Source organism: Talpa occidentalis, unplaced genomic scaffold (genome assembly GCF_014898055.3).
Source record: "Talpa occidentalis isolate TD23 unplaced genomic scaffold, MPIMG_talOcc4v2.1 talOcc4.16, whole genome shotgun sequence".
Lineage (NCBI taxonomy): Eukaryota > Metazoa > Chordata > Mammalia > Eulipotyphla > Talpidae > Talpa > Talpa occidentalis.
The window spans coordinates 1,497,259-1,633,930 of NW_023601653.1; the positions used below are offsets into that span (position 1 = coordinate 1,497,259).

Sequence of the window (136,672 nt, forward strand, 5' to 3'; positions counted from 1 at the left end):
GGCAGCTTCCAAGAAGAGATGGCGGGGGACTGGCCCTTGGAAGATGAGCAGAGGACGGAAGGTTTCCTGGGCAAGGGAACAGCATCTGCAAAGACTGGGGCGCCCTGGAGGCCCTGGGCAGCTCAGATGCCCCGTGAAGGTGGCAGGTTCTGCAGGCGTTGGATCCAGGGTGCGTGGGGAGCCCTGAGCTGAAGACAGATTGGAGACTCATGATTACTCTGCTATCCTGGGGGTTGTTCTCAAGCCACAGGAGAACAAGGGGCCCTGAGAGAGCGAAGAGAACGGGAAAGGCGTGGTGTGAACGTGGCGTTAATGCCCATCCGGATGAGGAGGCTGGAGCCCGCAGCGTGAGGCCCGGGCGGGCGGCGGGGACGTGGGTCCAGGCCCGCTCATCTGAGAGCTGCGTTCTCACCGAATGTATCGCGCCAACATCTCCTGGCTTGGCAGAAATCGTTGCGCGGGTGGGATGGGTGCAGAATGAAGCCGTCCACGCGTCTACGCAAGCGCCCCCTCTATTCATTTGCTGCGGTGAAGCCGGTGCCCGCCAGGCCCCGCTCCCAGTGTAGATGCGCTAGGACATCCTAGAAAAAGACTGGTCCCCACACTGGAGAGAGACCCCAGCCAGGGGACACCCCACTCCGGGCCATCCCACCCCGTTTCAATACACGCTGAATCGCCCCCAGGCTCAAAGCCTCCCGCCCTCTTGTCCTGGTCTCTCTTTCCTTGCAGCATGTTTGACATCACGCGTTTGTCGGCCTCTGTGAGTTCTTTGTGATTTCTTTCCTAACTTTTGTTTATTTATTTTTGAAGTAGGAGAATTCTGAGTCACAGTGAAAATCTAGGGGCAAATGCAGGGTCTTCCCATCCTGCAGGCACACCCCAGAAGCACTGGCAGTGAGGCGCCACCTCACCCCAGTAAAGGGACCCACGATAAAGTGCTCACCCCAACCAGCCGGCTTCCCAGTGTGTGCACAGGTGGCGTTTACGACACGCTGCTGCCTCAGGGTGGGAAACCCCAGCGCGGGAGCATGGTGATGTGTGACCTAGAGATGAAGTAGAAAATGCCTAAGGTTGTGTCGCAACAAAGCCTCAGTACAGACCGAAAGTTCCAGAGAGTGACTGATACACTTTCTCAAGGCCACACACCTGACTTACACCCAGGTCACCGCTGAGAAGCCTGCTTCTGTGCTCCCTGCCTGCTTCAAAGTGCAGCGCGCCCCTGCGTAGGCAATGCCCTGTTACCTAATTGCTCAGGGCCCAGGCTTTGGAGAAGCATCTCTGGGCCTGCGGGCGGGCGTAGATAAAGATCTTCCCTCCTCCTCTCTGAGCGCTCCTGGTTTCCTAATGGGATCTGCCCTACCAGAGACAGGGGCCAGCACTTGCTCTGTGGTCCCCAACCTTCCACTAAGGAAAAATGCAATAGGGGCCTCCCTCGTGGCCCAATGTGTTAGTTAAGTCGCAGCACCGTGAAGCTATCGGCAGCCACTGCGGCCAGGGAGTGACCCACACGGCAGACCTCTCCCGTCTCCCCGCTGCTCCCTCAGCAGTGGATTTCCGTAGATCTGCCTGTTCTGCTCCCCACTGTGTCTTTGGTGAGTCCTCTTGCCCCCGCACCTCTGGCCTGCACCCCAGTTCTTGTATGCATAAGTAAATAAATCTTAAATTAAAAAAATGCAATACCCATGGAGCAAATGCAGTCAGAGTGCAGGAGAAGGGGCCGGCCTGCGTCTAGCGCGACCACATGGATCTGCAGGGACGCAGCAAAATATGACATCTCGCTGAGAAGCAGCAAAGGAGGCCGGAGCAGAAGCACAGGCCCAGAGATGGAAGGAACTCGGGGAGGTGGCAGTGACGTCTGACCAGTGAAAATTTTATTTTAATTTTTTTAGGAAACCATTGGGGGAGAAGGAATCGTTGAGCTGGAAACCTAGAGTGATACACTCCCTGCTCCCAGACGTGACCCCGAGTTTCTTAGTAACTAAAGCAAACATCAAATTATGATCGTTTACACAATCCTGCTTTCGGAACAAAGAGAGTTTAAGGTTTTATCGGGAGAGACAAAAGCTTTCATGCCTTTCTGGCAAGAATCCCACTCATTTTCCCTCTGGGTCTTTATGTAAGAGGCCAAGGCTTGAGGAGCGGCTTGTTTGCTTGTAGTGTGCAGACAATGCCACTGGAATTCTGAGAGGTTCCATCTGGGGATTGCGGAACTGGCTTCCCATCTGGGGTTCCATCTGGGGAGGCCCCTCTCCGTCTGACCCCCGGGTCCGGGGCAGGAGGACACACGCCCCTCGGATTCCCTCCAAGCAGGAAATCATTCATTATGTCCATCCAGAGAGCGCAACTGGCCCGTGTCCCCAAAACAGCTAGCTCTCCTTTGTTGGAGAGGTCACTGCTGGCCCCCTTGGGCTGTTTGTCTCCAAGTCAGAAAAAAAAATGGCCTTGACACTGTCCAGGCTCCAGAAGACAGGCTTCTTGGTTCTTGCTTGTGGTGCCACCCACCCTCAGGGGCTTTCTGAGGACAGTGGCTGCCCCCACCCCTGCCCTTGCTACCCCTCCAGGCACACCTAGGCCCCACACCCCTCCCTCACCGGCCTTTGCACCCTCCCCTCCTCGCGGCCTCTGTGCTCAGCCCACTTTCCCAGCCCTGCACGGCTGCGGCAGGATGACTGGGTTCCTTCCCTCTTCATCCTCCTGCATTCTTTGCTGGAGGGTGATTTTTCAGTCCACCCACTGAGGGCCAGGGCTCTGAGCTCCCTGAGGGCCAGGGTGAGGCTGCACTTCCTGGGTGCTCAGTAGATCCCCGCTGAGTGCAGCAGTGGGGCAAGTGCAACTCAGTTCCCCGCACCTGGCAGTGCCACGGTGTCCCCCACAGCACCCCCACTGAGATGGCCCATCCCCTTCCATGAGATAGTGGAGGAGACCACGGTTTAGGGAGCTGGCAGAACTGGGGCACCTCCAGCCCCAGAGCCAGCCCTGAACTGCCATCCGCACACTCCAGTTCTGGGCCCACTCACAGTCCCCGGCCCCTCCTCAGCCACAGCCTGTGATGGCGTCAGAACCCCTGGCCCCTGGTCGGGCACCGAGCCCAAGTGGGCACATGGTCGGCTGGTGGTTCTCACAGCCCAGTGGGCAGGGAGGGGCCGTTTAAGAGACACAGCAGATGCCGGGGTGGGAGTCCCCGTGGCTCTGCTCAGGGCTCTGCTCCCTGTGGCGGAGGCGCCTCTGCCCAGGACACAGGCCTGTGGCATCGGCACAGCTCCGAGTGGCAGCCCTTCCTTCCAGCCCCCGACTTGCCCTACTAGGCTGCCACTTGTCCTTGCCGCCTGCGGTCCCGGGAGCTGTGATGCTGGTGGCACCGCTGGGGCCCAGCCAGCCCCGCTCCGCTCCTCCACGCCCGCGCCCAGGACAGCAGGGCATCAGACGTGGGCATCCTCCGGGCCACCCTCCCTGTTCCTGGGGCTGCCTCCCCTCCCAGTGGTCCCTCACTCCCCCAGAGCCACGGAAAGGCAGGGCCGGGACACCTCACAGAGCCTGCCCAACAGAAGCTTCCAGAGCCAAGCGGCCCGGAGCAAGGGCAGCGTCTGCGCCCCAGAACGGGCCCCAACTTTATCTTTAGTTCCGTTTCAACCTCGACACAAAATGTGCAGTGTCTGCCCTGACGGGAAAGCCGCCTGTGGCTTGGATTTCACAGTTTACGAGCTGACGTCATTTACGAGCGTGTTTTACGTGCGCTGGGCTCCAGGCGCCTCCTGCCTCCCTGGGTTTCTGGGGCTCGGCGCTGCGCAGGCTGGGCAGTCAGTGGGCAGGCTGCGGCGCGACCTTCCTCTCCTCTCAGCTCTCTCCGGGGCCCCGGAGGTCCTTCTGCCCATGTCCCACCAGAGTCCCCACGGGCCCTCCTCCAAGGGTCCTTCCAGGCCCCAGCCCGGGGCCTGTCCTGGCTCCCCTGGGGGCCCCAGCTCACAGCTGGCCTGGGGGGCGTGCACATGCCCTGAGCTCGTGCACACCAAGCGTTTGCCTCCGTGTGGGGTGGCGACACCCCTGCTGTGTGAGCCTCTGGTCCCACCAGCCCAGAGGCTGGGTGTGCGCGCCTGAGCCCGGCATCTGCCGCATGCTCGCACCCCAACTCCAGGCTCAGGGCCCCCCAGGGCCCACACGGAACCCACCATGGCTCTGGGCAACCGACTGTCAAGCCCACACGGAAGAAGCCTGGACATCCACCGGGAGCCGGCCGGTCCAGAAACCCGGTCTGTCCACACACAGGGCACCGCTTAGCCCGGAAAAATGATGACGCGCCCTAGTTAGAAGCGCCGAACAGCCGTTTTCAACAAAATGGAAGGAGTGGGGAGAATTCTGTGCGGCGGAGGCTGTCAAGCCACACGAGCAAACACCGGCCATCACGCAGCAAAGGACCCGCCCACGCAAAGCACTTTCCAAAGCCAGAGGTGGTCACTTAACACTGTGACCGCTGCGGGGCTGACAGGGAGGGAGAGGGACACGCTGACAGGGAGGACAACGAGACGAAGGGAGGCAGACAAATGGCCTATCAGGCCACTCGACAGGTGGAGAAACTGAGGCTCATAGGCGGGGGCCTCGCGGGAGCCGTGCAGCCCCTGGGAGGGCGCCCTCCTCCGCGGGGCAATCCTGGCTCCGGGGTCTTCAAAGCAATCAGAAGGGCCAGGCGGACAGCAGACCCACGGGGCCGGGAGGGTGGCGGGGTCTCGTGAGTGTGGGGTTCTCCGGAAGATCAGGGACTCGCGGGGTGGCCGGGATGGCTGAGTGGAGGCCGGTGCCCGTGTACAAGGACCGGGGCCGCCGTCTCGCGAGCAGACCTCTGGCAGCGCTGACGGCCAAGCCTGGCTTTCTGAAATGATATCTTTGAGAATTCTGTCAACCACATTTTAATCCTATTACGCAGAAAAGTAAATACATGGAAAAACCATGTAGGAGACACTTTTTCTACTTTGGAAAATGAAGTAAGTAGTAGGTTTTCACAGGCCAAGGTTCTCATAGTATCAGTTCTGAAAAGCTGGATCAATTGCAAAAATCATATTTTTAAAGGCATCGAAACGTGGGTACACTGAGGCTTGGGTTGGATTCAATCCTGGCACTGGGCGGCCCTGAGGTGAGCTACAACCTCCAGGCTGGTCTTTCCTGAGGGCTGAGGAACGTGCCTTTCCACGACACTTAATGAGAAACAATTGGGGACCAACCGCTGGTGAATTGCTTTCCAGCCAGCATGGTGCAGGCCGATTCTGCCCCCCTCCTCAGGGTCTTAATGGGGTGGATTTACAAGTACGCTTGGCAAGCAATTTTAACAACCTGCTCTGCTCCCAGCATGTGGTCATTATTGGCAGAAAAGAACATTGGCACCAAAATGGTCCAAAATGCGTGAAAAAACTTGGAGGTATATAATCTCAGCATTCAATGGCCAATCTCAAACCCCAGGCCTCACTCAGTCTGGACAAGATAGACTCACAGTGGGGAGCGAGGCCAAACAAACAGGGAACAAGCCAAACTAAAAGAGCAAACAAAAGTGCGTATACCACAAACTACTGGTGCAGACTGAACCCCCAAATCCAGCCTGAGACATTCACTAGGGAGCTATGCAATTTTTATGACAGCTTTTTAGGGGCCGACTCTCTTTCTGCGCACAAAGCGATGCCAATAAATTGCCCCCTCCCCACACCCATGTTCTAGAAGGAGCATCTGTGGGCAACTCTGAGGCCTCGTGACTTCGTGCTGAAGCCAGGGAAAATTCAAATATATTTTTTAAACTTCCACGGAAAATGAAACAAACCATAAAGGTAGATCTACTTGGGAGATGAGTTAAGAATTTGCTCCCATTCCACAGAATTCATGAGATTATAGAACTGATCCCCAAAAGTGTTCTGCTCACGTTGTTACAGCAGAATTCCATCAGGGAAGCAGGCGTCGCTCAGAGAGGAGGAGGGAAGATCTTTATTTACTCCGGCAGGCCCAGAGGAGGTCTCTCTCCAAAGTCTGAGCCCTGAGCAACTAGGTCACAGGATATTAATTGACTAAAGCAAGGGGTACAGTCAGCTGGGAATGCATGAGGCGCGCGGCCTTGAGGGTGCTTATCAGCTGTCCCCTGAAACTTCCAGTCTGCAGGCTACGTCCCAGCTTCAACTCATCAACCGGTCAGCCTGACATTTTCTACTTTGACGTCACCCCAAGATTTAAAACGAGGCCGGAGGTAAGACCCTGTGGTTTCACGGGACAAGCTTTGCCTCCCCTTTCAGACCCCTGCAGCGGGAGGCACAGAGCAGGTGTGCTTGGAGAAGAGCCAGGCCCCAGGGGAGCAATCCCCCAGCACCCCAGCACGGAGCTTGTCCCTCTGAGGGACAAGACTTTGGTTTTTCATTTTGATGATTTTGAAAGGTTTCCAAGTTGTAGCATACATTTCCTGGCTTTAGAAACGTGTGAGTTCATTTCCCTGGGCAGGCCCGAGTCTCCCAGCACGGGCTGTCAGCTCCATCCCTGGCACCAAGCCCCAGCCCAGCCCAGGACAGACACACAGAGGTTTGCTGACCGCCCTCCTTGTGGGAAACGCACAGGTGAAGGACACAGGGAGAGGGGCTGGCCGCAGTGAATCTGCTCCCCAAACACTTGCAGGGGCAGGGGCAGAAGCCATAGAGACAACCCAGAGAGTTCTGGCTCTGTGCAGTGGCGACCCGTGGCCAGGAAAAGCCCAAACACTGCACACGGCCAGCAAGACCCCGGACGGGGCCTGGACTTGTAACCAGAAGACCGGAGTTCAGGCCACCTGTCACCACCGAGTGCCAATGAAGTAGAGGCGGGAATTGAATTTTTAAAGTGCGCTTTGTCTGTCAGACAGCCGGCGTCTGGAAGACGGGGGGGTTGACGCCATAAAGAGACCGTCTCCACTTTCCACATCCAGCTGCCTTTTCATAGGGAGCTGAACAAAGACAGTTCAGCAGTGAGCAGGCCTTCCCCGCTGCCAGACGGCCATGTCCACCCGGAGCTCCTTCTCGCCCCCCCGGACGGCTGGCTGCGGGCTTGCTCCCCTGTGCTGAGGCTGGTCTGAGGCTGCTCCCCACACTCCTCCCCGCATGTCCTGGGGCTGGAAAATTAACCCCGAGCAGACAGGCCACAGGCAGATTTCCCACTGTACCAGCTCGGCGTCCCCCCGGTCTCTCCCCTCCCTGCCCCATCAGACTTGCTGAGCCTTTGAAGGAGCTGCCACTTTGCTGCAGTGGCTGCATAAAGTCCTAAGCCCTCCTTCCTCTGACGCTTGCGACCTGAGGCCAGTAGAGAGAGAAGAGCAAGGCAGGGAAGGAGGGTGAGTCCATGCAGACCCACACGGGACATTCTTTAGTTTCTAGAAGTGATCAGTCACATACAGTGTCTGCTGTCATTGTCTCCAGGTCTTAATTCAAATACTCTCCATTTTGAGGAGTCAAACTGATCACTTTTTTTAAGATTTATTTATTTATGCATACAAGAACTGGGGTACAGGCCAGAGGTGTGTGTGTGGGGTGAGGGGTAGAGAGGATTCACCAGAGCCAGAGCAGGGAGCAGAACAGGCAGACTGACGAAATACACTGCTGAGGGGAGCAGCGGGGAGACCGGGGAGGTCTGCTGCGCCATGTGGGTAGCTCCTTGGCCAGGGATAGAACTCAGGCCGCAGTGACTGCGGATAGTTTCATAGTGCTGAGACTTAACCCTGCACCACAGGGATGCCCTCGTTTAATAGTTTTTGCAGACTCTTTGGGATTTTCTAGTAGAAAATCATGTCATGCCCAATAGGGGTAGCCTTTTTCTTCCTTTCCCATCTATTGACCTTTTATTTCCTTTTCTTGTTTTATTTATTTTTTTTAAAGATTTATTTATTTATTTATACAAGCACTGGGGACAGTCAGAGGCGCGGGAGGATGAGAGAATTCACCAGAGCCAGAGCAGGGAGCAGAACAGGCAGACTGATGAAATACACTGCTGAGGGGAGCAGCGGGCGGCAGGAGAGGTCTGTGCGCCATGTGGGACCCTCGCCCTGTGGCCGGGGATCGAACTGGCGTTGCAGAGGCTGCGGGCAGCTTCACAAACCAGCACTCAACTGCTGCGCCACTGGGAAGGCCCTCCTTTTCTTGTTTTAATGCACTGGCTATAACTTCTAGCACTGTTTTGAATAAGAGTGGTGAAAAAAGACGTCTTCGCCCGTTTCTGTTCTTAGGGGGAAAAGCACTTGCCTCCCTCCATGACGACAAGGGCAGCTCTAGGTGCTCTGTAAATGTTCTTCGTCAATTTGAGGAAGTTTCCTTGTGTTCCTATTTTCTGAGGATTTTTATTATGCAGTTGAATTATGTCAAATTCTTTCCCTGTGTTGGGTTTCCACGCGTGGACTGCCCTGTCCTAGCCCTTTGTCCAGAAAGCAGGTTTCGTGGGGCTTTTTTCTTTTTCTCTGACTCTTTTTGCATTTCCAGATGCTACTTCTTCATCTCCAGGTCTAAGAGATACGAGGAAAAGAGAACCCCAGGATCCTGCCCCCCCGAGTCCTCAGGATCCGGTCAGCCTCGTGGCCCCCGCACCCACCTTGCAACAGCTTCCTGTGTTTGTTTTATGTAAATATTCAGAGTTTTTAATCGCACCTAGTGGGGTGAATAGGGGAAAAGCACATCTACTCCTTCATCTTTCCAGAAGTCTCTCTGTGCTATTTTTGCAACTTCCTTTCAATTATTTTGAAATTGAAGGTTAAAAAAGTCTAACCAATTTGCTCAAGTGGCAGAATCCAAGGAAGAGATTTATTCCACAAGGGGAAACGCTCTCCGTGGACTCAAGTCCATGTGTGATACATTCCAGGACGCGGCTGAAGCAGGCAGGCCTGGGGCCTGGCCAGCAGTGGGCCGTCAGGCCTTGGGGCTGGGAACTGTGCCAGCCCTTGGAGACGCGCTGGGAGGCTGTGGGGTGCTGTCGTGGACATTAAAGAGCACATCTTGACTTGGGTGCCATCCTGCTGGCCCCGGTGGGAGTCCTTGACCACCTGACTTTGGCTCTGGGGGACAGCGAACCCCGCGGGGACCCTCTGCCCGGCCTCCCTCCCTGGCAGGGGCAAGGCCACAGCCACACAGCTGAGCAAGGCAGGGACGCCGGGCGGGGAAGGTCCTCTGGCTGCGCGGGGAGGCTGGGCTGGAGGAGAGGCCCGTCGCGGGGGCCCAGCTGGCCAGCTGGACTCCAGGCTGGAGGAGATGGAAGCATCTGGAAAGCATCATTCAGCTTGACCAATCAATGTTTAAAGACCAAACAAAGCAAGTGAGCTCAGCAACCCCCCCCCCCCCCCGCCTCTTGCTCCCAGTCTTTACCCTTCCAAGTACAATGGCACCCCTGGGTGCTTTGGGTTTTGTTTGTTTAAGATTTATTTATTTATGCATACAAGAGCTGGGGTACAGGCCAGAGATGCAGGGGGTGAGAGGATTCGCCAGAGACAGAGCAGGGAGCAGAACAGGCAGAAAGACTGAAATACACCTCTGAGGGGAGCAGCGGGCGAGATAGGAGAGGTCTGCTGCACCCTGTGGGTGGCTCCCTGGCTGGGGATCGAACTCGGGGCCCTGCAGTGACTGCATATAGCCTGACAGTGCTACCTTTAACCCCTGCTGGGTGTTTTGATCAGTTTGCCGACTGCTGGATGGCCTTGGGGCCGGTGTGAACCTCTTTCTGTCAAAGGACACATGTATCCCCTTTAGCGTCCCGAAAGTTGACTGATTTACAAAAACAGATAGTCACACCTGCTTAAGGACAGCCAGAAATGAAAATTTCTACATTTCAATTTTTATTCCATTCCTTGGTGGGTGCCAGGGACTTGAACAAAAGCAAAACCAAGCCCCTGCCCCAAGCTGTCAACCACAAAATGGAAAGAGCGGCAGCAAGAGGAAGACCCCCACCCCCTCCCCTGCTGCTCGGCCTGGGCCTCTCCCTAAAGCAGGCTGCCTGGGCTGCCTTCTGGCTCCGCCTCCACTCACCCCCCCATGGGGCTGCCTCATGCCCAGTCCCCTGAGACCCATTTCCCCCTCTCCTATGGCATCAAGGCCCATCTCCTCGTCACCCACGCCCCAAGCTGCGGCTCCAGCCCTCCCTCCGAGCCTGGACACACTTGCCAGCTCATTAGGTGTATCTGGGGTGCTGAGACAGCCTGTGCAGAACCACGTGCTCGCTGCTGTGGGCGGAAGTGTCCCTCCAAAACCCATGTCTCGAGGTCGTAACCCCCAGGACCTCACTATGGGATGTAGTTGGAGATCGGTCTTTAAAGAGGTGCTGGATTGATGATGGGGCCCTCCAGCTGCCCCGACCTGACTGACGTCCTTGTGAGGAGAGCAGGTGGACAAGGACGCAGTCCCACACAGGGAAGAGCCTGTGAGGACCGGGGAGAAGATGGCCGCCTGCAGCCGAGGAGCGAGGCACGAGGATGTGTGGCCCTGGTGAGGCTCCGTCGGGCCACGCGCACTGCTGTCTGGTCACCACTGCCGCGTTTTGCCAGGAGTCACTGCAGCCGGCTGGTGGGTTCTGGAAAATGCAGCGGTGACGGCCCGCCCCGCTGCTGAAGGGGTCAGGCCCAGCCACACGAAGCTGTTCACTGCACAGGCGCCAGGCCCGGGGCGGTCAGCGGCCTGGACCACACCTACCAGAAAGCCTTTCCCAGTTAGCGAAGGCCCATGCGGGGACGGGACACTGGGGACCCCAAGTCCTGGTGCCCCCCCGGGGAGCAGCGAAGGGGACGCCATTGCTGCCTCCAGTCAGGTGAGGACTGGAAGCCAGGGAGACCCCCGGGTCAGGGCCTGTCCGCTGGAGCCGCTTCCCGCACAGGTCGACGCCCCTGGAGCTCCTCCTTGAAGTCACACCCGCGGACGTTGAGAAGAGAGCGCCTGAGCGTGTGTCCCCTCGAGGCTGAGCACGAGTTCAGCTCAGCCTTTATGTCAAGGCACGCAGAGGCGGGCGGGTGTCTGCCACTCCAGGACTGTGCCCGGGCCCCGGCTGGGTCTCCTCATCTAGATCACACGCTAGTGGCCCCCAGGAGCCCCAAGCCAGCGAAGGAGGGGTGGTAACCAGCTCGCACAGGCGCGCTCCGGAAAGACGGGGCTTGTGATGTTTGATGTTGAAATCAGAACAAAAGAAATCGGTGGGGAAGCCGCCGTCAGACCACAAGGCCCGATAACCTGTTCCCAATTAGGACCTAGGGTGGGGGGGGCACCCCAGAAAGATGGGGCGCTCCCGGCCTGGCGGCAAGGACTTGCAGGAACACTTCCCTCTGACACCTCGAATGCGCTGGAGGCCACGACTCGAAGTTCATTTAACCAGCCAGCGAAAGGAAAAGCTGATTCACGAGTGGGAGCACTTGATGATTTCCCCAGGTGGTAGGAAAAAATGTTAAATGACAAAAACAAACTGAGAAACAGTCTTGAGAAGGGAAAAGGGGAGCGAGAGAGACCTGTGAGTAGCTCGGCCTAAATTTAGCCAAGTGTATTTTTATAAATGGCAAAAGAGGTGTCCAGCCTGGAAGAAAATTCTGCTTCTTCCTGAATTTTCCACCCAACTCACTCTCGAATCAAGGTGGCAGGCGTCTGGAGTCGTCCAGCGGAGGGAGTGTCCGCCTGAGGGGCCTGGCAGGTCTGGCGAGGAGGGAGGAGGCCTAAGCCTTCTGGTAAAGTGAGGAAAGCCAGCGGCCGGCCGCCCGAGGCCTGCTCTCGCCACTGCGGGACTTTTCTAGGCCTGTGTCTTTAAAAGGAGAAGATGAACAGGGCTCCGCAGAGAGCCCACAAGGCAGAATTTGGTTGAAGAGCTTGGAAAACAAGAGCAAGGCCCAGCCCCCCACCCAGCCTCTAATTGGGAACAGGTTGTCGGGGCCTGTGGTCTGACGGCGGCTTCCCCCACCGAATTCTTTTGTTCTGATTTCGACATTACCCATCACAGGGCCATGCTGGACCAATTAGTGCGCGCCCCACAGAGGGGGCAGCAGCTCCAGGGGGAGGCTGGACGTGGGGGGTGGGGGTGTGTGCACAGCTCCCGGGCTCCAGGCCACCCCACCGTCCACCCTGCCCTCTGCCCCTGTCCAGCGCCTGTGCCGGCCCGTGCAGGGGTGTAAAGGCCCCATCTGAGCCGACTTTGGCCAGAAACCCCAAGATGAAAGCAGAATCCTTTATCACGACTTGGCTGGAAGCTTTGGACACAGCTGGGCCGGGGCGGTGGCCTAGTTGACCGCGCCGCTGACCCCACCGCAGGGAGTGGCAACAGCACTCCTGTTTGGAAAGGGCTAGTGGGACTGTTTATATTAAATGGAGCGTGAGGGCCTCCCCACGCCCCATATCAACTTTCAGCTGTCAAGGGCCTTTAACTGGAATCTGAAAGAGGGGTTCCACAGGCTTGAGGAGGGCCAGGACGTGGAGTTGGGGGGAGCGGAGCCATAGTAGAAGGTGCTTGAGGTCTGATTACCTACCCACTTACTTCCAGCCACAGGACCTCAGTGCCCAGGAGCCCTGCTGTGCCCGGGGCTCACTAGGTTGGAGGGGTGCCCGGCTCAGGTGTCTGCAGGGCCCTTGTGACAGGTGCAAAGGTAGCAATCTCTTTCCAGGCGTGCTCTCTCTGGAGTGCCAGCCTGGGCCACCTCAGGCAGTGACCTAGCTGACTCGGGCTGCCTTTCTCACAGGCAAATGGGTGTGTCTCAGGGTGTAGCTCGCAGCATCGTCAGGGTCACAGGAAAGGGTCCAGCACAACACTCAGGCCAGGGAGAGGCTGAGAGGCACTCGCCACACCCTTGAGACTGGCTGTTATTGGAGAGATATCACCAAATCCACAAAATCCACCCCAGCTCTTTGTTCTTTGGGTATCTCTGGGCAGACTGATAGGGGAGCTATTTCAGGGGGCTGGGGACTCTGCCTCCACTCACCAAAGTTCCTTTCCCGGCTGCCTGCTAAGAACAAAGCAACCAAAGCAAAAGCATTGAGTCTGCTTTCATCAGCGGGCCCCTGAGGCAGCACAGACTGCCTCCCAGCGCCATGGAGATGCTGGCCCAGGCCCAGGCAGCCAGTCCCAGGTGGTGGGGGCGGGGGGTGTTCAGAGGGGTCTTTGTCCCCCACTGTGATTCCCAAGTGCAGTCACCCCCATATGGAAAGGGGGCGGGGAGCTTGGGGCCTGCCTTCTGGGTCTGACGCCCAGCAATGTCCTTCCACTGTGTGGCCCAAACTCTGCCAGCCTACCCCAGCCCGCATGCATCACCCACCCTTGGGAAGGCTCCCGGCTCTTGCTGAGCTGGCTCTGCCCCTCCCGCCCTGCTTCTGGAAGCTGTGTTTTCAGGCATCCCGAAGGGCCCTGAAGCCTGGGACTGCAGCTGGGCCACCTCCGTGCCCAGCACAGGTGTCAGGGTCCTGCCCCAGCCCATCGGTTCCACTTCCAGGACGCAGCAGACAGGAGGAAGGGGCACGGCCTCCCCCAGGGCCCTAGCGCAGGGCAGTTCCTCCAAGGTCCCTCTGGGAGGAAGTCCTAAGTGAGTTTCTGGTGGTGTCTGGATTTTGTTTTCTACACATTTCATGGACCCTGGGGTTCATATGGAGAAGGGATGGGTCCAGGTCCCTGTTTAGTTCTCAAAGAGCCAGGGCCTGGCGGGGCCTGGGCTTTCCTGGAGACCCCTGGGCCTGGGGGTGGATGGACGGAGGCGGAGGCGGAGAGAGGAGGTTGCCACAGACATGGGAGGAGCAGGCCAAGCCAGGACAGCGGGATGGGGCAGAGGGGAGGGCAGGGTTAGCCCTGTATGGGTGTGGGGCAGCTTGGGCGGTACAGGGGAGATGGGGGGGTCCCAGATTCCCTGCTCGGGACAGGTGGAGCCTTTCACCGTGGAATTTGCAGGCAGAGAGCAGGTTTGGGGCCACCACCAGCTCCGAGCTTCGTCTGGACGTGCAGAGTTTCAGGCCCCTGGGGACGTGCAGGTGGGGCTTCTAGTTGGGTGGGGGGAGCCCAGAGAAGTGGGGGCTGGGGGTTTAATTGGGCTGAGGGGCACTCACTGCTGAGGCGGCCCTCCCAGGGCTGCGGCCGCGCCCCCTGGTGCTGGGGAGGGGGGCAGGGCCTGGTGTCGCAACTTGCGGAGATTTACAGGGAGAATGTCTTGTGTGTTTGCTCAATCTCAGCTTCCAAGAAGGAATCTAAAACCCCACATTCTGAGTCTCAGTGTCATTTCCAGTCATTTCCACCAACAACATTTGGTTTTTATTATCAAAAGATACTCACACAGATGCGGCATTAAAATCCTGGCTTCCACGCAGAGAGAAAACAAGATAATCTGAAGGACTGCGGCAACTCAGACAGTTACGATTCCAAGACACAGCCGTCGGATAACCCCTCTGCGGGGCCATTTTCCAGAGCCTCGCTGGCGGAAGGAAGCCAGCTGCGCCGTGGATTTCTGACGGTTCTTCTGACCCTCCAGCCGAGGAGGCTCCAGCGCCTTCCGTGGGACTTCCTTAGGGATAAGCGCTGGGTATTCCCCCCAGCCCCACCTGGCGTCCCCCCAGCCACATGGTTGAGCTTGCTGAGGGTTTGTTGATTGAAAAAGAAACAGCTGAAGGCAGCTGCGAGGACGCGCTGGGTTTTCTCTTGTGACCTTCCTTGCAGAGGCCCAGGGCCCCTCACACTGGGCAGGGCTTCACCACAGAAGTGGGGGAGTATTTTGCAGGGAACTGACGCTTTGCACTGGACGGAGAGCTTCATCCTCCAGCAGCTGCATGAGGTCCCGGAAAGCAGGCAGCTAGCAGAGCCCCTGCCCATGAGCTGGGGTCACCGAGCAGCCTTCACGTGGCCGGCGCTAACCCTGATGGCGCCCATCCCGAGGGCTGACCCTCAGATGACTCCCTCCCTTCCTTCACCCACATCAGCCCTGGGATGGCGGCACCTCTTATCTCTGCAGCCCACAGATGGGGGGAGCGGCTGGGGACATATGGGTATTTTGGCCGAGGGCACAAGGCAGGAGAGGCAGGGATTGCATGAAAGGTCACCTGTAGGGTAAAGAAAATGTCAGGCTTTTCTGCCCTTCCGCCATCAGAATAGATGATGGATCTTTGTCCTGAACGCATGCCTGATGGCGGGCACCTGAAATAGGGTGTGGGCCTAGGTAGATGGGATTCAGCTGAGTTAAGACTGTGCTTTTTAAGGGCGGCGTCACGGGGACGCCAGCAGCAGCAGAAGCCGAAAGAGAAGCCGAGAGAGAAGCAGAGAAGCAGCAGCAGAAGTAGAGAACGCCAGAGAGCCCAGAGAGAGTGAGGATTTGCTGGGGGCTGGGAGGCCTGCCAGCCTCCCAGCCCCATAGCCAGCACCCCTGCCTGCCATATGCCTAGTGAACCCCAATAAAAGACCTGCAAAAAAACCACTGAGGACTCTGACTCCTCCTTTACCCGGTCTGCATAGGATCAGAGAACCTGCACTGTGCCCAGTTCCTGCCCTTACATCACCCCACCCCGGTTTCTGGGTGCTCCTGAGGCCCAGCAGCCAGGCAGCTGGTGGGACAGACCCCTGCACACTCCTCGGGTCGCCTGAGCCACAGGCCAGTGTCATGGCCCATGTTACATTGGGGGAAACTGAGCCTCACACAGGCAGAGCCAAGGGATGCCAGCCTGCTCCCTGCCCCCCCTGCGGGTCCAGGATCTCCCTCTCCCTGTCTAGCCCTGGCCCTCAGGGCATGAGAACCTCAGTGCAGAGGCATCCAAGCAGAGGGGACAGCTCCACCCAGGAACCCTCAGGACTCTCCAGGCCAGTGCAATCAGGACGTCCCAGATGGGGCTCAGGGCAAAGGAGCCGGCTGGGCGGCCTGTGCGGCTGGCTCTGCAGGAGGGAGCCCCACCCGAGCCCCGACCCTCCTGTGCACATGGCTCATGAAAGAGCCGGGAGGCTGAGCCTTGCCCCGCCGCGGCCAGGGCTCGCTGACCTCGGCCAGGGAAGCCTCTCATCTGGGCTTGGTGTCCACTGGGCCCAGCATGCAGCTCGCCCAAGGGAGGAGACTGGGAGCCCCAAAATAGCCTCAAATCACCCGGATGCTGACGGCTGCGAGGTGTGCACCAGCCCCTCTCTTGGCTGCCTTGTGCCTTGTCCCCGCGGGCCCAGGTCTGTGGGCCTCGCTCGGCACGTCCGACCCCTGACCTGCCCATCTTCCCGGCCAGGTGAGGAGGCTCGTGCCCGTTTACTGTGGACGGAGGGCCCATTGCCAGCACGGGCATTGGGAGTCCCCTCCTGGTTCTGTCCATCCTGCCAGGGGTTGAGCAAATCCCTTCCTGCTGGGCCCCAGTTTATTCATCTCATCAACCAAATGGGTGCAGTGTGGGGCTTCACCCAGGCCGCTGGGTGCCTGAGGGGGCCGTGAAGGGCGGACGGGGCCATGAGGTGAGAATGGGAGACCCAACTCTTCCTCTCAGCCCCTGTACCGAGACGCAGCCTTTCCCTCCACGACGAAGGACACAGTGTGCAGGCCGCGGCCTCGCCCATGGCCACCAGGACAGCAGAAAGCCACGGAGGTGTCAGGCCTGTGGGGGCGCTGGTGTCTGTGCCTTCACCTGACATGTGCCCTATGCCATGTGCCCGGAAGAGGCCGGGGCCGTCTCCCCTGCGGGCTGCACTGGCCCCTCGGCACGGCCTGCCCTGTCGCCCAGCGGCCCCGTGGGAGCCCAGCGCCTGCAGGCTCTGGTGCCGACTCCAACGCCCCGTGCAGACCCTGCCTGTGGGCTCGGCCCCACGCACCCTTTGAAGAGAGGCGGTGGTTCTTACAGCAGCAAGCCCACGCAGAGGCTGAGACCCCACCTCGAAGTTGCCCTCCCAGGCAGGTCCAATCCGGCGCGCATCTGCCCACTTCCGCCCTGCCCGGCGGTAGGCCGCCGCCGCTGCCTCTGCTCGCCCTCTGGGTCCAGGCTCCTCACCTCCTACTTGGGCCCCCTGGGCTCCCCACTGCACCCTTGCTCCCCGGCACTCCAGTCTCACCCCTGAGCCAGGACCAGCCCCCTGCACGTCTAATCCCTCTTTACACAAAAACCTCCGAAGGCACCCGTTGGAGACAAAGTCTCTGCCACTGCCGCGGCTGCCCCTCCCCACCCTCTGCCTTGCTCGGCTCCAGCCACCCCAGCCTCCGTGGTCGCGGTACCGCCTGCCTCGGACCTGGGCCTTTGCGCCTGCTGTCCCTCAGCTGGGGAGGGTCTGCCTCGTGTCAGTCTCTCACTGCAAGGCCTCCTCCTGCTGCAGCTCCCCTGGGTCGGGGACACGGATGCATGGCCTGGAGCCTCTGCAGGAAGGAGTGGTGAGATGCAGTGGACTTTTGGATACATTTTGAAGTCTTTTTGGCCTGAGCAGTGTGGGGTTGCCTTGACTGAGACAGAGCAGACTTTGGAGGGTGTGCTTGGGCTGGAGTTCTGTTTGGGCCCCTGGGTTCTGACTCTGCTAGATGCCCACGGGGGGCTACCAGGTCGGTCTTTGGTGCTGAGCCTGGAACCCAGGCCAGAGCCACCCCTGAGCCTCCACCCAGCCTCCCCCTGGGATCCCAGGCCAGTACCTCCAGGCGTGCCGTCGAGGCAGCTGGGACCTGGATCCATGTGCAACTGGCTCCAAGATCTTAGGGAAAACAGACCTAAGTTCCAGGTCCTCCTCTGGGAAATAAAACCAGCAAGAACATGTTACAGAGGCAGGATGGCTAGATCACGTGACGCATGTGATGTCAGCTTTGTGCAGCCCCAGCCAGTTTATTCTCGCTCGGAACCACTGCCCCTTCTGCCAGTGACGACACTCTGAGCCACGTCGCCTGCCCAGTGGATGGTGCCAGGGTGACTTGTAGACTCAGCCTTTGAATCAGATGCCCGGGTCAGGAATATGCTGGGAACAAGGACAGTGGGCTTTGACGGTGGGCCTGGAGGTGCCAGGCCACTCTGGGCTGCTCGCCATGGGGGCAGGCCAAGGACAGAGCAACTCTGGTGACCGGCGGGCTCCTGTCTCGTCCCCAGGAAGTCCAGATGGCCGCCCATCCTGTCCTCACAGTCAACAAAGGCACATTTCTTGAGCCCCAGACCCTAAAGGGGGCTTCATGGGGGTAATGAGCTCACAGCTTCGCTGCTGTGGAGGTGGTGAACTTTGGGGTGTTCTAGTTCCAACAACTGTGGGCGACAGGGTAGGAGACACTCCTGGCACTGTTAGAACAAGTATGTCTGGAAAGCTTTTTAGAACATCTGGCAAAAAGAAAAGACCCACATATCTCAGGTCTGCCAGCTGCCCACGTCCTGCCGTGTCCCCGCTCTGGGGCTTTGGCCAGTGATGGGATCGCGAGGGCTCTGGGTGTAACCTTTGACAAATCAAAACACTGAAGGCAGACCTGCCAGGTGCAGGGCAAGCAAGACCCACCTTGCCAGCTCTGGGCAGAGGGGTACGGAGGGCTCAGCGGGGGGCCTGGTCCTGGGCAGGCTGGACATGGAGGTGCTGTGGGGGGCGGGGGAGGTGGGAAGCACCCCGCATGGCCACCCTGCAGCTGTCTTCTCTCTGGAGCTCGCCGGCTCTCAGGCTCAGCTCCTCCAGCTGCTTTTCATCACTGTCTTCACATCCGGGGGCTCCTGACTCACGGCCAGAGGGCGCCTCTGGGACGGTGAAGTCAGAGGCCCCTGCTCCACACTCCCCACCCATGCTCTTGCGGTGGCCAGGCAAGAAGCAGGGTACCAGTCACCTCACTGCCCCACGCTCCGAGGTGGCCATGCCGGCCCCACACGAGCCTGGGTCATCTGCCGAGAGAGGCCCGAGGTGCCCAGGAATGTGGGGGCCCGGGGCCTCTGGGCGGCAGTGGCGGGGCCTGAGTGACAGCAGCGCCACCTGCTGGAGGACGCGGGCTCAGGCGGCCGGCTCCTGCCGCACCCGGCAAGCAGCAGGTGAGTTGGGCGCCCCTTCTGCTGTGGGATGGGGGGGAGAGTCCTTGTTTGTTTACTTCTGTACATTCCCATCACTCCAATAAAAAATTCCTCATTCCCTTCTGCAGTCAAGCCCGGGCCAACACGGATACAATGGTTTTGCAGGTTGTAGAATTTCACGTAGAGAGTCTTGCATCTGTGGCCTCTGGAGGTGGGGACCGTGTCCCTGGCCCAGCCATCTGTTGGCACATCCAGTTGGCTTCCTTTCATAGGTGCGTGGCCAGACTAGCATTTACTTATCTGCTCACCTGTGGGTCGACATTCCGGGTGGATTCAGCTGGAGACCGTCGTGGATGAAGATGCCACAAACATGCGCGCACATGTCGCCTTCGCAGCCCTCTGCTTCCCTTTCTCTTGAAGCACTGGGCCACCGGGCAACAGACGGCTAACTTTGGAGGCACAACCCCCCATGACGGGTTAAAGTCCCATCCGCTGTGCTCCTGGCCCTACTCCACATGCCATCCTTTTGCTTGTAGCCACCTTAGTGGCCATACTGTGGCTTCCTGTGGGCTTTAAAAAATGGAGCTATTCATATACCTCCATATCCACCTTTTCAAAGCACACAATTCTGTGGATTTTAGTATTACATTAAAATCTGATATCTCTGCTATGTGATTTCAGAACATTTTCATCACTCCAAAGAGAAGCTTGTAGGGCACATGAAGGTGGTGAGGCTTTTTACACCACTGGCCTCTGTGGCATCACCTGTGGCCTTGATCGCGTTAACATAGAGGGCGCGTGGGTGTGGGGCACGCGTGCCTGAGTGTGGTCACCTGAGCGTGGGTGTGTGCAAGTGTGCACACCTGCGCCCCAGAGGAGGGGATAAAAGGGCAGTGTCACCCTGGGGAGGGGCTCACATTGCTGCCTGCCAGCCGGCTGGTTTCCCCTGCTTACCAGTCAAACCTGTAAAAATGATGGCAAGGGCTCCCAAATTCTAAGAGTGAGTACATGGGAATGAATTCTCTACGGCCACGGTCACCAGCCTCCACCATCACCTCCAAGTCCATCCTCACCACCACCACCACCACAGGGAAATGGAGTGATATCAGGCCTTTCCCGCCTTCCTATGCTGGCCTCTACGGCCGGCACCTGCGGCCTGGCCCGCCTCCTCCGTGGCGTTACCCGCCTGGGCACCTGGGCCGAGAGGCATGGGCACCGAGCTCACACACTGTGATTATGAACACCTGGGTCAGAGAGCACCGGGGTGAAGGGGCTTCTCAGCTCTGGTCTTCGGGGGGTGGCATGGCTCTGAGGCTGGGGCTGTTGCTGTCTCCCTGCTACCGGTCGGTCCCCTGAATCAGCATTTAAGGCTCCAAAGTTCTCCTTCCATCTGCAAGAACCGACCCCGAGCAGCCCCGGCCTGGCAATCACCACCGCCATCATCCTCAGTCCCCAGAGTCGGCCCTGCCCTTTCACAAGGGATGTAGCTGCCTCGCGAGGCCCTAGACTAGTGCCGAGGTCTCCGTCTTCTGCTCCCCCTGATGTCCTCGCATCTTCCTCCTTTGAACTCCAGGTTCTGGGCTCTGGTTAGCAGCCTTTGCTGCCAGGGCAGCCCCAGCTTCTGTTTCTCGTTACCAGTTTCCCTTTTGATTTCAGTTCATGGGCTCTTCCTGTGGAACTTTCCAGGGTTTCACGCACCATCCTGTGAGCTCAGCAAGGCACACCCAGTGCTTGTAATTTCTCCAGGGTCTGGCTGAGTCAAGCAGGTGGGATTTTTAGGGTCTTCAGTCGGCATGCAGCCCGTCCCACGGGACGCTGGTCTCCTCCGCCTTGGAGTCCCTGTCTGTGAAACGGGGGCAGTAACCCCGGCCTCGGGATTGCCCCGCGGCACCCGGATGGAATGGAATGTGCTCAGGGCGCAGGCTCCCAGCCCAGAGCCCCGCTGTGATGCAGGAGGAAGATCAGAGAAGGCTGAGGCCCTGTCCGTCCACCTCCCGCAAACCTGTTGTCTAAATAAGACCCGCTGCCCGGGACAGAGGGCCCCTCACCCCCAGGGAGCAGGGTGCGGGAGCCCAGTCGGGGAGAGGCGAGGCTGCCCTCCCCCCACACCACGCAGCCCTAAGACTACCGGCTTCTTCTCCGAGCCCCATCTGTGTCACCCAGGGAAGAGGGTGTAGACCCGGGAAGGCAGCTCTAGGGCGTCTCCACGTCCGCAAGGACGTTCTGCGTGGCCTCCACACGGCAACCACGGAGCCTGAAGCTGGCTCTGGAAATATCGTTCCAGCCAAACAGCCGCCGAGCCCAGGGGCGCCGTGAACCCTTCGGGCAGGCTCTGGCTACGCCTCCAGTTTCCCGTTTGCTCCCTGTTATTCCCGACTCAGAACAAAGGCGCTCATCTTTATCTTTCCCTTCCTAGATACTTTACTTTTTAAAAAAATTAGTAAACTTTTAGAGAAGTGATAGGTTTGCAAGAAAATGGAGCAGAGAGCAGCGCCACCTTCCCCCTGCCCCCTCAGCTCCCCTTGTCACGGCTGAGGGTCAACACCGCCGTGTCAGTGTTAACTAAAGCGGTTTAAGGTGGCCTGCTCAGGGCGCCCTCCTGAGACTGCGTTCGGCCGCTTGGACACTAACGAGGTGTCATAGAGGGTCACCGCAGTTTTCTCTGCCTGTTCACCCCTCCCGCGCCCAGCCCAGGCCACCCCGATCTTTGCAGGGTGCACATAGCTCTGCCTTTCCAGAGGGGCATGAGGGGAACTGCACACGCAGCCTTCGCAGCCTGCCTTCTGAAGCCCCCCTGTGCCCCTCGTAGCCTCACAGCCCATTTCTCCTTAGCCCTGAGGGCACCCCATTGTATGGCCCCCTCCTTTGTTCATCTGCCAATGGCTCCTCGGTGGTTCCAGGTCTTGGCAATGACCGATAAAGTTGCTGTCAACCTCCGTGTGCAAGTTCGCGTGGACACAAGTTTTCAGGATATTTGGGCAAATTCAAATGACTTGACTCCTATTATTTTCAACTTTGCTGTTAAAAATAACAGCGAGGGCCTCCCCGGTGGCGCAGCGGTTGAGCGCTGGGTTGCGAAGCTGCCCGCAGCCTCTGCAGTAATGGTTCGATCCCCGGCTGCTCCCCGGCCACCGGAGGAGGGTCCCACAGGGCGCGCAGACCTCTCCTGCCGCCCGCTGCTCCCCTCAGCAGTGTCCTTCGGTCCTTCTGCCTGCTCTGCTCCCCGCTCCGGCTCTGGTGAATTCTCTCACCCTCCCGCGCTTCTGACTGTGCCCAGTGCATGTATAAATAAATAAACAAATAAATCTTTAAAAAATAAATATTCTTAAAAAAAAATAACAGCGACGTTGTTCTTTTGATGCGTCTTTTGTTTTAGATGTGTCCTTTGTACGCAGCGGGCTACCGGGACGGAGAGAAGCCAGTCTGGGAAGAGACGGGCAAAGAAGCAAAGCCAGCAAGCCCCGGAGCCTGGGCAGGGGTGTCTGGGTGGACACCGTCCATTCTTTCCTTTTTCCTGTTCAAGATTTTTCATAGTAAAGGGTTGGGAGGAAAGATGGAAAACAAAACAGAACCTTCTGGAATGTGTGTGTGTGTGTGTGTGTGTGTGTGTGTGTGTGTGTGTGAAATGGCGTTCAGAGGAGAGGAAAGGGGTGGACCCCATGCCTGGACCCTGGACACTTCCTGCTGGGGGTAAAGCTCGTGTCCTCTCCGCAGACCGGCCATCACAGCACCCAGGGGTGTCATGGGGGCCGCGGCCTGGCCCAGGGGGCTGGTTACTCCATAACCAGGTTGGTTTCTCCTCCCCGGAAACCACCAGAAGGTGCGCTGCTGCTGGCCGCCAGCAGAGGGCGCGCCTAAAGCCAGCCTGCCCTGCCATGTGGAGCCTGGCCTGCCTTCTGGAATGTGTTGGTAAGATGCAAAGTTCAGGTCTGCGGGGAGCCTTTCCCGGACTCCAGGCAGGTAGACACGGTGTTGATGCCTCTGAGCACCGTCTCCCTGCCCCTCTGGGCCACCCACGCAGCTTTGCAAGGGGACCTGCCTGGTACGAGCTGCTCGCACAGGCTGCAGGGGAGGGAGTTAAGTCAGACTTTCTTCCGCCCTCCTGCCCACCGCTGGCCTCTACGGCTGACCTCCAGGTTGCGTTACCTGCATGGGCACCCGGGCTGAGGGATGCGGGTGCGGGGCACGCACCTGCAATTGCGGACACTTGGGCCGGAGAGCACAGAAGCATATAAACACCGACACCTGTGCCCAGAGGGGAGGGCTGAAAGCACAGGAGACTGAGACCACAGGAGACTGAGAGGGGAGTGTGGGGGAAGGGAGGGAAGAAGGGGAGAGAACAAGTGGACACTAAGATCCTGGGGGGCTGGGGTTGGGGGGCTGGGCAGCTCGGCGCTTGCCTGCCTGCAGGCCTCAACAAGGGCCCCCGCACTGAAGAGCACTCAGGGTGCCCTGGGTGAGCCCAGCCACCTCCATCTCTCTCTCCTGGCCCAAACGTGGGAGGCATGGGTGCAGATCAAACACCCTGGGTCTTGGAGCATGAAGGCAGAGCGGGAGGAGCGTCCCTGCACCCCAAGATGAGGGCTGGCAGAGCCTCCCCGGCGGGAGCACCGGGCCCTGCAGCACAGCCGGCTTTTCCAGGAACCAGGCACCAACTGTGGCTGTGCCGCGGCCACTCGCGCTCTGGGTCTCCGACACCTGGGGCCAAGAGGGCGGAGGGGCTGCGGGGCAGGCTCCGGGGACTCCCCCAGTCACTGACCACACCTGTAGCTCAGGCTCCTCAGCTGAAGCCCGTGGGGAGCAAGGATGCCCGTGGGGAGCGAGGACACCCACGGGCGCAGGGCAGGGAGCTCACGGCCATTCTCAGAGCACTGACCCCAGTCCAGGGAGCTCACTGGCCACTCCGGGTCTGCTCTAGCAGGGCAGTGGCCCCAGAGTGGCCCCAGAGACGCCCGCTGAGCCGAGTGACTCAGGAACCCAGCCTCTCGCAGGCCCAGCAGCGGGCAAGGAAGTCACAGGACACTCCCGAAACAGCGCGGTTCCTTTTAATCAGGCCTTCGGAGGCCGCCGCCCCGCATGACGCAGAGGGCCAGGACGGCGGCGGCGGTCACTAGCGGCTTACTGTGTTAAACTGTGAGAAATAATCCTCAGTGTGATAATTTGTAAAGGCTTCCTTCATAGACAGTTTCCTGAGAAGAAACAAAAGAAAAAATCGGGACGGCATGACGTCCGAGGCATTCTACCTTTAAGAAACACAGAGCCGGGCCTCCCTGGTGGCGCAGCGGGTTCAGCGCAGCGCTGTGGAGCTGTCCGCAGCCTCTGCAGTGCCGGTTTCGATCCCCGCCGGCCACAGAGCTACCCCATGGCGCGGCAGACCTCTCCTGTCTCCCCGCCCCACCCTGCCGGCCGGCACTCACTGCAGATGCTGCTCCTGGGCTAGGCTGAGGTTGCTGCAGTCCAGTGCCCGGCGCCGCTCGCGCTGCTCACGCTGCTGCTGGCGCTGGAGCAGCAGGGCCTCGCGGGCGTCCTGGACCCTGTGCAGGTCCCAGGCCCTGTCGCGCTGGCGCTCTTCTTCCTGCAGCCGCTGCGGGGAGGACAGCGACTCACCACCACTCGCCCAGCCATAAAGAGCCCCGAGGATCCTCTAGTACTGCCTCTCTAGTGCTGAGTTTGACAGATGGGGAAACTGAGGCTGGGGGGGGCAGGTAGATGAGCAAGGCCACTCAAGAAATCAGAGGACACCCCACCGGCCCTCACTCCCCACCCCTAGGAGGCGCCAAGCCACCGTCTGAGGCTGGAGGGACCGCAGGGACTAGGTGCCAGCAGCAGCAGCAGCTCCCTGCCCGGCCCTGATGCTGGGCCTGTGTGTCTGCCGTGCGCTCCAGCTGGCGTGGCCCTGGGACCCCGGTGGCTTCTGGAACAAACAGAGGCCAAAGCCACCCCCGAGCTCATGATCAGGGCCGGCCCCCCACATGTGTGCAGCCCACTCAGGCCCACACCTCCCGGGGCCTGCCCAGCTTCTCGTCTCAGGTACCACAAAGGCGAGGTCTCCGAGGGCGGCCAGGGCCTGGACCTGCCACTGCTGGCCTCCTCACGCCACTGTGCTTCCCCGATCAGGTCAGGCTGCCCTGTCTCAAGCCTTTGCCCTGGCAGCTCGCCTGCCTGCCCGGCCCCCACGTCCTCCCCAGGGCTCCTCCTCCCCTCCTCCACCTCCCCGTTCCCTGACGGCCCCTCACCAGAAGGCCACTCGGCCCCTCACCCTCCCACAGGCTCGCTGGGCCCCCGTCTTAACTAGAGCCGTGACTGGGGGGAGCAGGGGGGGATGTGCCGCACCAGCTTCTCCTGGACTTGCTGCTTCTGAGCCAGGCGGATCTGCCCCAGCTGCTCCTGGCTCATGCCCTTCCAGCGGCCAGGCACCACGCGGTGGGGCCCCAGGGCACTGGCCGCCTGCTGCGGGTTCTCGGACAGCAGGTCCCCGTGCAGGAGGTTGGTGATCTCCGCCAGGTTGTCCTCTTGTTCCTGTTTCCTCTCTTGGATCCTCCTCTCTGCCGACTCTGCGGCCTAGACACAGGGCAGGGACTGGATGGCCGGCCCGGGGCCTGGGGGCGCAGGCTGGCGAAGCGCCCTCTCACCCGGGCCCCTGAAGAAAGAACGCTGCCGTGGCAGCAGGGCCGGGCCAGCGGCGGTGGGGGCCAGGCTTGGATACAGGGCCGCCCAGATGGGTGTGGGCCGCGGGGGCGCTGACACCACAGTGGGGCGGTGGAGCAGCCAGTCTTGTCTGCCCTGACCCCCACCCCAGGGAGCCGCCACCTCCCCTCGCTCAGCCCCACCCGCCCTGGCAGGGCTCCGTGCCCCGAAGCCCAGAGCACACCCAGCAGCGGTGCTTCCCGCACAGACTCTCCAGCCCAGGACCGCGAACTCCCAGGTCAAATCTCTGCTGAGGGGCGGGGGGCCGGGGCGGGGGTGGCCAAGGCCCTGGCCGCCGCGGCAGGAGCCGGAGGCCCGCCCTGGGCTCCGTAAGGACAGCGGGGCCTGCAGCTCTCTTCGCCGCGACCTGACAGGCGCTTGCCAGGCACCTGCCCCCGCAGGAGACACGCAGGCTGGGGGGGGCCCAGTTCAAGCGCTGCGCCGGCAGGGCCGGGGGGGCCAGGACGGGCACTTGCGGAAGCAAATCAGTCACATGGGGGCGTCCCTGTGAAGTCGGGTCCCCCGTCCCCCTCCGAGCCGGCCTTTGTCTGCTGAATCGGGCGAGGGGGGCCCCTCGGGGGCGACAGTTAACCGCCAGTTAACACCAGAGACTACGGGAGCAGCCAGTTCTTGCGAGGACAGAAACCGTGGCTGAGGAGCCCGTGACGGGCCCACTGCTCGCCCAGGCGCCCCGTGGGGCCCGGCACCCCCGGTGGCCCTCCCGGCGCGGGCGGCAGCCTGGCGCGGGCGCTCAGGGGCCAGCGTTCTGCCCGGGCACTTCCTGTCCCCGCAGGGCGGGCAGTGGGGGGCCACTTTGACCGAGGAAGGCGAGGTGACCGGGGACTCGGAGGCGGCGGCGGCTGGCCCCGGGTACCTGGCTCCTGTTGAATTCCTTCACAGCCGCACACACCGCCCGTCTGGAGGCGCCATCCAGGGCCTGCAGGTGCCGGGCTGTTGCGTCGAACTGCAGCCTCGTCTCGGCGTACAGGTCCTCTGGAAGGAAGCAGAGCAGCAAGCAGCTGCCTGGGGCCTTCCCGGGTCGGCGCCGGTGCCTGGCCACGCGCCCCTTCCCCCTCCGCGGCTGCTGGGAGACTGCGGTCCACCAGGGAGGCCGCGGGGCCGCCCGAGAGTGGGTCATCGCCGCTCCCACGTCTGTGGCGGGTTTCGAGGTGCAGACGGTGTATTAGAGGAGAGAGGTCAAGAGAACACCCTCGTGACGGCCGCCTGAAAAAGGATGACGCGCCGGGGAAACTCAGCGGAGGGGAAGAACCTGGACGCCCAAAACGAGGCGCCGCCGACACGAGAGACCGCGGGGGCGCAAAGGCGCCGTGGGCGGAAGAACAGGGTCCCCGAGACGCCGTCTTGCCCACAGCAAGGGACGGGCCCACGGCCACGCCCGTCAAGATCCCGATGACCTTTTCCAACAAAGCAGAACCAACAGCCCGCGCTCCGGGCAGCGTCGTTCGCAGCAGCCCCGGCCGGGAGCCCGTGAGCCCGCCGGCCGGGGAAAGGCTCTCGAGAAGGACGGAGCTGTGCCTTTGGGAAAAGACGGTGGAACTTGAGGTGATGATGCCAAGAGGAATCATTCAGAAAGTTAAAGACAACAATACAACCAAAATAGTATGGTGTGGGCCAGAGCGAGGGGCTGCGGAGAGGGGGCAGCGGCACCTTCGTTAGACCCGCGGGCGGAGAGGGCCCCGGCAGCCTCCGGACCCAGGGGTCTGCACTCGAAGAGGGCGCGGGCTGGAGCCATGCCGCTGGGCAGTGCCGGCCTCCGGGTGGTGCTTCGGTCGGCGAGACCAGGGGAGTGACCAGCGGAGTGACCAGCGGAGAGGGGAGAGGGGAGCCCGCTGAGCTGGGTCCAGGACCTGAGCAGCAACGCCGAGGGTCAGAAGGTGCTGAGAAACCATCAAAGGGGTCCGGAAGGAAGAGTGCGGGGGTGCGAGTGATGTGGGGGAACCCAGAGGAAGGGGTTTCAGGAAAAGCAGAGACCACGGGTTGTCACGGGCTGCCAGGGAGCAGGTGGAGCCGGAAAACCCACCTCAGCAAGCGGGCGACACCGAGTCACTGGCGATGTGGACCGGGCATTTCTGAGAAGTGTGGGGTGAAGGCAGGCATGGCCAAGGGCGGGCTCAGAGGGGATCAGGGGTGGGGATTTGGGGCGACCGCTCCTGGAGAGGAGAGAGACGCCTGGGAGGAGCGCGGGCCGACCAACCGACAGCAAAGCAACAGCCAGAGGAGGGGTCCGCGGGGTGCAGGCACATGCCCCCTTCGCACATCCCTGGCCAGTCGCCCTTCCTTATCCTGTGATGGCCGGCCTGGGCAGCAGCGTGGGGACGGCACCTTCCCAGCCCAGGAAGTGGACAGGAGAACCCCGGGGGGCACGCTGCAGAGGGATTGTGACACAGAAACGGGGTGACCACGCGTGCGACAGCAGAGGGACTGTGAGGCTTGATGCGTGGCCCCCAGGAGAGAGGCTGTTGCAGGCCTCGTAGCCCTTTCCCGGCAGAGTCCCTGGGCCTGGAGAGTCCCGCTGAGGATGTGTGGCCACCGGCCTTTGGCTGCGCCCCCAAGAGACCCCGTAGGGACGTCTAGCACAGAAGTTGGCCGGACCTATTACTTCCTATCATCTTCCCAGCAGACTGTGAACCCCCCGGGGCGGGGGCCTACGAGCCACACCCCCAGCCGGAGCGCGGACACAGCCCCGACTCCCAAAACGTTTCCTGCAGGACTGATGTGAGGCTGAAAATGTTTACATCCTGAAACGCCAGCTCAGATGTCTCTTCCCCCCCACCCCCGTGGGCAAATTATGGCACATGAAGGGCAGTCAGGGGAACAAAACAAGAGAAAAAGAGGGGTGCGGTCTGCGGAAGAAAGCACGGACAGCAGCTGCCTGATTTGCTTTATTACCTGCACATTTTTGGTCGGCTCGGGCGTCCCTCCACTCCCGTTGCTGTTGCAAGGACCATTCTCTATTTTGTTCCTCCTGGAATCTCTTCCTCTCTTGGCAGTTTAAATCCTCTCCCATGAATTTCTGCATCCCCGAGATTGTATTCCGAACATCGTTATCTGACTGCCGGGCTGGAAGATCTTTCTTAAGGGCTAGGGGGTCGGACAGATCGAATTCACGGCGGGTCTCTGGCCGCTGAAAGCTCTGCTGGAAGTCACAGAGGGCCTTACAGAAGTTTCTCCTGTCTCTCCTCTCCCGGGCTTCCAGTAGGCACGTGATTTTGTCATTTTGTCTCATCTCAGCAGCTAGAAGAGCCGTGGCATAGAAATAAGCTTAAGATTCAGAGGCAAAAATAAATTTGAACCCACTTAAAGTAAATAATTTGAGTGGTTGTAAAAGTAACACAACCCTCCCAAAAGGCCCTTAGAATCCTGAATATGCAAAGAGTAAACTACAAATCAATGTTACAAAGAAGCCAACCCAATTATAGGCAAATCGGTTTGAAAAATAAACTTCAATTATAATTCCCCCACTCCAACATTGCCACTCCCAACATTTTCACATATTGTCTTTCCATCTTTTTCTATGCATATGTTTAATGTTTTTTTTAAAGTTAATTCATAATTTGCTGCTTATACAATTTTGTACCCTTTTTTTAATATAAAAATCCTTATTATGTTTAAAAAAAACCAAAACAACACTGGGGCCTCCCTGGTGGTGCAAGGGGTTAAGTCTCAGCACTGAAGCTGTCCGCAGTCACTAAAACACGGGTTCCATCCCCAGCCAGGGAGCAACCCACATGGCGCAGCAGACCTCTCCTGTCTGCCCGCTGCTCCCCTCAGCAGTGGATTCCAGTGGATCCGCCTGTTCTGCTCCCCACTCTGTCTCTGGTGAATCCTCTCACCCCCGCACCTCTGGCCTGCACCCCAGTTCTTGGATGCACAAATACAATAAATCTTTAAAAAAATAAACTGGAGGGTCTCCCCAGTGGCGCAGTGGTTGAGCACTGGGTTGCGAGGCTGCCCGCAGCCTCTGCAGCGCTGGTTCGATCCCCAGCTGCTCCCCGACCTCCGGAGGAGGGTCCCACATGGCGTGCAGACCTCTCCTGCCGCCCGCTGCTCCCCTCAGCAGTGTCCTTCGGTCCTTCTGCCTGCTCTGCTCCCCGCTCTGGCTCTGGTGAATTCTCTCACCCTCCCACACTTCTGACTGTACCCAGTGCTTGTATAAATAAATAAATAAATAAATAAATAAATAAATCTTTAAAAAAAAAATAAAATAAACTGGAACTGTTGGACATGATATGGGAAAATGAACTCTATTTGAAAACTTCACCTATAGCTAGAACACCACTATCTAAACCATATGTAACCCTGAACCAGCGCAGGTGTGCGTTCAGCCATGATTGTGTCCACCAGTGTGAGCATCTGTCCTGGGAAGGTCTTGAATTTTTTGGAAGTCTGTGTACATGCGGACAGGTGTTTGTCACACCCAGCTTTTTATGAAAACAGAAAATCTTACATTTATCCTTAACATATTTCCTACAACCCACTTAGAATTCAATGGCTGTTTTCTTTTAAGAGAGGAAAAATCTATACATCAAGTTAATTGAGCACAAAAAATTGTGAACTTTTGAAAGGAAGCAGATTGTGAGAACAGGCTTTTATATATGCGAAGAAATGAGGCCTGAATGCTAAATTCCCACGGCCCTCATCTAAAGGCACACAGCTCTAAGCCACTGGACAGACACTCACCAAAGGTTTCGTGTCTAGCTTTTTCAGTTGCTTCTCTTATCTTCTGGTCACGAACCTGAGCATTCCAGGCCGGGGTGTCCCCCTGGGAATGGAAAACAGGGGGGGAGGAATTAAGAGTCAGATCATTTTATTCAGCTGTTAGCAACCCTGTTTATCTATTTCAGCCTTGCCCTACTGCTAAGTTGTCTTCTGTCCATTACAGGCCTTTTCATACTTGGATGCCTCTGTTTGTGGCTGGTTCTCTGGCCTGTTAACTTTCCGCAGGACTTGCCTCCCGTTCTCTTAATTGACAGATCCTCCTATGAGACCATTGCTTAGACATCACCTCCGCCTCCGGGAAGCCCTCCCTGAGTGCACTCTCCCTGCCCAGCCCCAGCCTGGGCTCCCCTCCCTAACAGCACTGATTCCAAGCACTTAATGAGCCCATTCCAATGCTGCCTCTTCGGCCGAGCCAAGAACTCCTCAAGCCCAGGGGCCTCTTACTTCTCATCCGCCGGCCGGCTCCGGTTTGCCCAAATAGGAACTCCAGGGGCAACTGTCACGTGGATGGGCAGCCGGGAGCTGCCCGGAGTAGACGGTCCAGGCAGCCCCGTGTGTTTCGCACGCCCCCTCCCTGCCGCTCCCCGCTCCCCTCGCACCCCCCGGGGCCCCTCTCCCGGCCTGAGGGAGTCACCCCGATGAGCCTGTTCCTGGCGTTAAAGATCCGTTTCTGCCGGCACAGCTCCGCGTGCCTCCGCCTGGCCTGGCTGAAGTGCTGCTGCAGGTCCTTGGGCTGCGCCGCCTCCATGGCCGGGCTCGCAGGGCCGCCAAGGGCCTCCGCGCGAGGGGAGAAGGCAGACCGCGGGGAAGGGCAGCGGCGGGCGGCGGCGGGCCTCCCAGCGGCGCCCCGGCCTCGCGGCCTTCGCGCTCCCAGCGGCGTCGCGGCCGGGTTTCCTGGGAGACGTCAACAACTCCGGTTGCTAGGGAACGGCGCGCGGGGGCGGGGAGCGCGCTCGCTCCGCTCTCGCGAGACTCGGCGCCGCCGTTCCCGCGCTTTTCCCGCCCGGCGAGGACGCGAGGCGCGCCATGGGCCGCCTGGAGCTGCTGCTCGTGGAGAACTTCAAGTCGTGGCGCGGCCGCCAGGTCATCGGCCCGTTCCGGCGCTTCACCTGCATCATCGGCCCCAACGGCTCCGGTAACGGCCGGCGCCGCCCTCCGCCCAGCCGCCGTCCTGAGGGGCCCGCGGGCGGCCGCTGGGCCCAGACGCCGCGGCCTCGACGGCGGCCTCCGCCCGCCCCGGCCTCCCACGGGGCCCCGCACCCCCATCCCCGCACCCCCGCACCCCGCCACCCCGCACACCCCCCGCTGGGGACCCCGCCCTCGGGCCCACGCCCGGCCCTGACCCCCGGCCTCCGGCCCGACCCCGACACCTCACCCCGGTGGGGACCCCGCCCTCGGGCCCACGCCCGGCCCCTGACCCCCGGCCCGACCCCGACACCCCCTGACACCCCCGACACCTCCTAGAGACGCCGCGGCCTCGACGGCGGCCTCCGCCCGCCCCGGCCTCCCGCGGGGCCCCGCACCCCCACCCCCGACACCCCCGCACCCCGCCACCCCGCACACCCCCCGCTGGGGACCCCGCCCTCGGGCCCACGCCCGACCCCGACACCTCACCCCGGTGGGGACCCCGCCCTCGGGCCCACGCCCGGCCTCTGACCCCCGGCCTCCGGCCCCGACACCCCCCCCGCGGCGCCCCGAGCCCACTCCCCCCCCCTCCGCCCGCCCGCCTCGGCTCGCCCGCCGCCGCCGCCCGCGCGGGGTCCCGGCCCGGGAAGCCGTGCGCCGTGGGGGTGTCCGGGCTTCCTCCGGGCCGGGCGCGGGGCCGCGGGGCGGCCGTTGGGCTGACCGCGGGGCGGGGCGGGGCGGGGGCGCCGCCCGCGCAGCTGCAGCCCCTGCGCCGCCGTCTCGGGGCTGAAGACCGGCTCTTTCCACGCGAGGCGAGGCGCGGGCCGGGGCACAGCAGGCGGCGCGGGAGGGGAGCCGGGAGGGGGCGCCGCGCTCGGGCGCTCTTGCCGCGGGGTGGGGGGGCGCTTAACTTTTGACCCCAAAATCTTAACAAAACTTGCGCTGACCGGAAGCCTTGCGGCCGCCACAGCCGCTGCAGAGCGCGGGGGCGCGTGTGGGTGCGGGGGCGCCTGCGCGTGTGTGTGTGGGGGGTGCATGCGCGCGCCCCTCCACGAAGTCCGCTGGAGAAAAGATGACAATCATCAGGGAGAGAGAAGGCATTTATGGCGCCGGCTGTCGGGCGGCGCGCGCGAACGCGAGTCCACTGGCGGGGCCCTGTGCCGGGCGCGCTCTGCCGGGGCCCTGTGCGGGGCGCGCTCTGCCGGGGGCCCTGTGCCGGGGCGCGCTCTGTCGGGGGCCCTGTGCCGGGCGCTCTCTGCCGGGGGCCCTGTGCCGGGCGCGCTCTGCGGGGCGCACGGAGACGGCTGTGCTTCCCTGAAGGGCCGCCGGCGTGTCCCCGCTGGTCCCTTTGGCCGCGGCGCTCTGGCATGTGCCAAACAAGTTTCGGAACCTTATTTCTTTACTTGGTTGAAAGACACGGATGATGATTAATAACAAGCCTGAAAGCTGTCGTGGAAATCCCTGTGCAAGCCTCGCGCCCCTGCCTGCACCCGCCCGGCCGGCGCCGCTCCCTGAGCCGCGGCCCGCGAGGCCATGCTCGCCGCGCAGAAGCCGCCGGCTGTCCGGAGCCCGGCGCGCCTTCCCCGCCCTCTCTCCGTGGCAGGGGTTCGGGTCCCTCCGTGACTTCCCCGCCTGCCCCTTTCCACTGTCTGGAGGCCGACGGTCAGCGCGGCGTTGGCCCGCCGATGGGACGCGACGCCTCCGCGCATCTGAGCGCCGGGTTCCCGGGCGGTCCTCGCGCCCCTGCCGGCGCGTGCGCGCGGACACGGCCGGGTCGCTGGAAGACTTTGTCTCGGTCCTTTCCTGCTGCGTTTTAGTCGAATGGGTCATACATTTAGTAATGATTTCCTGTGGTCACCGCCTGCCCGAACTTGATAGGTGCTTGTTTGTTTTTAGTAAACCTAATTGTGGGATTTTTGTGGCTAGCAGAAAAATTTCATTTTTAATCTTAACCTTCATGCTTTCTACTCAGATTCAGCAACTAGCTATTGCATATATATAATTGGAGTAAAAGATGTGCAGAAAGACACAACTTCTGCCCCGAAGTGCAGAAAATTACAGGAATTGAAACAGAAGGCCAGATGACACTTTTTAGGAAACTTTAAACAAGCTAAATACTTACCTGATTTGGGAGAAATCAGGAAGAGTTGAAGTTTCCTGGAGGAGCTGGCATTTGAGTCGGGATCAAAAGAATAGAGATTATTTTTCCATGGGTCTGTGAAAGTGTTTGTGGCCCAGCAGCCCAGGAGTCCAGAATGTGTTGCTTGTATAGGCAGGTGGTGGGACAAAGCGTCTGGTGCTGTTGGGTCAGGCCTGGCCAGCTGTGTGACTGCTCTGCGTCATCCTCTTACACCAGTCTGCCGTGTTCTGGCAGCCTTCGTCTAACCCTCGAGGGACAGCCGCCTGTGCGTGTTAGCCTATATCTAGGTTAATATTTATAAAATAGGCATAACTAAGGTCCAGAGAAGTTAGATGATTTGCCATGGTATAATACTTCATCGTGGGCGGGAGTTGGACTTCGATCCTTAGATGTTACCATAGCTGAGTAGAAGAAACCAGTAATCTCTAAAACTGTTCAGTCGCGTGCTTTAAATATAGACAAGGCGGGACTGCTTAGTGTGTATTACCTATGTTTCGCTTCCATTCTTAACCTGTTTGGGGGTTTTTTGGGCTCTGGACAAGGTTATTCTAATCATTAACAATGTATGACTGCTCAGAATGTGCCCTTCATCCAGTGATAGGGGGCGTAATGGTGATGACTCCCGGCAGGACTTGCTTGTGCTGTTGTGAACGCCCAGAAGTCCTGGCAGATCAGAGTCTCTGGTCTTACCCAGCTTCAAATTCCTGACAAGATATGACCCTTTCCCCTTCAAATAAGTGTATTGGTGGTGAATAAAAAATAAGCAAATCGACCAAATGAATATGAATACATTTAAATTTTTTAAAAAATGAATAGTTTTTTCTCTTCCCTTCCCCAGGAAAATCTAATGTTATGGATGCACTTAGTTTTGTAATGGGAGAAAAAACAGCTAATTTGAGAGTGAAAACTGTTCAAGAACTTATTCACGGAGCACATGTCGGGAGACCTGTTTCTTCTTCAGCAAGTGTAAGAATTGTGTACATAGAGGAAAATGGAGAAGAGAAAACATTTGCAAGGATTATCCGAGGTATTTTCTCATGGATGAGTCATTTGAATTTTCAAGAGTTAAGTCAGATCATCTGCTTTTCTTTCTTTGAAGGGTGTGATTTATTATTCCACTGGCATAGTGAATTGTAGAAATTCTTTTTTTTATTCTTTACAGTTCCAAACCTCAGAATCAAGCAGTAGAATCGGTTTGATTGTCCACTGGGACTCTTTGTTAAGCAGTTACAATTTTATGTACATATCTCATTTTTGTCTAGATTTAGGGCTAGCATATAAGCTCCTTGTGATCAGGCTGTATTGTTCATTGCTGTAGAAATTGTATGGAAGACACTCAATAGTTGATGGCTAAATGCATTTATTAACGTGTGTGTTATTGCATAACTGGTCCTTTCTGTAAGAAACAATTTTATCAGGTTTTCCACCGTTGTGGCTATATCGGCCTTTATGCCTTTATTTTAGGGGGATGCTCGGAGTTTCGTTTTGGTGACAACCCTGTGAGTCGTTCTGCTTACATAGCGGAGTTGGAGAAGATAGGCATAATAGCCAAAGCACGCAACTGTCTTGTTTTTCAAGTAAGTAGCTATGAGAATGTATTGGTTCATGATTTGAAAATACATCATGTTTTATGTTTTGTGCTTTACTGTTTTTAAAAGGGAACTGTAGAGTCAATTTCAATGAAAAAACCCAAAGAAAGAACCCAGTTTTTTGAGGAAATTAGCACTTCTGGAGAACTTATAGGAGAATATGAAGAAAAGAAAAAAAAATTACAAAAAGCTGAAGAAGATGCACAGTTTAATTTCAATAAGAAAAAAAATGTAGCTGCGGAGCGCAAACATGCAAAATTAGAGAAAGAAGAGGTAGGTATCCTGGAGGTGTGCCCAGTTAATTTGTGGGGCCCCTAGACGCTCTGTGTCAGAACTGCTAGGTACAGCGGTTACCAAAAACTCATCATAATATAAGGAAAAGTATATTTTAATGATCACTGTAAAAATGACAATATAAGTGCTTTACATGTTAGCATAAATGACATTTTTATGAAAAATAACTGCATTTTCTTAAAAAAAAAAAAGAAATTTTAGGAGGGTAGCTTTCTTTCATATAGTTATACTGGTACCTGGCTTAATAGGACACAAATTGTCTTGTCTGCTTCTGTATTAAATCTTCTTTACGCTAAGACCTAACAGTCTTACCTGCCATTGATGTCTGCACCATCGGTGCAGATGACAATACAATGGGGAGGACAACAAGTCTTCGTATTTCTAAGAAATAGTTTTGACTTCGGAGGCTCCCCGGGAGTCCTGGGTAGCCCTGGAGGGTACGGCCACACGTTGCAGATGGTGTCTGTGGTGTTCCTTGGCGCCCTTCACAGCACTGAGTACAGTGCCTGGTGTGTGGTGGCTGCTGTTGTTGCTGCGTTCAGAGTGATCTTTTTCTTTTTTTTTTTTTTAAGATTTATTTATTTACTTATTTATACAAGCACTGGGTACAGTCAGAAGCGCGGGAGGGTGAAAGCATTCACCAGAGCCAGAGCGGGGAGCAGAGCAGGCAGAAGGACCGAAGCACACTGCTGAGGGGAGCAGCGGGCGGCAGGAGAGGTCTGCGCGCCATGTGGGACCCTTCTCCGGTGGCCGGGGAGCAGCTGGGGATCGAACCGTCGCTGCAGAGGCCGCGGGCAGCTTCACAATCCAGCGCTCAACCGCTGCGCCACCGGGGAGGCCCAGAGTGATCTTTTTCAAATGCAAGTCAGATTCTTTCTCTTGCCCTTTCATAGCAAAAGCATAGAGCTTTTGCTATTTCCTCTGCTTTTTAAATAGCTGTATACCTGATTTTTGCAGGATTGATGACTCTTTTAAAGTTTTATAAACATGCTATTTTTCAGGCAGACATTTACTGTCCATGCCCTCAGGATAAATTAGTGCCCTTCCCTGGGAAGTAGATGTGGTCCCCATAGTGACATTTCTCTGTTTCTTCGTTTTTGCCTGTGGATATACGTCCTTGGTTTTTGTCAGTGGAGAGAGATGGCATCCGTGCAAGCCAAGCAGTAGTATTCATGGTATCCTGAGGGCTTATGGAAATGTAGACCTGCAGAACTGTGGACATCATCAGAGCAGTTAGAATAGCACAGCTTCCTAGTTTTTCACAACACCTGGGCAGGTGGCTGCCTGCGTCCCAGTTCCTGGGAATGCTTCGCGGGAGAGGTGGTGTTCTCTCAGGGCGCCCATCCGTTATTAATAGTAAAAATGCTCAGGAAACGTTTACTTTCCACATAAAGTTTAGAATTGTAATAATAGTTCTATGAATAGGACAGTTAGATCCTATGGCAGGAATTCTGTCTGGAATCATTGAATTTAAAGTTGCAGGACCTTGCAAAGTCATATAACTTCCTGCAGTTTACATATGAGGAAGCCAGTGTCAGAAATGTTAATGGGCCTGAACTCCCAGCCAGCATAGAAGTGGGACAAGAGCCCAGGTTAGCAGGTGCTACTCCATTATTGCTGCTGCTGCATCACTGAGAGAGTGAGCAGGAACTCATTTACTCGTTTACTGATTCATTTCAGACATGCACTGAAGTCACCGTAAATAATGCTCGCCCTGGCAAGGCTGCTCTTTGAATATTACACAAGAGTTCATTATTGGTGTGATAGTTGAGTTTCTGAAAGATCAACTTAAATATGCACCCTTCTAACTACTCTCGATTCGTATTTTACAGGCAGAACGTTACCAGAGTCTCCTTGAAGAGCTCAAAATAAACAAGATACAACTGCAACTTTTCCAACTATATCATAATGAGAAAAAAATTCATTTTCTGAACACTGAGTTAGAGCATGTGAATAAGGATCTGAGTGCCACGAAAGAGTCTCTTTCTCATCATGAAAACATAGTTAAAGCCAAGAAAAAGGAACATGGAATGCTAACTAGACAACTACAGCAAACAGAAAAAGAATTAAAGTGAGTGTTTAAAAATTGGTATTGATAGTTGGATTTTATGTAGATTGATGGGGAAAATAAAACTATAAATTACACTTTGAGACACTTTGGAATACTTTTTAAGGATTTATTTATTCATGCATACAAGAACTGGGGTACAGGCCAGAGGTGTGGGGAAGGTGAGAGGATTTACCAGAGACAGCAGGGAACAGAACAGGCAGACTGACAAAATACACTGCTGAGGGGAGCAGTGGGCGAGACAGAAGAGGTCTGCTGCGCCATGTGGGTATCTCCACGGCCAGCCAGGATCAAACCTGCACTGCAGAGGCTGCAGACAGCTTCACAGCGCGGCACTGAACCACCTGTGTCACCAGAGAGACCCTGGAATACTTTCAGATATGTAGGAAATATAAAGGGAGCACAGAGTTCACTTATTCCCCACACTCAGTTTCTTCTTTTGTTAACACATTACTAGTGTGATACATTTTTCAGAATTAGTGTTACTGTTAACTGAAGTCTATACTCATATTCTTAGTTTTAACTGGATGTGCTTTGTCCAGTTCAGAATACTGTCTTGATGTTTCCTCATTGTGTCTCCTCAAGCCCCTCGGGGATGTAACAGTTGCTCAGACTTGTTTTTGATGACCTTGACAGTTTTGAAAAGTATTGGTCAGGTTTTTGGTAGATTGTCCCTCAGTTGGGGGCTTGCCTGATAGTTTTATCATTAGGGCTTGGGAGTTTGGGGAAGACCTTGAAAGTAAAGTGTCACCCTTGTCAGTTCCCTTGGGCTGTCAGCACACCATGTATGTCACGTTCCAAACCCATCTGTCTGACACAGCTTCCTATCAGCATGTCATCCCATTTGATGTCGACCTTGAGCCCCTGACTTCTGTGTGTTTTTCAGGTTTCTCCATTGTAAAGTTTTCCTTTTTTCTGCCTTTCCATACATTTTAGAAAAAAGACACTGTACGTTGCCTGCACTTAGGCAGTAGGTTATGTTCCACCTTGCAGGCAGAGTATCTACATCATTTACTTGGAATTTTGCACAGAGATTTGACTCTTTCCTTCATTTATTTATGATTATTGGTTTATTCAGTTATTTGTATCAGTATGAACTTAACAGATACTTTTTATTTGGGATTATAAGCCAATACTGCATGTGTTTTGTTTCTCACTTGTTCCAGTTGTAGCCTTTGAGAACTCTTGCATTGGTTCCCGTGTTGCTTTGACACATCCCTGTTATTATGATTTTTTTTTTCTCTCTCTTAGCACTTCCTTACTCTGGCATTCTAAGATATTCAAACTCATCTTGTGTGAGTCGGTCCCAGAATGAGTCATTTATCCATGGGGTCCCGGTTCTTTTTACAGGAAAATGGAAGCAGCACTCATTGCTTCTGAAGCATCTTTGCTTCTGGGCCTTCTCAACTAATAGAACAGCAGTGAAACTTGGCTTCCACAGTCAGCCATCCGTTTACTCACTTGTTCATTTCTAGTCACCCATGGCAGTGTCAGGATTGCTAACCCCTCTGCTTGTGGGACACAACTCGATGATCTAGAGGACAGTGCTTACATACCACGCCGTTAGCTTTTCATGGTACAGACTCTGCTCATTTTCAGAGTCACTTAGGTTGGCACCTTTTCCTGCCACCCTCTTCAGTAGGTTGTTTCCTACATATGTAATATGACTGGATTTTTTGGCCATGTTCTGTCTTCCATATAGGATCCCTCAGTCTCCTAAGTAATTTTTTTCATTTTCAGTACATTAAGGTGCACTCTTGGTGCTGTAAAGTTCTAGAGGTTTTGACAAATGCATAATGTCATATGCCCACCATTACAGTGTCTTGCCACTCTTGGTTTACCATTCGTAGAGAATTCCCATGTTTCATCTATTTAATCCTCCCCAAACCCTGTCCAACCTCTAGAAACCACTGATCTGGTTACACAGTCTCTGAAAGTCAGTTTTAAAGATGTTATTTTTAAATGTATAATTTGATCCAAAAAACTTTTCTTGGTATATTATAAAATTTAATTTCATTTAAGGTAAGCTTTGCTTTCCTTTTTAGATCTCTTGAAGCACTTTTAAATCAGAAGAGACCACAGTACATTAAAGCCAAAGAAAACACTTCTCACCACCTCAAGAAATTAGATGTGGCTAAGAAATCAATAAAGGACAGTGAAAACCAGTGCTCTAAACAGGAAGATGACATTAAGGCCCTGGAGGCGGAGCTGGTTGATTTAGATGGTGCATGGAAAAGTTTTGAAAAGCAGATTGAGAAAGAAATCCTAAAAAAAGGGAGAGACATCCAACTGGAAGCCAGTCAGGTGAAAAAGTCAACGTGTGGGAACCTCTCATTTCTGTTGCAGCTCCCCCCTTCATTTAGAAAAAATTTAAAGAATTTCCCTAATATTTCGAGACAGTCTTCAATTTAAACTTCGGGATTTAAATTTTTAGCTTTATATATAGAATCTAAGTTTAATCTTTAAGCTGTTTTTCTTTTATAGGATTAGATGGTAGTATAGCATTTACCAGTTAAAATCATAGAGAAAACTTCAGTAAAATGTCTTGATATCATTTTGTAATAAGTAAATTGTATTTTTGTTTTTAAGGTAGTTCTTTTCTCGTGAATGTTACAGAAACGTCAAGGTCATACATGTGGCTTTTAAGAAACATGATCACTTAATTGATAAGAGGAAAGTTGATTATTTAAAGTGATTTATGATGTTAAGTGATGAATTAATATCCAATTTAGTATGTAAGAACTACTTATAATCGGAGTAGATATCCAAAACTTTCTAATTCAGAGTTTTCAAATATGCTCTCAAATTTTTACCATTTATTGCCTTCATTTTGTGAAATCATATATCACAAAAATATGCTAAAATAATCATGACTATGTAAATAGAAAAATGCAGTTACTTCTGAAATCCTCTTGCTTCCTATTACTGTGTTTCAAAATCTCTTTTAAGATCTTACAGAGATCTTATTGTAGAATTGCTTTCGAATATCTTACTAATCTGTCTAAACCAGTTTAAACGAATATGCTCATTTTAAAAGAACATGTTCATTTTGTATTCACATCATCTTACCTGAAGATGGCCAATTTTGATCAAATTTACATAAAACATACTTTTGATAGTTTACTTGTCTGCTCATAAAGGACACCATATAAAATAGTTTCTTGCCATGCCTCTTTAACTGAGCTAGTGATGTTTAAATGCTCTCAGCTGGATCATTATAAGGAACTTAAGGAACAAGTAAGAAAAAAAGTGGCTGTAATGACCCAACAGCTGGAAAAACTGCAGTGGGAACAGAAGGCTGACGAGGAAAGACTGGTGTTTGAAAAGAGGAGGCATGGAGAAGTAAAGGTACCTTGTTTGTGCCATGATTCAGAATTGTTTTCGACAAGATTTTAGTCCCTTTCTGTACTAGCTTTTCAATATAGAAATGGATTTATATCAGATATGCAATTAATAAAAAAAATTGGGATTACCTATTACAATGTTTATGGAATTAGTTGCTCTTGCACAATGTAATATCCAAGGAGTGCTGTCATTCAGCAGACAGATGAAAGGATCAAGCAAAAGATGGTTAAGTTAACCAGACTAAATTAGTAAGTAGAGGACAGACACCTTGTGTCCAGAATGAGCCTTCTTCCCCTCTGCACTACTGCCTCTCATTGAGACTCAGACCTAGCAGGTGAATGCACAGCTAGCAGGGTGTAACCTAGCCGTATAAATAGAAGAGAGGGCATTTTGTGAACGAGGAAAAACATAGTAACGGCAGCAGTTACTTCTAAACCCTTGTATAATTTGTATCGCATAAAATTGAACAGTGATTTCTATAGATGCTCATTGCACACTTCCCTTTGCACATGCAGTTTGGGGAAAACCCGCTCATCTTTACCTGTGAATTCTGTTGTTGACTCACACCGCAAAGCCTTCCCTGGTGCTCCTTTCTCTCCACCCACCTTTCAAAAAATTGAAAAGAATCTTTCCTCATCTACTCACCCATTGTTCTTCATCTATATTAAGGACTCTGATCAGACTGAAGAAGTGCAGTTCATTTAAACTCTGCTAGACAGGATGCTTTGAACGGCAGGATTCTCAGTGGCATCCATCATAAACCCTGTACTTAGTGCATATCAGTAAGTGTTGGCAAATTGCTGTTTTCTTTGGAAAGCAAAACACCAACAGAAGGAGAAATGACACGATGGAGCAGAGAGAGATAGAAGACCACACTGAGTTTCCTCTGGACAGGAAGGGCTGTAACTTTCCACAGGTCCCAATATTGTTTGGTCCTGCGGGGCAGTAGTTGGCTGTCCCACAACTAGCGTGATTGGTTGGCATCCCAAATCCAGAATGCCATGTCTCTGGTCAGTCTCATTCTGTGTCCCAGCAAAGCACGCCAGCCCTGCCTTCTCCCTGGGAGAATACGAGAAGAAAGGGAAGTTCCTTCTTTCTGGTTGATGCTGGCCTTTTCCATTTCCTCCAGTAAAGGCTATTCTTCAACTTCAGCCAAGTCTGGCTTGGATTCTGAGCTCTTCTCCAAGGTGGTTACCACTTAGAGACCCAGCTGGCACACTAAACGATGCCCATGAAGGGACGCAATCCCTAGGAGGCCAGAGGAAAGCAGGGCCGATGTTTCTAGTGACTAAACTTGGTGTCCCTCCTTCACTAATCTTGGTTTTTCCTCTTTGAATGGAATTCTTAAGTGAGATAGTAGGATTTCAAAACGGAAATTGCACCTTGCTCATTTTTATAACTGTGACATCTAGATATTTGTTCAGTGAATTTGTGTGACAAATGAGTGCAGTGAGGTACTTATCATCATGGAATATTTTATCCTTTTCCACTTGAAAACTGGCAGTCTCTTTCCTGCTGCTGCCTATTAAAAAAAAAAAGTTCTACTTCTGTAGACTTCTGGTTTTAGATCATTAGCAAAGGAGCAGGACAGACTAATTTTGCTATGGTGCGGCGTGAATTGGGGGAAGGTTAAAGACTTACCCAGTAGGAGTCTAACACAGAACTTGAATTTAATAAATAGAGCACATTTTCTGTGGAGTCCTCCATCTAGCTTGTAGTTGCCTTAAAGTTTCCTTTATATTAGACTATTAAACACTGTTACATCACTACTGCTTTTTATTGTCTATCCCACCAGAATTCACTCCTTGTAGACAGAAAACTCTGTTCTGCTCGATATTATATCTCTGACTCCTAGCACATGGTAACCAATGAATAAATACTGAATCGATTAGTGTGAGAGACACATAAGAACTGTATATACATGTTTGAAAATAGCCCCCCTAACAGTTTGAAGTGGCCAGAGTAAACTTGTTATTTATCAGCCAGGATTTGAACCCTGATTCCTATAATATCAAAGCTCTGTACCATACTGCCTTGCAAAATAAAATTGCATAAAATTTTTCATATATTTATATTTGATATATTTCAAAGTTAGAACAGCTTTTATGACATTATAGCAAATCCTAGGCATATCATGAAAAAAATCAATTTCATTTGGGATTGCTCTAATTGATTTTAGATTTCATTTCCTATTTTAGGAAAATCTAAAACAAATAAAAGAACAAATAGAAGATCATAAAAAGCGAATAGAGAAGCTGGAGGAGTATACAAAAACATGCATGTAGGTATTGTAAAGAAATTAATTCCTTGCACCGTTCTTATATCTCAAAGATCTGTTATATTTCTGGCATATTCATTAGGTGAATATTCCTGCTGTATAAATCTCATCCTCCATTGATTGTCATTTCATTGTAGAAAGTTGAAAATTATACTTAGCCATATAAAAAATAAAATACTTAAACTTTGAGAACATACTTACCACTGGTGAGACTTAAAACTATTTTGGCATTGCTATTGAATAATAAAAAGTTACCAAGTTCGACTTAAGTATTCTAACACTAAAAATTTCTTTTTAATTGGTATTTAGTTATTTTTAAGCTCTAGTTACAGTGATCTAGTCTCACTTTTTCAGTATCCAGAAATATGTATCTTTTGAACTAACAAAGAATGAGAATGTTTGGTCTAAGGTTTATTTTATGTATTTTTCCTTATCTAAAATTAATAGAGTTCTCTATGCCTCTGTAACGCCAGACCAGAGTATGTATTGTATCTTACAATTCTTAAATTTTGAGTTTTCTTTTTGCATCACAATTTGTTGTTATTACATAGGGATTGCTTGAAAGAGAAAAAACAACAAGAGGAAACCCTAGTGAGTGAAATTGAAAAAACTAAATCAAGAATGTCTGAAGTTAATGAAGAGTTGAATCTTCTTAGAAGTGAGCTGCAGACTGCTGGGATTGAAACTCATGAGGGGAAACGTCAGCAAAGGAGAGCAGAGGTTCTGGAACACCTTAAAAGACTGTACCCAGATTCTGTGGTAACTAGAAATGAGTATTTAATTGAAAGAAAATGACTAAGTTTTCTTAATTGGGGTTAAAAATATTACCATTATTAGCAAGTAAAATTATAACAGAAATCTTTAAGTTTTGTCCTGATAATTTATTTTTACTTAAAATAGTACAGTAAATAATTAGGATAGGGCCTCCCCTGGTGGCGCAGCAGTTGAGCGCTGGGCTGTGAAGCTGCCCGCAGCCTCTGCAGCGCCGGTTCAATCCCCGGCCACCGGCGAGGGTCCCACATGGTGCACAGACCTCTCCTGCCTCCCGCTGCTCCCCTCAGCAGTGTACTTCGTCAGTCTGCCTGTTCTGTTCCCCACTCTGGCTCTGGCGAATTCTCTCACCCTCCCGCACTTCTGACTGTACCCAGTGCTTGTATGAATAAATAAATAAGGGTAAAATGTAAATAACTTCCACTGGTATTTATAGATATGTGATCATTGGGGAAAACATGAACACATTACCTAGTAAGTCCAAGTTATGGCCAGTATCCCCAACAGATGCAACTGCCATGAAGTAGTCTGGACCCCTGTCCTCCACCACCACCCCACAGCCTCACACCTCATGTTCTTCATGATTCAGTTTTCCCTGCGTACGTCATGGTCGTACTTTTGAAGAAAGGGTTATTCTGTAAATCTGACTCTGCATCCAGGATTGCTAGTATATTTCATTAGCCCAATACAGGACTGTCTAGCCTGTCACTTGTAGTGTCCGCGTCACAGGATTATTTCCTTTGGTGTTAAGGTCTGGCACCTCACTCCTGTCACAAACACGAGTGCAGTTCATAATTTCAGCATTTGACACTATTAACCACTTGCACTGTTGAGACACAGTCCAGTGGTGCTCGTGATGCCACACTCATGGGTTTTCCTCTCTCTCTCTGACTACCCCATCTTATCTCATTTTCAGCATTATTTTTGACTTTCTGACTTTTAAATGTTAGTCTTAATTTCTGTATAACTATCAAGGAGTAAGGCTGGTAGCCTCCCCCCAATATCTAACAAAATGACTAAAACTGATTTTTTAAAAAATAGCTCAGAGATCAAACTAAAATGAGGCTCACATATATAATGCCATAAACTTCAGAAAATGGTGATAGTCTCAGATTTTAAAAAAATAATAAAGATAAAAGGTGAAGTGTAACGTTGACTTTTTAACAGTACAGAAAATAAACTGATAAGTTTATGTTAATTCCTAGGCATTTTCACCTAGCATCCCTTAATCTAGCAAGAAGCAATCTTCTATGTATTTCTTTCCTTTTGATTAAACTAATGAATCAGCTAGCATGAACCTCTTACGCGCTTAGGTGGAAGTGAAGACTCTAGTGCTCCTCATCAGGTTGAGAGACCAGTGCCAAACCCTCTCCCCCAACGTAGAGGGACTTTGGTTATTAATTAAACTTAGGGTCATCAATTTAAAGCTCAGAAGAAAGAGCATGTCCTTAGGCATTCAAGCAAAGTACATGCACAGCCTTATCTCTTCCTCCCCTCCCCTCTAAGCCCTTCAGTGCTAAGAAAGTAGAAAGAACAGGACATACTTCACTTGGGAACTGGTGCTCGGAGATGACCGCCTCAGCTTGGGAGAGGGGATAAGAGTTGTTCATCACAACAGATAAAAGCTCTGAACAGAACTGCCCACATTAAGCATAAGCAAGTTTAAAAATATCTATATGGCAGCTGTAGACATGGAGAATAAAAAGAATAATTAAAAACGATTTGAAGTCAGCTTTGTCTGGAAGTTTCCAAAACACAATCTCCCATTACGTGTTTTGTGCTGTGGGCAATTTAATAAGAGCTCGAACTTATGAAACCAGATTCAAATGTGAGGTAAAACAATTTAGAAAAATGAATATGTAAAGCTAAAAAAGCAAATCAAGAATAAACATTGTTACTGAACCAATAACTTGGGAATAATAAGGAATGGGTTACAATTGAGAAATCAAATTACTGATCTACAAGAAAGACTTGACTTAATCATGGGTGGGTGGCGAAGAAAAAGAGCAAGATAATAAACATGAAAGAGGATGACCTATCATTTAATAAAAATGGTGTTCTTAAATTAGAATCTAGCAAATGGAACAGTCTAAAGATAGATGATTGAATTTCCAGATATTACATGGAGCACTGATACTCAGCATTTTCCAGTAAAGTTTTTGGACTTAAGTCCAGTTAATTTTTTTTTAAGATTTTATTTACTTATTTATTTGTTTGTTTGTTTGTTTGTTTATTCATTCATTCATACAAGCACTGGGTACAGTCAGAAGCGCGGAAGGGTGAGAGAATTCACCAGAGCCAGAGCGGGGAGCAGAGCAGGCAGAAGGACCGACGAAGTACACTGCTGAGGGGAGCAGCGGGCGGCAGGAGAGGTCTGCGCGCCATGTGGGACCCTCCTCCGGTGGCCGGGGAGCAGCCGGGGATTCAACCAGTGCTGCAGAGGCTGTGGGCAGCTTCGCAACCCAGCGCTCAACCACTGCGCCACCGGGGAGGCCCTTTTTTTTTTTTTTTTTTTTTTTTAAGATTGATTGATTTATTCATTTATACAAGACCTGGGGTACAGGCCAGATGCACGGGAGGGTGAGAGGATTCACCAGAGACAGAGCGGGAACAGAACAGGCAGACTGATGAAATACACTGCTGAGGGGAGCAGCGGGTGTGACAGGAGAGGTCTGCCGTACCATGTGGGACCCTTGCCAGCCAGCCGGGATCGAACCCGCGCTGCAGGGGCTGCGGACAGCTTCACAGCGCAGCACTCAACGGCCTGCACCACTTGGGGAGGCCCAGTCTAGTTAATTCTTGACCGTACTTCCGATATCAAATAACACTTCCTGGGGGGGAAGCCTTCCCTCTTTTCTCAGGTTAACCTGACCCATGTTAGATACTCCAGCGCTCTCTGCGTTTCAGTTTTATCACAGCCTCCGTTACCACTCTGCTTTGTACATGAGTGTTTTTACTGTTGTATCCTTCTACCCCTCTCTATTGAAGGCTCTGTAAGGTCAGGGAGTGTGTTATCCAGTAGTGTTTGCCCAGTTCTAGCTCGGTACCTACCCATGGGAGGGCCTCATAGGTGACTTAATGGGTGAGGGAACGAGTGATGACTCTTACTGCAGCTTTGTCAACTATTTCAGTGCCTTGGTAAGGCGGGCCTCTTCATCACTGTTGACAGTGTGGCACACTGGAATAAACATTTCATAATGGAGCTTACATATAATTTAATTAAGACTCTTTAGTTATGTCTATACTTTTATAAAATTAGGTTTTGATCTTGCTGCTTGGTTATATTAGGAAATAATGAATTATGTTCCTCACTAAATTATTTTTCTCTCGTTTTTTGAAACCTGCCAAGTTTGGAAGACTGCTTGACCTGTGTCATCCTATCCACAAGAAATACCAGCTGGCTGTTACTAAACTCTTCGGCCGGTACATGGTTGCCATCGTTGTAACCTCGGAGAAGGTAGCCAGAGACTGCATTCGATTTCTGAAGGAGGAAAGAGCTGAACCTGAGACATTCCTCGCTCTAGATTACCTTGACGTGAGACATTTGTAATGTCTAGTATTTAGTAGTGCTGGTAGCTTGTCTTTCCAAGTCTGTCTTCCTCTCCTCTAGCTGTGGCAGTGATTAAAAAACATCATCACTTGGATGCGAGCCAGCCAGTCATTTGAATGGCTGGTGTTAACGTGCTGGTAAGCGAAGGATAATGTCAGCGTCCTATCCTTTTCCTAATCTGGTTTTGCAATGGCTGGAACTTGGTGATTTTGAGGACATTGCTCCAGCAGTGTCCCATTCCACCCACAACTGTCATTCCGTTCCACAGCAAAGTGCAGGCTGTGAAGACACGTGGCCTGTCGGTGAGATGCCAGCCAGAGTCTGGCCTGGAGATGTGCAGTCCAGTGAACATCAGTGGGCTCTCAGGGGAGCGGGCTCAATTTTGAGCCTTGGAGATCTGTATTAAGAGACTTCAGAGTATCAGAAGTCTGAACTGGTGAGGCAGAAACTCTGTCATTATTACCATTGCTGCCTGTTGGTGACTCCCGTGGCCTACTAAAGAAAACATTCTCCTTGGTCCAGCTTCCAGTACCCTGAGCTGCAGGCAGACTGCATAGTGGCTACAAGCACATGCCCTAAAGTGGGGCTGGCTTGCATTTGAATCACAGCCCCACTTCTGATAAGTTCTCCCTAATTTGTTCTTAATTTTTCTGATTTCATTTTCTTCATCTGTGAAATAGAGAAATTAATCCATACCTTACTGGATCACAGCAAGGCCCCATCACAAGTTGAGCTGGCACCATGTCTGGCACAGAGCGGGTCTCAGCAAGGGCTGCCTGCGCTCACACAGCCCAGGTCCCCTTCCACACTTCTGCAGTGTCTTTTGCCCACTGAGATCTAATTCATCTGACAGTCAAAAATCCTGTTTATTTTGTGCTTAAGATTTTTTCAGGGCCTCCCCTGGTGGCGCAGCGGTTGAGCGCTGGGCTGTGAAGCTGCCTGCAGCCTCTGCAGCGCCGGTTTGATCCCCGGCTGCTCCCCCGCCACCTGAGGGAGGGTCCCACATGGCGCGCAGACCTCTCCTGCCGCCCGCTGCTCCCCTCAGCAGTGTGCTTCGGTCCTTCTGCCTGCTCTGCTCCCCGCTCTGGCTCTGGTGAATTCTCTCACCCTCCCGCGCTTCTGACTATACCCAGTGCTTGTATAAATAAATAAAATAAAAAATTTAAAAAAAAAAAAAAAGATTTTTTTCAGCACATTTTTTTTACATATATTTTTTTGATTTTTTATTTAGAGGCATGTTTTATTTATTTATTTGTTTGTTTGTTTTATTTATACAAGCACTGGGTACAGTCAGAAGCGCGGGAGGGTGAGAGGATTCACCAGAGCCAGAGCGGGGAGCAGAGCAGGCAGAAGGACCGAAGGACACTGCTGAGGGGAGCAGCGGGCGGCAGGAGAGGTCTGCGCGCCATGTGGGACCCTCCTCCGGTGGCCGGGGAGCAGCCGGGGATCGAACCGGCGCCGCAGAGGCTGCGGGCAGCTTCGCAACCCAGCGCTCCACCGCTGCGCCACCGGGGAGGCCCTCTTACCCATTCTTGATGCCCAGTTCCTTATTTGTAACTGCTTCAGATCACTCCCATGATGCAAATTTATGTAAATACGTGTTCTTGAGTAGATGCGTACAGGTTATGTTTATAGTTAGGGTTTTTACTTTGCTTTCTTTTACAGAAATGAAATCAATAGTTGCTGTTTTCTTAGATCTTGACCTATTTATAATCCCAACTTCAAAATTGTATCAAAGAAGGTCTAAAGTCTTTCCTCATCATTTCAGCCTGAAATAGTTGTTTGAGCTTCATAATGTGCCCCTCTTTCGACACATGCCTGAAAGTATTATTTCCCACCAGTTTATGACTTTGAGCCTGGAGAGCTTATGTGTTGCATGTTCCCACTAATTAGGAACCAAGTCAAGTGTGGAAATTACACATTCTGGCTGTTGGTGGTGCGCGTGTTTGTAGTATTACATGACCCGACAGTGGGGTGTATCTGTTCATCAGGTTCTCGTCAGACCTGTTGCACCTAACAAGGGCACACTCCTGTCTTGCTGTCGTGTTTGTATTTGTCTTGCTGTCATATTTGTCTTGTGGGAAAGAAGGTACTGAGCGGTTTTAATCTCAGTGGATCTAATGTGTCAAGTATTTTTTAAACCTTTTAGATCAAGCCAATCAATGAACGACTGAGGGAGATTAAAGGCTGTAAAATGGTGATTGATGTCATAAAGACTCAGTGTCCTCAGCTGAAGAAAGTAATTCAGTTTGTGTGTGGAAACGGCCTTGTCTGTGAGACTGTGGAAGAAGCAAGGCATGTTGCATTCAGCGGACCCGAGAGACGGAAAGTAAGACTTGGGTGCACTGTTGGGTAATGTGGAGCGGTATGTACGAGAGCATCGCGTCAGGGTGTGCCCATGCTGTCTGTCGTGTGTTCTCTTTCATAAGGCAGACCAGCGTAGCCCACAGGCGGCTACTGCTTTCATAGTTTTCACAGTGTTCAGTGCGTCTTCAAAAAATGAACTTCTAGAGCATTTCCCTATGTCATAAGTTATATTTTAGGAATTGTAATATAGTAATATTAACCTGAAGCAGTTATTTTCATGGAATAAATTTCCTTGCTAAATCTCTGGTTTTCTCTGAATTTACATATTTTGCACATGTGTACCTGAGTACCAGGAAAGGTTCAGACACTTTGTTTTCTGGGTTGATTCTTCCATAGCTCAAGGGAGATACTAACTGTCCTTTTACACAGCCCAGGTCCTAACACAGTGGAGGGCATAGTGCACACCTGGGATGAAGTTACTAATACTCGTCTCTCTAGGGAATGCTTTTGGCTTTAAGTAAAATAAGTATTTTTTACCTTCAGTTGAATAGAGTTCACATTGAGTTAAGCAATGTTAAATTCCTCAAATTATCTGACAGTGTTTTTCTAAAACTACATTTATAATCAAGTCTAACGTAGTACCTAAGGATGTAAGGTATGAAGGCCTCTGGTGCTTTTTAGTCATTGAATATATGGCTTCAGATAAGTTTGTTAACATCTAATTTTAGTTTTCACATTTAAAACTGTACCTTTTCCAGAGTTATAAGAATTAAATTAAGTAATAGCATGCCAAATGCCATTATACTGCCCAATGGTATTCTTTAATAGCGTTAACACATTTCATCTAGAATGTCCAGGATTTCAAATTAATACTTAGGAGGCTATTTTTATGAAAGGTAGAAATTGTAAGTGTTAAGTTTATTGATTTACCTTTTATTAACTTGTCATATATTTTAGTACCTGCTAAATTTGAACATTTATAATAAGGGAACTATAGCTATTAAGGTATATTCCTTATTTTGCTATCTTGTTAACTATGCTAAAATTGATTTTTGAAGATTTGTATGGTCAACTTAAAGAAGTCACACGAAGGTAAGGCTTTATTCCTTCATTTAACAAATATTTATGGTACTGTCTTGTTCACAGTAGCATGCCTTATTACCATTTTAGGTGTTAGGTGAGACATTAAAGAATGTCTTAAGATGCATAATACACTTGGAAACATGTCACTTTTTTTAGAAGTAATATCTCTTCAGTGTGTGCTTTTGTTTTTCATGGAATTCATATTTTCCCATAAGCTAAATGTCATGTTCTAGAATTTTCTTTATTTAGATACTGCGAGTACCATTGCAAGATATTTTAGTTCGTTTATAAACTATAGTGTACAAATAAGCTATATACAGTTTAAGCTGTATAGCATAAATTACAGTGATTCTGTTAGCTGTAGTTGGTCATTACGGTTTTTAAAAATATTTAAATTATAAAATATTTATGCAACAGAATTTAAAAATTTGGAATCTTTTTAAACATGTGATTATTCCATCCATTATCCTTGGCCAAGAGAAACAATTATTTGCTTCCTTCTCCTGTAGACTTGTGGTTGTTACTCTAGATTTTTCTAATAGAAAGACTGTTTATGCTTTATTCTTTCTGTGTGGTATAGCAAAAAACAAATCCAGAAAATTATCATTAACCAGCTAGATAATTTGTAAAAAGATCCCTTTTCAAAAAATGGCACATACTGAACAAGAGAACTAGCAATGGGGCAGCTATAATCTGGAAAAACTGAATACCATCTGGAATAAAATATAGTTGAATCTAAACTTCATAGCTTATATCCAGATAGATTAGAAATGTAAATAGAAAAGATTAAACTCTAACAGTAAAAGAGAAACCATGGGAAATTTTATCTCAATTTCAGAGATTGACCTTTCTAATATGACAAAAACTTAGATGCTGTAAAAGATGGTTAAATTCACATAAACATTTTTTTTAATTCTAGATGACAAAATCTATAATAAGTAAGATAAAAGACATGGCAAACATGGGGTATCATACAATTCATTCTATTAATTACAGATTAATAAAGAACAAAAAGTGGGAAAAAATAGACAAATGAGACGAACAAACTTATTTTCATAGAAGGAGCTCTGATTATTCTTAAACATGAAACTGTTACTTAAAATATGGGCAGTGCATGTTCAACTTACACGGAAGTACTGGTCCCACCTGTCAGGTCAATCAGCGCCCAAATGTTGACAGTGCTGTGTGGGTCACGCCGCCCTCTCTGCTGGGGAGCGCCTTGCGCACCAGCTCTGTGAAGGGCATTTCTGCCAGTTGTACTTTCTAGGAGCTTTGCATGCAGATCGACGTGTGTGTGTGTGTGTGTGTGTGTGTGTGTGTGTGTGTGTGCGCGCGCGCGCACCACGCATTGTGGATATCTACACTTACTCATAACAGGAACGATTGGAAACAATCCATGCAAGACTGATCTATAAAATTATAGCACACTCGTAGAGCAGAATGTTGTTCAGCCTTAAAAATAAGGAAGTTCTCTGTGCTAACAGTGGGTGCCTGCCAAGGTGGGCTCAGTTACAGAAAAGTAGTAACAGAACAGGGTGGAGTTGTTTAAGAAATGGAGAAAGGAGATGTGTGCCATGTGATTGCTTATGCAGCAGTATTTCCTGGTAATACACAAGAAGTAGATAGTGCTGAGTACCTCTTGGGAGGGCCACTGGGTGGAGTTATTAAGGCTGCTTTCATAAGATGCCATTGACCTGCGGTATCAGATTCTTCAAAATGTAGGATTATGTATAATGTAAAATATATTAAATTCAAATGTTCTCGGTGTTTGCTTCTCAATATCAAATACATTTGGCATTAATAGGCAATTTACTTAGAACCTTTTAAATTGCTGTTGATCTGTTGCCTACAATTGCTTTGGGCCTTCAAACAGGGTTTTATATTTATGGTTTGTTTATTTACTGTGTCCCTTAATAAGCTAGGTATTTACTAGTAAGGTACAGTGATTTTGCACATCTACAAATTCTTAGCTGTAAAAATTGGTGTATTGTCTTTATCTTCTTTATATTTCACCAAGGTAAAATATTTTTAATTTTGCAGACAGTATCTCTTGATGGAACATTATTTTTAAAATCTGGGGTGATCTCTGGAGGGTCAAGTGACTTAAAATACAAGGCTAGATGCTGGGATGAAAAAGAATTAAAGAAATTAAGAGACAGAAGGGGTCAGTTAATCCAAGAATTAAAGGTAAATCCATGTTATAAAAGTTACAGAATACTAAGTAAGATAATTGCATTTTTAAGCTGGGTTTGTTTGTTTGTTTTGGTAATAAAGTATCACATACTGTTGAAAATTTTCAAATAAAGCAGAATGGAATAAATAATAAATAAAAAAATTTCCCTTACCTATCATTATAGCTCAGTGGTATTTACTAACCACAATTTGGTATATAGCTTCTGGAAATTTTCTCTGTATGTGCCAATATACATACTATGTTTCCTATTTTAGTTTTGTAGCAGATTTTTGCTATAAATATTTACAAGTTTTTTCATTTATTTTCACAACAGCACCTGTTTTTATTTTAGTGTGTAGAGATCCACTTTATTTTTAATGAATTCTGCCTGGTAGTTTGTTGCACAGGTTTTCTTTTTAACCTGTCTCCAATAATGAACATTTTTGGGTTTTGCTATTAAAATAGTGTGGTGTTAAACATTCTTTAGAGGGAGAAAAACAGAGTCCCTGAGATTTTCAATTCCATAACTACACTACCTTAGTTTGAATCCTGGCTCTGTCACTTAATAGCAGTGTGACCTTGGGCAAGTTACCTAGCCCTGTTTGTACCTTAGTTTCCTCATCTGTAAAATGGAAATAACACAAATACCTTCCTTTAGGGTATTAAATCAGATAATCTAGATAAAATGCTTAAAATAATGCTTATATATTTATTTCCTGCATACATCTTTCTGCTAGGTTGTCTTATTACTATAAAAATTATTTGTATAATAAAATAAATTACCAGGTACTATAGACTAAAGAAAATTAAAGACACAGAATTTTAGCAATTTATTTAGGACTATTTAATATTTGGACACTTATCCCATACATTATAAATATATGTTGAGTTTGCTTTTTTAGTCAGCTTTTTTGAAGAATAACTTATATACAGCAGTCTGCAATTTTAAGTATATGGTTCAATAAATTTTGATAAATGTATGTTTCATGTAACCTTCCCCCACAATCATGATAAAGAACATTTTCCTAACCCCCAAATTCCCCGAGTCTCCTTTATAGCTGTCCCCTCCCTCAACCCGCTGGACCTTGCTACCTGACCCACTTTCTATCATTATGGTTTTTCCTCTTTCAGAATTTCATATAAATGGAATCACATAGTCACTAGTCTTTTGTGTCATGCTTTCTCTCAGTGCTTTTGAGATTCATGTTGTGTGTATCAAAAATCTATTCCTTTTTATTATCGTCTTTTTTACATTGGAGTGCATGTGTGGTATACATGTGTTTAATCTATGTAACCAAGTAAGTTAATCTTTTAGAACTTTTGGATTTTAATGTCATGTTCAAAAGACCATATTCTTTCTGAAGATAACAAATGAAATTCAGCAATGCTTTCTTTTGGTGCTTTTGTGTATGTAACATTTATATTTTTATTCATCTGGAATTTATGTTGATGAATGGATATCCAGTTTATTTTACCAGCTGTCTTGCCATTTATCAAAATATTATTTATTTTACTGACTATTTTAATTCCTTATTTAAAATGTCAATTATTTGAAATGTCAACTTTGACAGATACTAAAATAGAATGCTTTTAGATTTTCTTTTCCTATTTCTCTTCTTTGTATATATTAACAACTAATTTTTGATACAAAGAGGTATCCTGGCAAGATTACTCAACTGGTGGACATAAAACAACTGAAAAGAAAGACATACTATGTTGGGTGAGGAGTCCTCCAGTTATAGGTAACTCGAATGCAGTTTTAATTAATTAAAACATTACTGAGATTCACGTTTGATAAATGATCTCCTAATTCTTCCCTATGAAGAATTTCCGGAGACTGGTCAAAAAGTTTGGGTCCAAAGAGTGGGAGAACGTCTCTTTCTATCACGCACAATGCTATGAAAAGCCATCATGGTCAAGTTGATGGCCTCTAGTCTTAGGTCTTCTATCAGAAGGCAAGTGTAGGTGTGATTATATGTAAAAATCAGTGAATTATGACTTAACACTAAAAGTGCATTTCTGCTATAAGATTTTCTCACCATGTCTCTCTTCCTTTTTAGGACTTAATGAAGACACTCCGCAAGGAAGCAGATTTGAAACAAATACAGACTCTATTACAAGGAACTCATACACGACTCAAATACTCACAGAGTGAACTAGAGATGATTAAAAAGAAGCACCTTGCTGCTTTTTACCAGGTACTATAGACTAAAGAAAATTAAAGACACAGAATTTTAGCAATTTATTTAGTACTATTTAATATTTGGACACTTTATCCCATAATTATGATAATCCTCTGGTTACTTTTATTTTTGTGGTTATTAGTCTTGTCCAGTCGTACCTGAATTTACCCTAGATCATGAATTTCCCTTATTCTCAACAATGACTTCCACATTCACTCCCCAGTATAAAGCTAAAGTACCAATATTATAAAGAAATCTTTCTCTTTTGTATTTAGGAACAATCTCAGCTACAAAGTGAACTGCTGAATATTGAGTCACAGTGCACTATGCTGAGTGAAGGAATCAAAGAACGGCAACAAAGAATTGAAGAATTTCAAGAAAAGATAGATCAGGTCATGGCTGTTACATGTACTACTATATGGCGGGCAGAGTATAGATTTGGAACTTACTACGTGCTGAAGCGCCTCTTCTTATTGGCTTGACTGAAAATTAACTTCCTTGTTCCCTTAGAGCACTGTTGCGCATCTCAAGAGACGATGGCCAGTGCATGGTTACTCTCTTCTGTTTTCCCACCTCTCCTTGCCCCGTGTAAAAATTACAGGCTTTTTTTTTTCTTTTCCTCCCACTGTCCTTAACACCACGATGAAAAGAACTTTGTCGTTCAGGTTATCTTTTACAGTTACATATTCACTCGGTAATTAATTCTCGAACATCTCTTATATGCCAAACACAGTGCTTCACTTTGGGGCTACAAAGACTCGGTCATCTAATCTCTGCTTATAAGGTGACAGGAGCTTTTGTTCTATCCATTCCGCTCACACTTGTTTCTGACCCTTAGAAAAGGACACCATCATTCAGGAGCCTCCACTCGTTTGTAGTTCTGCCTTTATCACATGATTTAAAACCACTCTTACCTTGCTCCTTTTCTAGATAAAATACCCCCAGTTTCCTTAATCATTAACACTTACCATGGATTTAAGATCAGTTACAGTAACCACCCCGTGGGTGCTCTGCTGTTCTGTCTGTGGCCAGGACGAAGCATGTCAAAGACTGACTAGCACAGAGCACCACAGACTCCTGCGCAGGCAGCTGTGACTGCCATACTTTGGATTATCTGCTTTTGCAAATTGCCATTTACTGTCACATCCTATCACATTTATACTTAATTAATATTCAACTAAATTTGAAAAAATTTTAACATGTTGTGTTGTTAAAACAGGTCTGTCTCATCCTATAATAGCACACAAGTGCATAGTTTTGTAGACATTGAGGTTATTTTGTTAGATTTGGGTTGTTCCAGTTCATCCAAATCATTTTGAGTCTTAATTTTATGCTCCATTTCTCTTAGTTTTCTACTAATACTCTACTTGTATACGAGAATATTTTATTTTTTTATGTAGGATATTATATTTTGGCATTGCTGATATACATGAAGTATATTCAGACATGTATTAAATAACTCATAAAACCAACATACTTAATAAGGCCAATGATAAGTGTTCTTATTTCATTTTCAGAATAACAAATTTGAAAATGGGCATAGTTTATAGAGTTAAAAAAAAATCACTGTCCCCTCAGAGAACAGTAATGCTTTTTGGGATTAGTTTTTGTCCTCATTCAGAAAATCTTGGTGGGAAAAACAGATTTAATCATTGTCTATATACTTTTTTAAAATCAGTTATCAAACCAGTTTCGAAATATTTTAAAAGGTTGAAGATGATATTTTCCAACACTTCTGTGAAGAAATTGGCGTGGAAAATATTCGTGAATTTGAGAAAAAGCATGTTAAGCAACAACAAGAAATTGATCAAAAAAGGTATTTTTATTAAAAGATGTTGATGAGCAACTTACACATATAAATGTAACAAATTCATAATTTAAAGAAATTACACTGAGGTAATCTCCAGCTTAGTTCAAGAAACATCTAGTCGGGCCTCCCCGGTGGTGCACTGGTTGAGCGCTAGGCTGCAAAGCTGGCCGTAGCCTCTGCAGCACCGGTTCAGGGTCCCACATGGCGCGCAGATCTCTCCTGCCGCGCCTGCTGCTCCCCTCAGCAGTGTATGTCGTCGGTCTGCCTGTTCTGTTCCCTGCTCTGGCTCTGGTGAATTCTCTCACCCTCCCGCACTTCTGACTATACCCAGTGCTTGTATAAATAAATAAATAAATCTTAAAAAAAAAAAAAAAAAAAAAGAAAGAAACATCTAGTCAATATTTATATTTTTATCAAGAGATCTGATACTTTTATTTTGTAAATTCTTTAGAGAGAAAGCACAAATACAAAAAATAAGAGAAGAGGGATGCAATTACCCAGTGGTAATTAAGAGAATAAGGCATTAATTTACTTAATTCTCTGTAAATATTCATATATGTGGGTAAAATTGATAATTTTCAAAAAATAATATATTGCCAAAAATTACACAAAACGAGATAGAAAAATTGAAAGAGGCCAGTTACCTTAGGAAAAGAAAATGCCTCCCACTCCATTCCCAAATTCACCAGGCACGTGTGGTTTCACCAGTGAATCATCTCAGCAAACTTTAAAGATGCAGGTAATCTCAGTGTTCACATTTTTTTAAAGGTTTATTTATTTATACATACAAGAAACGGGGTACAGGCCAGAGATGCGGGGGGTGAGAAGATTCACCAGAGACAGGGTGAGGAGCAGAACAGGCAGACTGACTGAAATACAATGCTGAGGGGAGCAGTGGGGAGACAGGAGAGGTCTGCTGCACCATGTGGGTTGCTCCCTGGCCGGCCTGGAATCAAACTTGTGCTGCAGAGGCTGCGGATGTTTTCACAGTGGGGTGCTTAACCCCTTGCGCCACCAGGGAGGCCCCCTCAGTGTTCGCATTTATGCAAATGTTCAATGTTTAAACTTACATAGTGTACAAAAGGAAACACATCTTTTGATGAAATGAGCATAATATTGATGCCAAAATCCAGAAACTGTAAATTAAACTCACCTATATATAATCAAATAAAATAAGGTTAGATAGAAACAAGCAAAACAACAGCAAAGCAATGTACATTATCTAGTGGACTCCATGCCAGGAATGTAAGAGTGACTCAGGGTCAGGAAATACTGCTGTGATATAAATCACATGATCTATATAACTCTAAAAATGATGAAAAGGACAGTTGACATAATTCAACATCCGTTCCGGTTTAATGTCTTAAAATGTGATTAGTTAGGTACCTGTGGTATGAGAAGATACTTTTGATTCTAAAATTAGCATCATCTTTTCATGGAATAGCTAGAAACATTCCTAGTGAAGTCAGAAGTGAGAAGAGTATTTATTGGGTTGTCGGATAAGTCCTGATGTATTTTTTTCCTTGACTTTCCCAACAACCCAATAGTATCGTCTAGTCCTGTGGCTAGGTGCGCACATGTTTGGGATTATTATGTCTTTTTTTTTGCTGACTTAATTCCTTTACCATTATAAAATATCCTCTTTGTCCCTGCCATATTCCTTGTTCTCAGGTCTACTTGAACTTCTAATGAATTCTACCTACCACTATTTATAGAGTTTCTAACTAGAATTCTGATTGAAGGTTACATTGAATTTATTTGGGGAGAACATCTTCAAAATATTAAGTCTTCTAAGAACATAAAGTATATTTATTCCAATCATCTGTATCATTTACTGGAATTTTAAAAATGTTCTAAAGATTTTATGTGTTCTTACTAAGCTAATTCCTAAATATTCTAGTTTTTTCTCTGAATAGAGTCTACTTTTATGTTTTGCGAATTGGCTTATCAAATTTTACGACTAACATCTGATGATTTTGTTAAATGCTATGTTACTTCTGGTAGCTTAGCCATTGTGCATCTGTCCTGCACATTAAACTTGAGGTGGAGATGAGGAGGCAGTTGTATTCCCAAGTTAGGAGTTCCAGGTCCAAACTGGAAGGATGAGGTTTGGAATGGTCAGTGTGCAGGAGGTACTTAAAATTATGACTAGGTCAGAGCACAAGTGCGTGATGGTAGGTAGGAAAAAGGAGATCCCAGGAGAAGGTTAGCAGGCCAAGAAGGTGAGAAGGAACCACTGAAGAAACAGCTGTGAGGGGCTGGGAGCAGAGCACTGCGGTGTCCTGCAGTCAAGTGAAGAAATGCTTCACTGGACACGGCCTGTGTAACTGAGTCCCGCAGCAGAAACTTCAAGGAAAGTGCATCAGGAAGTACTTGTTCTTAAATCCCCAAGTTTTAAGTTTGTGAATGAATAGCTATTTGGGAAGACTGACTGGCTAAATAGGAATAAACACATAAATCATAAGAAGGAGAAAAGGAGAGGAAATCTATAGATTATAAAATATTCAAAAAACATCCATAGCACTGTATGGATCCTGACTTTAATGACCAGTTTTGTTTTTTTTTTAATTAATGAGACTCAAGGAATTTGGCATTGACAACGATTGATATTAAGGAATTGTTTCTATCTGTAACAATCCATGGTTCTGTATTAAAAGTCACTTTACTTTCAGAGATGTGTACTAACTATTTGCAGGGGAAGCCACATGTCTGAAATTCGCTTCAAATAATGCAGTGGTGGGAGGGGGTGTTGAGAAAGGTTACAGATGCAACAAAACTGAGTGATAGCCATATGGGAATTCATCATAGTACTTTTCCTTTTGAATTTGAAATTCTCCCTAATAAGAATTGAGGGAGCCTGTTTACCAGTTGTAATGCTTGACTTTAATTATACTAGATTAGAATTTGAGAAACAGAAAACTCGGCTTAATATTCAAATTGAATACAGTCACAATCAGCTGAAGAAGAAACGGAATAAGATCAACACATTAAAAGAAACTCTCCAGAGAGGTAGAGAAGACACTGATAACCTCAAGAAGGTAATTAGTGGGTGGCTCCGGTGCCCAACACTGAGCTCCTGAAATGTCCTGATACTGATGGAGGGGGTGGGGGGAGGGGTGGGGCAGATTTGAGAAATACTTGGAGTAAAATCACAACTTCCCACATTATTAGGAATGAAAGAAGGAAGAGAGGCCATTTGGGGAGGGGTGCTCCAGGTGACTCCTGAGTTCTGCCATGGGCTGTTGGTGAATAGGAGGAAAAAGTTAAAGAGAAAAAACTCTGGACCTGTGGAGCCTGGGTTGCCTGTATGGCATCTAGACGGCGACTTCCGACAAGTAGTTACTACAGAGACACAGGGGAAGACTCGCCTGCTTCGTGGGGACAAATTGAAATCTGTGTGAACAGTTGAGACTCCCAGGCAGAGGTAGGCCGTGGAGAGCAGTGGGGCCTGTGTTCTGGAGGCAGTGGTCACACAGGGTGTAAAGAGACCCAAAAGGGTGGTGCCAAGTAGCAGTTTCAAGCAGCCCCAGCGTTTCAGAAAGGAGGAGGTAATGGACGTTACCAAAAGGTAAAGTCTGGAAAAGTGTGTTTCCTGCCAGTTAGAGGTCACAGAAGCAGAAACACTTCCGCTGACAGTGGAAGCAGAGCCAGAGGGCAGCAAGCTGAGGGATGAATCCAAACTGAGCACAGAGGCACACAGCACCGGGGCCAGGCAGCACACGGATGGGGTTTATTTCGGAGGGACTGTTCATTTTACGGATAAGATGACCTGTCGACCTCACTATACGATGGTAACGCTGCAACGTAGATCGTCTCCGTTCAGGTGGAAGAAAACTGTCTGCAGGTGGTGGATGAGCTCATGGCCCGGCGGCAGCAGCTGACAGACACGTTTGTGACCCAGAATGCCGACGCAGAGAGGGTCCACGCGCAGATCGAAGAAGAGCGGAAGAAGTTCTTGGCTGTCGATAGGTAATTAAGAACTTTATCTCTTTGAGAGACCATAGCCAGAGTAGTGGAGAGGTTAACATCAATTTGAAATTTAAGAAGTCTTATTATTTGCATATGTTCCCTCTGTGGTGTTTGTGTTGTCTTACGTTGTCTCTGTGGCGTTCTCAGCTCATCGGGGCAGCCCAGAGAGACGGCTAGTTGTTCAGGGTGAATAGATCTTTCTGACAGATGAAAACGCAGAGACCCCTTACCATACAAGCCCCTTGGCCACGGTCTCATCTCCCCTCTGGTCTGCAGTGTGACAAGCCTCACGGGCTCCGGGAGGGGCAGAGCCTGGAGCCAGACCGTGTGGCTCTGTATCCCAGCTCTGCTGTGTACGGGCCACACCTTCATGTCCTCATCAGTCAGTGAGGATCACGCCCGTGCGGCCTCGGGGAGCAGGTGCTGGCGCTGAGTATGTGGCTCCTTGTGGGCACGTGGAGCAGCATGGGCTCCTGACAGGCGGTGTTTGCTGCCATGACTACCGTAACATTGTGCATCGCTGACTTGTCCAGCACAGTCCTGCTGTAGAATGGACAGGACCTTAAGTGACCAGGTGAAATGAGCTCTGCTTTTGCTCATAGCTTTGGCATTTCACAGTTTCCCCCATTGTTTAAAGACCCACAGTGTTTAAAGAGACACCAGGAAAAGCTCTTTGTCTACAGCAGGTTTTTGAGTGGCATTGAAGTTCCTTTACTCTTGAATTTTATTTTACACTTATATTTGGTTTAAACATCTTTCAAATTTCATATTCTTAGAAACCATATAATTCTTAATTTATTTTAATTATTGGTCCTGTGTCAAGGTCTTCTTTAAAAGTCCCCATTGTTTCAACTGGTAAAGTCCCCAAGCCCTCATTTAAAAATAGAAGGTATTTCATTAGGTGTTATTAGGTGTGTAATGACTTAGTGGGGAAGACATGTCTCTTGCTAAGATACTATTTCTCTTGGTTTGAGATTTAAAAGCAAAGTACTTAGGAAGGCGCTGTATTGTTGCTAGCCCGAGTAAAGTAGTTCTGTTCCTGCTCCCTGGGGTTATTTAATTATATGCCTGACCTTTCCCAGGAAAGTTAAGGTTTAAATTACAAGCATCAATAAGAGAATTCTAAAATGTAAGCACTCACAGGAAAAAAATAACCTCTTTTCCCATATAAGCTGTAACACATGTGTTTTTTCTTCCTTGATGTAGCTTTAGATAATGAGTAAGACATGACCACTTTTTCATATCTCTGTTCACAGGGAAGTAGGAAAAAGGCAAAAAGAAGTTGTAATCATTCAGAGTTCTCTGGAACAGAAACTTCTAGAAAAGCATAATATACTGCTTGATTGCAAAGTTCAGGACATTGAAATAGTCCTTTTGTTGGGGTCATTGGATGACATCACTGAGGTGAAGGTATAAAATTTGTGCAGTTGTGAGGAACTTAATGTGACACCCTTTGACCACTTAGTGAAGTCTCAGCTTCGCAGAGTCTACCCCTTTGGGGGCAAGGAAGACACCTCCTCCGAGGGCGACAGGACATCACCCCAGAGGACCAAACCATGGCCTTTTAGCCTCCATAGGATGGACCCGCTTCTTACCCTCTACTAGATACCCTGGAGAAGCCAGAGAAGGGGAGCTGTTGTTGGGGGGCCATTTGGGGGTGGGACTATAACGGTGAGCTGCGGTGGTATGAGGGGCTGCTGGCGTGAGCTCTCCTCTGCACGCTTGGACCTTTGTGTGTGCTGTGTGGAGGGTCTTGCTCTGCACCAGCACACGAGACACAAGGTGGTCCTCAGAAAAATGCCCTCCCTGAGTCTCTGCAGGTGGTGAGCGTGCATTAGTGAGTCTCCTCTGCAGCCCCTTCCACATGCCTCCCCTCTGTCCTGCCCCCAGTCAGACATCCACTCAGCTCCTCCAGGTTCTCACCCTAGAAGAAGCTTTCAGTCCTCTGGTTCTTTAGAATGAAGGATTTATAAGCAATTTTTCTCTTGCTTCTATTGACCACCTCTCATAACATTCTCAACTGACTTCATAGTCAGAAGGTCTTTGTCTTTTTTCTGTATTTTAGCAGCAATCACAGCACAGACAGGGGGTAAGGAAAGGAGAAAACGCTTTTCTGGCCACAAGTGGCACAGATTCAACTCCGAAGAGGGGGTGAAGGGATAGTGCTGGAGTGGGAGCCGTGACTCAGGCCAGGAATTTGCAAACCCTGAAGAGCGCGTTCTGGCCCAGTATATGTCGGCTTTGTCCTCCCATTCAGCTTTCCCCACGAGGCTGTCCTCTGCCCTGTTAGAAAGGTCCTGGGAAGAACTCTGACTGACTCGTTCTGGGTCATGTGTCCACTCGTGGGTGCAGAGGGAAGGATCTGTTAACCACCTAAGTGGATAGGAGCAGAGACACCATCATATAAGAGAAAAACAGGTCTAGTGAAGCGGCAGCGTGACCTCAGGTCCACGCTGGAATGAAGTAGGTGAGACAGCAGTCCAAGGCCTGACCCCTGGTGGATGCTGTTGGTCAGTGTATTCTCCACTATTCCCACCTCAATGTGAAGTTAATCATTTAATAGTTTGAATGACTTTCATGAGCAAGGTGGAGTATTTCCAAGCAGGAATTAAGATACTTAAGCTGGGTTAATACTGAATCATTATCAGAAAAGAAAAAGTGATAGTCCTGTTCCACTTTGCTGGTCAGGCCCCAGCAGAATGGTGCATGCGCTTGGTCCAGCATGACGCTTTCTAAGAGTAAAGTGTCCAGGGTAGTGAAAAAAGGCCCAGGCCATGTTGTGCTGGGGAGAGAAGGATTGGGGTGTATGATCGTCCTCATCCAGTTGTGCTTTCTGGTCCTGAGGGGGACGTCAGGGTTGGGGGTGAAGCCACAGAGCCAGTCTCCTGCTCAAGTAACTGTGAACAAGGAAGGTGGTGGAGGGCCCCTAGAGGCGAGTCACTTGGCCGGAGTCTCATAAGCATGTCTAGTAGCACGTAGCAGGGGTGTGTAGAAGTAGGTGGGTCCCGTCCCGAGCAGAAGCAGCAGCGGGTGTAAAGCGGCTCTCCAGAGCGCTGACCAGGGACCACTGGGGAGAGGTCACTGTCCTGGGGCGGGGGATGAGCATCCATTCTGGGGGAGACGCAGTCAGCTGGTGCCCTGGTGGGGAGTGGGGGGTGGCACGCAGGGCTCACCGTTTCCAGTAACAAGGAGAGGGCTTGCGTGTTCCAGCTGGGGACGGAAGCGGAAAGTACCCCGGCGACAACTGACATCTATGAAAAGGAAGAACCCATCGAGGTGGACTACAGCGCTCTGAGAGAGGACTTGAAGGTACTGCGGGGTCTCCATCCTTTAGCTCGTGGTGGTACTGCATGTTTAAATGCTGCAGAATAGTTTTCAGGTAATAAAGCTTTAAAAACAAAAGAAATAGTGTGGATAGGTTGTTATCAGATGTTCCCACCAGCATGTCCCACTGTGCTCCGCCCTCCGCGGGAGCTGGCGAAGGGCAGGCGCAGCCCACGTGCTGTCCCTGAATCCTCAGTGCCCGGTACCTCGCAGAGAGGCGATCGGTATTTGCTTAATGGAGAAGTAAATGATGTGTGAGTCGTTTTGCCAGATTAAGAACCACGAAAGTGAAGTGTGTCCCAAGAGAGCAGCTCTGACAGAGCCTGAGTGAGCACAGCCGACCTGGGGAGCCAAGGACGGCGCAACGGCCCACGCATCAGCCCAAGAGGGCGTGAGGCCGGGCCAGGTCCCCTGGGCCCCAAAAGGGTTACCGACTGACCCTTACTGTTCTCGGCCCACGACAGGCTCTCGAGTCCGATAAAGAGGTGGAGGACCACCTTCGACTCCTGCTGCAGCAGGTGGCGTCCCAGGAAGAGGTTCTGTTGAAGACGGCAGCCCCCAACCTGAGAGCGCGGGAGAACCTGCGGACTGTCAGGGACAAGTTCCAGGAGTCCACGGACGGTGAACAAGAGCTTTTCTTGCTAACAACTTCTCCCGCTTACCAGCAGCCCCCCGGGGTCTGCCTTTGCGGTTACTACATAGATGTCGCTCTGTTGCCTTTCCCCCCTTTTTCCCTTGTGTCATGTACTGTTGATAGTGAACCCCCGCGTCCTTCTTGAAAAGTTCTTTAATTTAAAGACAGGTGTGTCGGCTATTTCAGAAACAGACACTTGTTCCTACCAGCGTAATTAGCGTGTCGATACTGTCAGAACCTGTCGTGATTTAAAAATTGCGCTACTGGGAAAAGGCTCATCAGTGAGGAGCCACGTTCCTGACATGAGTAATAGTTGGTAGAGTTTCCTCAAGACAACCAAACTCAAAGTACAGTTTTAAAAGTATTTTATGCTTAAAGTTGAAATAAGAGAAGCCCTTTAGTGGTTCCCAAAATAAAGAACATTGATTCTCTCTTAGCTTTTGAGGCCAGCAGAAAGGAAGCCAGAATGTGTAGGCAAGAGTTTGAACAGGTGAAAAAAAGGAGATACGATCTTTTCAGCCAGTGTTTTGAGCACGTCTCAGTCTCAATTGATCAAATCTACAAGAAGCTCTGCAGAAACAACAGTGCTCAAGTATGTATTTTTCACCCCCAGTATGAGTGGGAACTTTAGTGATGGTGGTTTTTTTCTGGTGGGAAATAAGCAACCGCCACATTTTGGAGGGAACACTCCCGGGAACAGTCGGTTCCTGGCGACGGGTCACAACGTCCTGTCGTCCGCCCCTCCCCCACCACTAGCAGCCGGGACCAGTCACAACTCCCTGTCCTGCGTCTCAGCTGGAAAATGAGTGGATTAGATCCCTTAGTTTCCCAGCTCTCTGAGTTCTGTCATTCTGTTTGGTGCTCATTTGAATGTATAAAACTTCTGATGGTCTCTGTAGTAAAGGCAGGGAACTCTAGGGGAATTGGGGGTGATGGCTGATGGGGGGGTCTGAGGAGTTGACCAGAATAACAAAAGAGAAAGAACTAAAGCCGGGACTCAGTCCCAGATGTGTGCCTTGGGAGGCCAGTCTCGCTAGAGCCGCCCCCGGTCCACCGTCAGGAGCCACGGCCAGGACGTGGGCTTGACAGTGGAATAAGGATGTAGGTCAGACCTTACCCGTCTGCTTTACCGCTCTCGGGTGTTCTTTTATGACCAAGTGGCCGTCCTGAGCCAGATACTTAGAAAAGTAGAAACCAAAACCCACTCGCTCCTTGCGGGCCGGAGTCTGCCCTGTGCCTGTGGCCCACGGCGGGGCTCGGCGACTGGACCTGTTCTTGTGAGACCGCGGCGTGTGCTGCTGAGGTTTGGGTGGCAGTCCCGGGGCCAGGCCTGCTCCTTAGTGGGTGAGGATGTTTTGCCCTGCTCCCTCAGCCAGCCCACTTGGCTGTGGTTCCACGTAGCGCTCAGTGCAGTATCTGCAGGCCTCGGTATTTTCCCATCAAAATCGAGGGAAGTCTGTGAATAGGACGTTTTGCAGTTAAACTCTGTTGCAACCCCATGTGAGGTTTACTGGTCACTTTGCTGATAATTGCTAAGTATGTAACATGTATTCCAGGCCTTTCTTAGCCCAGAGAACCCAGAAGAGCCTTACTTGGAGGGCATTAGCTACAACTGCGTGGCTCCAGGCAAGCGGTTCATGCCAATGGACAATTTGTCAGGGGGAGAAAAGTGCGTGGCGGCTCTGGCGCTCCTGTTTGCTGTGCACAGGTGAGAGCGCCGTAAGCCCCTCGGGTCCACGTCAGCACAGAGGCTGGATGGGCCTCCCCACAGGGGTGCTACGAACTGCCCGTTGTTGGCATAATCAGCACATGGAATGCAAAGCTGTTTTCTTCAGCCAGACAACTCAGTTATATTTTAGACAGCAGTTTAGTTCGCAAACCAGACAATGCAGTCTTGGACATGTTTTTTCAGTTTCTGTTATCGGTAGCGTCTAATACACCATCTTCATAGCAAAGAGAGACTATTTGGAATGGCCAGATGTGACATCAGCATTACCAAAAACCCAGTTGCAAAGAGCCCAAACAAAACAAAAAAGCTCAACTTGTGTATGTTTTCCTAGTCCATGCTGTAACCGTCTTTGTGAAAAAAGAAATGTAACCCCATTTCCATGGATGACAGTGGCGCTGTTTGTAAAATAAATCAAGGGGAAAGGTTAACTAAAATTAAGACAACAGCTTTCAGCATTCAGAGCTTCCAGTGAAGAGCTCGGGACCCATGATGCTGTCTCTCTTCATGATCTGGCCTCAGAGTTCTACATCTGTGTTGGTCTCACAGAGGAAAAGGAACAGGCCGTGACAGGGAAGGAAAGGAAGAATCATGAATGTAAAAGCAGCAGGCAGGGACCTGAGCAGGGGCCTGCGGGAGTGGACCTGACCTGAGGGGGACTGTTACCGGGCATCCCCATCACTTATTCCGGGCTGTTTAGGTCCTTACAGTGGACCCACGATCGTGGCATTGGAGCGAGCAGTGAGCAGCACTGCTGTCAAAGCACTTCATTTCACTGGGGGCGACAGGCAGTAAAGTCCGCGAGTAAGCTAGCTCCTGATACAGAGACTGTTAGATGACAAATCCTACAGGAGAAGAAATTAAAGCAGGGAGTGGGGACAGTAACAAGGAAAGGCTGGAGGCATGAGGGAAGGCCTGTTTGAGAAAGTAAGATTTAAGCAAAGATTTGAAGGCGTTTAGGGGGCAAGTCATGTGAATAGTGAAGGGGAGAATGTTCTAGACCTGAGGAAAGGCAAGTGCTAGGGGCCTGGAGTCCGAGGACAACAGTGCACTGCAGAGGCAGGAGTCACAATGAAATAGGCCAACAGGCTGTCCCAGGCCAGGGTGAGTGGAAGGTAGAGTCGGTGAGGCCTGGGGTCGAAGACGGCGTCAGGGACCATTTAAATCGACTAGAGTGATGAGAGCTGCCATTCACGGGCGTGGAGGCCAACACAGGAGGGGCAGGCGTGGAGGGGCAGGTGAGAGAGTGGTCTGGCAGGAGTCTGAGCGTGGAATTGAGTGAGCTGTCGTATGGGGAGGTGAGAAGTCAGGAGAGCGCGCTCCTGTCAGTTGAAGTGTGGGAGCCGTCAGCACGTGGATGACAGTCTTGACAGCAGGAGGACCCACCAAGGGTGCCCTGTGAGCACTGAGCCTGAGGGCACCACCGTGTGAGAAGTCAGAGCAAGAAGACCGAGAAGGAGCAGTAGGTTGGGCGCCACGCGCGACGGTGTCATCTGTGTCAGAGGAACAGGTGGGAGGACGAGCTGGCGCCTCTTGCACAGGCCTGCTGGGATGCAGACAGGCGGGGTGTGGGGTTCACAGAGCAGAGGGCATGGGTGCCTTGGACGGGCATCCACAGCGATACGCTGTCTGTAGTCGGAGCACGCCATCCTCTCCGGGAACATTGCTGTTTACCTGACTCTCAATTTTTTTCTAGTTTTCGGCCTGCTCCATTTTTTGTTTTAGACGAAGTAGACGCAGCCCTGGACAACACGAACATTGGCAAAGTAAGTTCCTGTCTGCTTTGAATTTCTGGTAGAATGTCTGCAACTCAAGGGTCATGCTGCGGTCAGAGGCCTTTTGTCCAGAATGGAGAGTTTAATTGCTGGTTAAAAATCAAATTTGTGTTAAATATCTAAAAGAAAACAGGGTTCAGGATAATTTTCATGTAAGATTAGGGAGCCCTCAGGAGTTGTTGGGGCGTCCACACAGGAAGCTGAGTGAGGGCTGATGGGCTGGATCGCAGCGTTGCTGCTGGGTATCTGTGAAGTGACCTGTGACCAGGGTGCCCAGCATTCATCGCGTCGCGCCCCGTTACCATGCGCCAGTCTCCCCCATTCCTGTCGGTCTCCCGAGCTGCCCCGAGTCCTGTGTCACAGCCGCTGCCGCTCTGAGGCTGGGCTTCTGTGTTCACGCGCTTCAGTTCAGAGGCAGTTTCCCTCCTCCTCGTCACTCAGCTGAAGCTGCCGTTCCCGCTCCAGGCCCGGGCCCTTAGTGTTTTGGGTGCAGCTGGGCCCTCCCCCAACACAGACACCCCTAAAGCAATCTCTGAGGGGTCCAGGGACTTGGGAGGTTGAGTCTGATCTCCCCTCCCCCATTCGCCAACTTTCAAGCCGACCTCACTCGCCAGGACTCGTGCCCGCCCACCGTCTCCTGTGCCCTTGCTCCCGCTCCTTGGCGTCGGGCTTCCTGCAGCAGCCGCTCAGATCGCCTCTGACGAAATGACTCGTCGCGGTTCTCAGCGCACACGCGGCCGCCATCTTGCTCCCTTCTTCGGGCTCTGTTTTGGCGGGTTGGAAGTTGGAACGTTGGACACTTTCCTCTTCACCCTCAGAAAATAAGAGGCGGTTTCCGTTTCATCGTGTTACAAAGGCTGCTTGCGTTTTTATCCAGTGTTTTAGAGCTTCGTTCTTAAGAATGCTTTAAAGTTTCAGATCATAGATTTAATGTTTTTCACTAGCCCCTTTTCTAGAGTCTGAACTACTTCCAAGCCTGCGGTGGCTGAGGCTTCGCGGCATCCCCAGGAAGGCACGCACGCGCCTGGCCCCCGAAGTGGGTGGCGTCGCGAGCAGCGGCATCTCTGCCCCACGAGGCCGTGCCCTGCAGGTGAAGTGTGCGCTTCATTTCCCCTCAGGTCTCCAGTTACATCAAGGAGCAGACCCGAGACCAGTGTCAGATGATAATCATTTCTCTCAAGGAAGAGTTCTATTCCAAAGCGGACGCCCTGATCGGCATCTACCCGGAGGTGAGGCTGCCTCGCGTCTCTCGGAGCGTGACCCAAACTCCCCGAGGGCGTCTGTGCCCACTGGGCTCCTGCCTTGATAAGTAGGGGCTAAGGTGACGTCTAATCAGATGTCAAAGTAACTACTGTTTGCGGATGGCAGTACAGGCGCTTGAGAGACAGAAATGAAAGCAGAGCGAAAATTGCGGAGCAGTGTGCTGGTTTTGTTTGTGAAAGAACAGCTCGCGGCAGCGTACACAGCCAGCTGCGAACGTCGTCTCAGATTTCTGGAGTGTCTTAGTGTCTCAGCGAAACCCCCGCGCGCGGCAGCGCTGAGAGCAGCCTCTCCCCTCCCAAAAGCCCCAAAGGCAACAACAGGCTGCCCGGAGGTTCCAGGCTGTGTCGTGACTTGACCGGAACGCGTCCCCGGTGGCCTTCGACGTGCTCGTCCGGCTAGTACGTAGCGCGGCTGAGCCGGGCGTTCTGTCTCTGGACAGTTAGGTTTTCCTCCTCAGTTTTCCTGTAAGTTAAGACAAAAATGAATTTCCCTCCCTGTGCCGACCCCATGTCAGGCGGCTGCTGGGAGAGAGGAATGGCGATCCTTGTAGCGGCAGAGAGGAAGGGAAGAATCATTTTCCTCAGCCCAGCTTAGGTTCTCGGGCTGGGGTCCTGTCAGCCAGGCTGGCGGGAGACAGCGCGACCAGAAACACGCAGGAGCCTGTTCGCGCAGGTCGTCGCGCGTGTTCGCGCCGGGTGTTTGGTGACGGGCAACCCAAGGAGCCGGGAAGCTGGGCCCTTGCACATCTTCAGTGAAGAAAAGGAGTTTGGGGCTTCCCGGTGGGGGACAAACGATGAGGAGGTGGGGAGAGGGTGGGAGATGGCGCTGGGTGTGTGACGCATGTGAGCTGCCTGCTCCCCGGGGGGGCGCGGCGTGGAGGAGGAGTTGCCCGCACAAGGGAAAACGTGCGCCCCTGTCCAGCTAGAGCCTGCCCCACGCCTGCTGGCGCCCGGCCCCCCGAGCGCAGGAGGCCCCGTGCTGGAGGCCTTTCCCGGGCCGGGCACGGGGAATACAGCAGAGGTCGGCACGGGCCTGGCACCGCCTGCGCGCGGCGGGAGGCTCCGCCTGAGACGCAGACACCGAGACGCAGCACCGTGGCCGCCCCGTCCCGCGCATGCCGGCGCCCCGCGGCCCAGGCCGTGACCCTGTCCCTCCGTTTCAGCACGACGACTGCATGTTCAGCCGGGTCCTGACCCTGGACCTCTCCCCGTACCCCGACGCCGGAGGCCGCGAGGGCAGCAGGAGACACCGAGAGTCACATTAGGACCTGGAGCCGCTGCGCCCGGGCGCAGACCCGCCGGGGTGAGCGGCTCCTCACACTCGGGCCGCCTGCGGACAGCTGGGACGCCCCGGGCGCCGCCGCGCAGGTTAAGGGGGAAACGAACACTTCGTACCCAAAGTTTTAGCTTCAGTTTGAAAGCAAGTCAGAGAAATACTGGGTTCTGCAAAGGCCCCTCCCTTCCCCCCCCCCCCCCGCCCCCGGCCCGCCTCGGTGACATGCGGGAGGCGCTCGGAGAACGGGTGGCAGTGGCTGAAAATGTTAATAAACAACAGTCTGACTTGAGGCGGCTTCCGGTTTCAGCGCAGTTTTTAAGGCAAACTTGAGTCCCTGCCTCAGGGCCATCTAAGTGGTTCCAGGGCGGCGACCGCGAGGGGGAGACGCAGCACGGGCTGCCCCAGGCCCGCGGCGCCAAGGACACTTGGCGGGGTTCCCGGGAGCCCCTTCTTTCCATTTCGAAACGAAACGCTTAAGGTGCCGGGGTCTCCTACTGAAGACTGGCGGGGGGAGCGCCTCCAGAAGACGGACGCGCCCCTGAACACGCGTGAGCGGCGTAAGGACAGGACGCTCCGCCTGAGCAACAGGTGAAGGCCTTGCCTCGCCCAGCCGAGCCCTGAGCTGCGGGCAGCAGAGGCTCCACCCTGACCTCCTCCCTTCAGTCCTGGCGACAAGGCGGACGCCGGCCGCTCCGTCCTCACCGTCACCAGCACCACACACGCCTGCGCGGCGGCTCCTCTCTGCGCGGGCTGCTGTCTCCACACGCCCACTCGCAGAGCGCCCGCGACGCCTCAGGTACGGTCACCACTGCCACAACACGCAGCGCCGCTTTCCTGCGCGCCCACCCCCGTGGCAGCAAACACGGGGCACGGGCACGGGCACGGGGCTGGGGCCTGTGGGGAAACGGAGCCGTTTGCTCCAGGTTGCCCTGCCCGCAGGTGCTATCATGTGGCGTAACAAGCCCTTGGGAGCACCAGCATGGGGCGCGCTCGGATCGCCCAGGCCGAGAGGCATGAGCGCGGGGCCTGCACACCTGGGATGCAGACACCCCGGCCGGGAGCACAGGGTGCGCGGGGAGCGCGCGTTACGCGAGGGGGAAGCTGAGACGACTGAGCAGGGTGAAGGAGGTTCACGGGGCTGGGGGGCCTCGTTGCTGCCGCCTCCCAGCGCCCCCCCCACCCCCGCCCAGTCTGCCTGTGTCCGCGCCCCTGCCCCAGCACCAGAGGCTGCGTCCACTGCGGGCTCCGCGACGCCTGTATCCACCTTCTCGAATCAACAGTGAACCTGCTCGGCCGGGGGCGGCCGCACGCCCAAGCCCCACGCTCCAGAGGGAAACCGGCGGCGCTCTAGCCCTAGCTGGGGCTGCGCTCAGGACGTGGGTGCGGGCGCATGGACCCCGCGGCCTGCCACGGCACTGGGCCGAGCCGCCCCGGAGTTGGCTGTGCGGTGGGCGCCGGCACAGGCGCAGCTCGCTGGGGACGTGGAGGGGCGTGGGCGCTGGAGGGCCGGTTGGGGGGCCCCGCAGGTTCTGTCACCGACAGCGGCGGCCAGAGGGTGGGTGAGCCGAGCTGCGGCGAGGGGCCAGGCAGGCGATGGTCGGCGTGAGGCGGGCGCGACTGTGGAGAATGACTCTGCGCCCACGCTCTGCACCCTGCCCCGTGCCGCCCACAGAACTAGGCAAATGCACCTTGCGCTGGCAGCGCCGCTCCCCGCTGCCGGCTGGCCTTGAGAGCAGAGCCCGCAGGGGACCCACCCCGCCCCGCCAGGAGCCTCGCCTCCAGCCAGCCCTGCTCCCGCCCCGCTCGCCTGCCGCGTCGCCCCAGCTTTCAGGCCCCGCGCTGCATCCCGGGTTGCTCTTTGTGCCTTTTTCGAAAAAATTGTTGCCTTTTTAAAGAAAGTAGAGCACATTCAAGTTAAACCACCTGACGGGTTTCCCCGCGGAGCAGCACGTCGCGCGGAAGTCGTCCTGAGCCGCGGCCGCCAGACCTTCCCTAACAAACGAACAGTCGAGCCCGTGGAGTGGAGTGGAAAGTTTATTTGTGAGCAGGCAACATACAAGGGGTACCCCATGCTTCTAAAGTCGCCAGCAGGCCTCGGCTTACCTGTGGGCCCCTGCACACCCCAACCTCAGGTTTCTTTCTCGTGACTTTCTCCGTAGCTATGGGGGCCCTGGTGCCACCCCTGGGCTGTGTCTTAGGACTCGGCGAGACATGTCCTGTCAGAGATAGGCCGCCTCTGGGAGCAAGCTGGGCCTCCGCCCCCGTCACCCACAGCCACTCCCCGGGCGCTGGCACCGCGCGCAGCGGCCGCTCCGGCTTGCAGACGCCGGCACGCTGCACCCCCCGAGCCCGCAGACCCCGCGACACGAGCTGCAGGAAGGGCCTGAGGGAGAGAGGGGAGAGGCGGGGTTCACACCCAAGAACGCAGACCCAGAAAGCCCGGGCTTTCTAGTCCGAGAACAACTTGCAACTTATTTCCCGACGACTGGTCACGAAGCAGAGCCGCGCCGCGCCGGCCTCCACTCCCGAGCCGCCGCCGCCCTGCCAGCTCTTTGGAACAAAAACTGCAAACCCTCTCCCCAAAGCCTGGCAGAAGCATTCTTCCACCCCGCGGGCCCGGGGCTGCGTTTGTGTGGCAGCTGACGTGTTTCTGCTGCGGTAACAGGCGTTCCCGCGTCGGAATTACAAAATGTGTCTGGTCTCGTTTCTTTGGCAACCGCCGCTGCTGGGAAGGCCTCCGCTCCCCGCTTTATTAGAAAAGCCACCTGGACAGAGGGCGCACCCCGTGGGCGTCGGGGAAGCAGGCGCGTCCCTCCCCGCCGCCTCTGGCCCTGAGGTAGCTGTCCGCAGTCCGGCAAGTGCACCTGAGGGGGGTGTGGGACGCCGCCCGGGCGTCACGCGGCGGGCCCGTCACCCAGCCTCCGAGGGCCACCCCCACATGGCTCTTTCGGGGGGTGTGACGTTGGAACTGAGCCCCGCGTGGAGCTCTCGGAGCACCCCTCGTGGCTCGGGCATGGCACTGTGGTCACAAGGCTGGTTTTCAAAGTTGCAGGTTTTATTGGCTTTAAAGACTTCAAGACCCTCCGGCATCATCTGTGTAGACAAGAAAAGGAGCGAACGTTCAAGTTCGGCTTGCGAAAGCGCTTGCGCTCGGACTTCCACTTCCGGACGGGGTTCTTTTATCTGCCTGAACCCCGGCCCGCTGCGGGAAGAGTAGCCGCGGCCGAGGGCCGCTCTGGGGACGTGGACCCGCCGGGGCAGCCAGGGCGCAAGGTCTGAGCAGGCGCTCCCAGCGCGCAGGGCACTGGGAACCACACGCAGAGCGGGGCAACGCTTTCTGCGGGGAAGGGCCCGGGGGCTTTTCTCCAAGTAGCCGCGACCGCCGGTGAGGCGCAGGCTGCTGGCCTGGGCCCCGGGCAGCCCCGACGCAAACCCAAGCAGGAAGGAGACAGTGGGGAAGAGCCGCACGCCCTGCAGGGAACGCACAGTACTGGGGGGGGGGGCGGCCACGCCCGCCAGCTGCGCGCACAGCCCAGAGTTACCAAAGGCTCCGAGGAATCCCGCCTCCATGGAAGCCTCCTCTACAGGTCAGAGCTTGGAGCTGGAAGGGCAACGCCAGCGGCGGCAGCGGGCGCCCTCCCACCGCCCTCTCCCGCGGCCGCCTCCGGCCCCCACCCCCGCGGGGCCGCCAGCCCTCGCCGGCAGCCGTTTCTCCAAGTCGCCTTGTTGCCGTGGTCTGCCTGCTGTCTGCGTTCGTGGCGCATGCTGGCTCTCCACAGACTATTCCAGCAGGGCCTGCCCCCGTGGCGTGCAGGGAGAGGCGGCAAGGGCGGCGCCGCGCTCCCAAGCGCTCAGGACGCCTCTGACCGCCGCAGGCGCCGCGCGAGGACTCCACTGGAACGGGCTCTCCGCTCCGGACGCCCCCGCGCCCACACCTTCAGGTGTGCCAGACGACCGGGAGGCCTCTGGCGCCCCAGGGCTTGGCGGGGCGGCGGGGCCACGACAGGGCAGCGCCGGGAGGAGGGCGCCTCGGCCAGCGGGGACGCCGCCCGCAGGAGTGTGAGCCCAAGGCTAGGACATAATTTTGAGTCTCCCAGGAAGTTTTTGAAAACATGCAAATTAAGCCACAATAGAAGACACAAGACGCCAACCCAGGCAGTCCCAAGCGTGAATCCAAGAGGGCACAGAGAAGACAATTCATCCAGGAAACCACAGGTTATTCCAGAACTCGAGAAAAGCACCCCTGGACAAGGTCCACAGAAAAGGTGTGCGCCCGAGAACACGGTCCTGACCCAGGAGAAGATCCAAGCCCCGCCCAGGAGGCGAGCTGGGGGTGACCACGGGTCCCCGGCGGCAGCACCCACCCCCTTCACCGAGGACCTGGCCAGGGAGGCCCACGAGAGCCCTGCAGACGCGCCCGCCCCGGGGAGCTGACCCGCCGCGCGCAGGCTCCGAGAGGTGCCGGCAGGAAGACGGGAGGCGCGGCGGGCGCCTAGAAGAGGTTCGGGGCGCCTGCGGCCTCCAGAAAGGAGCAGCGGGACAGGTGAGCACGAGGTGCCCAAGGGCACCCATCTTGGGAAGCGTTTGCTTTTGGAAGACTGGGGGGAAAGCAGAATCTAGAAATTCCTCAAAAAACACAACGCAGCCCTGCCTTGCGGCGCTGCCGAGCAGCGGGAAGAAACGGGAGGGCGCGTCTGACCCTGACACTGAGGACAGGCCGCCCGCGCGCCCACGGCCACTGAAGGAAACGCGTTTGTTTTCCGGCTCTTGGTCAGCCCGCGAGCGGCGCGAGGGCCGGGGCCTAGTGGCCGACAAGGGGGCCCGCGAGGAAGGAGCGGCGAGGACGGGCGGAGGGACGAGGGAACACGTGGCTCCCCCTGGAGGCGACGGCGCGTGCGTGAGGACAGGCCACCTGCTGCGGGTTCCCGTCCCTGACCCACATGGGATCGCTCGGGTTCGCTCGCCTGGCAGAGATTTGCGGGGCGACCACCTGCGAGGCCCCACCCCGCGGCCCCCCACAAGAAGCCAATTCAAATTAAGAGGTTCCAGCAGGGGCGCCCCTGGAAGGCAGAAGGACAAGCGCGTCCTCCCTACCAGCCAGGAGCGCAGGGACTAAGGCCGTGAGCCACGCCTGCCAGCGCCCCAGGACAAGCCGCACAGCTCACCCGTGTCTGATTGTCTCGGCCGTTTGGAGACGTCGACGCCGTTCTCCTCCAACTTCCTCTTCGCGCAGTCCTGACAGGCGTTCCCTGGAGGGTGGAAACTCTCAGTGAACGCCGTCTGTTCCAGAACCCTCCCTCCAAGTCCAGGGCACGTCATGCGCCGCAGAGCAGGGGGGCGGGTGGAGGCGTCCCTCGAACGCCCAAGCCAGCTCTGGAGTCAGACCTAAGCGAGAAAGCCGCTCTGGCGGGCCCGCCCTCTCCACGAGGGCCTGGGGAGCCCAGCGCACCCCACATGCCCGTCCTGCGGCCCGCCCGCCCCGTGAGTCCTCGCCTCTGCCGCCCCGCCGAGTCCAGAGACGGGGCCAGGAGGCTCCTGAGCAGCGGCTGACCAAGCGCACAGCCCGCACCGGCCCTGGGCCTAGCCGGTCTGCCCCCGGGGCGGTAGCAGAGGCCGCAAAGGGGAGCCTCCACATTGCAAACGAGGAGGAGGCAGAAAAGCTGACGTGAAAGTCAGGACCTCTGTGGTGAGAGTTGTGGCGGCAGCCTCCAGGCAGTCACCGAGTCAGACCCACCAGCAGCCATGGACAGAGCCCTGCGCCGCAGCCCGCAACTCTCAGGGCTAGCCCAAGAGGGCACGGAGGCAGCCGCTGGCCCTGCTGACCAGCCCCCCCGCCCGCTGGCGGGTGGCCCTTCACCCCGTCGTGCCAGGAGCGCACCGCCAGAGCAGCACGGCTGCCCAGCCCCGCAGGGGCTGTTCGGACACGCGTAAACGTTTCATGCAGGAAATGCTCCCGCCGTTTCGCACCAGTGGCCGGGAGGTCAGGGACAGCAGGGACAAAAACACTGGTGAAAACAAAGGTCTGCTTTACCGAGCAACGTGGTGCTGTCCACTCGATCGGCATCTGGAGGAGAAAGGAGAGCGGTCAGCAGAGCCCGCGTGGGCGCGCCTCAGCGGGAGGCCTGCTGCGTGGGGCCACCCACCTGCACTCCCGGGGCCCCTGAGGACCAACAGCATGTAGTGTGGGGCCTGAGGGGACTCAGCCAACCCCTCCCAGGCTCCTCGCCTGTCCAGTCAGGAGCAGCACCTCGCAAACGTGCTGGGGGGTTCAGCCGTCCAAAAGGAGGTGCAGCCCCAGGCAGCCTGCGGAACCCACAACTGGGGTCCCAGAAAGGGACAGCATGGCTCTCAGCGGAGTCTGTGGGGGCCCAGCTCGCCGTTTCCGTGAGGCCTGGCCCTCCGGGAAGTCACGTGTGTGGAGCAGGGGCGGCGGCTGGGACGGCGGGCCAGGTGCTTGGGGCTGGCAGGGCACGCGGCCAGGCCCCTCACTCCACTGTCAGCCCAGCATCCCCGTCACTGACTGGCCAGCCGCTGGCTGCCTCGTCTGGCTGAACCCTAAACGAGACCAGGGATGTGGCGTCCACCCCGCACCCCTCTTAGGGAGCAGCTCTGGTCAATTCCGAAAAGACCCAGCGGGTGACCCGTGCGCCGGCCGCCGGTGGTCTCGGCAGCCCTAGACTTCTCCAGGGCGCTGGGCTGAGCCCGGGGCTGCTGTCACCGTGGGGTGACAGTGGACACCGCACCCCAGTTCACACCATACATGTTTCAGGACCGCGAGCCCAGCACAGGGACCGAGCCTGTCCCGTCTCTGGCCAGTGCCCTCGGGCGGGGCGCCAGCACTGCTCAGGGGCGCGGCGCGGCGCTCCGCAAAGCAGGAAAGAAGGAATAACGTTCTCCCTGAGGTCACTCGTGTCCCAGCGGCCTGAACTTTCAAAAGTGGGGCGAAGGGTAAAGGTGAGAGTCCACGCCCCACCTCACTCTGGTGACAGGCTGCTCCTCTCAGGCCAGCCCCCTGACACCCTGGTACGCGCGCACACGCGCACACACACTTTTGAGCACTAGCTGGAATGGGCCTCCCCGGGGGCGCAGCGGTTGAGCGCTGGGTTGCGAGGCTGCCCGCAGCCTCTGCAGCGCCGGTTCGCTCCCCGGCTGCTCCCCGGCCACCAGAGGAGGGTCCCGCATGGCGCGCAGACCTCTCCTGCCGCCCGCTGCTCCCCTCAGCAGTGTCCTTCGGTCCTTCTGCCTGCTCTGCTCCCCGCTCTGGCTCTGGTGGATCCTCTCACCCTCCCGCGCTTCTGACTGTACCCAGTGCTTGTATAAATAAATAAATAAATGCTAAAAAATAAATAAATAAACGGGCCTTCTTTAAAAAAGAAAAGAAAAGAAAACGAGCTGGAGTACTGGGGGCGCGTGTGGCTTCACGCCTCTCAGCTGCACGCGTGGTGCACACACTCACTCGGCGAACACGGGGAGACCCGCCGGCCGTGCGCTGGAAGAGCAAAGAGATCCCGTACCTGGGCTCCGCTGCTGGCAGATCTGCGTGGCCAGGTCCTGCACGTAGCCGGGGAAGTAGTCGAAGCAGCGGCCGTAGGACACCACCTTGATGCCGTGCAGCAGCATGTCGGCCTGGTGCTTGAAGAAGTGGTCCTCGCTCTCCTTGAGCACCAGCATGTAGTGCTCCAGCTCCACCTTGTTGGGCACCGAGTAGAGGAACAGCGCCTGGAATATCTGGTCGCGGAGGGTCTCTCCGCAGCCCACGAACAGGAAGGACTTGGTGCGGTACAGGTTCTGGAGGACTTCCTGGGACGAGAACAGGGAAGCCCCTTGAAAGACGAGGTCGCCGGCTCGCCACGAGCCCTGCGCTGCTGCCGCGGCGTCTTCGTTGTGTTTGTTTCGCATCTGGGTCTCGTCCTCCCTCCGTCCTGGTGCCTTTAAGCCAGGGCTCCCGGACAGCCCCTCCGGCGCCGCACGGACCGCCGTGCACCACGAGAGCCCTCGCCTGTCACAGGCGCCTCTCCTCTGGAGCCGGGTTCACTGGCCCAGAGCCCAAATCCTCATCCAGGGAGGAGGCGCCTCAGCGAAAGGGCAGCCCAGTGCGCACCCCACCGGGTCTTGTCAACGCAGTCCCTCAACCCGTCTGGAATGCTGTGCAACTGTAAAGTGTCACAACCTAAAAAAGGACCGTCCGTGCTTTACAGCTCAGCATGGCGCGCACACAGTGCCCTGGAGCAAGATCTGTCTCGCCAGGAGGGCGGACAGGCACTGTGGTGAGGCAGGGCCCAGGGATGGCACCCCCAGGGGGCAGGGTCCCTCGGGCCCGCAGCAGAGTCCCCAGCTCCGCCCTCCACCCCCTCCACAAAGGCTCCTGTCGGCACAGCCACAGCCCACCCCCAAGGCGGCTGCCGAGGTCAGCCTGGCCTCGGATACACAGCCAGGGCCAGCACTGAAGAGTGGCCACCCGAGGCAGCGTCACGTCCAAAGGCCGTGCAGGAGCGTCTACACAGAGCGGGGCTGCGCTGTTTCCACCACGCGTTCTGTCGGGGCTGTCAAAGCCGCCCCACAGAAAATGAAGCTGAACAGCTACGCTTTGAAAGCCAAGCAGATGGCAGGCAGAGAAAGGAGCAGACAAGCGGCAAGTGGAGGGCGGGAGGCCAGGCAAGAGGACCCCGGGGTGCCACGGAAAGTTCACTGCACCCCGGGCCACGGCACCAGGAGGGCCCAGCAAGCCTTCACACCCACGCTCTCCAAGGGACCGGGCGCCGGGGTTTACTGAGCCCTCCCCCGTGGGCCGGCCTGGAGCCACAGCCGAGGGCGGAAGCGGGACGCCCTGGGGCCCTGGGGTGATGCCCGTACGCGCGGAGCGGCCTACCATGACTTCTGGGTCTTGCGTGACGTCTTTATAGCCCGAGGGGTCCAGGACCATCCCGCAGGGATCCGTGTACAGGCCGTGGATGTGCAGGACGCCGTAGCGGATGTGCCCGCGCGCCCACTGCAGGACCTGGGGCCGGGCCGAGACAAAGGCCAGTGAGTGCCCGGGAGGGACCCCGAGCAGACGCGAGGAAAGCGCCTCGGGCTCGCGGTTTGCACGCGCGCCTTGGGAAGAGGAAGAGTGACGTTTCCACCTACGGTCACGGCTTCCACAGCCCCGCACGGCGGCGCCTGCCGCGTCCTAGCAGAAAGGACTTTAAAGGCAGGACAAGCCTCTCCGGCGGCGGCGGCAGACTGACGACGCGGGGCCCTGCCGGCTCGCCCGCCGCCCACGCCACACAGCGCCACTTCCTGCTCCCAAACCTCGTTTTTACTCAGAAAAATCACGTAAAAAACAATAGGACAGGAGCTTTCATCTCAACATCCAGGACAACGGTCCTGAGACGAGGCCCTTGTCGGCGCGTCTCCTCGCGCGGGCCTCACAACAGCAGGCGGGGGCCGCGGGAGGCTGCTCCTGCCACTGCGCGCCTCACAGGGCCCCCCCGGGGTGAGCAGGCCGCACGCGGGGCAGTGGGCACGCGAGGCCTGAGGCCGGGTCCCGCCCCGCTCCGGCGAGGGCTGCCCTGGGGGGCCCCCTTCCTGGGGCCATGAAGGAGAGGGAGCCCCGCAGGGCTGGCCCTTCCCGCCCGGAGCTGGCCGCGGGGGTGTCCTGGGCAGTGCCGCCGTCCGGTCTTCTCCCAGACACGCGGGGACGCAGACGCCACAGGAGAAATGGCGCCTCAGTAAAGAAGTAAGACCCAGTTGCCAAATGTACTTTGTTCTGCGCCGGCGCAGGGAACAGGTGTTCCCGTCACAGCCGGTGGGCGTGCGGCTGTGATCGTTCTGGAAAACCACCTGGTGATGTACACGATCAGCCTTTAAAATAGTCACACCCTGCGCCCTCCCCCTCCGCAGGAGTCGGCCCAAAGCAGGCAGCACGGGCCACAGGGTAGCCGCTCCCGCTGCGTGTCGCCACGGCCCCGAGGGTACAGCGGGGGGTGGGGGGGCGTCAGCGGCCTCGGCTCCGGCCGTGAGTTGTGCTGCCGGCGACAGCGCAGGACAGGAAAGCGCCCACAGCATGACGTCAAGGGGAAATCGGGATTAAAAACTCCATCTCTAGTCCAATTTGTTTTTAAACAAAAGGCAAATCAACCACAACGTCACGACAAACAGGACGGAGACGCGGCGTTGCCCGACGGCCACCTTTCCGCGACGGCCACTGCGAGGCCCACGGGACAAGAGAAGGCCCAGAAGTGCAGGGTGCCCTCCCGGTGGGCCCAGGGAGCAGGCCGGCCCCGCGCTGAGAAGCCCGCGGGTCTCAAGGGACGGGGAGAGGCGTGGGGAGCACAACGCCTCCCCCACCCCAGTGTGCCCCTGCTCCCCGGGCACACCTTGGTCTTGTCCTTCAAGTCCAGGGACTCCATGGGCTTGTGCTGCTGCTGCCCGAAGATCTCCAGCAGGTTGTCGTAGTTGGTGGTCAGGACCATGGTGCCCCGCTCCATCAGGCTGAGGATGGACTGCAGCACCAGCGGGTTCTGGATGTGCTGCTCCAGGTTGTCGAAGACCTCCATCAGGCAGTCCTGGAAGAAGCTGGGCTTGGTGTCGCCCGTGCGCTGCAGGAGGGGGGGGCGCCAAAGAACGGATCAGGAACCACCGCTCCACCCGCTCAAGCTGGGTGCTGGGGAGGGGCCGGGGAGGGACAGACAGAGCAGCGCGAGCTACAACCTCTGGAGGCGGAGACAGACGGACCGCGCTGGGTGCCGGGAAAGGGAAACAGGAAGGGGACTGGGTGCTGCAGGCGGCAGGGGCACCAGGAGGGCCTGAGGGAGCCCGCGGTCTCTGGAGAGCGCGGCATAGAGAAGAGCGCGTGCACAGGCACTGAGGCAACAGCACTGGCCTGTGGCGGGTCGGCAGGTGGGGTCAAGAGGGCGCCTGGAGACAGGTGTGGGGGCCTGGAAGGTGGAGACCCTCCCCTGCTCAGAGGAGCAGATTGTGGGGTCTCGGTGCCTCTGAACGTGGCTGAGAGACGCGTCGCGGCAGATCCAGCCAGGCCACGGCTGAGATGGGCCTCCGGAGGTAGCACCAGAGGTCACCGGCAGCCCTAACAAGAGCCACATCCATGCCGCCCGCTGGGCTGGCTCTGGGAGAGGCCGAGCTGCCAGCGGCAGCGCTCAGGAGAGCTCTGCGCGGGGGTCAGGGAAGTGGGGGGTGGCACCAGGAAGCACAGCCTGCTCCCACACCAGCTGCTGAGACTGGCCCAGGGGTGGCCGCGTAGGACGGGGCATGGGAGGAGGGTGGCCCTCCCCTCCCCTCCGGCTGGGGGTGCGCAGCAGTCGGGGCAGCTGACCGGAGCCGGAGGGAAGCAGCGGAGGTCGGACAGCAGTTGGAGCTGGTCCCGACCCGGCCAAGCCCCAGACCCCACTGCACCTCTGCGTGCGGCCCCACTTGGACCCGCGTCACCGCGCCAGAGATGGTCGTCGGACGGACAGGCCCGGGCTCCCGCCCCCCGCTGAGGCGCGGCCACCAGGCGGGCCCTTCACAGACCCGCGCCCGGGCCAGAGCCCGGCACCCCCGGCGCGCTCGGGCCGGCCGCTCACCGGCGACATCTTCCGGATCAGGTCGTGCGCGACCACCAGCAGGTCCCGGTCCTTCGTCACCTTCCTGCGGAACTCGGCCACGTCCCCGGGGTGCAGCACCTCCAGCTGCTCGGCCGCCTCGATGACCGCCTCGATGCAGCTGCGCCACGAGCAGAGGGCGGGGATCCCCGGGGCCACTGCCGCGCTCACCCCCGTCCCGATGACCAGCAGCAGCTCCTGGGGCTGCTTCCGGACGAGGCTCTTTAAAAACTTTCTACTTAAAAGCGAGGGGGGAGAGAACGCCCAGTGGGTAGCAACGGGCGCGGGAGAAACAGCGGCCCGGGCGTGTCGGGGCGCAGCGAGCGGGCACCCCACGGCCCCGGGGGCTTTCGCTCGCTCTCGCACGTGCTGTCCTCACTCCACAGAGGACTTGGGGGCAGTCGTGTGCGGTCCCCGGGGTGAAGCCCACGGGACTCAAGACGATCTGCGTCTGAGCAAAAAGCTCAACCAGTTCAAATCCTCTGCAGCTTGTGAGTACGAGACACGAGACAACCCGTGCTCATAGAAAATTCTAGCAAAATGCTGGATTTCTGCCACCCCATCCGGCGGGGCGTGCCCCTCCTCTTGCGCCGCTCCCCCTCCGCCCGACCCGCGGCGCCCGCAGTCACGGCGCCCCCCACCCCCACCCCCGCCAGCGCAGCCGAGCACCGGGCTCCATTTACCTGGACTTCTGCTCGCTCCTGTCGGCCGCCTTCTCCGCCGGATCCATCTGTGCGCCCTGGGAAGAGAAGTCGGTCAGGCGCGGCTTCCACGTCCCGGACACGGGCCTTCGGCGGGTCGCGGGGAGACAGCGGAGGCTGGGGTGACATTCAAGGCCCGGCCCCGCACCGAGCCAGAGGCCGGAAAGACACAAGGTGCAGACCCCCCCGTGTCTCCTGGGCTGGGCTCCTGTGCAGGGTGACTTCCGGGGGCCAAGGCCCCCCTGGGCTCCCGCGGACGCGAGCACAAGCGACTTCCCGAGAAGGAAGGAGGAGGCCCCCCCAGAGGCAGGGCCCGGCCGGGCGGCCGCCGTCACACCGCCTCCGCGCCCTTCCAGAGTCACGTCCCCCTGGCTCGTGACCCGCGCTTACTGCGCGTGGGGAGGTCCCACCCCACGGCCCCACCCCCCTCCAGCCCAAACCAGCAGCGGCTCGGGACCCCCTGGGGGCTCCCCGGCCCCACGCCTCACGGGTACCCCTCCCGCCTGTTACGCCGCGCCTGTGGGCGCACGGCCCCCCGAGGCCCCGCGTCGCTGGGCGCCTCCCCTCCCACCCCGCGCGGGCTCGGCACCCCGGAGCCCATCTGCGTAGGCTGTTCAGGAGCGGCCGCTGAGGTCAGGACCACGAGCACTGACGCCTCGGCGCGGGCCCTCCGCGTCCAGGAGAGCGGCCCGCCCTGCCCGCACGACGGCGGCGCCTGCCCGGAGCCGGCATCTCCTCTCCCCGCTAGTCAGGCGCCGGAAGCCCATTTCCAGGACGAGGAAACCAGACTTGATCTGTCGCGAAGCATCACCAGGTGTGACATCTCAATGGGGTCCCAAGAATGTCCCCCGAGAATGTACACACCACTGTCTGCGGCGGCCTTCTCCCCAGAGCTTCTACCAAACTCCCCGGAACGTCTGTGACGCCCCCCAAGTGTTTGGGGAGCGCACCGTCACCTCAGGACACGAGTGAGGACACCAGTACCCCCCACAGGGAAAGGTGGGAGCCAGGGGTGCCCCCCGGGAGTCCCCAGCAGCCACCCACCGTCAAATCCAAGGCTTGGCTCTGTCAACCCATGCGCCCTGCCCCAGGGAAAGCAGCTGCAGACCCGCCCGGCCGGCGAGCTGGGGGATGAGCCAAGGGCTGGGACCTGCCCCGAAGGCCGACTTCCTCCGCAGGGGCAGAGCGGAACCGAGAGGCCCGAGTCCCACCTGGGGGAGGTTCCTGCCAGATGCTTATCAGATGACTAACCCCAGGCCCGGCCCTCAGCCAGGCGTGCTCCCCAGGCTCGCCCAGCTAGGCGGGGCGCTGCGTCTCGAGCATCGCGTGAACAGCAGCGGTCGCGCCGCGGCCGGGTGCTGCGCGGACACCGAGCATGGCGTGCGCTCACGCTCCCAGCAGTGCGGCCGCGGAGATGTCGCTGGGCTGGACCTGACTCCGCAATCAAGTGACCCCAAGAGAACAAGGGGTCCCCTAAGTCCTTGGCACCCAGGAGAGGAGGCAGCGGCGGGGACGCAGCGGCCGAGGCACTGGGCGCCTTCTCTTTCCCTGGCACCTGGCGCAGCGCCAGGGCGACCCCCGGCCCCCGCTCTGCGCCGCCACCAGGTTCCACTCCGCGGCAGAGGAGCCTCTGGACTTGAACCCCACCGTGCACCTCTAGGGGTCCCAGCCGCGTCCCACGGAAGCTCTGGTCCTGCTCACGGCCGGCTCGGGGCGCCCAGCTGCCCATATGTAGACACGCGCGGCTCGGGCCGCCGGGCCTGCAGCATGAGCTCACTTCCCGTGCTCCCGGCAGCCGCGGCGCCAAATCCCACAAGAACCCAGAAAACACCCGGCTCTCGCCTTGTTTTCCAACCAAGGGCCCCGGAGCCTTGCACAGCGTCAGAACCAGGTCTGCGAGTTTCGGGAGGACGGCGGAGCTCCGCGCCCCTCCCCGCCCCGCCGCTCAGCCAGCCAGAGTCCCGGCAACAGCAACAAAAGCCTCCGGGGACCTTTCAGAAGCTGCATCTTTGGTTTCCTTGGTGACCGCGCCGTCGCCACAGCGTGCAGGCCCAAAGCCAAGCAAACCCATGTTTTACGCACCTATCGGCATGTCCCGAAAGCACCGTCAGGCCCCGACACATTTGAGCGAACAGCTGCTGCGCTCGTTAACCGGAAGCCCTGAATGAAAGCCCGGCGGATGGCGTCTGCTGCAAATCGACATCGCGAGTGTTTCATGAGCTGGCTTCAGGGCAGGCTCAGGCCGCCTTGTCCTTGACACCCCGGCATCCAGCACGACACACGTCCATCAAGCCACGTCCAACGCAGAAGCCCAGCCCCCCGGGCCGGGCTGGGAGGACGCCCGCCTCCCCGAGCCCACGGCCCCTGCCCCGCCCGGGGTCCTCCGACGCCTTCGGGGATGGCTCTCGCCAGCAAGCAGGCGCCCAGTGGGCGCCAGGACAGCGCGGCCTGCCCTCCGGGAAAGCCAGGCTGGCCCTCCGAGCGGGAACAGCCATCAGCACCAGCATAACTCGGCCCCACCCACTCGACGGGGGTCACCCTGACCCGGCCACACCCGATGAGGGCCTCAGGGGGCCAGCTGGCAACCTGCCCAACCAGGCCCAGGCACTGAGGGTCTGAGTCACTCGCCGGCCCGAAGAGCAGAGGGACCGGAGGGGACCCCTGGGCACTGGAGTCCATGAAGCTCTGCGGGGGACGGAGACAACGCGGCAGAAACAGAAATTTTCAACAGTGGAGTTTGAAGAACTGGCCACTTCCTTTTACACGCTACACCTTCGCCAACAGCACGGCCATGAGTCTCAAGCCCACAGGAGTCCCAGTAACCCCCGCGAGCCCTCCCGACCTCTGCAGGTCGCCGTGGCGCCCCAAGCTGTGCGAGGGCAGCGAAGCGCGCTCCCAGCACGGCCCAGGCAGGAGACGCGGCGCCCACGGCAGCGTCCACGTGGTGGCTGCACTCACCTGCGCCCACCCGCTGCGGGGTGGAACAAGAGGCCCCGGAATCTGCGCCAGAGCAGCAGCACCGCGCGGCTGTGCCTCGCCGGGCCAGTCCCGAGGGCGAGCCGGGCGGCCGCAGGCCTCGTGCTGACGTCCCACCACAGCGGCCGTCAGGGAGCAGCGGCGGGACCCCACCTTCCCAGCAGGCCCCCTGTGAAGCCCCCGAGGCCAGCAGAGCTCCGGACACCCACACAGCAGCGCTCAGCACCTTCTCCCTGTACGCCGACCTGACCCCACAAACTGCCTTTCTCAGAGTGCGCGCAGGCCCCGCGCTGAGCCAGGAGGGGCCGCGGAAGCAGAAACTACTGGGCAACAAGAGTACTTGGAACAATCTGGAATCTGGCTGACGGATGCATTTCCGGCCAGTCTAGTGGCGTGACGAGCTTCACTTGAGCTGGAAACTGCAAACGACAGAAGTTGAGTGTCCAGACCCCCAAAAGGAAGCCTTAGCCCCAAAGCTGCCACAACTCCCTCCACATCTCGCTACCCACGACTGGCAGGACTGCGGTGAGGACTCGAGTCAGAGAGCTGAGAGGAATTCCGTCAACTTTTTTCGTCCTTAGATTCGAGGGAAAGCGTCAGCACGTCACCTGCGTTCAGGCCCCGCGGCAGCCCTGAGGTGCTGCCCTCACCTGGCCCAGGCTGACCCGAAACCCTCTGAAGAGGCCAACCACCCTGGCAACAGCAGGCGGCGCAGAGCAGCACACGCGGGCCTGACGTTTTACCAGGAGCCCCGCCAACCCGGGAGGGCTCGCCGACCCGCGGCCAGTCCATCAGCTGTGACACGTCACCGAGCGCATGACACGCGTTCCCAACGCTGAAGCGCACTTGTGCGTGGGCCTAAGACACGTGAGCCGCCAACGTTTACCCCCCAAGAGGCGCACTGACGAGTTCTAGAAAGTAAAGCTACAGTGACAGGAGTACAGAACTTCAGGGCTGGGGGGATCTTGGCGTTCTGTGGCGACACTAGCCCAGCTTCCAGAAGGGAAAACTGAGACCCTGAGAATCGACCTGAGATGCCGTCCAGGGGCCCCCAAGGAGTCAGAGGCTACCGGGGCTTCTGGACACGGCCCTGGCCTTGGCGCCCCCAGGGGCCCCGCCTGGCCCCGAGACTCCAAAACGCCCTCCAGAGCTTGTGCCTCTCCTCGTCCTCGGGCCTGGACCCGGCAGGCGGCAGGGTCCGGCGGATCTGCGGCTTCTCCAGCCTTCTCGCTCCAGGCGCCTCCAGAAGCGCCAAGACAAACAACCGCCATTAAGGCAGCGGGGAGAAGCCCCCGGCGAAACCAGCCGCTCCCAGCACCCTCCGCTCGGCTGGGCCCCGAGGGGACCCCTCAGAGGACGCCGGTCTCCGCGCCGCCTCCTGCCCGAAGGAAGCAGATGGGGGGGCGAGCCCGGCGTCCTGAGGAAGCAAGAGCCCCCCGGCCGCCCGGCCGCGCCTCGGGGCTCGCCACACGTGAGCGCCCCGAAGCCGGCGCGCTGCCTCGGCGTCTCCCTGGACCGTCCCCTTTGTCTCCAGGGCCCCGGCGAGCTCATCACGCCCGGCTGCCCGGGGGCAGCTCACCTGCCGCCTCCCCCGGGGGGCCTCCTCAGGCGGGTCAAGGTCGTCGCGCCTCAGGCTCCACAGAAACAGCTCCCGGGGCGGGAGGGCGGCCGCGTCCTCCGCGGCTGCGCGGCGCTTCCCGGGACGGTCGGCGTCCAAGGAGGCCGTTTCCACGGAGGCGCGCTTGGGTCGCCGGCCCTGCCCTCGGCGCTGCCTCCCCGCGCGGCCCGCGGGCGCGAGACCCGGGGCGGCGGCCGTCGCGCGCCTCGACCGCTCGGCGTGGCCCAGGGCGCTCCGGCCGGCGCGCGCGGGGACCCGGCGGCCTCTCAGGAGCCTGCGGGGTCTCGGGGCCGCAAAGCGACAGGGGTCCCCGGGTCCCGGGAGAGGCTGGGGGCTCGGGGCCCGAGGGGACGCCGACGGGGGCCGGGGCTCCGGGCAGGGCGGGAGCGGGGCTCGGGGTGCCGGCCCGGAAGCCCGAGTGGGGGGCCGCGGGCCCCTCGCCCGGCCCTCCCCGGGCCCTCACCTGAGGCGCGCCGCCCCCTCCTCCCAGCGGTCCACCGCGGCTCGGGGCCTCCGGCGCCGCGCGCCCCTCGCGCTGGGCGGCCTGCGGGCGGGCACTGCGCGCGCAGCGGGGCGGGAGCCGAGCCGGAGCCGCAGCCGAGCCGAGCCGGACGCCGCGCCGCCCCCAGCGCCGGCCGCGGCGCCGCCGCCAAGCCGTCCCCCGCGCGCGCGCCCCCGCCGCGCGAAGGTTCCGCCGCGGCCAACGGCCCGCCCGGAGCGGAGGCCCCGCCCTGGGGGCGGGGTCACAACGGGCGTCCCCACCCCGAGCCGCCGGCTCCGCCCCCGGAGGGGCCCGGCCCCGCCCCCATCCCCACCCCGGCCGCTCCGGCGCAGGCGCGGGGGCGGGCCGCGGGCGCTCGCTTCCCGGACCTGCGCCCGGGCGGCGCGGCGCCGGTGTCCCCTGCCCTCGGGCGCGGCGTCGGGCCTCCCCCCGCGGGGCCGCGTCCCGGCCGGCCTCGGGCCCCGCGGCCGCGAGCGCCGGGCCGGCCCCGGGACCGCTGCGCCGTCCGCGCCCCCCGCCCCCGGCGGGCCCGGCGGTGCCTGCGCGGCCGCGGCCGGGACTCTCCCCGCGGCCCCCGCGGTGTCCAGACCCGCGAGCCCGTGGCCCGGCCTGCCCGGACCCGGTCCCCGGAGGGCTCGTGGGACCCCCTGGCCGGGCTCGCGTCCCGGGGCCTGTGCCGCCCTCGCCGCCCGGGAAGTCCCTGCCTCCCGCAGAGCCGCTTCCTCCGCGCAGCCCTCCGGGTTGGCCCTCTGGCAGCAAGCCCGATGGGCCGTTCCTCTCTGCTCACAGCTCGTTTTTCCCCGCGCGGTTCTAACATTCCCCAGACCCGCCCAGTCCCCGAAACCTCAAGCTGCTGGAGCAACTTGAGTCCAGAGCACAGAGCGCGGTGGGGCCGCTGGCTCCAGTCCGAGCCTTCCGTAGCGCTGCCCGCTGCCCGGGAAGTGCCTGAGCTCACTGCCTGCTTCCTCCCTGCAGTCCTCAGGACGCCCCCTGAGGAAGCCGCCCTCATTATTCCAGTTTGACCAGAAGCTGGCTCTGAGGTGGCCCAGGCTGCCCCATGCATTTAACCCCCACCCCAGACAGCGGCCCCCCTCCCTGTGCAGGGCTGACCTGCAGGGCAGTAGTTCAGGAGCGCTGGCTCCTGGTTGAGTGCTGGGCGCCCGGGCGGACAGGAGACACGGCCCCTGCCCTAGCGGAGCTCCCAGACCCCCGTGTGAAGAACGAGGCCCTGGGGCTAGGGGGCTGTCGGAGGTCAGACCACCGTCCAGGGAGGAGGAGCTGGCGTGATGGGTTCAGCCCCAGCCGGGGCACAAGCTGGACATCTCAGCCCCTCCCACCAAAACCCAGCTGAGCTGCCTCCTGAGGACAAGGTCAGCAGGAGGGACCCAGAAGGAACAACAGCTCCCCTCCCCCACATCCCAGACAGACACAGCGTCCATCAAGTCATGGAAAAGTACCACAAGGCGCTGCCACCTGGCTGCCCCGAGCTTTCCCAGGGAAGATAAGGGGCTGGCGCCAGTGTGTGGGCGTGGGTGTCACGTGCGGCTGCGCCCTGCAGTTGTGAGTGTCCCAGCCGACCCCCAGCCCCGCACACACATCTTGCTCATTTTGTTTTGCAAGGTGTTCCCCGGGCACCAGCGGGGGCTGCCCAAGAGAGTCAGAATGCTTGGGCCGGGCGAGCTCTTGGGTGCCTGTACGCGTTGCTGTTTACTGAGCACCTACTGTGTTCCAGGCCCTGCACTCTTGGAGCACAGAGCTCGTTCCTCCCCGCGTTATCGTTATTCCTCTTTAACAGAGGACTTACAGTACTGCAGCCGAACTGGGAAGGGCCCTGTTGCAGCCAGGGACGACCTGGCTACAGAAGCGGCTTTGCTCTGTCAGAGAGGAGAGAAGGGACAGAGGTGCCGCCGGGGCCCCGGGGAGGTGCTCCAAAGAAGGCAAAGAGAAGACATCTGGGGCCGCTGACAGACTGCGATCCAGAGAGGAAGTTGTTGCTTTCCTCCTGAAGAGCCAGCTCGGAACACACAGGTGCCTGCACGGGGGCAAAGGCCAGGCGCACACATCCTGCACCCTCGGACCACACCTCAGCCCTCACGCTGCCCGGCACGCGTGCACGCCGCAGACGTGCTAATGGAAAAGGAGCTCGTGAAGCCTTTGGCTCCCCCCGCCCCCAGCGCAAGGCTAGTGTCCTGCCGAGGCCCCCAAGCTGCCCCCGCCCAGGGCGGGCTGGCGGGGAGGGCCAGGTGCCAGCACTGGCAGCCGGTGGGGTGGCTTTGCTGGCCGGAGGAGTCAGGGGCCTGGCGATCACAAGTTGGGAAACCCCTGCCCTGCTTCTCTGCCCTCGGTCTGGCCCCACCCGCCCCAGCCCGGGCCTCACCTATGGCCTCGCAGTTTGCCCCAGGCTACCTGGAGGTCTCCACTCCTCCGTCCATGGCCCTGCCCCTCTGCAGCCAGGGGGTGGGCGGGGGGCACTGAGGGAAGCAGACCCTGCCCTCATGGAGCTGCCAGTGTGGACGGGTAAGAAGCGGGTGTCGGGCGTGGCCGGGCGGTAAAGAGAAAGGGAGTCTGCTGAGGGGCCCACGCCGCTAGGGAGAGGAATGGGCAGGTCAGGCTGGAGACATCTGCAAACACACATCTGACTAAGGCCCCAGCCCAGAAGACAAGCAGCCAGACGACACTGGGCGAAGGCTGTGAACATGTGCTTCATCGGAGAAGAGCCAGGAGCAGCACCCAAGGGCCTGAGAAGATGCTGCCATTGGTTCTCATTCGGGAAATGCCAGCACACCACAGTGAGGTGGCACCACAGGCCCCGGGAAAGGCTGCCTGAAGAGACAGCCCTGGCACATGTTGCTGGGCGTGTGGAAGGCAGGACGCCGCTGCGTTGCCACAGGAGTGGGGAGCGGGAAGCCCACCCTCACCACACAGCTGCGTCGGGGTGATGGCGAGCGTGAAATTTCATGTTAACGCCAAATGCGGTGAGGATGCAGCAAAACAAAATCACGTCACATCGCCGATGGGAGTCGCCCACCAACGAAAGCCCAGCTGAGTTCATTTGAAAGACCTCGTGGCTCTGCTCCGTGACTCGTGACTCTGGCAGCATCCCAGCCCAGCCGGCAGGGAGGAGGCGCCCTGGCAGGACGGGAGACGGAAGGGTTTCACGGCAGGGAGAGGGAAAGAGGAGGACGCAGGAATTGCTCCTTAGGGAACCTCTCCTTGGGGAATGGGAAAGGTCTGGTGCCCAGCGAGCTCATGTTCCTCTGGGAGATGCGGGCGCTCCCCTCGTCGGCGCTGACTACGTCATCCCACACTGACCCGGATGCCAGACTGCTTTCCTGGGGGACGCTAAGACTGTAGGGGCCTGAAGCCACGGGTAGGTCCCCGTGGGTTTAGCACAGGCGCCACCATCTTGACCTTGTTTTCTTTTTGACAGAATTTAAAATGGCTTCTGCCACTCTAGAAAAAAATTTGACAGGTTATTTTAAAAGTCAACATGCACTTACCATGCAGCCTGGCAAGGGCAGTCAAGTGTTTATTCCAGAAGAAAAAGAAAGACCTTACACAAAATGTTCCTAGCAGCTGGATGCGTAATGTCGCCAACCTGGGGACAACCCAGACTGAGCAGATAAAACCAGTCCAAACCAGTTCTGACTTGTTCAAACCAGTTCAAATTGGTTCTGATTGGTTCAAACTGGTACTGACTGGTTCAAAATGGTTCAAACCAGATCTGACCAGAGAAAACCAGTTCTGACCAAATGAACCCAGTTCAGATGGGTTCAATCTGGATAAAACCAGTTCTGATCGGATAAAGCTAGTTTTTGCCAGTACAAACTGGTTCAAACCCAAGAAAACCAACTCAGACCATTTCAAATCATCTCAAAATGGTTCTGGCTGGATAAAACTGGTCTGAGCTGGTCCAAAATGGTTCTGACCAAATGAAATGGGTTCTGAATGGTTCAACCTGGATGTCACTCAAGAAAACCAAATCAAAACAGCTCAAACTGATATAAACATATTCTGACCGGTTCTAGCCAGTCTGACCTGAGAAATAAGGTTGAAACAGGTTCTAACTGGATAAAGCCCGTTCAGATTGCTTTTGAACAGTTCAAACTGGTTATGACCCAGATGAAACAGGCTCAATTCAAACTGGTTCAGATCAGAGGAAACCAGTTCTAACTTGATAGAAGTGGCTGTGACAAGTTCAAACTGGTTTCTGACTGGATGAAACAGATTCTGACAGGTTCAAACAAGTTCTGGCCAGATGAAACCAGTTCTGACCAATTGAAACAGGTTCTGACCAGATCAAACCTTACCAGATGGAAGTGATTCTAACTGGTTGGAGCCAGTTCAAACTGTTTCTGACCAGATGAAACTAGTTCTAACTGGTTGAAACAAGTTCAAGGCTGTTCTGGCCAAATAAAAAAGGTCCGACTGTTCTGACTGGATCAAACTGTTTCTAACTGGTTGAAACTGGCTCAAATGATTCTGACCAGATAAAACAGATTCTGACCAGTTCAAACTGGTTCTGACTGGATGAATCCAGTTCAAACCAATTCTGACAGGATAAAAATGGTCAAGCCTGGTTCTTACTGGTTTAAACCAGTTCACACCAATTCAAACTGGTTCTGACTGGTTCAAGCCAGTTCTGACTGGTTCTGACCTAATGAATCAGATCTAAGCTTAAACAACTTATGACCAAATCAAATTGGTTCTAACTGGTTGAAACTGGTTGTATTGGCAAGCCTGCACAGGGCAGGTTCTCTATCAATTCAGGTAGACGGGTAAAAAAGGGCCCAGGAGGGCCTCCCTGGTGATGCAAGGGGTTAAGACACAACCTATGAAGTTAGCCACAGCCACTGCAGCATGAGTTTGATCCCCAGCCAGGGAGATGACCCACATGGTGCAGCAGACCTCTCCTGTCTCCCCGCTGCTCCCCTCAGCAGTGGATTTCAGTCAGTCTGCCTGTTCTGTTCCCCGCTCTGTCTCTGGTGAATCCTCTCACCCCCCACACCTCTGGCCTGTACCCCACTTCTTGTATGCACAATTTCAGGCTTTAATATTCTTTCTACTCCAATTGTTGTTGGGCAGATCTGCAGGCTGGCAAGGCAGGGAGGCCTGGGGGGCCAGGAGGCCCCAGTGAATCTTTACTCTTTCTCTTTTGGCTCTGTCTGGCATTCTCTCGTGAACTCTTCCTCTCTTAGTCGTCCTGCCCTATCTGTTCTCCTGTCTCTGAGTGACACTGACCTTATACCTCTGCCTCTAGGCTCAGGTGCGCACACTTAGGCATGGCCATACCACACTCCAGGTGTCCCCCATCAGGCATGCACCCTTGCACCCACGCTCCCGAGTGCCTCCTGCAATCAAAATCTTGATCAATTTCATTTACCCTACATCAGTTCAAACCAGTTCAGACCAGTTTGAAACTTTTCTAACCTGGTTCAAACTGTTCTGACCAGATAAAACCAATTAAAACTGGTTCTGACCAGTTCAAACAGCTGGTTCAGACCAGTTCTGACCAGTTAGAGCCAGTTCTGCCTGGGTGAAACTGGCTCAATCCTGTTCTGACTAGGTGAAACATGTTCAAACCAGTTCTGACCAGTTCAAATTTGTTCTGACCAGGTCAAATATGTTCTATCAGGTTCAAGCCAGTTCTGACCCAAGAAAGTAGGTTCAGACTGGGTGAAACTGGTTCAGAGTGGTTCTGATCATTTCAAACCTTTTCTGATCCATGAAAATGGGTTCAAATGGGCTCTGACCAGTTTAAACCAGTTTGGATTGAGCCAGTGCTCTGACTGGATCAAACCAGTTCTGAACCAGATGTTCTGTGCAGTTCAAAGCATTTCAAAACTTTTCTGACTGGATAAAATTGGTTCAAACCGCTTCTGACTCTTCCAGCGGATGCTCAAGCAATCGGTGATGCCTCTGCATCATGGAAGACAGTCGGTGCTGGAAAGGAGCTCTGGGGAAGATTGCTGCAGGCAAAAAAACGGCTCCCGGGGTTGCCTCTGTGTGATTCCACTTATATAACGTTTTTGAAACAACAAAATCGTGGAACTGGAGAGCAGATCAGTGATTCCAGGGGAGGGTTTGGGGGGCAGGTTTGGCTGCGCAGGAGCAGTAGGCGGGAGCCGTGGGGGTGGAGCATTTGTGTGGCTTAGTAAAGTGGTGGTGAGAAAATCTACACGTGATGAAAGTGCATAGACACGCACACTCGGGGTGCTTGAAAACCGGGGAAATAGGAATAAGCTGGGCACATTTCACTAATATTAGTTTCCTGATCTTGCTGTAATGCTGCTAGTTTCACAAGGTGGAGGAAGCTGAGTAAATGGCGTCCCACCTCCCTCTGTTTTTTGCAACTTCCTATGAATCTTTAATGATTTTAAAATAAAAAGCGTTTGTGTAATAGTCCCAGCGCTCTGCAGAACAATGTCGCAGTCTCGGTCAACGTTAACCTCGCCCTGGCACAGGAGCGGTCATGCCACGCCTGGGTGTTTACCTGAGAGACGCACAGGTCCCGTCCACACGGGAACTTGAACGTGTGTGTGCAGGACTGCTTCGCTGTAACAGCCCCACGTGTTCACCAGCAGTGACTCGCCTGCTGCCTGGCGGAACACCCATGGCTGCGGGTCTCCTCTGCGATGAAAAAGAACGCAGTGTGGAGACAGGCGGCCGCTGACGAACCTCAAAATGATGGTGCTGGCTGGAGAGGCCAGGGGGCAAGAGACCTACTATGGGTCACGCTTATATGCAGTTCTGGAAAATGCAAACAATTCTTTAGCTTAAGCAGGTGGGAGGACTCGGGCGCAGGACGGAGGCCTGACAAAGTGGCAGGAGGAAACTTTGGGGGGACATGGGTCTATACGTTCTCTGGATTGTGTGTGTGAGGGGGGTTGTTCCCAGGTGTGTGCGCGTGTCAAGACCCGTCAGATACGTGCACGGGTCGGGCACCGCGGGCGGAGGCCAGTTCCCCAGTACAGGGGAGGGGAGAACGAGGTGCCGAAGGCCTCTCTGGGATGACCGAATTGGAGCAAGAACCCGGGGGACGTGAGCCGGGTCCCCCCAGAGCCTACAGGAGGAGAGAGGCGCCGAGTTGGGGAGGCGGGGGGCGGCGGGGCGGGAGGGCCTGCGGGCCAGGTTCATTCAGCCGGGGTAGGGAAGAGCCAAATGATCGGCTTCCCAGCCCCCCGCCCGTAGCAGTAACGTGGCCCCCGCGGCCCTGCGGGCGGGCCTGACGGCGGGCACCTGGAGGGGGTGTGGGCGCGCATAGGTGGGCGCACCTGGGCTGAGGCGGGGCTAACAAGGGCGGCGTCACGGGCGTCAGCAGAACGAGAGAGAACGAGAGAGAACGAGAGCAGAGAGCAGAGAGCGGGAGCAGAAGCAGCCGGGAGCAGAGGCCGCGCGAGAACACCAGAGCGCCCAGACGAGGGGAGGCTCGCGGGGGGCTGGGGGGCCGGCCCCGCCCTCCGCCTTGCAGAAAGCACCGAGGACTCTCCTCTTCCCGTCTGCCCGCATCGCGGAGACCCTGCTCTGTGCCCGGCTGGCGCTCCGGCCAGGTAGGCGTGGGACGCAGCCTGCGGGGGCCGGGGCGGGCGGCTCCCTGGCTGGGGCAGACTGCGGCGTCCACACTGGTGAAACGGGGAGAGGCGGGGGGCCTGGGCAGAGCGGCAGCCCGAGGGCCCATGGAGAAGGCGTGGGGAGGGAGGGCGGTGGATGGAACCTGTGACCCTTCCTCAGGCGGCGCCGCCATCTGACCCGGGACACACGTGCCCACCCGCCCCGGGTGCTCAGTTCCCTCGGGTGGCAGGAAAGAGCTTGGGAGGATGCGCTGGGGGCCCCACCTCGGAGATGGAGGGAGCAGCAGGGCCCTGAGTGTCGAGGGGCTCCAGAGGGACCCCGTGCCCAGCAGGGGTGTCCCTGGGCTCCCAGCGACAGCGTGACCAGCTGCCCCAGGGCTGGAGGAGGGCAGGACCTGGGCGAACGGCCGTCCGGCTGCACGGAAGGGGGCCAGGAACCAGGAAAACCGCTTCTGTGGGTGCCGACAAGCCCAGGCACTGCGGCCCGCCCTGGAGCCCACAGCCAGGGGCGGCATCTTCCCCACGCGCCCTCCAGGCTGAGCTCCGCTCCGCTGAGTGCTGGCTCACCTGGCTGCAGGCACCACAGCCCCGGCCCTGCCCTCTCCAGGGCTCGCGGGAGGGTGCGGAGCCACACTCTGCGGAGGGGCTGTTTTGTCTGCAGAAGTGTGTGGTGCGGACAGTTTGACACTGTCGCTGTGTCAGTGATGGGGAGCGGCGGGGAGGTTCGGGGCTGAGGAACAGGACCGATGGCCGGGACAGAGAGGGTCACAGAGGGGTGGCCAGGGCTAGACTTCCTGCCTCTCGGGTTGTCCTTCCCAGCCCCAGGCCGAAAGGGCCCATCCCTCGCCGTCTCCCCGGCCTGACAGCCCGATTCCCAGGGCTTCAGGCCACCTTCGCTCAGCATAGAAAGCCCCGCCGGTGACACCAAAGAGCGAAGGTCAAGACTAGGCTGGCAGATTCAGCAGGTGGAGAACCACAGCTCTCCTTCGTGGGTGAGCAGAGATGCCAGCCCGGGCTCCTCACCACCCGCTGACGCTGAAGCCAAGGAGCCCGGGCTGCACTCAGGTCTTCGCGAACCTGAAGTGCAGGCCACAGTGCGCGGCTGAGCACAGGCAGACCCGTCCAGGGAGTGCCCGGAAGGTGGTGCAGGCAAATGAAGGTGGTGCAGGCAGCTGATGGTGGGTGGTGATGCCCGAGAGCTCCGTCTCGGCCTCCGCAGCTTCAAGGTTAGTTGACATTTCTTACCACTTTGCACAGCTTCATGCTGAAAGGCCTGCAGCGGCACCCTCAAGCGGGGAGTCACCTCAAACGTCACCAGAACTGAGATGGGGAACGTTTTATGGCAGCCTCCCTGGGGCCTGGCGGCCCTGCCCGGCCCGGCCCGTGATACCACAGGATAACAGCAGCCCCAACCCCACGTCTTCTGGGGGGCCAGCCCTGGAGTCTTGGCTCTGGTGACTCCTACCCGGCCTGCTCCGCTCTGTTCTGGTGGAGGTTTTCCACCAGCTACCCAGTGGCCCTGGCCCCAAGCCTAGAAGTCACCCCTGGTACCCCGGCCCTTGCAGAGCTGGGCCCCACCCCTGCCTCCCGGTCCACGAGGAGCACAGCTGCTCCATGTCTGCCTCATCTCACCCACACCCCTTTTCACAAGTGAGGTCACTGAGGCCGCAAGAGACGAGGTAGTCCGTGGTGTCTCCCGGCCCAGGGAGTCAGGCTGCCCTGCTCCATGGGGCCTTTATCTGCCAGGCCAGCAGCTCCCCCCAGGCTCTGGAGGCCAAGCAGAGGCATGTTCTTGGGGGAGGTGAAACTCACCCCTGGGGGCTGGTCCTGCCCAGCAAGTGGATGGAGCGATTGTCCGTTCGCTCGCTGACCCCCGGACCTGAGGCAGGCCGGCCATCTCCCCTGCTTCTCAGCTGCTGCTGAAGTCTCTTGAGAGCCAAAAGTTGGGGTTCCCTGGGGCCTCGATTAGCCAGGCCCGCAAAGCAGACTGGGCACCGGGGCAAGAGACAGTCCCCCACCAGGGCTTGGGTGGACGGTGAGGGCGGCTCATTCACAAATGGAGGGGTGAGGTTGTACTCCCCAAGATGTGGCTAGGTCAAGTAGGGGGCTAGCAATCAAACTTGAAAAGGACAGTGTGAGAAGCAGGAGCTCCCGCCTGGTGCCTGCTGCCAGCAGTGGAGGCCTCCGGGTACCTGCAGGTCTGGCCTTTCAAACTGGGGCAACCACGGAGACCAACAGACCGAGGCCAAGAGGTGCCCAAACCTGTAGAACAAGCCTGGGCCTGCTCCAATACACTGGCGGTTGGGGGGGGCGTGCGTGCAAAAGGGGCAGGTGGCTGGGGAGACGGGTGGGCGGTCCACGGAAGGGTAACCATGGAGGGCCCTGTAGCCAGGAAACCCTGCTGGAGGGGTGCCCAACCGCTGGAGCAGGCGCGGACGCAAACACCTGCGCACACCCACACTCCCCCTCATGCCCGCGCCTGCTCCCGGGGCCCCCAGGAAATGGGGGAGCAGGCAACGCAAGACGGGCAGGCCAGACAGTGCCCACGCCAGCCAGGGACCTGGGCATGGGGTGCGGGGCGTCCCCAGAGCCCGAGGCAGGCCGTGGTTGTTGGGGTGCCGAGGGCATGGCGGGTAACTGCTTAAGAGGTACAGGGTTTGCTTCGGGGCGACGGGCACACGGCTTCGGGGACAGGCAGAGGCCACTGCGCCCCATGAAGTGTCTGACAGTTGACTCCGACCTCAGGCTGCCTTGCCTGCCCCCTGCCTGCACTACTCCCTCCCCCCGGGGGTCTCCGAGAGGAGAGGGGAGCCCTGCCCCCAGGAGGCGGGTTCTGGGAGGAGACACAGGCATGGACGAAGCGGGAATTCCAGCAACTGCCCAGTCCACCTTAGGTGGCCTCGAGGCCCCCCGGCCTGCAGGCACCTCCCTGCAGCCTCGCATCTGCAGGTGCCCGCTGCCAGTGTCGTCCAGCAGGGACAGGAGGGGGGGCTGGCTTTGTACACCCCGAAACAGTGCTCACGACAGCACTGGGTCACTTTAGCAGAGGCTGGGGCTGGGCACGCCCTCTCCCCCAAGCACGTGGGGTGTTCTCTGTCTCGAAGGCCCCTCCCGCCCACTGCAGGGCCCTCAGGGATGCTGTGAAGGGACCGCGGGGGGCCCTGAAGCTGAGCCTTTGCTCAGGCAGCCTGGGAGGGCGAGGGGTGCAGGATGGTGGCAGCGGTGGCCCGGCCAGTACCGGAAGGCGCTCTGACATCTGCGGGCCGAGCCTTCTCTGCCGTCACCTTGACTGAAAATCAGCCCCCGCCCCGCCCCGCCGCCCAACGCCTTGACACGGCATGGACCCCCCATCCAGCCATCGTCTCGTTCGCTGAGCATCTTTGTGGAACACGACTCGCAGCCCGGCTTTATTAAAGCTTCTGCCCCTGGGCCGGCCTCCGCGTCCCGGGCCGGCGGGTGGGGCGAGGTCCGTCTGTCCACCCGGGGCGGAGGCCGGCTCAGGCCTGCAGCTTGCCGGCGTACACCTCTGCCCGGTCCAGGGCCGGCCCCCGATGTGCCGGTGGGAGCGAAAGCTCCGGGGTCCCCAGGGCTCGGGGCCCGGCCTCCTGCGTGATCCGGGAGTCGTGAGTGATCTCCCCGCCAGGATCGCCCGTGTCCCTGACAGAGGATGAAGAGAGCGGGGTGAGGGCGGCCCAGCCCAGACCGCTTCAGCGGCCGGGCCCTGGCTTCTCAGAACCTGCTGCCACAGGGTCTTAGGCCCTCGCTCAGCCACTGAGCCTGGGGACAAGGAAAGTGTCCCGTTTTGGAAACTGTGTGAATAATTTATGTGGCTGTGGGCCGGGCTTGGAGGCCGCTGTCCCATGTCTGCAAAGAGCTAAGGTTGTGCTGGGAGAGACGGCAAGCAGGGACCAGGCAGGAAGGACAAGTCCAGGTGGGAGCCACCGGAGGGCTTCCTGGAGGAGGGGACGGGTAACCTGCCGCAAACTGGGATGGTCAGGGGCAGAGAGGGGCATTCCAGGCATTCGCTAGGAAGGGCTGGGGAGTGTCTGGAGCGAAGGGGAAGCTGGGGCAGCCGAAGCGGGTGTGGGCGTGAGGAGGAGGAAATAAAGATCTAGACTGAGATCAGATAAGAGGACCCCTGTCCGGGCAGATTAGGGGCAGCCCAGAGCGGGGCGGGCCAGGCCCCTGCAGGTCCGGCCAGACGGACAGGCGTCTTGCTGCTGATCTCATCTAGTGTGTGTTTGCTTAAAGCACCACCAAGGGCCGTGGGATTTCCACAGTCCCAGCCCCCCACCCCAGCTCCCTCTCTCTGCCCCTGACTGATGTCCACATGCATTTCACCTGCTCCAGGAGGCTTCTTCTCTGCACCCCACCCCCTCTGGGACGGCACCCCCGGTCTTCAACACCCCCTGGGGCTCCCTTTCTCTGCTCCCCCACCCCCACTGCTCTGGCTGTTTCTTCCTCCAGGAAGCCCTCCCCCATGCTCCGGACAGGCCTGCGCCGGCCTCTTCTGGATTCCCAGGCCACAGGCTCATCCTCCGGGCCAGGAGGGTTGTTTCACATGTGTCCTCCCCCCAGGCAGCCCCAGTAGGCTCTCCAGATCCCCCGTTCTCCCCTCCACCCCCCAGACCTCGGCAGAGCTTGGTGGAGTCAGGAGACCAGGGCTCTAGGCCCAGCCCTGCCGTGTGACCCTTCAGGCCTCCATCTCCCGCTCTTTACTGCAGGGGATGGACGCAGTGACCACAAAAGCGAACACTCATCTGCACCCAGGCCCACCCCATGCTCCCGCCTCCTCCCGCGACACGCTCTGGTGTCTCCGTTTTCCAGATGAGCCAACAGGTGCGAAGGATGAGCTGCTGGTGGTGGCCGTGCAGCTGTGTCAGTGCCCTCCCCCGCCCAGCTGGGCCTGACCTTGACCTGACCTTGGAGGCCTCCCTGGCGGAGAGACCCACCTAGGGGAAGGCGTGGGGTCCCGCGGCCGCCAGCCGGTGGGTACTCACACGAAGCTCGAGATGACAGCGCCGGCAAAGGCCACGAGCAGGAGGAAGGGCAGGGAGCCCAGGATGGACGTGATGACGATCATGCCCCCGCTGCGCCGGCCCGGCCACGTGTCGATCACGGAGTGTGGGGTGGCTGGGGGGGCGCAGGCCCAGTCACTCCCCAGGCACCCCTCGGCAGTTCCAGGGGACACACAGGGTCCCCGCCCCGGCAGGCAACTGAGAGCCCCAGGGGTGAGGTGGGGGCCCAGCTCAAGGCCCATCTCCATCCCAGCAGAGGTCAGTTCCCTGGCGTGCCCGAGCCTGTCCCCACTCCGCCCGGCAGGTGCTGGCCTCTGCCCGAGCCGCCTCTGGCCTGCTCGTAGGCTGGGAGCTGACACATGGCCCCGCTCAGTCACGGTAAAGGTGGGGTCAAGGGTGGACAGAGGTGCCCCCCACCTCGCCGGGGCCTTGTCCCATTTTGGAGCTGAGAGCAAAGGATTTGTAGCGCCTGTGGTGAGGCACTGGTGAGGGGTCCCCTGCAGGCCACTGTCCCAGGCAGCCCATGAGAACCCCCTTGTGCGGATGGCCCCCCACAGCTCAGGGGGAGCCAGCCCCCCTCTTCCAGAGCACTTGGGACCCAGACTTGGGCCTACTTTCTGTCCCAGGGCTCAGCACTTCCTGGGAAGTCCTGCTGGGGTGCAGAGCAAGGGCTCCCCCTCCCACTTCCAGGGAAGGAGACAGGCCCTAAGGGTCCTGGGTCCCACGGACTGTCAGCCCCAGGGCAGGGGGCCACACGCATGGTGGGGGGGTGAGGTGAGAGGGAGTCCCCCCCATGCCCAGGGCCACGCTGCTCACTAACCACGTGAACTGGGGCAACCCTTCGAGCCCCTGCAGGCCTCATGAGGTCACCGTGGGGCCAGGAAGCTCTGCAGGGCAAACCCCTGGCTCCCTGCTGGCCCGTGGGGTACCAGGGAATCTCACCTAGAGGGCGAGGTGTGGGGGGAGGGGAGCTACACAGGGGTCACGTGGCCCCTAAGGCTCAGCGCTGGGTTGAGGACTTGCGGGGGCCTGAGGCGGCAGCCTGGCCTGGCCGCCCCAGACTTTAGGAAAATGACCCCCGTGGTGGAGAGAGCTGCCCACCACGCCACCCCACCCCCGCCCCGAGGCCACCCCCTCTGCTGGGTCAGGAGACACTCCTTTGGGGCAAAGGCAGGGAAACGGCTGGAAAGTGCTGGCTGCCTGGACCCCAGCACGCTGCCCCTGCCCCGCCCCGTCCCTGCACCCAGGGGCCCGGGGTGCAGGTGGGGGGCGTTCGGGGTGGGGTGGGTCAGACTTGAGGTTAAATTCTTTTAACACGCATTTTCCTCCTCACCCCAATGCCCTGTGTCTGGGGAGACTCTTCCCTGGAGGGTCACCCCCTCGCACCCGCCCCACCACTTACGCTGCTTGGTGCCGATGGGGTCAGACCACAGGGTCTGGTCCTGCACCAAACCTGTGGACACATTGACAAGGACGTACTTGAACCTGGAAGGAGACAGAAGGAGCGTGACTTCATCCACCCCGGGGCCCAGCCCAGGGACAGAGGAGGGACGAGGATGGGGGTGGGGTGCGGAGTCGGGGATGGGTTCGAGGAAACTCGAAAGCTAGTGGGGGCGGGGTGGGTGGGCTGAGGCCCAGAGCCTGTCCCACATCCCTGCCCAGTGTCTCCCCAGCTCAGCCTCAGGCAGTGTCCCCCCAGGCTGGGGGCACCCTGGTTTCCTGGCTGTTCCCAGCTGGGTCTTTGGCATCACAGAAGGGACTTAAAAAATTAAATGGGGGAAAATCCACTCCCAAGGGCCCTCCCTCACGGGACCACAGCCCCTGCCCTTCCAGCTGGAGGTGTCGCCGACGCCGGCGCACGACCTGCGCGGCCCAGCGCAAGGTGACCCCGGCCCTTGCCAAACGGAGGACTTCAAGATGGCCACGCATTGAGCCGAGGCCTCTGGGCGGAGCCCTGGTACGGTCGGTCGCACGGCGGGAAGCCCAGCACGGACCGGGCGCCCTGGCACCCTCAATGCGGTCCCTCCCCTCCCCCAGCCGGGTCTGGGGCCCAGCGGCCGCCTCCTGCCGCGGCCTGCACACCTGCACACCCACCTGTACTCCGTGGCTGCCGACAGGGGCGGGTTGCAAAGGCCCTGGAAGTTGGGGTCAGACAGGCAGGACCCGTCAGCCCCGACCCTGACGAGGTACGCGCTCAGGATCTCAGAGGCCCGGGCCACCTCCCCGACCGCATCCAGGCTGGGCAGGTCACTGCAGGGGGTCAGGTCAAAGGCCAAGGCCTTGTAGGGGCCTGTCCTCCCGCCCTCTGTTTGCTGGAAGGTAGAGCTGAGCGGGGCCTGGGTGCTGTCCTGCACAGACGCATTCCTGGAGAGGGCTGGGGAGGCGAGTCTGCTCAGTCCCTCAGTCATCAAACGTCCCTTTGCATCTGCACCAGCCCCGTGCCGGGCCCTGGGGTCACAGGCCCAGCCTCCGGGCTCCCCGAGCCTTGGAGGACACTGACAAGGAGCATCCCCCCTGCTCTGGGCCTGCTCTCGCCACCTCACCTTGCAGGGCCCCGCATCCTCCTCAAGACTCCTGTCCTCCCCTTGCTAGACCCTGACGCGCGCGGCCGCACGGGCACACACACGGGGGGCAGACGGGCGGTCCGCGCCGGGGCCTTGGGCTCCTCCTTACTCGCTGGTGAGCCTGGATGACTCACTTTACCTCCCTGGTCAGTAAAATGGAAGGAAAACACCCCAGAGCTGGCCAGTGTGTGCAGAGAGAATAAAATGACACCCCCGGGGACCCGGCAGGGGAAGGGTGAAAGGCTGGAGCCGGCTCCTCTAGCAAGCCAGGTGCTCCCCGCAGCTGGGGAGGGGCCGAGCCTGCAGGTCCAGTGCCTGGCAGCCTTGAGCCAGCTGGGGGCCTCGGCCAGGACCTGGGCGCCAGGACCAGAGAGGCCTGGTTTCCTACCCTGCGCCGGGGGCGCTGACCCTGGATTCCCTGCTCCCCGCGGGGCCCAGCCCAGCACCCAGGAGGCTGCAGACACGGCTCTAAGGTGTGCAAAGCCGCGGCAGGACGGCGGGTCTCAGCGTGGCCATCGCTCCAGGCACGGCCCCAGGTGACCGCTGCACCCAGCCCATAGCTGGCGCAGAGCAGACCCCAGTGGTGCAGGGAGTGGCATGGGGTAGCCTCACAACAGGGATGGAGCCGCCCTCCGTCTCCCTCTGCCTCCCCCCAGGACAGGTCCCAGGCCCCTCGAGCAGCCAGCGAAGCAGGCCCCTTACCCGAGGCGACCAGGACGTAGAGGTGGACCTCGTGGGCGCCGTGGAGAGCCTCCGAGCTGTCGAACACGCACAGGGGCTTTTCCAAGGCCACGGTGGTGAGCGTGGGGTTGTTGGGGGCCAAGGTCACCCCAGCCAGCTCGGGCTGGAGGCTCACACCTGGAGGAGGCAGCCAGGCCGGGAGCTCGCCCATCAGAGCCACCGCGCTCGTGGGCGCCCTCTGCCCCCCCCAGGCCCCGCTCACACCTGCTTGCAGTTTCGGGGCACCTGGTGTGCCGGGCTTGGGGCTTCCCTCCCCACAGGCACCTCAGGAACTTGTCTGACAAGGGCAGCACCCCGTCCCCCATCATGCTGACCAAAAACCCCAAAATCCAGGGGAACCTACCTTCTCTGTCTCCTCAGACGTTCGTTCACCAAGAACCCCATCGCGCCTCCTAAGCCTCCCCCTCAGCCCAGTCTGGGAGCCGCATCCTCTCCACTTCCACTTGCACCCTGGATCCCCCCACTGTTCTCCAGCCCATCCCTGACCCTGGACCCCGCTAAGCCCCTCCCCACTGCCCTCCAGCTCACTGCAGGAGCTGCACCCCCTTGCTTGTCTCTCCAGCCTCACCTTGGGCACCCCTCAGCCACACACACCCTGAAATGCCCAAACTGCTCCTCTGCCCGGACTGGCCCTCCTGCTCCCGGAGTCCAGGCGTCACGGCCAGGCCAGGCCAAGGCCACGTCTGCCGCCCCCCCTCCACCCCCACCCCCACCCTCTCCCGTGTCCCCCATCTCAGGGCTGCGCGCCCCCGCGCCATGGGCGCCCCCGCTGCTGTCACTGTCTGGGTGTTCGGCACCGCCCAGGGCCTGGCGCGAGGTGTGAGCTCCTGGGGCGAGTAAAAGAAATCCCCACTCCCAGCGCCACTTTCCATCCTGCGCCTGGGGCCTCCCTGGAGGGGGCGGCAGGAAGCGCCCCAGGACAGAGCTGGCTCTTCTTGCCCCCCCTTACCCGAGCAGAGCCGCAGGCAGCCCAGGGCCAGGAGAGCCCAGAGCAGAGGCATCGCCCGCGGCAGCAGGAGCGCGAGTGGGGTGTCCCCGCCGCCCTCTACCTGCCACCCCGGGCCCGGGTGCGCCCCGCCCCCGGCCCGCCAGCCAATCCGTGGCCTCGGGGCTGGATTTTTGCCACCACCCCGCCTCACCCCAGTCCCGGGCGCTGCCTGGCAGGCAACGCCCCCCCCCCCCAGACCTCACTGAGCCCTCACCAGAGCACCTGCTGTGTGGCAAGGCCGGTGGTGATTCCACGGCCTCCCTCACCTCGGTGAGGCCTGGGGCGGCGGGCGAGCCCCCGCGCGCAGTGTCCACACTGCAGACCCGCCGCCCCTCCTAGGAGCACCCGTGGGCTCCCGACCAGCTGCCAGGGCCGGGAACGGCTGGGAGCACGAGGGCAGGGCCCAGGTGCCCGGGTCTCCCGAGGCTGCTGCCCCAGAACCGCGGAGCTTTGTGCACACACGCGTCCGTGCCCAGCCCCGCGCCATTTTCAAGGAGCCGGAACAGGGTTTTAAGGCTCCTTCCTGGGGCCCGGCTGGGGGCTGCTGTTCCTTCCACCCCGGGAACTCGGGGGGACTCTGGCCTGATGTCACAACCAGGAGCAGAGACTTGGTGCCTGCCGCGGGCAGTGAGGGGCAGAGTGCTCTGGGCCCTCCTCACCAGGCGCCAGGGAGAGGCCGCACCTGCGGGAGCAAGGGTGGGGTTCCCGGGGCTGGTGAGGCGCCCGGGTCCCCACACACAGCGAAGGATCTGGACGAGGAGGGAGAAGCACGCTGGTGTTTGGGGTTAAGGCCGGTATTGTCACGAGGAGACAGCCGGGTCCAGGAAGGGCCTGGAGTGGGCACCAGCTGTGAGGAGCTCACCACGGTGGCCGCGCCGGGCGGGCAGGGAAGCCAGAGGGGCCTCGACATGAGGCCAGTGCTAGGAGCCCACGGCCCTGCTGCCCAGAGGCGCTGGCCTGGGCGGGGGACGGGCTCCCGGAGCGGGCGGGAGATTCCACACGGGACAGTGAGGGACTCACGCACCCGGCCACTGGGGAACCGCGGTCAGGCGGACGCTTTGTGAGGCGCCCCAGGAGGACGCGGTCACTTGTGTGGTCCCCTCCAGAGTCACCCGGTCGAAAGAAATGGCCACAGCCAGGTCAAGGAGCTTCTGCAAACTGACACACACATCATGTCACACACGCCATGTCACATGCACCATGTCACGCATGCCACGTCACACACGTGCCATGTCACACACACCAAGTCAGACACACACCAAGTCACACACACCATGTCACACACACCAAGTCACACACACCATGTCGCACACATACCACGCACGCCACACCCCACGGGGAGAAAGAGAAGGCAAGAGACACAGCAAAAGCGGCCTGACGCTGGCCCTTGGGGGACACGGGCGCTCGCCGCGCGTCTGGGATGTTTCTACGGAGCTGGAACTTTTCAAAGTGAAAATGTAAATGGCAAAGGCTCTGTTCCTCCCTCTGGGCCTCAGTTTCCCCTGTCTAATGGGGGGTGGGCTGGCGGGCCTCTCATGGGGGTGAGCAGATCCTGTCCCCCAGGAACCCAGAATGCCCCAGAGGAGGGACTCGAGCAGGGGCGGGGGTCCCCCCGGGGCTTTCACGGACTGTCTTTCTGGCCCGGTGGTTCAGGACCCGGACTTGACCAGCGGCCTGAGGGCTCGGTCTGGAGCCCCGCGGAGGGTCAAGGTCCAGGGGCTGCGGTCCTCTCCACAGCTGCAGCCGCCTGTGGAAAACAAGCCGCGTCTCTGGCCTGGCCTAGCCCACATGTGGAGAGAATGTTGGGGGGGCATTAAAATAATAATCTAGCAACAACATCCTGGGAAAAAAGTCTCCGATTTATAAACAAGTCTGCACTTCAAAGAGGCTGATTTTGTTTGTATTCCGGAGGGTGAAGCGCCGGCCAAGTGAGTCACGGGCAGATGGGCTCTAGGGGCGCAGGGGGGCCCGGCCGCCAGACCACCAAGGAGGCCCTGACCCTGTGTGCCCCGTGCCGGGTCCCCAGCGCCCCCAGTGGGCAGCCGACTACAGTGTTTTCTTTTTTCTTTTGCGAAAAGCAGACACACACACACACACACACACACACACACACGTTTTGATTTCCCTTTCAACCGGGCGCAGGCCCAGCGCTGAGCCTCGCAGACCTCAGATCCGGTTATACAGATCCGGCCTCAGCCGGTCTTTCCGGGCCCCGGCCCAGACCAGGAGCCTGTGCAGAGGCCACAGGGCAGGAAGTTCTGGGGGTGAGAGGTTATTTGAGCCCCAGCCCTTCACAGGCCTCCTTTGAATCTGGAACCCGGGAATTTATGGGCTGGGAAGTTTTGCCCCTGAGGTGCTTCTCCAAGGCCGGCCAGTCCAGGCTGGGCCCCGCCCGCTTCCGTCAAGAAGAGGGGGCACTCCTCACCTCCGTGATGCTGGCTGTGAGTGTCCTCTGTGGCAGAATGTTCTGGAAGCCAAGCTTTTCAAGGCTTTGGGGTTCCGTCACTTTCAAACAACCAAACAAAGCAAAACACAAGCTCGGCCAGCCACATCCCACCCTCGGGAGCTCACCTGCCGACCCAGCTCACCCAGGACACGCGGGCTAGGCAGCCCCGCCTCTGTGCCCGCCACTGTGCCAGTGCCCAGGTGTCTCAAAGGGCCTGGCTCTGCTTCTCTCTCGAGCAGCCCCTGCCCCTCTCCAGGGCATGGGGGACCCTCCAAGTGCCCTGTCACTAGGTAGGGCCTGAGGTGGGCAGGTGGGGTGAGCCCTCTGTGACTGGGGTGGGGGCGGGTAGGAGACGTCTTCCTCACAGCCTCACCTCTATCTGCCTTCTCCCGGCCATCAAGGCCCCCACTTGAGCCCCCGCTCAGCTAGAGGCCAGCCTTCCTCCCCAGGTGCCTATTGTGTGCCCTCAAGTCCCCAGGCCCCTTTTCTCCTTGCTGCTCTGCCACCCAGCCCCCGGGGCTAGCCGGCTAAGGCCGCAGGAACAAGGACTCTGGCCGGGCTGCAGGCCGGACCCTAGAAGGCAAGGTCTAGGCGTCAGCAGGACTGGGTCCGGCTGAGCCTTCCTGCTGGACTCTCATCTCTCTTAGAGGACCTGAGCAACCACCTCGCTGGTCCTAGTCGCCCCTTTGAAGACCTCACCTCCAGACACAGTCCTGTCCCCAGACTTGTCGCCGGGACTGAGCACCGCACACCCAGGGAGCCTTCACGCGCCACACCCAGCGGGGACGCCAGCAGTCCCCCCGTTACCAGGGAGAGAAACTGAGGCCCGAAGTGGTCCCGGCCAGCCTGGAAGTCCTGTGCAGGCAGAGCTATGTCTCCCCACACCCAGCTCTGTGCCAGCCTCTGCGGATCGGGGTGACAGGTGCCCCCAGCAGAGTGGGGGGGTACAGATTTGATTCATTGATTTACTTATTGATTTCTTTTATCTCCAGCTGTGTTTGCCCACGTCTCCCTTGGGTCCAGCTTGCTCTGTGTGTCTCGAAGCTCTCGGACAGTGCCCGCACAGGACTAGCGCGTCCTCGCAGATAGCCGCCGCTCTGGCCTTGAAGAGGCCTTGACCTAAAGTCTGCTTTGTTTTTTGTGGCCACCCCAGCATTTTTATGGTTGCTGCTCATATGACTTATCTCTTTCCATTCTTTTATTTTCCACCTGTGGATGCCTTCATATTTATTTATTTATGAAAGATGTATGTATGCATACAAGAGCTGGGGTACAGGCCAGAGACATGGGGAGTGAGAGGATTCCCCAGAGACAGATTGGGAAGCAGAACAGGCAGATCCACTGAAACACACTGCTGAGGGGAGCAGCGGGGAGACAGGAGAGGTCTGCTGCGCCATGTGGGTAGCTCCCTGGCCGGCCGGGGATCGAAGTCGTGCTGCAGAGGCTGCGGTTTGCTTCGTAGTGCGGTGCTTAACCCCTTGCGCCACCAGGGAGGCCCTTCATATTTATTTTTGTGCCTGCCCGCATGCCACCTGCTGCCCCCCTGGCCCCCGCTCCTCCCCCCTTGAACCTCAGGACCCACTTGCTAATCGATGCTGCTCCTGGAGTCGGGGCGTGTGAAGCTCGGGGTTCTGACTTGCTTCGCTGTGCGTCACGCCCGCACTCCCTCCGCTTTGCTGCCCACGGCAGACTGGGGAGCAGACTGGGGAGCAGACGACGAGCCTGGGCGCAGGACTCATCACCGGACCAGCCCGCATGCGCTGCCCCCTGCGGTCTTCCCCGGGTGCTGGGGACTCCCCTCCAGAGTGTCTCCACCCAGGAGCCAGACAGACACTTCCCAAGGGCAGACCCTCAGTCGCGCCCTCTGAGGGCCCTGACTGTCCCCAGAATAAAGCCCGCATTTCTCACCCTCAGACCCTGACCCGGCGCGGCCAGTTGACTTCTGCTGCCCTCTCTGCATCCCCGCGCTCCTAGCACCAGCCCCCCAAGGCTTCCCTAAAGCCCCTCTTGCACATCCGGGCCTGCTGCCTGGGACCAGCCCCTTCCTCCCAGCCCAGTCCGATCCCTGCTCCTCCAGGAAGTCTTCCTGGCACCCAGTGGGGAGAGCTCAGCATGCTCCCTGCTCCCAAGCACACCCGCCCTGGGCCAGGCCTGTTCTCTAACCACCCATCTGGGCTTGGGAGAGTTGGGGAGGCCGGTGGCAGCTTCTGCACCTGACGGGGGCGCCTGACGGGGGCAGGAGGCGTGGCGGGGGCCTGTCTTAACAACTATCCCCCAGCTGCCCGGCCCCGCGCTGGGCACAGGGGGCAGAGGTACTCAGACCGCCAGGTCCCGGGGAAACTGCTGGAGCCTCAGGGTCCAGGCCACAGGGCAGAAGAGGGTGAGGCGGGAGTGGGCGGCAGTGACCCCTGCCTCGAGGGAGGTGAGGCGTCTCAGGGCAAACCGGTTTGTCCATCTCTGGAATGAAGCCGGGTTAGACATTAATCTCTGTCTGGGGCGGCTGCAGACTGGCTCAGCGGGGCCTTCCTGCCCAGCCCCGGGCGTGTGGGCTGCGGATAGACGGGTCGCTCCCGCGTCCCTCAGCCTGAACCCTGAACGGAGCAGGCCCCCAGGGGACAGCAGTAGCTCAGAGGAGGTCGGCATCACCCCCACTTTGCAGGGCAGAAAATGGGGTTACCAGCGGTGGGGATTTCCCCTAATTCTCCTGCCGGGACTCGAGCCAGGCCCCTGTGCACGCTGCTACAGTGGGGGTGTTTCGGGGGCCTTGGGGGAGGGAAGCAGTGGAGGGGACGGGGTGGGACCCCCACTGGCCAGTCACTGGGCGCCGGGACTCTGATTGACGGTGGCTCGCCCTGGCCCCCCAAAGATCCACCCCAGGAACCACGGGGGGGCCCTACGGCCGCTGTGCATCCCCCTGTAACGGGGTGGGGGCTCCCCGGAGGCGGCGGCACCGCAGCTGGGCTGAGGAGGATGAGGGGCGACGGGGGCGGCAGCGGGGCCGGAGGGGTGCGCGGGAGGCCCCGGAGCCGGGCCCTGACTGGGGCCCGCGCTGGTGTCGGGCGCCCCCTGGCGGCGCCCCCGGGCTCGCCCGAGGTCCGCGGAAACCAGGAGAGCGACCGGCCCGCGGGGGTGGGGCGTCGGGGGGTTCTGGGGGGGCTCGTCTCTGCCGCGGCCGCCTTTACCCCGGCGGCCGCCGGAGCCCCTGGGGGGCGGGCCCCGCGCGGGCTGGGGTCGGGAGCGGGGACGCCCCCTCTCTCCCGCGGGGCGCGGGAGTCTCGAGCCCCGCGCGGGGCCCGGCGCGCGCCCCAAGCCAGGCCGGCGGGGAGGGACGCGAGCGGGGCGCCAGCCGGCCGGGAGAGCGGGGGGGGGGGGGGGGGGCCTTCACTCTGGAGCCGGGAGAACAACTCCATCCCAGACCGCGCCCCGACATCCAGACACGAGCCTCATCACCATGGAAACGGCGGCGGGAGGCGGGAGGGGAGCAGCTGGGGAGCGGCCGCCTGGCGCCTCCTGCGCGCCCCGCCCCACCAGAGCCCGCGGACACGGAGCCGAGCCCCGAACCCCGAAGCCCGCCACCGGCAGAGGGAGGGTGCCGGGGCGGAGGGCGGGCGGGGTCCGCGGCCGGGTTGGGGGTAAACCCGGACACGCGGGCCGTGGGGTCCCCTTTAGGCTCCCCTGTAGGCTCGCGGGGCGCGGCCAGCCTCAGAGGCCCCGGGCTCCCGCGGGGGGCGGGCGGTGAGGCCGCGTCTCCCCCTCAGCGCCCAGGCGCGCCCCCGGCCCTGCCGCGCGAACCTCTGGGGTGTCCTCTTGGGCGCGGGTGAGGACCCAGCCGGGCCACGCGTTTTATATCGGGGCTGCCCTGCAACAGGAGGGGGGCGGGGAGCCTGCGGGGGGGAGGGGGCGGGGAGCGCCTCGGGGCGCGGCGGCCGGGCCCCCGGGGCAGAGGCAGGGTCCAGCCGCGAGGGGTCGCTCCCGGGCCTTGGGGGGACACAGGGTGGGGGCGGCCCCCCCCCCCCCCCGCCTGAGCCCCTCCTCCCGGGCCCGTCCCTCGAGGCCCGTGCAGGGCGCCTCTCAGGGAAAAAGTCCGCGGTGTTTCTCCTCACGGTCTGGCGCGGGGCCTTTCTTAGTCCAGGCCGTGCATTGTCATTTCTTTTTTTTTTAAGAAGTGGGGTACAGGTCAGAGTCGGGGGGATGAGAAGATTCACCAGCGTGAGCCGGGAGCAGAACAGGCAGCCTGCCTGAAACCCACCGCTGAGGGAGCAGCGGGGAGCAGGAGAGGGCTGCCGCGCCCTGGGGGTAGCTCCCTGGCGGGCATCGCTACTGCCAGGACCAACCCGCGGCTGCACCCAGCCCCCTGCGCCACCTGGGAGGCCCAAGGTCATGCATTTCCAACAGGGGCGGCATCACACCTTGGGGTGAAGCTGGCTCTCGGGAGCAGGGAGCCCTCTCCTTGTCCGGGGAGCACAGAGACGCCGCCACACGGGCAGGGTATCTGCGGCATTAAAATGTCATGAGGGCTATTAGGAAAATGTCACCCCAAAGACTCCTTAGGGGAGTAGGGCAGGAAAAGGCCGGGAAAGCGGGCCTTGAACACTGCTCCTTTGCTGGATGTTTTGCAAAGAGGAAAATTTTACATTTGGACCAAGCCCAAGTTATCAGTTATTCTTCCTCTGCGCTTGCAGTGCACTGCTTTGTATTTCTGGATTTTCAGTTCTGCTGCAACCACCTCCCCTACTCTAAGGCGGCGTGGCCCAGCTGCGGCCCGCTGCAGGCCTCCTGCTGCCCAGCACCGCCCCAGGTGGACGTCCTCGCCGGCCCTGACCAGGCCCTCCCACCTCGAGCCCTTGAGGCAAGGCAGCGAGTGGCCAATCTCGCAGGGCTGTGCAGAAGAGGGAAGTGCTGGATGTTTCTTTTGCAGGAGGTGGAAAGAGACCCGGAGGGATTTGACCTGGGTTTTTGAAAGTGCCACATGCGGGGGCCTCCCTGGTGGTGCAGGGGTTGAGTCTCAGCACTATCAGGCTACCTGCAGCCACTGCAGCAGGAGTTCAATCCCGGCCAAGGAGCTACCCACATGGTACAGCAGACCTCTCCGGTCTCCCGCTGCCCCTTTAGCAGTGGATCTCAGTGGATCCACCTGTTCTGCTCCCCACTCTGTCTCTGGGGAATCCTCTCACCCCACCACCTCTGGCCTGCACCCCAGTTCTTGTAAAAAAAATCTTTAGAAAGTGTCGTGTGTATTTGGAGGTGGGAGGAAGGGAACAGTGTGGCGCCCCGTCACCACAGGACCCTGCAGCCACCCCACTCCCCATCAAAGGGTGGGTGCTTTGGTGACCTTGGAGGAGACGACTGACCTCTGGACCTCAGCTGGCGGTGGGGTGGGGGGACCGCCTCTCTCTCGCAGGACCCAGTGCCCTGACATCTGCAAGGCACCCAACAGCGTCCAGCCCACAGCAAGCCCGCGCTTCCCCCGCCGGACAGCACGCCCGGACTCGTCTCGTTTCCCATTTCTTATCAACTCGCCGTGCTCGCAGAAGTCTGGCCGTGTGAGAAAACCCGGCCCACAGAGTTCTCAATGGTGGGGAAAGTTTGTGAGCACCTCCGGGAAAAGAAAGATGACACGATGTCACATCTCATGGTGCTGTTTCATGAAGCAGTTTTTCACTGTAATTTTGTCAGTTGATTCCGGCATTGTGGGCAGTGCAGAGTGTCGGGTGTGAGCATAATAGCCGCCGCCCCAAGCAGGCTGGGTTGTCACCTGCCAGGAAAATGGTTTCAGGACGGGAGGAGACTGCATGGGGTGGGTGGGGAGGGCAGGTACCCCAGCCGGCCCTGGCGCCTCCAGCCTGATCTCCCGGGGGGTCACGGACAGGTGGGGGCCGAGGGCACTGCAGCAGAAGGGACTCGCCTTGGGGTGTTGGTCTCCGCCTCCGGGCGGCCGAGGCTGGCCCCCTCACCCTGCCGTCCTGGGCCCTGGAGTTGTTCTTCTCAGCATGACCCACTGCCCTGCGGCCCACAGTGCGGGCCTTCCCAAGCTGCCCTCCCCTGTCCTTCTCTGCGGGCCTCCCTGCTCCAGGAACCAGACAGGGTGTATTCGCGCCTCTTCCTCCCGGCTAGAGGAGGCTTGAATCTGGCTCCAGATGCGACCTGCTGGGAGATGCCTGGGACTCGGCCTCTCTGGAGTCCACCGTCTCACCTGTGGCCAGGTGGAAGGATTTCCCTTCTTCCCTTCTATGGTTTTTGGCCAATAAATTGAAAGAAGACAGATTAACAGGAGAAAAAGGAATTAAATGTCCACCATATAGCAGCCCCAGAGGTAGGATTCTCCAGGCAAGCTGCCACCTGGCTTGAGCCATGGCATCGGGACTGGGGGGCTTCAAAGGGGCGGCGGGGAATTCCCAGGGCTGGAACAGCAGTGACTAGCAGTCGCATGTCTGCCCACCAGGCAGCACCGCCCTCTGCAGCACTTCTTCCTGGGCCAGGCCCTGAGGGCTCTTGGGTGCTTACTGGAGAGGCTGAAGGTCTTCCTGGGTGTGTCGTGTCTGTTGCCTTTGGCTCAAGAAATCTGCGTGACAAAGTAACACGTTGTGGAGTGACTTTTCTGCTCCCCTTCTCTTAACACAGGAAGGCACTAGCTGCCCTCCCGGATCCAGGCTGGACGTGCGCACACAGGAAGCTCCCCCGAGAGTGTCGGCGTCAGCGCGCTCTCCCCGGCCCCAGGCCTCGCCGCAGTTCCTCTTTCAAAATCTCCTCTGATTTTTCATTCTCGTCCAGTCGGCACCTAATAATAATTTTCAGGTTTCTCCTCCAAAGAATCTTAGCAGGGATGTGTTAAAAAAAAAAAAAAAAAAAAAAGTGGAGGCCCACAGGTGGACCTTCTGACGAGGGAGAGGCTGAGAGGCCTTCTGTGCGCCATGTGGCTGGGCCCGGGAGGGGCTGGGGGGAGGGGCAGCCTTCTGGGGTGATCCCCTGCTCCGAAGCAGGTGAGAAAAATTCCAAGTTGGAGGCCCCTAGATCTGGGGAGGCTGGGTCTGATCTTCCCGATGAAACGAAGGCGGAGAAGCAGGATTCTGAGCAAAGCAGAACCGAGAGTCAGGAGGGAGAAGTCAGAAGAGGAAGCAGCAGACCGCACCCTCACGCGATGGCAGGTCTCCAGGGTGAGGGCAGAGACCTGCACCGCCCTGGGAACTTGGCTGGCTGGCACGTGGCGGCCACGGAACCCGCGTCTCCTCTTGGTGACCAAGGAGAACACGCGTCTCCTCTTGGTGACCAAGGGCACCTGGGGTCCAGAACCCTAAGGCGGAAGGTCTCAGCCAGCGCCCAGCCTGCACCCCATTGTGCCAGTAAGCCCAGGCCTGGGGGAGGGAGAGCTGGTGCCAGGGGCGCTTCAGCCACTTAAAAAGAGTCTCAGGGAGCACTGGTTCTTCACCTCGACCCACTCTGGAACCAGACCAGCCTCAAACACATAGAAACAAAGATGTGTTGAGCCAGCAACGCTAGGTCACAGGACGCGCAGGGGAGGCGCTGAAGGGCACGGCAGGAGGCGGGACAGGAGGCAGCTGACCCTGGAAGGCCCGGGGTTGTGGCTGCTGCTTCCCTTTGCTGGGCTTTGCTTGACTGCAGGCTGAGTATGTCTGCAAAACAAACCTCACGGAGAGAAGTGCACGGGTGGAGAATTCCTGGACTCTGTCTGTTGGAAACAGAAACAGCAGGCCCAAACGGGGATCCTTCTGCTGGGCCCCTACCCAGATGTGACTTTTGCGGCAGTCTCAGCCTCTCCCAGGGTGCCCGCCTGCACCAGCCCATCTGGAGTCTCCTGCCAGCCTGTGAGGCGAGACCCCAGCCTGCCCTAAGGAAGGAGACTCTAGGGGAAATCACCTTTTCTTTTAATTAATTTATTCATTTATACAAGCACTGGGCACAGTCAGAAGCACGGGAGGGTGAGAGGATTCACCAGAGCCAGAGCGGGGAGCAGAGCAGGCAGAAGGACCGAAGGACACTGCTGAGGGGAGCAGCGGGCGGCAGGAGAGGTCTGCGCGCCATGCGGGACTCTCGCTGGTGGCCGGGGATCGAACAGGCCCTGCAGAGGCTGAGGGCAGCTTTGCAGCCCAGCGCTCAACCGCTGCGCCACCAGGGGAGGCCTGGAAATCACCTTTTCTTTGGCTGGTAACCTTGGCCACCCTCTTCCCGTAAGCCTGTACAACTAGCTCCCTGGCCCCTGGCCCCGTGCTCCCCACCCCCCCTTGCAGACAGGGCCCTTTTCCTTCTGGAAGCTCTAGCTCCTTGTGTTTTCCAGCTTCTGGAAGCTTCCTGCATTCCTTGACTGTGATCACAACCTCAATCTTTAAGACCAACAGTGCTGCATTTACCTGACCCTCTAGCATCGCACTGTTTCTACAGTTTTAAAGACCGTCGTTGAATCCACGTGGAAATGCGGAATCGTCTCTCCATCGCGAGGCCTGTGTCCTTCACCCCGTCTGCACGGCCCACTTTGCCGCATGAGGTAAAGCGCCCAGGACAGGACGTGAGGGCCAGTGTTCTGCCCACACAGTCTTTTTATTCTCAGCGATCTCCGCAACAGTGCATTTCCCTTCTCTGCAGAAAGAACATTTTCACTGTCATGGAAAATATAAGCAAATGAGAACTGTTCAAGGCCTTTTTATTTTTTTTTATTTTTATTTTTTTTTTTTATAGAGGCATGCTTTATTTATTTATTTGTTTGCTGGTTTTTGTTTGTTTGTTTTGTTTATACAGGCACTGGGTACAGTCAGAAGCGCGGGAGGGTGAGAGAATTCACCAGAGCCAGAGCGGGAGCAGAGCAGGCAGAAGGACCGAAGGACACTGCTGAGGGGAGCAGCGGGCGGCAGGAGCTGTCTGCGCGCCATGTGGGACCCTCCTCTGGTGGCCGGGGAGCAGCCGGGGATCGTACCGGCGCCGCAGAGGCCGCGCGCAGCTTCGCAACCCAGCGCTCAACCGCTGCGCCACCGGGAGGCCCAAGGCCTTTTATTTTTGTTACACGCTCTGAATATTTATATACAGTAAAGTGCACAAGCCACGAAGTTACAGCCTCATTAGACTGATCTGTATGGACTGACCATGTCTGGGCAGCCGACCGAGAAACAGGACGTGTCCCGGCGCTCCAGCCCCGCCCCAGCCCCGAGGCCAGAGCGCACCCGGCCCCGGCGCCCTTAGGAGGCCCCGCGTGGGGGTGTGGAGTGGGCCGCGTGGGCAGCGCCCGCGGTGTCACGCGAGGGGAGAGCAGAGCCCAGGGCAGGCCCGGGGGTTCATCCGGTCATTCATCCACGTTGGCGGTGCCGGCGCTGGGTCAGGTGTCAAGGAAATGGGCCGAGGTGGTTCACGGCTGGTTCCGTGGCACAGAAGCTGTGGAGGCGCGTGTGTGTGTTTGTGAAGGACGTGTGTGTGCGTGTGTGTGTGTGTTGTGTGTGTGTCTAACATGAAGCCGTCCTGTGCCTTTGGCCGCTCGTCTATTCACCGTTTCTTCACCTCCGACCCGCTCGCCCCAGCTCAGCGCCGGGGGCCGTCCAGCCGCCCCTCCAGCCGCCCCTCCAGCGCCCCGTCTTGGGGGCCACGGCCTGTGCCGCCGCAGAGCCCGCCCCTCCCCTCACACCCGGGGCGACGCCGGGCGGGGGGAGCCGGGCGGGGGAGCTGGCCTCGGGCCCTTCTCACCGCCCCGAGGGGGCCCTGGAGAAGTAGGGGGGCCGGGAGGGCCCGGCCGGGGACCCGCTTCCCGGGGAGGTGAGCCCGTCTGGGGGCGCAGGAGGCCGCGGGGAGCGCGGGGGCCGGTCCCCGGGCGCCGGCGGGGGTGGGGTGCGGGGCGTCGCGCCGGGGGACGAGGGGAGGGCCCGGAGGCACCCCCGGCCGGAGCGGAGCTGGGGAAGGCGGCGAGGGGCGCGGGGTCGAGTCCGGGACCGGCCGAGGGCGGGGGCGGGGCGGGGGGCCGCGGGCGCCGAGTCCGGGCGGAGGGCGCGCGGCCTGGGCGGCGCCCGATGCTGCCGGGGTGGGGTGCTGGGGTCTCGCGAGCCGTGCGCCGGCGGGCGCCCGGGAGGAGCCTGGAGGCGGCGGGGCCGCGGGGGACGGGCTCCGTCTCCACGGTGGGCGGGGCCTGGGGCAGGGGCGGGGCCTGGAGAGAGGCGGGGCCTGGATACCGGACGGGGCGGGGCCTGGGGCAGGGGCGGGGCCAGGAGAGGGGCGGGCCTGTAGCGGTTGGCGTCCGGGGCGGGGCCTGGAGACGGGGCGGGCCTGGAGGCGGGGCGGGGCCGGCGCGGGGCGGGGCCGGCGCGGGGCGGGGCCGGCGTGCGCGTGCGCGGGGCGGCGGGGCGCGCGGTCGCGCTGGCCGGGGACGCGGCGGGCGGCGGCGGGGCTGGCGGGCGACGCACAAAGGCGGATTGTGGCTTCGCTGGTGCTCGCGGCGGGCGGCGCCGGGGCGCGGGCGGCGGGGCGCGCCGGGGGCGCCCGCGGGCGCGGCGCGGGCGATGAGCCGGGGCCCGGCATGGCCTCCGCGCGGCCGCCGGGCCGGGCCTGTGCCTCGCCGCCCGCGCCCGCGGGGCTCCGGGCCGGGCCGCCCGCCCCCGCCGCGTCCCCGGAGCCCGCGGGCGGCGCGGAGGCCGAGGAGCGCTCGCTGCACCGCATGCTGCGCGCCATCGCGGAGGAGCGCGGCCGCCTCAGCCTGCGCCGCGAGGTCTGCGGCCTCGGTGAGTGCGCCCGGGCCCCCGGCCCCCCCGGCCCCCGGCCCCGCGCCCCCCCGGCGCCCCCCGGCTCCCGGCCCCGCGCCCCAGCGCCCCCCGGGCCCCCCGGCGCCCTCCCGGCCCCGCGCCCAGGGAGCGCCGCGGCGTGTGGGGCGCCCAGCTCCCGCGGGGCACCGGCCGCCCTCGCGGGGACCTGTTGGGCGCTGCCCGGCGCCCCGCGAGACCCGCGGCCCCGGCGAGGGTGGGGTGCGCGGCCTTGCCGAGGAGCCTGGGGCGCGGGTGCGGGGCGCTGCGGGCGAGGCCCCCGAGGCGAGCTGTGCCCAGACCCTGGAGCCCCCCCGCGGTGCCGGCTCTCGCGTCCTCCTGGGAGGACCCCCCTCCTCCTGCGGGGGGGACCGCACGGCCGCACCCCCACCCCGCGCGTCCCCGGCCGGGCTGGGGCTCCCTGGGGGGGCGGCCCCGAGTCGGCCAGGCCCGTCGCCTGCCCGGGAAACAGCCCCCCGGAGGGACGTGCCCGCCCCGCCCCGGCGCCCGCACCGCCAGCCCAGGGCCCGGGCGGGGACCCACGCGCCCTCCTTTGTGCGGGAGCGCCCAGCGGGGCCGCGGCCTGGGGGAGCAGGCGGGCAGCCTGCTGGACGGAAGGTGCCCGGGTGCAGCCGCGCGGGCGTGGACGGAGGTGTCCCGGCTGCTTGTTTGGAAAGGTGCTGGGGCGGAAACGCGAGGCTGCGCCTAAAATTCCTTAGCAAACGTTCACTGCGCACCTACTGTGCGCCCGGCCGCCTCCAGCGCACGCCCGCCTGGCGCCTGGCGCAGAATGGCTGACCTGGGGGGTCGAGGACCATCTGCTCAGCCCCGTTTGCTCAGCAGCTTCAGGCGCCCCCCCCCCCAGGCTCCCCTGCCCGCCGACCTCCCAGCCCCGCCCCGGGGCAGGGAGCCGGGGGCAGGAGCCGCAGAGCGTCCCCTGTGACGGGACTTGTGGTGGCACCTGCCTCTGCTGAGCCCCAGCTGCGAGCCCCCCTCTACTCGCGACCTGTCAGTTTGGTGTCACCTGCCAGGACCCGTCACCTGCCGGGAGCTGGAGGCTAGAGAGGCCAGAGGCTTGTCCAGGGACAGTGTCACAACTGGGTTGACCCCAGAACCGCCCGTCCTCCCCCCAGCCCCCACATGTCCCCCCAGGCCCGCAGCAGGCTGAGCGTGGGCCTGGCGGCCTCACCATGCTGCCCCCTCCTGGCCTCGTCCTCCCTCACACGGAGTCTCCTGGTCCTGGTCCTTCCTCGTGCGCCCGCCCGGCTCGGCCCTGTGGTGGTTGCTGTCAGCACTTTCATGCCCGGAAAGCCACCCCTCCTCACCCCTGCAATCTCCCGGGGGTGCCTGCAGGCCCCAGCTCCGAGGCCACCTGCCCAGCCGCACTCTGTCAGGGAGCCCGTCCGCTGGTGCTCGTGTGGCCACCTCCCCAGGGGCCAGTGAGCCCCTGGACGCGGCCAGTCTGCGTTTCCTGGCGTCCTGTAGACACTTAGCAGTTCCTGGTGTGGCGGGGTGGGAGTCGGCCTCTCGCTGGGGTGCGCGGTGCAGTCTCCGGGTTCCGAGAGGAAGGCCCCCAGCAGAGCAGGCCCCAGACCGGCTGCCCCGCGCTGGGCTCTGCTGCCCACTGGAGACGCTGCAGCTTTGGGGGTGAGCGGCGTCTCCGGCCGCTTGTCGCTCAGGGAAGCTCAGGCCGCCGCTGGGGGGCTGGAAGGAGGAAGGGAGCTGCCGAGCAAGGCCCTTGAGCCCGGCGAAGCTGTGGTCATTCCCGAGTCGCGGGTTGCCTGTGAGATGGGGCCCCCCCCATGCAGGGACCCTGCTGCCCCTTGGGGTGAGAGGCACTGTGGAGACACCTTTGGGCCCCTGCAGCAGACGCCCCGCGCTGGGTGCAGCCCCTCTGAGCGACCTGTGGCGCCGGGGCTGTGGGAACTGCCGGGACGCGGGTACCGACCGCTGCGCAGCCGCTGTGTGACACCGGCGTCTGGGTGGAGGTGGCCGTAGCCCGGCACGTCCTCCCGGGGCTCAGCCCAGGCTGGCGTGTGGACACAGCCCGACCAAGACCTGGGATCCGGTGGCAGCGAGGCGACGCGCTCTGAGCCTGGGCCTGTCTTGCTCCCCCACCCTGGGCCCAGTGCGGGCTGAGCGCTCAGGCTGTGGGCATCCCCCGTTTCGGGGCCGCGGGAATTCAGCCTGTCTGGAGTGCACGGGCAACCGGTGCCCACCATTTCCTTTCCTCCTCCGAGCAGTCCTCCTGGCGCTATCGTGCCTTCTCCATCCTGATGAGGAAACACGGGTTTGGAGGGGAAGTCACGTGCCCAGTGCCACAGCTGGGACGTGGGGGATCTCTGAGCTCAAGCTCTGACCGCCCAGCTCTGCACAGAGGGCAGCCCCCACCCACCCCCCGCCCCGGTGTGCACAGCTGGCCTCCCCTCAGGTGGAGTGAGGAAGGGCTGTGGGGCACGGAGGCGAGGGACGGGGGGTGTGTGTGCAAGCGCACGTGCCGTGGGCTCTGAATGCCTGGTGAGGGTTGGCCTTCGGGAGCCTGGCAGGTGTCTGATGGTTGGGCCTGTGCTGGCATCTGCCTGCCCAGAGGCCATGGCCTGCGGCGGGGCCTTGAGTCCCACCTGTGTGTGGCTTCTGTCACTGCCCCATTTTGCAGATGAGAAACCAACTTCAGAGCAGAGTGGCCCACCAGGGTCACGGTGCCGGGGGGAGCAGAACTGGGGCTCGTGGGAGTTTCGGCAGATGCTGATCAGAGCAGCTAGCCGCCCCGCAGAGCTCGCAGAATGAGCCAGAACGAGTGAGGGCTGCCCTGCAGCAGGGGCACTCGTTCCTGTGGTTTCGACCTGCCCGGGGCTGGCCCCCGTCTCTCCTCCGGGCTGCGGGGCTGGGTGTCGGTGGCGGGTGGGGTCTTAGGGCAGACAAGGCCAGGAGGGGAGTTTGGGGCTGAGGCTAAGCACCCCCCGCCTCGGGCCTGTGTCCTCATGTGCAGAGTGGACACCACAGACCATGGGGTGACAGGTCGCCCCAGCCCCTCCCGCGCCTGCTGTTGCACAGGAAACAGCTGATGCCTGCACAGGGAAACACGCTCCGGTCTCACCTCAAGTCAGGCTGCCTGGCAGGCATGGGGGCCGTGGCCCGGCACCCCTGTGGGAGCTGCGCAGGTCTGGCCCCTGTGGGGCGAGGCTGTGTGAGTTTCGGGAGTGGCACCTGTGCCCCTGGCGCGACCTGGGCCTGTGGGTTCTGGTCTGTGTCCCTGGGACTGAGGCCGGCCGGGTTCTCTCCCCAGGCAGGGACTCCGCATCCTTCGGGAGCAGCCTGGGGCTGTGCGCCTCACCCCTGAAAGAGACCCAGGGTCGCGGCTGCAGTGACCCAGCCCCTCCTGGCCGGGGCGGCCCTGCCTGCTCTGCCCTGCCCCGTGCCCTGGACAAGCCCGTCCCCTCCTGAGCCTGCTGGCCTCACCGAGCCGGCCGTCGCATCCCCAGCGGGACAGCCCCGCAGGACACTGGTCTGAACGCAGCCTCGGGATCCCTGAGCCGACTTTTTCCGTTCAGAAAATGTTCGTGCACGTTGTAGGACCCGGAAGACAGAGTGGGAAAAAATTTTCTCAGCCAAGAGACAACTTAACCTGGCAGAGTCTCATTTTCAGTCTTTACCACCTCTTAGAGAGGCCTGGGCGTTTACGGGTCGTTCCTTAGTCACAGCTTCTTGGTACAAGCCTCCAGGCGTCGTCCAGACTCTCAGCACCCTCTAGTGATGCGGGTCCCGGTGTGGGGGCACGTGGCTGCCCCAGCCGCCTCCGCGAGTGGGGGCTCTGCGGGCGGCACAACACCCGTCTCTGCGTGGGTCTCTGCGTTTGGGCGGCTCCTTCACCACCTGGGGGTCATTTTTAGGGCTGCCCCCCGGCAGGGCGAGCGTCTGGCTGGTGGCGGGTAGTTTCTCAGCTCGAGGACAGTTTAGACCCTTGGCACAGGCAGGAGCCAGGTGGGCCGCACAGGTGAGGCCCGGCTCACAGCACGCACTTGCTGAGAAGGGGGCCAGCCCAGCGGAGCTGCGCCATCGTGTGCCCCGCCTGCCGCCGCCGCCTGGGGACGGTGCGGCCCAGCGGGCAGACGGAGCCACTCAGAAGGCGCTCGGCCAGCCCCAGAGTGGTCAGGCACGTGGGCCCATTTCTGGACCCGTTCTTTTTTTAAAAAAAGATCTATTTATTTATGCGCACGAGAGCTGGGGTGCAGGCCAGAAGCGCAGGGGGTGAGAGGATCCACCAGAGACAGAGCAGGGAGCAGAGCAGGCGGACTGACTGAATTCCACTGCTAAGGGGAGCTGCGGGGAGACAGGCGAGGTCTGCTGCGCCCTGTGGGTCCCCTGGCCGGGGATCGGACTCAGGCCTCAGTGGCTGCCGATAACTTGATGGCACTGAGACTAACCCCTGCGCCCCCGGGAGGCCCCCAGACCTGTTCGTGCTCTCGGACACCCATTTCCTTTGCCCTGCTCCAGCGCACGGAGAACCGCCCTGGCACCCACAGTCAAGGTGGTTTTAGAAGAGAGCAAGGAGGGGCTGCGGAGCAGGAGCTGGGATGGGGCTGGGGGCCCTGAGCCCCGGGAGGCGGGAAGGGCCGAGGGGTGGGGTTGCGTGCTCCCAGAGGGGGTCCTCTGCATGGCACTGACTGTGGGACAGGGCCTCCCCAGCCCCCCGCCGTGGGCACAAGCGGGCGCCGCCCATTGAGCCGGCAGGGCCCCAGGCCCGGGGCAGGACCAGGGACGACACCAGCTGCTCCGTCGGCCAGGTGAAGGCCGGGGCCCCGTGCTACCCACCCGGAGCCAGGCCAAGGCCTCGGCGCTGCTCAGACCCCCTGTGGGCCCTGGACATGTGCGTGGCCAGCTGTGCCACCCTGGGCTGCCCGAGGCTCATCAGAGCACGGTTTACGTGGTACGCGAGCAACAGCGAAGCCAAACAGCTGGAGGCTGGGCCGTGTCCAAGCCTTGCTGTGTGTGGCATCACCGGCCTGCCGTCTTGGCTGGTGGAAGTTCTTGGACGTGTGGCCTGAACCCCGAGCGCCTGCGGGAGGGGGAGCGTGCACCCCGGAGCCCCGAGTTCCTCCTTGGTTTGGTCCCTCACTGGTGCCTGCGCTGCCGGGACGGTGCGCGGTTCTCTTGCGGCGCTGGCCCCGGCGCCCAGGCCTCTGCTGACTCGCCCTGCAGCACGCTGGGGTGGAGGCGGGCGGCGGTGGAATGTTGACCGGTGACCACGAGATCTGAAGCCCTGGTCGTTGGGGAGGGCGGGGCGCGGCGCGGGAGCTCCCGTCTGGACAGCCCTGGTGTGCCTCGGTGGCCATCTGGAGGCCCCTGGGTGTGTCCCTGACTCTTGGGAGTTTACAAGCAGGCGCGGCGGGTGGGGTTGGGGCTTGTAAGTGCTTGGGTGGGGGGGGGGCTCTGTGACCTGCATGTGGGGAGCAGAGGGTGACCCCGGGGCCTCGGCCCAGGCTCCCCTGCGCTGCTGCGTGGGAGGGGCCAGAGGCTGCTTTGGCACTGCCTGGCACCCTGGCTGGGGTCTGCCCCCCACTGTGCCCCAGCCTCCCGCGGCCTGGACAAGCAGCAATCTGGAAGGATGGAGCTAGATTCCAGGCCACCCCATGGCGTCTTGCTGGGTGACCTGGGCAGGGCCCTGGCTTCCTCTACCCGGAAGTGGGCCTTGAGGGAGGCGGCAGCTGGTGCCCCAGGAGCCACAGCACTACACTCCTGCCCATGCCGCCCTGGGCGAGTTCGAGCTGCTGGGGCGCCGGCACTGCCTGTAGCACCTGTGGCTTCCAGGCCCCCAAGCTGTGGCGCCAGGCCACCTGCCAGCGCCTGTGTCGTCTTGATGGGGCCCTCAGGTGCCGAGGGGGCCAGTGAGGCAAAACCCAGACTTGGGGGCTGGTGCTGCCACGCCCTCCCGTCGGCGCCAGGCCAGTGACTCAGCCTGAGCCTCGGTCTCCCCTCGATCAAGTGAGGATTCATACTTCCCGATCCCTGGGCGAGGCCCCGTGGGCGTGCAGGGAGGTGGGGCAGGAGTCGGGGTGCAGGACTCGCATGGGGGCGGGCCAGCGGGGGGGGTTACTGGAGACTGGCAGCGCAGAAGGGCAGGGGTGGAGTGTTGAGGGACCCCACTGCTGGCTTTGGGGGCATCTGGAAAGCCTGAGTTGTCCACTGAGGGAGCCAGGACGCCCTCCCGAGAAGCAGGACCAGGCAGCGTGGCGGGCGAGTCTTGATCTGGCCACCCTGCTGCCCTCCACTGGCCCAGAGCGGGCAGGCGTGGCACACACATGTGGGCCATCTGACTGGTCCGCCGTCCAGGGCCTCCGTGGGCTCCCGGGGACGCTTCTCTGTCTTTGTGCCCCGAGGGAGGGTCTCCAGCCAGCGAGGGGCACCGAGAGACACGGGTTGATGAAAGACCCATTGAGGCCCACAGAACCCCATTCATGCTGCCTGGCTGCGGCCGGCGGGGGCCACGGGCCGACTTGCGCCCTCCCCAGAGAGCTCAGCTGACCCCTGGCTTTGGGAGGGAGCCAGGCAGAGCAGAGCGGCCCTGCGGCCGGCGTGCCCCCTGGAGGCTCCGGACAGACTGGAATTCCGCCTCTGCGGGGCCCAACCCGCCCCCCTTCCCACAGCAGACACCACCTCAGCCCCCCTCCTGCCACACCCTTCAGGGGCCCCCAGTCTTCGGAGGACACACACAGAACCCCAGCCCGGTGAGGAGGCCGGGAGGGCTGTCTCCCCATCTTCGCCCCTGGTCTGGCCTCTCCAGACGCCCCCCGCCCCCCGGGGCCTCGGGTGCGCTGCCCCCTTGTCCGCTTCGCTCCTCTGTCACTGAGCTCGGGAGCCGCCCTGCCGCTGTGGTGTCTGGCGCCCGGCCGTCCTCCGGCCCACTTGGCTGCAGCCCGGCCTCCCCGGGCCCGGGGCACCGGGTGCCCAGCCTCTAGTCCTGTGACCCGGGCAGTGTCTGCGCCAGACCAAGCCGGGCGTGGCACCGGGGTCAGGCGCTGGGCCTCTCGCCGGCGAGCTCCGGAGTGTCGCCGCCCCGCGCGTGCCTGCCTGGTGACCCGGAGCCGTGTGCGCGGGACCGGCCCGTGTCCACCGTCCGCCCGCTCCCTGCAGCCCCGGCCTTTTCCAAAGCAGTTTCCTTCATTCAGACGTCGGTGTCTACGGTTTTGTGTGCTTTTCGCCGCGAGCTTTCCCCAGGGCGCGGTTACTCAGGCTCTCCTGACTTCGGGAGTAGGTCACCGCGCAGGGCCCACCGTGGGAGCCGGGCCAGAAGATTCGCGGTGAGGAGGCGGGGCCTTCCCTCCTCTGCTCGCGGTGCGGAACGTGCCCGGGGAGCTGCAGTCACCGCCCCGTGTTCAGGCTGCCGAGCTGCGGGGCCAGCCCTGTCCCTGCTCCCGCCTCCTCCACCGCGCCCCACGGCGCTGGGGTCTGAACGAGCCACTTGGATGCTGAGGCCTCTGGGGCCCGCGGCTCCCTGTGGGGTCTCCCTTCTGTGACCGCGCGGTTCCCGCTGCTGCCAGTTCCCGGGGCGCCGCCGCTCGCTGTCGCCGTGGTGCGAGGGCGGCGGCAGGGAAGCCCCCCGGAGGGGTCGCCCGCCCGAGGGTGGCCAGCATGTGGGTCCCCGCCTCCCATCCTCTCCAGCGGGGGGGTTGTCTGGGGCTTGGCGTTTGCAGATGGGACAGAAAATAAGGGCACTTGGTCGTTTTCATCGCGTCTCTGCAGTGTGGCCAGCACGCCGCCCCGAGGCCGCCGCCCGCCGCCCCGCCCGGGCGCTGTGCCCCTTGGTCTCTCAGGACTTAGCCCTCGGGTAAGAGTCGTGGTCATTTTGCTTTGAACATGAAATGTTTTGGTCTTTCTGGAATTCACCGTGGCACGAGCAGGGACCAGCCCTCTCGTTTCCTCGCCGCCCCCGTGTGGCCGCCTCTGCGCGCGGTTGCCCCCGCCCCAGCGACAGGCTGCACCCGCACCGCCTCCTCGCTTCCGCCAGGCACTTCGTCCACTTCCCGCACGCAGGCAGTGGGCCGGCGCTGGTCTGCGCAGGGCAAGCCCTGGCCCCGGACTCAGTGCCCAGCGGCGGACAGGCCCGCCGGAGGGGTCACCAGTGTGCCGGCAGAGCCTGCGTCCCGTCGCGCGCCTGTCAGGCCACAGGCCGGCTCTCCAGGCCGCGGGCAGACGGGCCCAGCCGACTCCGGCTGCTTCTCTCTAAACAAACTCGAGTTGGGCCAGGGCCACGCCCGGCTCTCGGCGGCGCTGGGGCAGAGCTCCCAGCGGAGACGCTGCTGCCGTCTGCTCGTCTGCAGGGCAGGGCGGGCCGCGCTGGGACAGACTGAAAGCAAAGCAGGACGGAGCGCACAGAGAGAGGGCTCCCGGGAGAGGAAGCCGCAGGATGGGAGTGAGCACATCTGTCAAAGAAGAGGACTCCGGGGCCGAGGGAGACGAGGGGTCGCGGAGGCTTGGGCGGGGGAGCTGTTAGGGCTGTTTCGGTTACAAGTGAAAGAGACCCACAGCGGTTCAGACCAAAGGAAACTTGTTGGCTGACCGTCTGCAGAAGGACTCACCCCCGAGAGGCTCTGGAGGGCCCGGCGCTGAGGACTCATGGCCTCGGCGACCCGCTCCCACCTCTGCTCTCTCCACCTCCTCCGCCCCCTCCCTGCATGTGACCCCCGCAGGACAGAGGCGTCCGGCACCCGCGGGTTGTGTCCGAACACCGCAGGGCGGGGGGCAGCCCGGGTGGTGGTGACGTGAGGCCTCAGCGACTCTGGTATGTTCTGACGTCCCGAATCTTGCTGCTCTTATTTTCAAACACTCACTTGGCGCTTTTTATTGGGTCACGTTAAATCAATGGACCAAATCAAGGAGAGTGGCTCCCCCTAGGATTTGAATATTCCTAGCTGAGAACACAGTAACCTTTGCAGTTCAAATCTTTTCTTTTTTAAGTTTTATTTTTATTTACTTATGCATACAAGAGCTGGGGTACAGGCCAGAGGCACGGGGGGCAGGTGAGAGGACTCCCCAGAGACAGAGTGGGGAACGGAACAGGCAGACTGACGAAATCCACTGCTGAGGGGAGCAGCGGGCGAGTCAGGAGAGTCTGCTGCGCCCTGTGGGCAGCTCCCTGGCGGGGGATGGAACTCGTGCTGCAGAGGCTGCGCACAGCTTCACAGTGCAGTGCTTAACCCCTTGCGCTTTATTTTTTTCACTCAGGAACATTCCCCGGTCACACCTGCTAATAAGGGGTGCTGGTCTGTACCCCTGCTCTGTCTCTGTGTGTTCTAGTGGCTTTGTGCCTGGATGGGGAGACACCTCATGGCTGCTAGTGCTTGAGTAATTTTTCACTTGAAATTTTTTTTTTGTAGATTTATTTATTTATTTATACAAGCACTGGGCACAGTCAGAGCGCGGGAGGGTGAGAGAATCCACCGGAGCCAGAGCGGTGAGCAGAACAGGCAGAAGGACCGAAGGACACTGCTGAGGGGAGCAGCGGGCGGCAGGAGAGGTCTGCGCACCATGTGGGACCCTCCTCCGGTGGCCGGGGAGCAGCCGGGGATCGAACCGGCGCTGCAGAGGCCGCGGGCAGCTTCTCAACCCAGCGCCCAACCGCTGCGCCGCGCCACCGGGGGAGGCCCTCACTTGAAATTTTTTTTCCATTTTCCAGGGCAGGTGGATACCGCCCGTAAGGGTAGTTCTGCCTTGTCTTCGTGGTCCCCGGTGTCGTTGAGTAACTTGCGGGCCGTGTCGGTGAAAGCCGGTTGGCGAGGACAGGGTGGAGGGTCCAGCGACTCTGAGGGTGAACTTGACGACGTCTGCACACCTGTTGGTGCTGCTTCGACAAGAGAAATGGGGGCTTGTGATTATTCTTGGCTTTTCTGTTTAAAGACGTAGCCATTTAGTCCTTTTTATGCAATTTACTGCGTTTCCCCAGTGTCTTTCCAGAAGATCGTTTTGTTTCCCTCCCGATGCAGCGAGTCCACCAGCAGAGCCCGTTCTTGCTTTCCTGGCTTAGGTCCTGATTGGTCACGGTAGAGCCTTTCACTGGATCGCTGGATTCGTCTGAACAGCGTTTAACATGTTTATGGTGCTAGTCACGCGTGCGATTGGCCTGTAATTTTCTGTGTGGGGGTGGGAGGGGCTTTGGAGCCGATGTTGTGCCTCAGCGACAAGAATGTGCAGGTTCCTTGTGCCCTAACGCGTGCAGGGCCCTGGGGCGCTTTCCTGGAGATCCGGGTCTCGCCCTTTCAAACCACCCCGGCTTCGGCTTCGGGGGAGCCCGGCTGGGCTCTCCGCCCCACGCCCTCTCTCCCCCCGCAGCTGAGCTGTCACCGGGCGTGACCACAGCTCGCTGACCTCTGCGGGGTCGTCAGCTGGGGAGGACTGGGCGGGCTCCAAGAAAGGCCTGCTGCCGTCCGAGGTGCAGTCACCCCAAAGGCCCGGGTAAGTAGTGGGCCGCGACCCGGGTTGTTCATGGCGCCAGCGCTGCGTGTTGGGGAAGTGCTGCGTGCGGGAGGGAGCGCCCTGTTAGTCATTCAGTCTCCACAGCAACGGGAGGCGTGAGCTGGTGTTCCCATGTTGCTGATGAGGAAACTGAGGGTTGGAGTGATGCAAACCAAGTGGGTGGGGGTCAGAGATGCGCGCCAGCTCTGTGCTGAGCCTCTCGTGACCCCGTAAAGTTTCGTGAGACCCCGGGCTGCCTTCCTTCTCGGCGCACGTTGAGGTGATGGCCTCGTGGAAGGGAGCTGAGCCACACTCAAGTGCCCGTGTGCTGTGGCCCGCGAGTCTAGTCCCGTGGCCTTCCCAGAGGACGTGGAGCACTCTGGGGGCACAGTGGGACTGGAATGGTCACTATGAACCCTCCTGGAGCGCGATTGGGGTGCCGGGGCATGGGCAGGGCTGTTCCTGGGCTCAGACGTCAGTGGATAATTTTGGAAGCCTGACTTGATTTCACCGCTGCCCGCCAGGTGACCTGAGGTCCCAGTGTCCCCTGCTACGAGCGGCCAGAGGCCTGGCGTGCCGGCCCCGCCTGCAGCCCCAAGTGCCGGCTGGTCTCTGGATCCCAAGCTCCGTCTCCTTCTCTTTAAACTGGGGTTTTGATCTAAGCTTAGGTCACCCAAATTGCCACAAGGGTGTAAAGAGGTCATGGGGGATGGCTTTGTAAACTGTAGAGGGCAGCACATGCGTGAGCGGTGGACACTCCTCAGTCCTTGGCCAGTTCCGTGAGCCGTGGGTTCTGTTATGCCGCCCATTCAGCTCATGCATCTGGGGCGTGGAGTGCTGGGTGGGGCGGGGTGTGCAGCACTGCACGGGGGCGTGGACTTGGGGTGTGAGCTTGGGTCCCCTCCTCCCCTCCACTCTTGCTTTCTATAAACGCCCGTGACAGTCGTCAAAAGTTGTGCTTTGACAGGGAAATGTCGCGTGATCTGACTGTTAAAAATATTAAAAACCATGAAAAGAAAAAAGGCCTGTCAGGCCGCGGCCCCCCTGGGGCTTGCTCCCGGGCTCCACGGCGTGAGGTCCTGGGCGGAGCCGCTACCCCCGACTCGCGCCCACACGGGGCACTGCTGCCCGCTCGCTGCGGCGCTGTGGTCAGCTCTGACTCGCTCGTCGGCGGGGAGGGAGCGTCCTTGCGCCGAGGCTTTCGTCGTTCACTTTTTATTTCTCACCCGTGAGTAACGCGGACGAGCCGTTGCCTCCATGAAGGACACGACGACCCGCCTTCGCGATGGAGACCCCGTCCCACCTGCCCTGGCGCGGCCGGGTCTCGGTGGCCGGCGGGTGGCGCCGGGGGGCCGAGGCAGCACCTGCGAGCCCCCGCATCCTCGAGGAGCAGGCCCGGGCGCCCCAGCCGCGTCGGTCTAGGGCTTCGCCTTTCTGAACCGGGGGTGCCCCCTGGGCGCGTGTCTTGCTCTGCGGGCGCTGCGCAGGTGAGCGCCAGGGCGGGAGCCGGCCCCTCGGCCCCCTCAGCCCCCTCGGCCCCCTCGGCCCCCTCGGCCGGGCAGTGAGCTGAGGCAGCCGGGGAGTCAGCTCCTGGGCTCGCCTGGGAGTGGCCGGGCCGTGGCTAACTTGCCTGACTCACTCAGACTTGCCGGTTTTTATAAATGGACTTTTTATTTCATTTCTTTTAAGTTTTTTTTTAAGATTTATTTATTTATACAAGAGCTGGGGTACAGGCCAGAGGTGCGGCAGGTGAGAGGACTCCCCAGAGACAGAGTGGGGAGCAGGACAGGCGGATCCACTGAAATCCACTGCTGCGGGGAGCGGCGGGGAGACGGCAGGGGTCTGCTGCACCGTGTGGGTAGCTCCCTGGCTGGGGACCTGACTCAGCCTGAGACTCAGCCTCTGGGCCCCCGGGAGGCCCATGCGATGAATATTTCCCCATCAGTGGCCTCCTTGGTGGGCCACTGCCCGCTTGGGGGTTTGACCCGGGACCCCTCGCCCCTACGGTCCTCCTGAGCCTTGTGTCGGGGCGTCAGCTCGCGGCTGTGGCTCCCGCCGCTGTCCTGTCCCTGTTGGTTGACACCAGCTGCACTTCTGTGGGCCCCGGGGCGCTGGACGCTAGCAGGGCTGCTGTCCCCTCCACCCCGGTCTCCCCCGGTGTGACTTGGAGTCCCGGGCATGGGGCAGTCTGAGAGGTCTGGTCCCTGGCGTGCCACCCACGTCCACCCACGCGTTTTGTCCGGGAGCCCTCCCCCGCTTGGCCTTGGGCCCTGGCCTGTGCTGCCCAAGGAGCCGCGTTTCTGAGTTTGCATCTCCTCCCGCGGGGCCACGTCCTTGCTGTGGGCACCCGGGCAGACCGGCCCCTCCCTCGCCTGCTCCCTGCTCAGCGGGGCGGGTCCAGCCTGTGCACACAGTGTGCCCGCCGTGTGCCTGCGTATTTGGGCGCTGAGCCCTAGCAGTGCTTAAGACGGAGTTCCCTCCTCCTGGGACAGGCGACACCTCTAGTAGGGGGTCAGCAGAGACCCAAGGGACCGCCATACTCAGTGTCAGAAGCCGCCTGTGCAGAGGCCCGGGGCGGGGAGCTGAGGCACGGAGCCCAGGTTCACACGCGCCCTGAGGAGGGCCCGGGCTCACCGGGTCAGGGTTGGGTCGGCCGCGAGCAGGCCGGAGCCCGGGGCGGGGGGTGGGGGGGCGGGGTGCTGTCACGGAGCTCTTTGTGGGATTTGGGTTTTATTCCACATGCAGCGGGAAGGTTCCCGGGAGGGGGTCTTGTCCTCGAGGCCCCCGAGGCTGCAGCGCGGAGGGTGCGCCTTTGGCTGGAAGCCCCTGACTGGTGCGCCCTGAGATGGCGCTGGCCGGGCAGTGAGGACACGGGAGGCCTCGGTGTGGGTGCCCGGCAGGCCCTGTCTGTGTGCGTGAGACCCCCGAGGAGGGGCCGCGGGGTGGCGGGGGAGAGCAGAGACCCGAGGGCCGGCCCAGCAGCAGGGGCTGGGTCCTGGCCGGGTGGGGGAGGGAGGGCCCCGCGGGCGGTTGGATTGGGACCTTCTAGCCGGAAGCACCCGAGCTCGGCCAGGGTGGGGTGTTCTGGGGGCGAGGACGTGAGAGAGAAAATTCAGCAACAATTTATTGTTTTGAGTTTATGAAAAATAACCGCGGAGCAGATCTTGAAATTCCGGCTGTCTGGAACCCGGTGCCTTTGCGGAGCCCTCGTGGGGGCCGGTGACAGCAGGGCGGGCCGCGAGGCGCCCGGGGGGCTGTGCCTTTAAGTCGGGGCTCCCAGGGAATGCCGCAGGGGCGGGGCGCTGCCAGGGCTGGGCCTCCCGGGAAGCGCCTCCAGCGCCAGGCCCCAGGCCCCGCCTTCGCCTTCTCCTTGCCTTCCTCAGCGAAGCTGCTGCTGCGGCTGCTCCTCCCGGGCAGGGCCGGGATGGGGCCGGGCCGGGATGGGGCCGGGGGGCCAGCCTCCCTCCTGGTGGAGGAGTGGGGCCTCGGCCTCGGGGCGTCCTTGAGCCTCTCCGGAGCCGCGGGGTGGGGGCGGGGGGCAGGGGCCTCTGAACCGCTGGTTTGTGATGCCGCTGCAGGGAGGCGGGCGGTGCCCCCCCCCCCCACTAAGGCCCCTCGCCCCCCGCAGGGTGCTTCAAGGATGACCGCATCGTGTTCTGGACCTGGATGTTCTCCACCTACTTCATGGAGAAGTGGGCGCCGCGCCAGGACGACATGCTCTTCTACGTGCGCAGGAAGCTGGCGTTCGCGGGCAGCGAGGGCGGCAGTGACGGGCGGCAGGTGAGTGCCCGGCCCAGCGCCCTGCCCTGGCTCCCGGAGGGCCGCCCTGCCTGCCGGTGCCAGCGTGGGGGGGTGGCGCCTGCCTCGTGTGGGGCCACTTGCCCCCCATGCGGGGGTGCACACGTGTGGCCCCGCTTCTCTGGGACCCCGCAAGGCGGCCTTAGCGTCGCTGTTGAGCCCGGAGCTGCCGAGGCCCTGGCCAGCGCGTCCAGTGAGCTGATAAATGAGGAGCACAGGTGGGGTCCCCTGCAGGCCACCTGCTGGTGGGGTTGGGGGGACCCCACAGCGACCTCGGGCTGAGTTGCGCCTCCTGCCCGTCTCCTCCCAGCACTGCTGCGGCATCCGAGTCATTGCCCCTCGGGATGGGCTCATGGCAGGTGCGCAGAGGCCGATACAGCAGGTGCTCGTCCCCTGCCGAGAGCCTGGCCACCCCAGTGCCTGGTGCACAGGTCCCTTCTCTTAGCCACCGGCGTGGGGGTGTGAGGAGGCCGCCCTGCGGGGTGCCGGCCCTGAGTGTGGCTTGTGCACTGTGGCCTGCACAGCTGGCACCTGACCCCTTCCTGCCAAGGGCCTCGGGCCTGACACCTGCAGGGTTTTGTGCGGTGGACAGCCGGCGCCCTCCACCAGGCTGGGCCCTGCGTGCCCCTGCGACTGTCTGGCTTGACCACGCGGCAGGCAAGAGGACCCGGGGCCTGCCGGCCCCTCGCACACCCTGCGCCTGTGGCGGCCAGTATGGGCCGGTGTGGGCACAGGCCCCGAGTGCGGCACAGGTGACCAGCACCGACACAGGCGGGGGCCTGGGGCCGGCGGCTGGAGTGGCCGGCGGGGCCACACGGCAACTGTGAGTGAGTCTAAAGGGGACAAGCGGAGGGACCGGCCTGTGGGTGAGGCCTGCAGGTCAGGGTGCCCTGAAGCTCGTGCCCAGGAGTTTGAACCTTTGCCCCTAAAGTCCTGGGAAGCCCCTGAACCAGAGGGTTAGGGGGAAGCAAGGACGCGGCCCGGCAGGCGGGCAGGAGGGCAGCCCCAGAGTGGCTCAGCCAGCAGGGCTCGGCGGGCGGGCGGGCAGGCAGGGGCAGGCTCCTGGCAGCCAGGTCCACCTCGGCCCTGTGGACGTGGAAGGGGCATGGAGGGGACATGGAGGGGACGTCAGTGCTGCCGGTGCCCCGTGCAGACGTGATGTCTTGGGGCGGGTGGGGGGGGGGTGCTCTCGTGCCTGAGACCCAGCTGGGGTGAGGAGCAGAAGTAGAGCTTTGGGGCCGCTGGCTCTGAGGTGGGCCCTGGGGCCCCAGGAGCACGTGCAGCGCAAGAGGCCGGGGCAGGGCCTGGTGAGCCTGACATGGGAGGGCTGTGAGCCAGAGGTGGGGCCTGTCTGCAGGGGCCGGGGCGGTGGGGCTGGGGTCTGGGGGTGCTGAGGAGCCTTGGCAGGCGGCTTCAGAGGCAGCCATCTGGGCCACACCCAGGGTGAGCAGGGAGGGGTGCAGAGGGGCTGATAGGTGAATTTGGGGGGCAGGTGTTGGTGGAGAGATCTCTGAGCCTAGCATCTTTGGGAGCCCTGCTCTGGGCTCCCCAGTGTCTGGTCATCGTGCCCACCCTGTCTGGGGGTGCAGCCAGGGACCAACTTTCCAGCCCAGCTGTGTCCCCCCTCCCGCAACTTGCTGTGCCGCTTCCTTGTCAGGTCAGCCCCTTCCTCCCATCCTCCCTGGGCTGCGACTTGGGGGACGGGCTGGAGTGGCCACTTGCGTCCCCTGGCAGAAGGTGGCGGGCATTTGGGGAGCCTCCTGTGCTGTGGCTCCTCTGCAGGGCACCCCAGGGGAACCTGCCCTGGGGAGTTGATGGCGGACAGTGGTTATTTTGGTAAAAGGTGGGTCATTTCCCCAAAGCGGTCGGTCGTGAGTGGGCGCCTGGAGATCTCCCGGGGGCCCCGTGAGTCTCGGTGCCGGGAGGAGCCCGGCTGTGGTCGGGGAGGGTGTTCCTTAGGAGACAGAGGCTCTTCCTGGGCGGGGGGCCCTCCTCTGGACCCAGGACCACAGACATTGGGGCAGGAGGGTGCGGGGTGTGGCTGGGTGCAGACTCTTGGGGTCTGTGGGGACAGCGGCGGTTGGAGGTCACGAGGGAAAGCTGAGCCTGGAGGCGGCCGCGGGCTGTGCAGCTGCCCCCCTGCCGCGCGGGGAGCAGGAGAGGCGCCTGGGCCTGTCCTCGGGGGGCGCCTGCCTGGTGGGACAGACAGACAGCAAAGCCAGGGATGGACACGGGGGTGCTGTCTGTGGGAAGAACGGGGTGCAGGTGGCCGCCCCCCCAGGGAGGGGGTGACATCTGGCCCGAGCGGGTGGGACCGAGCAGGGCAGCCGCTGCCGCCCGGGCAACGGCCACGTCCGCGGACGGCAGGGCCTGCCGGGCGGGGCGGGATGGGGGGCGCGGGGCGGCAGGGGGACCCTCCGCGGTCCAGGCGGCGGCGGCTGCTCAGCGCGAGCGCGCGGCCCGCACTGCGGCCCTGCGGCGGCGTCCGGCCCGTCGCCATGGCGACCTGCGCTGCTGCGGGCGGGCCGCGGGCGGGGCGGGGGGGCGGGGGACGGGGGGGGGGGGGACGGCGGGGCGGGGGGCGGCGGCGGAGCCCAGGACCCGCAGCCCAGGACCCGCCGCCCGCCCGCCCGCCCGCAGCCGCCGGAGCCCGCGCCCGCGCCCGCCGTGGAGGTGGAGGTGTACCGGCGCGACTCCAGGAAGCTGCCCGGCCTGGGGGACCCCGACATCGACTGGGAGGAGAGCGTCTGCCTGAACCTCGTCCTGCAGAAGGTGGGGCGCGGCGGGCCCGGGGCGGGGGCGGCGGGGGGCGCCGGGACCCCGACCCAGACCCGCTCGGCCTCCCCAGCTGGACTACGTGGTGACCTGCGCCGTGTGCACGCGCGCGCCCGACGGCGGCGACATCCACGTCCACAGGCGGCGCTCCCAGGTGAGCCCCGCCCCCCCCAGCCCCGCGCGCCCCTCCGCCGCCCCCTCCCCGCCCCCTCCCGCCTCCTCCCTCCCCTCCCCATCCCTCCTCCCTCCCTCTCCCCTCCTCCCTCCCCCCTGGGGCCTGGCTTCCTGACTCCAGGAGCCCTCCCAGCCGGTCCCCGGGCGCAGCAGAGCCAGGCCAGCCCAGGCAGCTCCCCCTGCGCAGGCTTCTGGGCTGCGGGCCGGGTGGGGGGCCACGCACAGCAGCCGCTGGGCTGGGCGGCGGCGCCTCGCTCAGCCTAAACCCTCCTTCCCTCAGCAAGTGTTTGCGTCTCCCAGTAAACACCCCATGGACAGCAAAGGGGAGGAGTCCAGGATCAGCTACCCCAACATCTTCTTCATGATCGACAGCTTCGAGGAGGTGAGCGGGGCGCCCCGGCAGCGCTCCCCGCCCGCCCTTCCGCCCCCCCCACCCCCCCGGGCCCACAGCGAGCGCGGCCCAGTCCTCCGGGGGCTTCGCGCTCGCGAGTCGGGGCAAGTGGGCGCACCCCACTCTGCACCGCAGTCTCTCGCCCTTGAGACGCGCGGGTGTGAGCGTGTGTCCTGTCCCCTGGGGCGGGCAGGGATCAGAGCCGCTCGCGGTGGAGACGCCTCGTAAACCCGGCGTGCGACCGCAGAGGGTGCCCAGCCCAGCCCGGCCTCCCCGGGAGTGACCGGAGACCTCGTCCCAGGCAGGGAAGACGGAGACCCAGGCGGCAGGAGGCTTACTGGGGAAAGTGGGTGAGGGCAAGGCGGGGGGCCGCCTGCATCCTGCTGACCGCCCCGCCCCGCCCCCTCCGCCGAGGCCCGGAGAGGAGCTCTTGCCCATGTAGAGGCGGTCGGGGGCCGGGGCCGCAGCACTCACGGAGGCTGTGTGTTCTAGGGTCTCTCCTGGGTTTGAGGGTGTCCCGGTGCCCCTCAGGCTCGGGTTACGTGCTCTGCAGTCTCGCACAGCTGAGGTGGTGCAGCCTGTGCGTGCCCACAGCCCCCGGAGCGGTGACTCCAGCAGGTGGCCAGATGCTGGCCCTGCAGGCTGTGGTCCAGCATCGGGCGCCCTG

General features: G+C 58.5%; 5 protein-coding genes across 11 annotated transcripts in view; 2 read left to right on the plus strand and 3 right to left on the minus strand.

The window, feature by feature from the left end:
- Nucleotides 1–23,906: 23,906 nt before the first annotated feature.
- RIBC2 (RIB43A domain with coiled-coils 2) lies at nucleotides 23,907–31,113 on the minus strand. The gene is made up of 7 exons (XM_037515205.2): nucleotides 30,937–31,113; nucleotides 30,264–30,345; nucleotides 28,473–28,817; nucleotides 26,437–26,555; nucleotides 25,209–25,436; nucleotides 24,293–24,459; nucleotides 23,907–24,064 (listed from the first exon to the last, which is right to left on the minus strand). The coding sequence occupies exons 1-7, from the start codon at nucleotides 31,048–31,050 to the stop codon at nucleotides 23,986–23,988; spliced, it is 1,134 nt and encodes a 377-aa protein (XP_037371102.1). The 5' UTR covers nucleotides 31,051–31,113; the 3' UTR covers nucleotides 23,907–23,985.
- Nucleotides 31,114–31,297: 184 nt separating this feature from the next.
- SMC1B (structural maintenance of chromosomes 1B) lies at nucleotides 31,298–71,171 on the plus strand. Of its 2 annotated transcripts, none has more exons than XM_037513393.2 (25): nucleotides 31,298–31,437; nucleotides 34,406–34,594; nucleotides 35,032–35,144; nucleotides 35,226–35,429; nucleotides 37,283–37,521; nucleotides 39,564–39,822; nucleotides 40,726–40,866; nucleotides 43,062–43,144; nucleotides 43,693–43,900; nucleotides 47,262–47,447; nucleotides 49,612–49,791; nucleotides 52,893–53,039; nucleotides 55,086–55,223; nucleotides 55,484–55,600; nucleotides 56,918–57,024; nucleotides 59,915–60,056; nucleotides 60,842–60,987; nucleotides 62,244–62,397; nucleotides 64,198–64,296; nucleotides 64,776–64,932; nucleotides 65,383–65,537; nucleotides 66,502–66,653; nucleotides 68,368–68,437; nucleotides 69,565–69,675; nucleotides 70,872–71,171. In XM_037513393.2, the coding sequence occupies exons 1-25, from the start codon at nucleotides 31,329–31,331 to the stop codon at nucleotides 70,971–70,973; spliced, it is 3,708 nt and encodes a 1,235-aa protein (XP_037369290.1). In that variant the 5' UTR covers nucleotides 31,298–31,328; the 3' UTR covers nucleotides 70,974–71,171. The 2 variants fall into 2 exon arrangements, with proteins under 2 accessions (XP_037369290.1, XP_054551953.1); XM_054695978.1 differs by lacking the exon at nucleotides 31,298–31,437 and adding an exon at nucleotides 32,220–32,239.
- FAM118A (family with sequence similarity 118 member A) lies at nucleotides 69,540–89,632 on the minus strand. 6 transcript variants are annotated; one of them, XM_037513387.2, is made up of 9 exons: nucleotides 89,474–89,632; nucleotides 83,250–83,305; nucleotides 82,549–82,804; nucleotides 81,343–81,564; nucleotides 79,854–79,982; nucleotides 78,499–78,784; nucleotides 77,016–77,048; nucleotides 76,150–76,233; nucleotides 69,540–70,171 (listed from the first exon to the last, which is right to left on the minus strand). In XM_037513387.2, the coding sequence occupies exons 2-9, from the start codon at nucleotides 83,294–83,296 to the stop codon at nucleotides 70,149–70,151; spliced, it is 1,080 nt and encodes a 359-aa protein (XP_037369284.1). In that variant the 5' UTR covers nucleotides 83,297–83,305; nucleotides 89,474–89,632; the 3' UTR covers nucleotides 69,540–70,148. The 6 variants fall into 6 exon arrangements, with proteins under 6 accessions (XP_037369284.1, XP_054551956.1, XP_037369288.1 ...); XM_054695981.1 differs by lacking the exon at nucleotides 89,474–89,632 and adding an exon at nucleotides 88,325–88,371 and having other exon boundaries at nucleotides 82,549–82,801; XM_037513391.2 differs by lacking the exon at nucleotides 89,474–89,632 and adding an exon at nucleotides 88,325–88,371.
- A 9,694-nt stretch (nucleotides 89,633–99,326) lies between these two features.
- On the minus strand, nucleotides 99,327–105,270 carry UPK3A (uroplakin 3A). Its single transcript, XM_037515206.2, has 6 exons — nucleotides 105,207–105,270; nucleotides 104,219–104,374; nucleotides 103,047–103,326; nucleotides 102,355–102,437; nucleotides 100,935–101,067; nucleotides 99,327–99,591 (listed from the first exon to the last, which is right to left on the minus strand). Exons 1-6 carry the CDS (start codon nucleotides 105,256–105,258, stop codon nucleotides 99,432–99,434), a joined length of 864 nt encoding a protein of 287 aa, XP_037371103.1. The 5' UTR covers nucleotides 105,259–105,270; the 3' UTR covers nucleotides 99,327–99,431.
- A 13,041-nt stretch (nucleotides 105,271–118,311) lies between these two features.
- Nucleotides 118,312–136,672, plus strand: part of KIAA0930 (KIAA0930 ortholog) — a 24,472-nt gene continuing 6,111 nt past the window's right edge. The window contains exons 1-5 of the mRNA XM_054695982.1: nucleotides 118,312–118,400; nucleotides 132,496–132,647; nucleotides 135,306–135,437; nucleotides 135,514–135,594; nucleotides 135,895–135,996. Of these exons, the coding sequence (XP_054551957.1) occupies nucleotides 118,337–118,400; nucleotides 132,496–132,647; nucleotides 135,306–135,437; nucleotides 135,514–135,594; nucleotides 135,895–135,996 (531 nt within the window). The 5' untranslated portion in view covers nucleotides 118,312–118,336. The remainder of the gene's footprint in view (nucleotides 118,401–132,495; nucleotides 132,648–135,305; nucleotides 135,438–135,513; nucleotides 135,595–135,894; nucleotides 135,997–136,672) is intronic.

Coding starts and splice junctions, on each gene's coding strand:
- RIBC2 (XM_037515205.2), bottom strand. CDS start 31,050: ATGGAGGCGGCGCAGCCCAAGGACCTGCAGCAGCACTTCAGCCAGGCC. Junction 28,818..30,263: donor AGCTAGACACGAAACCTTTG/GTGAGTGTCTGT, acceptor CGGCTCTTCTAG/CTGCTGAGATGAGACAAAAT. Junction 24,065..24,292: donor GCCCAGGAGCAGCATCTGCA/GTGAGTGCCGGC, acceptor GTTTCTTCTCAG/GAAACTGTCTATGAAGGAAG.
- UPK3A (XM_037515206.2), bottom strand. CDS start 105,258: ATGCCTCTGCTCTGGGCTCTCCTGGCCCTGGGCTGCCTGCGGCTCTGC. Junction 104,375..105,206: donor CTGCCTGCGGCTCTGCTCGG/GTAAGGGGGGGC, acceptor TGCCTCCTCCAG/GTGTGAGCCTCCAGCCCGAG. Junction 101,068..102,354: donor CCCCATCGGCACCAAGCAGC/GTAAGTGGTGGG, acceptor GCGCCCCCCCAG/CCACCCCACACTCCGTGATC.
- SMC1B (XM_037513393.2), top strand. CDS start 31,329: ATGGGCCGCCTGGAGCTGCTGCTCGTGGAGAACTTCAAGTCGTGGCGC. Junction 35,145..35,225: donor GCAACTGTCTTGTTTTTCAA/GTAAGTAGCTAT, acceptor TGTTTTTAAAAG/GGAACTGTAGAGTCAATTTC. Junction 57,025..59,914: donor CAAGAAATTGATCAAAAAAG/GTATTTTTATTA, acceptor TAATTATACTAG/ATTAGAATTTGAGAAACAGA.
- FAM118A (XM_037513387.2), bottom strand. CDS start 83,296: ATGGATCCGGCGGAGAAGGCGGCCGACAGGAGCGAGCAGAAGTCCAG. Junction 81,565..82,548: donor TGATCCGGAAGATGTCGCCG/GTGAGCGGCCGG, acceptor CCCCTCCTGCAG/CGCACGGGCGACACCAAGCC. Junction 70,172..76,149: donor GCCGAGACAATCAGACACGG/GTGAGCTGTGCG, acceptor CTTAACTTACAG/GAAAACTGAGGAGGAAAACC.